The sequence below is a fragment of the Heloderma suspectum genome, chromosome 12 (genome assembly GCF_057233095.1).
Source record: "Heloderma suspectum isolate Gila_16-S chromosome 12, 16-S_ref, whole genome shotgun sequence".
NCBI lineage: Eukaryota > Metazoa > Chordata > Lepidosauria > Squamata > Helodermatidae > Heloderma > Heloderma suspectum.
Window position 1 is genome coordinate 11,059,497 of NC_139469.1, and position 139,884 is coordinate 11,199,380.

Genomic DNA, 139,884 nt, shown 5'->3' on the forward strand with positions numbered 1-139,884 from the left:
AACTTGTGGCCCTCCAGATGGTGTCTAACTGCAACTCCCATCATACCTCACCAGAGGCTATGCAGGCTAGTGCTGATGGGAGTTGCAGTCCAACAACGTCTGGAAAGCCAGAAGATGCAGTGATGGCCACCAACTTGGATGGCTTTAAAAGGGAGGTTGGACAAATTCCTGGAGGAGACGGCTATCAATGGCTACTAGTCCTGATGGCTATCTGCTTCCTCCAGTATCAAAGGCAGTGTGCTTATGTTCCCCTTATGTACTGGGGAACATGGGCAGGAGGGTGCTGTTGCACTCCTGTCCTGCTTGTGGGTTTCCTGTGGGCAGCTGGTTGGCCACGGTGTGAACAGAATGCTGAACCTTGGTCTGATCCCAACTTATGTTCGTAAGTCTCCCCCACCCTTTGGTTTAGGAGTATTGCAGCATTAACTTGTTGTTGTTGTTTAATTCGTTCAGTGGCTCTTCGTGACTTCGTGGACCAGCCCACGCCAGAGCTTCCAGTCGGCCATCGCCACCCCCAGCTCCCCCAAGGTCGAGTCCGTCACCTCCAGAATATCATCCATCCACCTTGCCCTTGGTCGGCCCCTCTTCCTTTTGCCTCCCACTGTCCCTAGCATCAGCATCTTCTCCAGGGTGTCCTGTCTTCTCATGATGTGGCCAAAGCACTTCAGTTTTGCCTTCAATATCCTTCCCTCAAGTGAGCAGTCTGGCTTGATTTCCTGGAGGATGCACTGGTTTGATCTTCTTGCAGTCCAAGGCGCTCTCAGGATTTACTCGGGAGTAAACCCCACCAAGTTTAAATGAGGCAAGCTTCGCAAACGGATTGCAGCTTCTATCCAACAGAAGCTCACTAAAGCCCGGTCCCGGGACGTGTTCTGAAAGACGGAATCCCGTTCTGAAATATCTGGGAGTCTGCAGTTCATTTCACCCCCCACCCCAATTGCACTGCTACCTAACAGCTGAGCGTAGGGAGTCTGGGATGATTTTCATCCGACGCCAGCAGGCTTAACACGGCTGCATATTTTGCAAAGACTGCATCTTAACCGCGTGCAAGATTTAACAGGGCTCCTTTCCCGAGCCCGCCCATTCGACTGCCCCGGGTATCCTTCGGCATCACTCGCCCCTTCCCGGCGGGTTCATAGGGACTCCATCCTTAACTACTTTATCTCACCCGCGCAGGCGCACTGCGTGAAACTCACTTCAGCCCCCCGCCCACCCCTTGCTCCCATCCGCGCAGGCGCACTGCCTGAAACTCACTTCAGCCCCCCGCCCACCCCTTGCTCCCATCCGCGCAGGCGCACTGCCTGAAACTCACTTCAGCCCCCCGCCCACCCCTTGCTCCCATCCGCGCAGGCGCGGTGAGAGGACAGCGGGCAGCGGCTCCGCGGCCTCCTGCCCGCGCCAGTCCTTCGCGCAAGCGCAGTAAGTAACAGAACGCCGGGCGAGCCTTCCCTCTCCCCGAGCGCGGCACTTCGCGCAGGCGCAGTGAGCGGACGCAGAGGCCCGGCTCCTCCCTCCGAGCCGCGCGGCGCCGACTGAGGGGCGCCCATCGCGCGCTCGCGAAGGGGCGGCGGCCGTTGGTGACGCTGCGGTGGCGCAGGCGCGGCGGCGCCCGGGGGGAGCCTATGCGCAGGCGCGGCGGTGGCGTCACTGGCGCTGAGCCGGGCCCTGCTTGGCGGCCGCGCCTCCCCCCCACTTCCTCGGAGAGCCGCGCTTGAGGCGGAGTCGCGTTGACTGACCAGAGTCCGCGAGCCTCGCTTCCCTCAGGCCCGGAAGGTGAGTGGACGGAGGCGGAGGGGCTAATCCTGCCTTCCCCTTATCCGCCATTATGAGGGGCGGGGGAGAGGGAGCAGAGCCCCCCCTGGGGGAATAATTCTTTGAGGGGGCAGAATAGGATCCGCCCCTGCCCTGCGCACCCTGGGCGCCCTCCCTTCCCCATCCCCCGCTGGGAGCAAGGCGGGGGCAGCGGCTTCGCGGGGCTGTAATAGGCCCCTTTTAAAAAAAGCCCAACCGCCACATTTTTCAAAAAAGGCGCACACATTTATTTGTTTCGTGCGCTGATTCCTTAAGTTTCTTTCTTACGTTTCTTTGTTGTGTGTACTGATTTATTGAGTTACTGTATGCACATCCCACCTTTCCTCCGAGGAGCGCAAGGGGATGCGTGCATGGTTCTTTCCTCCCCATAGGACTCCCCCAACAACCTTGCAGGGTAGGTTAAGTGGAGAGGGAGTGACTGGCCCAGAGTCCTGTGTTGAGGACTTGATGCTCTGTCTGATCCAGCGTGGCTCTTCTTATGTTCTTATGAGCTTATTCCCTTCTGTGGATGGCTACTAGTCCTGATGGCTATGTGCTCCCTCCAGTATCCGAGATGGTGTGCCTGCGTACGCCAGTTGCTCAGGAACAGGGGCAGGAGGGTGCTGCCCCTGTTCCTGACTTGAGTGCTGCTTGTGGGTGCCCAGTTGACAGCTGGTTGGCCACTGTATGAACAGAATGCTGGGCTAGATGGACCCTTGGTTTGATCCAGCATGGCTCTTCAGAGCGAGCGAGAGCGAAAGGGAGAAATGAGCTCAGCGGAAGGCACGTCAAGCAAACCCTCACCATGCCCGCCTCCACCTGGAAACCTATGTCCTCACTGTGGAAGGCTGTGTAGATCCAGAATCGGCCTTTACAGCCACCTGCAGACCCACTGCTAGAGATTAATGTGTTGATTGACCGATCTTCTATGAATCTGTCTAATCCTTTTAAAGAGTTATCTATATAGACTCTATCTTTGGAAGACAATCTTACTCGGTCACGAGTGATCGCCGTGATGATGATCTTATGTTCTTATGAAACCTCATTCCCAGCTGGAGCTATAAACACTATGAGCTGCATTTTTCCCACAGCCATCCCTTTCCTCCACCCCCCATTTTAAGCCCTTTGAGAGGAGTGACCTGACTGTCTTTCCATATGTAACTCTGTCAGGGGCTGTATATATGTATGGTGCTGTATTGTTAATAACAATAACAGGAGTAAGAGTATAATATATTGACAAAGCGGGCTCAAGTCCATGGAGCCTTAGCCTTGTAAAAAACCCCTCAGACGTTACTGGCCTGCTTTTTACTCATAAGAGGGTTGGCAGAGGAGGTGCAGAGCATTCTGTCTGTCGGACCTTCTTATGGGTAAAAAGCAGACAAGCAAAAACATTTACAGGCTTGGTTTCTGTGCTGGGCATGGAGGAGAGAGCTTCCCCTCCTCTTCGCCTAGCACAGACACACAGGAGGCTGTTGGAATGGGGAGGGATAAACTGATCTGATCCTCCTCTTGCAGCCCATTTGCCTGCATCTAATTCCTTGTCACCTATGGCAAGCCTATGGTTAAATACAAGGCTAGCAGACGCTTCTTCCAGAATAAATTGTTATGTTGGTTTGTTTGATTTCTGTCTCGCTATTTGACCAGAAGGATCCCCAAACTGACTTGCGTTAAAAAAAACATAAACCAAATGCAATTACACGGAGCCTGTTTCTACCCCTTGCGACACCTGGCATTGCTCTGGGTTCGTGTATCCACCTCCCCTCCCTCAGGTTCTCATTAGGTCATTGTGGGTGTTCCCATCAACTTTCATCACATCACACTCCTCCGAGTGCTGGCAGTTGGGTTGTATGTTCCCTGACTGTGCTCTTATTCCCTTCTGCTGGCTGCTGCATTGAGAAGGGGGTTGGACTCGATGGCCTTGTAGGCCCCTTCCAACCCTACTATTCTATGATTCTGTGTTATGATGCCACAAACTGCATGTGCGTGAGCAATGGTAACTGTCTTTTGAATGAAGCTGTTACAACACATTCATATTTACTTGGAAATAAGGCATGCTGGGTTCAATGGGGTGTACACCCAGGAAAGTACACATAGGATTGCGACCATAGTATGTAATGTGTTAGCTGTCCCTCTTTCTCCCTGCTTCCCCCCCACCCATGGCTCTTTCATAATCAATTTTTGGGAACAGGGAAGAGGAAGGAAATAGTACTGTGTATTATTTTGTTATTGCCCAACATCATGACAGGTATGGCATGTGTGTGGAAGGAAGGCTTGTGTACTGCAAGGTTCCTTGTGGGAGCGGAGTACATCTCAGTGCACAGACACATTACAGCTCCCCTTGCAGCATCCCTGTCTTCGAGGACTGGACTACATAGTGTAAGGGTTTGCTCTGTTTGAGTTCATTATCTGGAAGAACTGAATAATCTTAGTAAGAAAATACATGTGTGTGTGTTTTATAATGCAACAATATTTCCTGTTTGGGAAGAGATTCAGATGGTTTGATAGCAATAAGCCGTGGTTTCCAAATTTTAATAATATTGAATGACAGTGATGGTGCCAACTTCACACTTGCCAAGTTTTAAGTGAAAGTATGTGATCTGGAATAAGTTTTCAAGGTAGAATTTGGACTGAAACACGCTGCTTTGTATCTCAGACATGAGCAACTGTCAATGTTATGTATGTTTACAACGTCCAGAAGAGCTAACGCAGGCTTTCCTACTCCAAATTAAAACTGTAAGCCCCATGACATTCCTTCCCAACTGAACACTTTCCAGAATTCAAGACCGAGCCTCTTTGGGAAGCAATGTAAACATTCTGTTTTGGATAGCTGGGATTGTGGTGAGATGAGTTGAGGTTTTAAAATCTTGTAGTGGTGGCAGAAGAGAGTTTTTGTTTAATTATGTGTCTGCCCCATTCATGTGTGAAGCTGTGTGTGTGTTTGTCTGATTTTAACATCAAAAGGGCATGCAAGTGATGGGAGCTTAATAATACCTCTCTGCAGTTGTTTTGTCTCAGCAATTTTTCTTCCAAACTGGCTTGCTTCTGGTATTGGATCTGGGCTGGGGTAGAAGTACTTTGGGTGACTGTAGGGTGGGAAAGCAAGTGAGGGTTCAGCTCCCTTCTCTCGATTGGACCCCACTGCTCAGTTATCTTTGTATGTCAGTGGGTCTGGTGTGTGATTAGACAAAACCGTGGTTGCCACTGCCCCATCTAGTTTTGTCCTTGGCTGCCGTGCATATGCCCTGCACGTAAAAGGATCCACATTCAATGAAAGATGCCCCTGAGACCTTGGAGAGCTACTGCTTGTCTGAGTAGACAACACTCTGCTAGATTGGCCCAGAATCTGGCTTTGTATAAGAGAGCCTCATATATTCATATTTCAAACACCACAAACTTGGCTGAGTTTCCCTTTCACTTGTTGAGGGCAGGAGGGGCAAGCTACAAAGATCAAGGTGTGCTTAAGATAATGGCAGCTGCTAGCAAGCTGTTTCCATTTTTCTCCTTTTTATAATACACTTTGGAAAACTCTGTCTTTAATAGTATAAATACTTAAAATCCTTGTTAGTACTTGGATGGGAGACCACCTGGGAATCAGGCTTCCTGCAGTGAGCAGGAGGTTGGACTCGATGGTCTTGTAGGCCCCTTCCAACCCTATGAATCTGTGATTCAGTCTATGATTCTGTGATTGTAATACACATGATAAACTGTCTATCTGAATTTGTAAAAAAGAAAAAGTAGTTTTTCCTTTAATTTCTTAGCTTTCATTTGTTTCTCGCTTTGTCTGAATTTTTACTTTGCTCTGTAAATTACACCTTCATCAACACAGCTAAATTTGGATATGTTGTACTCCAGTGGGTGTGGATGTCTTGAGATGACATCACTAGTGTTTTTCTTCAATGTACGCAATGGAAAAGCATTTTCTTTAAGTGCTTAATGGCTACGCAGTTGAGCAAGAATGTAGGGAGGCTGTTTGGGAAGTAGGGGGAGAAGAGATAGGGTCTTGTTTTTCATCATTATAGATTACTTAACTGCCCCATCATGACTTTGGACCCATTATGCTGTGATTTCGGTGCACGTTCCAATCCATAAGAGTCATTGACTTGACATACACATTAAGTTGATTCAGTTCTCTTAAATGTTCAGGTGTGATGACTCAGTGGAGTCTCTTGGTTATGATACTAAACTTGTCTCCTTTCCTCTTGAAATTTTAGATCTGGATGTTCTCAGGGTAGGGCTCTGCCTTCTGGCTTAAGTTATTGCACAGTGATGTCACTGAATAAATAATGTCAAAATAAGTTTCCCACTTAAAAGTTGGCATGTCCTATAAATGCATGGTCCTGTGAGTTTTCCTGAGGCTGTGGTCTTAAGCACACTTGCTTGGAATTCGATGCCCATGTGCACAAATGAAGATGCTATAGTCACCACTGTGCTCCTTAGATAATTGCATCTTTACTTAGGCATCTGAACAGTTTTATATGGATGCATAATAAGAGGCCAAGATAACAGGGATTTCTTTTAGTGACTGAATTTTTTTGTGTGTGTGTGTATGAAACCTTTCTGTTTTACCAGTCCTAAGCGATCAGGATGTAAGCAATCCAGTTTCATATCTGTTGTGTTTGCTGTGATTCTATCAGATGTGTTTAATGTTTGATAGAAACAAAGTTGGCAACATCTAATTTCAAGCATTGCTGTTTATTCCTTTCAGCTTCATCCCCTTGAATCTTTAAGGCCATTTCTTGTTCAAAATGTCTCTACACCAGTTCTTACTAGAGCCAATAACCTGCCATGCCTGGAACCGAGATCGAACTCGTGAGTATCCTCTTGATGGTTACCTTTGTTTAAAAATACATTTTTATTGTAACATCCAGTCACATCAAACATAACACAAGAATCAGACGTCGGATACAGTTGATACACACAGTCAACATTAATCCAAATTAATTAGGGGACCCAGTAGACTTCAAGTGTGTGTGTGTGCGTGCGTGCGTGTACACACACACACACACACACACACACAGTTTGAAGAAAATATTTCAAACCATTTGATGATTATCTTTTTTAAACTTGCATGAATTATCAGATCCTGCAATAAACTCAGTTACTGAATTCATATAACCAGGCAGCTCTTTATTTGATGCTCTGCTGAAAAGTTAGTGCTGCCAGTAATTGAGGTTATGTACTAAAATTTAGTGAGTGGGGGAGGCTGTATACATGCAGCTTATTTGGGCTGCTAGTATTCGGGTTATACTAAAGATTATGGTGCATGCAAATATAATCCCGATGGCAGCTTTTCTTGTTGCAAAGCAGCATTGGGAGGGAGCAATTTGCAGTGGAAGCAGCAACTAGGGGCGGGTTGCTCAATCTATTCACCACCTGCTGTTTTTCCCTTGTAACTCCTGCTCTGGGTGCATTTTTCCCTCCATGCTTCTGGTAGGGGAAGGGTTAAGCCCCTCACCAGACCTTGTCTGCTGCAAATCACCCTTTCTTTATGCTGCTTTACAATGAAGAAGCAGCCGACAGGTTTATAGGTTTATACTACGTGTAGCTGTATAATGTGTAGTTTAACTCTTAAAGTAAGTCTTCCTTTTCTCCTAGGCATTTGATGGCTTGGGTTAAATCTTTGGCTGGATCAATTTTATATTGCTGCTTCTATTTTAAATGTTCTGCTTTTGGGCTGTTTTGGGTTCTACTTTTATTCAGCGTTTACCATTTTTATGCTCTTTACGTTACATCGAGTGCTCTTTGAGCTGGGAAGACTCCTCATCAGTTTTATGAATAAACTATGAGCTGATAGATTTGGGACAGATGATGCTTCTTACCCTTTCAGTTTTAAAGAAAGTGTTCCTTATGCTAATCAATTTGTCTTGCCAGAGATTGCCATTAGTCCTAATAACCATGAAGTTCACATCTATAAGAAGAGTGGGAATCAGTGGGTGAAAGCTCATGAACTGAAAGAACACAATGGACATATCACAGGTAAGGCCACAGTAGATCCTGTCTTGGGCCTTAGGAGAGGTGGAGAGTTTCAGTTGCACATGTAAAGCCATTTTGAACTTCCATTTTGAATCATCTCAAGCTGAGATGAGGTAGACAACACTGTGTAGTATGTTACTCCTTCCCATTTTGAATAAAACAATAGAATTGTCACATCGTCATTTGAGCTGTTCCCATCCAGGTGTTTCTATTGAGAACCTCTGTCAATTCCTATGCCTGCATGTGACTAATTTGAGGGAGGTGTTCTTTTCCAGGAGATGTGGCCCATTCCTCTGTAAAAGCTTATTTTCTTATGAAATAGGGTTAAATTCTTGATGTACGCCACTTTGTGATTGAAAGTTGAAAGGTGGTATATATGTTTCATAGATACATAAAATGCCTTGGCAGACTGCAGATGTGTGCACTAGTCCAAACATGAGTCATACCCAAACACAAGTCTGCTTCCTAATATGCTGGAGTGCACATATGTAATAAACTGCCAGTTTTCTTTGGGTCCCACCAGACCCTATTCTTGCCCATTTCTCCAGAAACCCACTCCTCCTTGAGGGATCCTTGAATGGCGGGGGTGGGGTGGGGAGAATCATAGAACAGTAGGGTTGGAAGGGGCCTATAAGACCATCAAGTCCAATCCCCTGCTGAATGCAGGAATCTAAGTCAAAGCATCCCTGACAGAGGAGGCTTCCATGGTACCTCTGCTGCTGTTTCAGGTGCAGCAAACAATCTTGCTGGCCAGCAGACTTGTAACAGCAAGCAGGAGCAGCAGGCTGAGGCAGGATAAGAAGGGGCAGGGCAGGACCCTGGCCTACAGAGATTCTTCTCCAGGCTGTGCTGCCTTTCATTGGAGACAGAAGGAAGAGCAAGCAGTCATGCCTGGGAGCTTTAAAGGGGTAGTGTTATTGGATCTACGACAAGTTTTGCTCAGTGATGTGCTGTTGACCAGATCCTGCCTCCTACATGAGGGTATTTTCTATGCCGGTGTAAGAAGTCCAGGGAGGTATATTGGGGTAAGTTGGTGGCAGATCCAAAGTGCTATGCTGTAGCTGCTAAGAGCTTACTGTTAGGTAAGTGATAAAAACTGCTATAGTTTTGGGCTATAGCGACTCCTTCCCTTCCCTTCCCTTCTACTGTAGGAAGCCAATTTAGCAGCAGCAGAATCTAGGACAAAGTTGTCTTCTTTTCTCCACTCTGTCATTTAGGCAGAATTCACATAGGTGAAAGGATCGTGCATAGCAAGCAGCAACAAGGTTCCGTTTCTTGTACAGGAAAGCTTTTGCTAATGTTAACATTTTGTTATATCTGAGTTTAAATTGTTTGTTTAAAACAGTGTGGCTTTCATTCGGAAGTCATTAATGTAAACTTTTAATATATTGTGTGTGTTTTTGGTACAGCTTTGCTGTGCCTCCATTTCACGTATTGTAACATAGCCAAGCTTCCCTCTGAGAAGTGTTGTGACAAAAAAATTGGATAAGCCCATCTAAGCCACCCTGGGCTCCTTGAAGGAAGAGTCTGGCACAAAGACAAAGACATTGTAATAGTATTGGTGAGGCAACTCTGCATTCTTGAAATACATCACAAAGGACAAGTTGGAGCTTTTATGCTGAGGGCAGAGGGGGAGATCACATTGCATTATTTTAGACCCTAGGAAGATGTGGAAGAGCCTTACATTTAAATTGCCATATTTAGATCAGAAATAACATCTTACTAAGGCAAATGGATTTGTTCCATCGCTCAGGACACCTCTGCCCTAGCTTTACTTGCCTTCTATTTTGGTACTCTCTAATCATGAGCTAGGAAATCTTTTTTTTTTATTAGAAAGTTCAGGTTCTAAAACACAGTGGTAGAAAAAAAAATCCTACATATGTGGGTTTAACAAAATCCTTGTCATGTTGGTAGTCATGCAAGCTTAAGTGAACATAATCTGCGGGGCTCCAATTAAAATCTAAGAAAAGAAGCTGCCTGTCACTTGGACATGGTTGCTCTGCTTTGGGCTAACTTCTTGGCTTTAGGCTGTGATCCTCAAGTGATTTAAGCAGGAATGCTTGCAATTAAGATTAAGCCAGTCTTTCCCCCCCTTTTTCTTTTCTTCCTTACGTGTTGAGTGGATTGCACTGTTAGCCTTTTAAAAGAGAAGTTGATTTTGAAGAAGGCTGTCTTCAAAAGGAAAGGTACAATGTGCTACAGCCCAAGATTATGGAAGCATTTACCAAGCAGTGTGGATACAGTCTAAATAGAATTGCCAGGGAGGTTTGCAGGCAGCTGTTCTATATTCAGTAGGGGTCTTGCCCACTCATCAAAACTATATGGACAGAGGCACAGTTAAAGTTTACGTTGGCAAGTTCACAACCACATCTGTAGTTAACGCACATCTAAGCGCTTAAGCACTTTGAGTATGCAAAGGCCTTGTCCTTTACTTTGAGTATGCGAAGACCTTGTCCTTTACTGAGGCGCTTCATGGCTTTAGTGGCATTATGAATCAAAATGCCCTCTGCTTTTTCTGCATGTTACTGAAGTTAATATATTTACCATTTTTATGGTGAAATGAAGGTGCTGTGCAAGAAGCTGAAGTCGTTTTACAGGCATCTTGAAACACCAAGATCTTTATAGAATTTTCTTATAAGGACCCCAACATGAATCTTTGGAGGGATGTTAAATTTAAAAAAAAATGTCTCTTGAATTCTTTTTGTGCATCTCATGCTCCAGTTTTATGGCTGATTCTTCTTTTGTTTCTGAAAGTACAATTTGCTTTTAAAATTTCAAATGGAGTAATATTAGGGAAGGGACAACATGTGGCAGTGTGGGTGCTCCTGTTCAGGGTTCCAGCCAGCCATCCCCATTTCCAGGATACGCCATTCCATTCTCTGTCCTTTCTCTCCTTCCCATACAGTCAGCGTTCCATGGCCTCAGAGCATGCCCAGTCCTCACTGGGCTGTTTGGGGTTCCCTTCCTCTTAGGGTTTTTTTTTTGTCTAAAGGTGTTTTGTACCTTTGCAAAACTTGGATTTCCCCTGAGCCTGTTGATATCTCCCCCTAGCGTATGGGTCCTGCTGCTTTGCCTACACAAGGATCTACACTTGGAGAATTTCCCTAGTAATATATTAGGGAAGGTATAAATATATATTTTTAGTAGGTACTACATGATGAGTCCACGCTGGCATAAGTGAAAGGATTCTTTCCTTTGAAATAACCTATGCCCAGAAAGTAGAAGGCCCCGCCAACCATAGCCAGCATGCCCTTAGAGGGGGCTGCGTTGTTAGTTCTGAAGGGAGCAGGATCTGGTAAGGTAACATTTTATTGGGTGAAAAGTACAGCTAGGAAAACAGGAACAGAGCAAACTGCCTTAGACTGAGTCCATCTAGCTTAATATTGTCTAGGCTGACAGGCAACAGCACTCCAGGATTTCAGACAGAAGTCTTTCCCGGCCCTAATGAGAGATGTCAGGGATTGAACCATGGACCTTTTGCATGCAAAGCTTCTGCTCTACCACTGAGCTATGATTCTTCTCCAAAGGGTTGCTTAGAAACATTTCTGTACAGCCTCCTATCTTACGCAACCAAAATATTAATTGAAACAGTAGTATCAGAAACAGGTTTGTGATTTAGGAACATAGGAAGCTACTGTATACTGAGTCAGACCCTTGGTCTGTCTAGCCCAGTATTGTTGACACTGACTGGCAGCAGTAGCTCGCCGGGTTTCAGGCAGGATTCTTTTCTAGCTCTACCGGAAATGCTGAGGATCAAACCTGGGACCTGCTGCATGCAAAGCATGTACCCTATCACACTGAGCTAGGACTCCTCCTTAATAATCAGCACATCAAATGTGTGTATTTATATTATAATTGGATACATCCTTCACACTGATTTGTATTTTGTTGATTGCACAACTTAATATGCAGTCACAAAGCAAACATTGTAAACCTTGTTTACAGCCTATACATTTTCAGCTATCTGACTTTGCAACCATAGTGCTTTGTGAGACTGAACCACATTGTCAGACCTCTATACCTGATGCCTAAATTTGAGGGGAGGCTTGAACACTGCAATATCTTGAGATGATTCTTGGAATCCAAACGGTGGAAGATGCTTCTAAATTCTGCTTTAATAAGAGCCCATCTTCTTCTTTAGCTGAAGACAGAAAGGACTTTGAAAGAGGCATACTTTTCCATGGTGTGCATACATAACTACTTTTGTCGCATTCTTTTGTCAAAAGCCTTTGCAGGCTTTTGAAACAATACGAAACTCTGTGAAACCTGTTTTCCAAAGGTGAACATGGAATGAGTGTAGGGTACACATCACAAGCAGCAAGCCCTCTTTCTGACCACTGTCAGCTCTCTGAGAAAACTGTCTCCGGACTGAGAGACATTTCCAGATAAAATCTTTCACTTAAGGACTTGTTTGCATGATTGGGAGGAACAGAGGAATTTTGAGACAGTTGTTTGGGGCCTGTTACTTACTTGCCACTTCATGTCAGGATAGTTTACCTCATCCAGGAATTTTGAGTGTTCTGTAGCCATATATTTCTTCTGCTGCTGCTGCTTGTTATTGCCATAAATTTTAAGCCCACCTACTGACTTCTAACTTAACTTGTCTCACCACAATAAAAAATCGACCGGGGTGTCCCCTTAACAATTCCAGTCATTTAACAGGGGTGCTTAGGGATGTTATCCAGTAGCTGCTCCATGGCTGTAGGACACCCTTTCCTTGTAGACCTGCTAAAGTCCGATCATGGTTCAGCCCCCATTTTATCCTTGGATCAGATAAATACAAAATGGGCATAAAATAAAGGAGTGTGTTACTTCGGCATATATAGTCATGTAAACTTACTCTTGGATGAATGTGGACATAGAGGCTGTGCAGATCTTAAAATGGTGACTAAAGATCAAATAAGTGTATTGCTAGCATCTGTTTTTGGGACGAAAGCTCTGGTCTGAAAGCACCTGATGCAGCAACTTTGCTGAAGCTAAGCAGGCCTGTGGAGTGCCTGGATGGGAGGCCACCTGGGAACCCCATCGTATACGCTGCCTGGAGTTCATCTCGGAAGACAGGCCAGGATGTAAATGGAATAGAACAAATAGGAGATGTGGCTCTGGATTGCATTATGTGATGAACAGGGATTCGACAACAAAGAAAGAAAAATGTTATCTAAATTGCAGGCATTGACTGGGCCCCCAAGAGTGACCGCATTGTCACCTGTGGTGCTGACCGTAATGCTTACGTCTGGAGTCAGAAGGACGGCGTGTGGAAGCCAACCTTGGTGATTCTGAGGATCAACCGAGCTGCCACCTTTGTGAAGTGGTCGCCCCTGGAGAACAAATTTGCTGTTGGAAGTGGAGCGCGACTCATATCCGTGTGCTACTTTGAGTCTGAAAATGACTGGTGAGCAGGCTGCCGCCAATCTACTTCTCTTAGGCTATTCCTTGGCTTTGTTTGTTTATTTAAGAACATCAATATACTGCTTGCTTCTATAATCAGTGTAGCAGCATGAAATATAGTTTGCTAATTATCAGTGGGCTCTTAACTGCTGAGGCTTCTGCTTCTAAATCTTTCTCTAAATTATTTTGAAGGGAGTGAAACTGCTATTGAGTCAATGGCTCATTATGGCCACAATCCAGAAAATCATAGCATCACTCCATCTGCCCAAAGAGCTGTTTAGTCTTTCGGTGTGCACTTGAGAGTGGAACTGATGTGGTTGCTTTCAGTGTGTTGTGGGTTTCAAATACCGAACTAATGTTAGTGGCCGCAAAAGTGACAAGTTAACAGTAAAAAGACTTACCTTGAACAATGTTAATGGACTCAGACAGTCCAGTTGCACTCCTTAGGCCTGTTCCGTGGCAAAAGTGGAATATCTGCATGGCTTTTCTGGTGCAGTGACAACTCTATAACTTAAGGACAAAGACGAAAGGTTTCTTACTGCTTTTTCTCCTCTCTAGGTGGGTAAGCAAGCACATTAAGAAGCCCATTCGCTCCACTGTCCTAAGCCTGGATTGGCATCCCAATAATGTCTTGCTGGCAGCAGGATCCTGTGACTTCAAATGCAGGTAAGAGAAGCCAAAGCACTTTGGGGTGGATTTGGGTTGCTGGCTCAAACTGATTAACAGCAGCAACAGGCAAATGGATTTCCCATGTAATGCTTCTGCCAGCAGATGGTAAGACTGCAACGAGGACCAGCTTTCAAAAGGGGAAAGGGGTTTGGTTAATTAGCATTCACACCAGTGGCAAAAGTATGCCAGTGCTGCAGCTGACAGATCTGTTTCTCAGTTTCCTCTTGTGATGTAGAGTCATCTTCTGCTGTTTGGAGCTGTCTGCATCTTGAGGACCAGCACCACCTTTGGGCTATTCAAAACTCTTGTATTACCCCTGCAACTCTCTCTTCCCCTGTTCTTTCTCCACAATGCCCTGTTGAAGTCTACAGTCTAAATTGTATGCTCCTTCAGGCAGGCATCTATTTGGTTGTGTCAGTCTAAAGCACTACATATCCTTATGGTGCTATATAAATAAACCAAACTGGATTGGCTTATTGAGGCAAATCGCACTGAATAATCATAGAGTGGTCTTTCAGGCTGCTTTCTGTGTAGCTGTTTTGTTTCATCACCTTTTGCTTCTGAAAGAGTTAGTGTCTTTATGGCAATAGAGGTTTGGCCGCATTTTGGCCGAATGCCGTTGGCTCTTTCAAACATGAAAATTACTTGCTTTGAGTGCAGTGGCTGTTCTGGTTTTGCAGAAATTGTTAAGTTCTCTATTTTGTTACACCCCTCATCTGAAGGCAAGGTGGCATTTAGTATGCTGGACAAGTTCCAGCTTGTTTAAATCCCCACTAGATCCTGTCATCTTTAATTGGATGTTGTATGTGGCTTGTCCTGAAGCTTATTTCATGTCATCTCGGTATATTGTTCTTGTCAGTTACCTTGGAGTTTTCTGTACTGGTAGCTTCCCTGCCTTCCCCTCCAACAACTTTTGATCCGGCTCTGATTTGATTTCCCCCTTCCCTTCCCCACACCCCTGAGACTTCTGGACTGGGCACCTTGTTCTATGTAGTTAGCCCCCAGTGAACAACGCAAGTGGCTAGATGTTGTTGCTGTTGTCTCCTGGAGCTTACATGCCTGTCTGCATGCAGCTCCTGAGCTGGGCTTGGGTCTGTCTGTAGTAGGCTTGTCAGAGAAGCCCTAGGCTGCAGCGATGGTGTTCTTTGGCTTTGCCGTTTAATTGCTCCTGGCTGAGCTAGGAGCTCTTTACTCTAAGGAGGCAGCACCACAGTGGGAAACTCACTCTGTACTTGTGGAACCACCCAGGCCATCCCGGAACCCTTTGAGCCATACAGGCAATGCAGAGAAGATTGTTAAGTATTCGGGAGTAGAAGAACATAGGAAGCTGCCTTTTACTGGGACAGACCATTGGTCGATCTAGCCCGGTATTGTCGACACTGACTGGCAGCAATGTCTCTCCAGGGGTGGAGGCAGGATTCTTTCCTAGCCCTACCTGGAGATGCCGGGGATCGATCCTGGGACCTTCTGTATGCCAAGCAGGGGCTCTGTGATACTGAGCAATGGCCCCTCCCCTAAGAAGAGTTAGGCAGAGGCCTTAAGTCAGCCTTCCTCCATGTGCTGGACTGCAACTCCCATAGTTCCCAGCCAGCCTGGCCATCGGAGGGTGTCAGGTTGGGGAAGGCTGAAATAGCTGGAGCACACACATGCCCAAGGCCCACTGAGAAGCTGTTCTGCTCTAAGTGCCTGGGAGTGGGGTTAGTGGTGTGTCTGGTGAGGAGTGAAAATTACTTATGGTGGCAGCTACCATTTTAGGGATTCTGGCCAGTCTTCTGTGGTCCAGGTAGCAGCTGATGAATTTGGCTTGGAGCAGTTGGTGTGAATGGCCCCTGCCTTGCCCCCAAATAATGTCTGCTTGCGTGGAGGAAACTAAAAATCACTAGCATCGACCTTGCCTGGTACTGTCTTCTGCTCTGATGTCAGCAGCTCTCTGAAGTCTTAGGCAGGGAGTCTTCTCCAACACCTGCTACCTGATCCTTTTTTTTTTTTTTAACCTGGACATGCCAGGAATTGAACATGGAACATTGCGCAGACAAGTCATGTGCTCTACCACTGAGCTGCAGTCTCTCTGCCCCTCAAACAACAACAAAGCAGCCACTTCATGAAGGCAACAAGAGGAAAAAGGCGATGGATCCATAAGCCGGCGAATGCTAATGTGGTCCAGAGGCCCTCTGCAAAAAGTGATACCTCAACCTGCTAATGGTGGAGCCAGGCAGGGATCTCCCTTGGGAGGGAGTTCTACAAAGTAGGGGCCATCGCTGAGTCCTATGCTGTTACCCCCCTTGAGATCTCCACTCAAAAAGCCTTCCCTGACCTGGTGCCCTCCAGATATGGGGGGCTGCAATTCCCATCATCTCCAGCCAGCATGGCCAGTGGCTGGAGGTGATAACCAACATTATTAAATAATAACCAATGTTATTAAATTGGCCATGCTGGCTGGAGGTGATGGGAATTGCAGCCCCCCACATCTGGAGGGCGCCAGGTTGAGGAAGTCTAGTATAAAGAAAGGTGACCAGAGAGCCTCTTTCGATAGAGGCTTTTGCTAGGTTTGCAGACAGAGTTTGAAAAGGCATCACTTCTGCAGGGCAGGAGACGTCTTTCTTCAGGAGGAGGCGCTGAAGCTCTTGACTTGGTTAGGAAAGCCGCCTGGGATTTCCTGGGATTTTCAAGAGGCAGCTCTTGATAGTGCCTTGTGGCTCCTTTCAGCGTATCTTTCATCCCGTTACTCCCAGTGTACTGAGGAATGTTTGATGCCATCTTACGATAGCTCTCGTTGTGGGCATTAAAGCTGCTTTCTGGCTCCCTTCGAATCTGGAGGCTGTATGCTGAGAAGAGAGGGCTAGTTGTTGGAGGGGGTTACTCAAGTCCCATAAAAAGCAACATTATTAAATTAAAGGATTCCCTTTTTTGTAATCACAGTTAGCTGCAGCTTCTCTTCTGGTTCAAAATGATTTATTCATGCCTTGTATTAAAGATTTTTCTGCCTTTCATTTCCCATGCCCTATTTCCATACATTAATAGAAGTTGTCTCCCTGGGCTTTTGCAAATGGCTCTCTTAAGTTTAGCCCACTGCCACTGTTGAGTCCTTCAGTTGTTCTTTTAGGATGTTTTTAAATGGCTAGCTTTGTTTTTGTGTCTTTCAAGTTTTGGGTCCATTGGCTCCCTCAGCATATCTCCTGTTTGCAGTCTAACTGGTTGAAAAAGTATGCAAGCTTTGGAGTTAACACAGACCTCTTTATCGAGCAGAATGGAGAAAATTACCACTGGTGTCCTAGGCAGTGAGGAAATCTAAATGTATGTAACTGCGTTGGAGATCAGCCAAATAAAAAGTCTTTCAGCTTTTTCCAACACACAGGGCATGCTGACTAGCAGCGGATGGAATTTCTTCTCTCCTCCCCCTCTTAAAATTAAACAGCCATACTGACCCTGTTCACTTCTGACTGTGGGTAAAACTAAGTAATCCTTTTTTACTTAAACATTTAATATGCCATGCTGATGGGAGAACAGCTGTCCTTCACTGGCTCCCTTCTTCTGGCTGTCGTATTAACCAGCTGCTATAATTGAGCATTTCTGACATCAGGGGTGCCTTCCATGGGAGCAGTCACATACACCGTAGAATGGTAGTTTTCATACTGTTCCAGGATTCACTGGAAGCTAGTTGGGCATTCCTCAGAGCGAAGAGCAGTCATGGTAGATGAGATTTCTTGAAATGCAGCTTGCCTGGCACTGCAGTGTGTGGCTGCAGGAGCGTATCGGGCATATTCAAGGACTCGCACTCGGTTCATCAGAGGCAACAGTGAAGCCTAACAGGCTTGGACAATTCACATATGATGTGTGCTCTCAAATGTGCCCCAGAACCCTCTGCAGTGCCCTGGCTTTCCATGACCAAAGTCCAGGGGTTCCTTGGCAGGTACATTTATGTGGCAAGAGTTGCCTGAAGGCAAAAAGCACAAAAAGAGTTGCCATTGGGTAAAGGAGGCTTAGATTACAATTCTATACACACTTGAACTGTAGGGCCTATTGAACTTAGTGGGTCTAACTTCTGAGTACCCACACTTAGAATTGTACTCTTACTGCAGATTCAAGTGTTAAGAAAAAATACATGATAAAGTGAGGCTGTACCACTTCAAAGCAGACGGGGGGATGTAGTGTTTCGATGTGTTTCCACATTGAAATCTCCTATCACTGTACATACTTATGCCAGAAGCAATCTTTTATTCTGTGCTGTCTTTCCACATGCAGGGGTTTTCTGACATGGAAGGATGTTTAAATAAACATGTAACTTATCTCAATTTGAATTCGAAGGTGGTACAATCCAAGTGAAGAGTGTACCACATGCCCTTTCCGAATATTTGAACTGGTGGCTTGCAAGGCACTTCCAGATGGAAGTGTTAGTGAATCCCAGCCATGCTGAATCTGCGTAGCTGGCACCCATAGTCCATATTGGGGCTGTGTCAATTGGCATGCTGAGTCCAAGTTACACCAGTGGGATCTGTGCAGGTGAAATAGCAACAATAGCACCAGGCTCTCTAAAAGTTGGCCCCTTTTTTCTCCTTCCTTCCTGCAATTTTCTGTTCAGAGGTCTGTGGGAGAAGCAGTCTGTCTACCTTAACATCTCATCAGTCACTGTTTATTCATAAATAAGAAAGAAATAGAAATAAAAAGTAAGCTCTTCCCAGGAATGAAATATGCAGCAACTGTGATGCAGTCCCAGTGCATGTTGAAGACCTGTTTATTCGCCTCATCATTTGATGTGTGATGTCTGTCTGTCTGTCATGACCACTGGCTATGTTTTAGTATGTTTTTGTTATATTGTATATGTACATCTTTATATAATGGTTTTATTGCTGTATACCACCTGGATATACGTTACATGACAGGCAGTAGAGAAATATTTTTAAATAAAATATATAATAAATAAATATTCCCTGCCTCCTCCCCACTTTCTTTAGTCATACTTCATCTGTATGACTCCTGTTAAGAAAGATAAGTGGAATGATCATGGCAGTAGGTTAGGTTCTATGAACTTTATTGTTATCAAATCCTGGTGCTTTCTCTAAGGCTGGTTTGCTAACTTTGATACCTATGAGCAATGTTGTGGGAGGGGGGGAAAGGCCGCTTTTCTACATGGACAGGTCTGGGTTTTTTCCCCTCACTCTCCTTTGTGCTTCTTGCTTGCAGGGTGTTTTCGGCCTACATTAAGGAAGTGGATGAGAAACCGGCCAGCACGCCCTGGGGCTCCAAAATGCCATTTGGACAGCTAATGGCTGAATTTGGTGGTGCGGGAAGTGGCGGCTGGGTCCACAGTGTCAGTTTTTCTGCCAGTGGCAACCGCCTTGCCTGGGTCAGCCATGATAGTACTGTGTCTGTTGCAGATGCCTCCAAAAACATGATGTAAGTAACTGAGCCAGGCCTTAGGGCAAGTGTCCTTGAAGGTGGTCATAATCATGATCCAACCCTCCTCCTTGCAGGCAGGATCCCTCCGCAGTGTGCTGATGCTTGCATGCCCTGCACATGTAACATCCTATATAGGCAGTCCGCATCTGGGTTGTAATGCAAGACAAGCAGGGATTTGGATGAAGGGATCACCGAACATCAGAAGCAGTTGCCTGGTTTATAGCATCAAGGAGGAATCCTGATTACCTGGTTGTGTGAGCCAAGGCACTCATGAAACAGAGTAATGCCAGCTTCTGTCTGAAATAAATTGGGTGATAACTTTTAGCCACGCACTGTTAAAACAATCAAAAGCTGGTGTGCTGCATCATTAACATGTCGTCTTGGTTCAGGGTCTCGCAACTGAAGACGGAGTTCCTCCCACTGCTGAGTGTGTCGTTTGTCTCTGAAAACAGCGTGGTGGCTGCCGTAAGTGTCTTCTCTCTCTTTGATTTGCGGCCATGGAAAAGGCAGCCAGGACTGCCCAGAGTCAATGTTCTGCTTTTGGCTCTAGTTGCACGGTTCAAAAGCCTCAGTGTCTCAGTTGCACGAGGATGACTGTACAGGTACTCTTTCCTGGCTTAGACCCAGTCCAGATGTTCCCATGCACTGTCTGTAGGGGAAAGCATGGAAACTGTGCATACGCAATCATTTTTATTGTATTCTCAGGTAGAACCCGTGGGCCAAGAAGTCTTGACCAATTGCAGCTTCCCAGCATGCTCAGTGAAACACACATGCATGATTACAGTGTGTTCATTGGCTGGCTGGCTTGTTCATTATTGCATTTATATCCTGCCTTTCCTCCAAAGAACTCAAGGTGGCATATATTGTTCTCCCTTACCTATTTTATCCTTGCAACAACCCTGCGAGGTAGGTTAGTCTGAGTGAGATGGGCCCAAGGTCGCCCAGGGGGCTTCCTGGCTGAGCAGGCGCTTGAAACTGGGCCTCCCCACATTCCTAGTCCAGCACTAACCACTCCAACACTCTGGTGATCCACAGGAAGGTTGTAGGGGTTTTCTTTGTGGAAGTGCTTTCCACATAAGGGAACTGCACCCTTCAAAGCTGCTGTTAGCTTCCAGACTTCACCTTCAAAAGAGGGGATGGCAGAGCTCACGGTCCGGGCAGATAATGGGTCGATTTGAAGCACTCACTTGAAGCGCTCTGCTGGTTTCTCACAGGGCCATGATTGCTGCCCCATGCTCTTCAACTGTGATGACCGTGGCACCCTCACCTTCGTCTCTAAGCTAGACATTCCCAAGCAGAGCATCCAGCGCAATATTTCGGCCATGGAGCGTTTCCGCAACATGGACAAGAGAGCCACTACGGAAGATCGCAATACTACTCTGGAGACCCTGCATCAGAACAGCATCACGTAGGTGCCACGGTTAAGACGGTCTTCTCCCAGTGAGCTTTTTCTGGATGCTGCTTTTAAAAATGATCTAACTCAGCCTTTTGCAACCTGGCGCCCTCTAGATGTATGGGACATACAACACATCCAGGGGGCACCAGCTTGGGTAGGACTCATCCAACTTGATCCTGGTACCATTTCTCTGTTTTTTAAATTGTGTTGAGATCCTTTTATTGATCTATTGTGTGTGTGTGTTTTACCAGTATGTTCACTGATCACCTGATTTTGTGAGCCGCCTTTCATTATTCATATAGAAAGGCAAGGTATAAATACTTGAAATAAGTAGTTCCAATATGAATGTGACTATTGCAGTTATAGTTGTAGCTGGAGGAATCAGTTTTATCAGGCCGTATGTATTCTGTCTGCTCCCTTGTGACATGATAAGGTTATACTTGATCAGTATGTTCAGAAGGAAAAACAACACGATTTCTGTTCTGTTTCTTACACAGCTAGTGTTTAGTGCTTACATATATTGAAATAAATCTACTGCACCCGCTTTCTCCTTCAAGTATTAAAGCCGTTTCTTTGTTCTTTGCAGCCAAGTGTCTATTTATGAGGTAGACAAGCGGGATTGTCGCAAGTTCTGCACCACCGGCATTGATGGAGCAATGACCATCTGGGATTTCAAGGTATGCTTGGCGACGACGCCTGTACCAAAATAGCCATGCCACCCCCTTAGTTAACCTCATGTGGGCCAGCTCCAGGACTAATTGTATGAGCATTACGGACCTCAGGACAGTGTTGTCAGACTTCATAAGCATCCTCCCAAAACTGCTTACTTGGCAGATGGTGCTACTCTAATGTTGTTAATGGGATCACTTCTATCCTTTTTAGGAATCTTAGTAAATTCCTTTCTTTGTTCTCCAGTCTGTCTCTACTTGGATTTCTGCAATAATCCAGATGAGACTAGGACTGGAAATCAAGGGCTTGGATCCTAATTTAAGGATGTTTGTGGAAGGGAAGTTTTCTGTCCCCTCTTGCACACACCCTGAAAAGCTTCTGTGGTCAGGAGGGGGGCCTCTTGAACATTGCGGAACAGGGAATGGCGGGGGGCTGTTAGGGGAGGGGGAAATTGCCCCAAATTGCATGCCGTTGCTTAATACTTGGTATACGGTTCAGGAGGAGTTATAGCTCAGTGGTAGAGCACATACCTTGTAGGCAGAAGGTTCACTCACTGGCATCTCCCCACTGGAAGGATCTCAGCTAGCAACTGATGCGAAAGGCCTCTGCCTGAGACCCGCCACTCCCAGTCAGACTAGACAGTACTGGGTTCGTTGGACAAATGGCATAAGGCAGTGCCCTATGTTCATACATAGCCTGTACAGCTCCTTGGGTATCTCTACACAGCAGGTTGGGATGGGGGGAATCATAAGAACACTGAAGGCTGTACAGGGAAAGAATATATAAAAAACAGTATTGTGCTTCTTGCACTGGAGTATTGTTTCCATACTTGCATTAAAGCACTGAATTGGGAACGAAGCTTCCATATCTCTTGTTCTTCACGAGCTGCCTCCTTGTTGCCTTTCATTTCCTTTTTCCGGCTTGCAGCTGAGCATTGATTCACCAGCAGGCGTCTCTGTTCTCCTGCTGCATCTCTTGAGATTCCAGCTTTCAGGCAGGAGCAGCTCTCCAAGCAGAGGAACTGAATGCTAACATTTTCTGCCATTGTTTTGTCTTAAGGCCCCTGGTTGTATGAACCACACACTGGCTGTGTTGATTGGCAGCCATTTGCCACTTCATCAGTGCCCTGCGTAAGCTGTGCAAAAAACAAAATGTGCGCCAAGAAAGCTTGAATCCTGCAACTTGGAAATTATGCACACCTGCATAATTTATGCGGTATTTTGCGTAATTCTGATTTGTATGTGTGTTTAGCTCAAAACTGGGGAGAGGCAAAGAGCTAGGCAAGCCATTGATGCTCCATTGCTGCTGCCAACCACAGGAAATCTTATTCACCCTCTCCCCTGCCCCCAGCTTCTGATCTTTCAGTAGATATTGCTTTAAGGCATATTTTCTTATCCGTAAGTACTAGAAACATTCTTGTTCTTTTAATGAAAGCTCAAATTCTCTGCTGAATTTGGGGTCCAGTATAGCGTTCTGCACTGTCATGGGACTTCAGCTGACACCCAGTTGTCATGGTTAATGTTTTGTTCGTTCTCTCTCTCTTTCTGTAGACATTAGAGTCCTCCATCCAGGGTCTTCGGATCATGTAAAGCTGACTCCCTGTTCTCTAGCAAGACAACTCGCTCTGACACCTGCACAGACTTGAAAAGGGATGGTGAAGATGGGTCATGTCTTGAAGCACTGAGAAAATGATGACCTGGTGGATTTTTTTCCTCTTTTCATCCCCCAATTTTGGTGAAATGTGTTGGTTTGCAAATCAGCTGTGATTGTGGTATATATTTGGGTTTGTTTTTTTATTATTATTGGTTGTTTCATTCCATTCTTTACCAAAGCTGCTCCTTGAAATAGTTTCTTGCAGGAAGTATGAATCACTAACTTAAAAGGGGAATTTTATGTGAACTCGTCTGCTAGAAAATAAAATAAGAAAGAAAAAAACCCATACGTATTTGTAGTGTGCTTCCTCAGTACAAATAAGCTTCCTTTTTCTAATCTGAAGTAGAAGAAAGGGAGGGACAAGCTAGATGTGACACTAAACATAGTATTTCTTATGTCTCCCCCCAACACCCCCCCATTTAACGTAGCAGCTGAGGGGGAGTCTGGAATTGGGGACCAGGGTGGTGTGGGATGTACACTACCCCCCCTTCTCCTGAAGGTACCCGTCCCCAAAAAGGTGCCATTTGCCGCAATGGCACCTCCAGGGGTAATAGCAGCTGGGGGGGTGACTTTTGGCAGGAAAAGAGGACAGAGGAAATGCTTAAACTCCCATCCCCTGCCACAGTCCCAATCTGGATCAGATCCCAGCGGCTGCTGTTCAAAAAGAAAGAGAAGTGACAGAACATGTGTTTCAGGTCATGTTGCGTTTGGCCCTCAGCAACCCTGTGTGAAGTGACCTTCAGGCTGCATTGTCTTTCCCTTTCTGTTTGCCTGATGCGGAGCCACGGCAGTGCTGAAGAGGGTGGCAGAGACCACCGTCGATGGCATCCTGCCCACCAGGTAGAGCCTCGAAAGGGTCATGCCTCATGTGCATGAAGACAGGAACCTTCCCTGAGACTCCAGCCAGGTCTCGGCTGCCTGTGACACCCCCGCTTTTCCATTGCCCTTATTCTCAGATGGAGGTGGAGGGGGGGTCTTCAGCTCAAACAATAACTGCAGTTATTTGAGGATAGCGGCTGACTTGCTCTGATGAGAATAAAAGGATCAAGCCGAGGCCCAGGCGATCAGTGCTGTATCTCTGAAAGGGGCCTGCCAGAGGCCTCTCAGACGCTCACAAGGAGGCTGTGGTGCAAGATCTGCCTGAAAGTGTTCTGCTGGGTCAGCCCAAAGATCTATTTTGCTGATCGCTCTGTGTTTTAGAGTGGTCAACCAGAGTCCTCCAGGAACACCACAAGCGGGGCATGAAGGCAGTAGCTCCCCCTGGCTGTTGCCCTGGAGCAAAGCACACCTGGACTTTGTCACCAGATGTCAGGGACCAGGAGAGATTTACACACACACACACACACACACACACACACGTACACACTCGCGTCTCAAATACTTAAGTTTGGATTCTAATTGTTGTTTGTGGAGGCAATCTTTGCTGAGAAGCAGCATATCCTTATAAATAAACTTGATTGCCTATGGCGCAATCATATGGCCTAGATGTTATCGTTCCATAGAGTCCCTAAAACTTTAATGCATTTGCAGCTGTGTCATGCTGGTTCTGTTTCGTTAAGTTTGAGCTATGCAAGGTCAAAACTGCTCCAAAGATGTTTCAGGTACAAGTGGTGGGATGGTATACGATTAGGGGAAGGCTGTAGGTCAGTGGTAGAGCACATGCTTTGGTATGCAAAAGGTCTTTGGTTCAATCCTCTGCATTTTCAAACAGGGCTAGGAAAAGACCCGCCTGAAGCCCTGGAGAGTTGCTGCCTGTCTGTAAATAGATGGGCCAAAGGTCTGAGCTTCCTGTGTTCCTAATTGCACAAAATGTATAGGAATTTATTGAAGGGAGGGAAGTGATGGGGAGCAACCGTGGCCTGATCCTGCTACTGTATCCCAATAGCTCAGATATGGTGGCTCATCTGCTGACTGCAAATTCCTCCTGCCTTTTAGCTAACATTGCTCCAAAGCAGAGGTTCACCTTCAGTGCACAGACAACCTGAATCAACTTAATTGTCAGATTATCTGAGTTTGGGGAAGCTTGTCAGTCTGCATCACTGTTGGCAGAATTACATTATGGAAGTGCATAATTAAAAGCCAAGCAGTTTTCTGCTATGTTCCTTAACCCTTTAATGCTGTAAAATGCAGGCCAGCAGGAGTGGTAGCTCCATATTCTCGGAATACATACATACATACATAAATGTCTTTAAATATAAGCGATTCTGCTTCTGCATTTGTAGCTTCTATTGTTCAGGGAGCGAGAGCGTGGGAAACACTCAGTCCTTTAAAGTGAAATGTTGCCTTTAGGTTTTCTGCATACTTCTGTACATGCTGCTCTTTTCTCATAGTAAGGTTGGCAGATTGTGACCAGGAAAGTCTCCCTGTGCCTTTACATCTGCCTGTTTTCTCCCTCATCCTTTCAGGACAGGCGAAAAGGCTGGAGGGGGTGGGAACAGGTGGAAGAAGCCACTGGATTCCTCCTGATGCAGCAGAAGTTCTAAAAGTAAAGAGACAATCCCTGTGTGGAGGCCTGCTAATTGTATTTACTAGCAACAAACTCAGGTGTTGAGTTGGGATGGCTGCGTAGCCAAGCCCCAAACAGGGCAACTGAGAAACAAGAGGGATGGCTCAAGGAAATCCCAAGGTTTACAGAAGAAAAACTTCTTTAGGGGAAAATCCACTCCCCCGTCCCCCATCGCCTAACAAGGGCTAAACATCCTCACTGGCTACAAGAGTGGTGGGTGTCTGTAAGCCCGGGGAGGGGGAGTGGAAAACTTGCAGGGAAGGGGAATGAAATGGAGTATCCTGGAAGAAGGCATGACCTACTGGAACCCTGAAGAGCCGCCTTCCACACTGCAACGTTTTGTTGCAGGTCCTGCTTATAGCTGTTCTGTTCAGGGCATGCTGTAAGTCCTCACTTTCCAGGGGGTTCATTTGTGCCTGTGGTGGTGAGCTGGAGAGCAGGAGTTGCATTCTCCTGGCGTGGCTGAACAATTCTGCTGCTGCTCAGCTGTGCTGTGGTCTATGCTCCTTCCCAGGGGCTGCTGGCTGGCTTCCCAGGGGTGGGGCTGTGGCACGGACCAAAGAGGAAACTTCTCCCTTCTGGGCTACTCCTGGGCCATGTGATGTGAGTGGGGGGCTGATGTGAGTGGCACTTTTCTTTAAAGGGCTTGTTAGAGAATCAGCTACGGTGGGCTTTCCTTGCTGCTTGTTGCTGCCCCGACAATCCTCCCAAACCACTGGGGTGGAGCTGTGGGAGGGGGCACCTTGTCCAGCCCCCCCCCCCCCCCAATGTGGTGCCAGGCCTGATCTGGATCCTTTGACGAATACCCTGCCAAACTCCGTATGAGGTGCAGCCAAGGGATAGGCAACCTGATGCCTTCCAGATGTTTTGGACTACAACTCCCATAAGCCCCTCTCAGCAAAGCCCATAGTCCCCAGATTGCCTACCCCTGGAACCAATAAAGTTGTGGCCAATTTTAACCTAATCTCGGTGTTCCATGAAGCAGCAGGAACATCTGAGGCACAGGGAAAGAGAATAAACATCACCCCTTTGTCTCTGTTGGAGACTAAACATCACCCCTTTGTCTCTGTTCCGTCTAAGAACTGCACCAGAATGAGAGAGTCCGGCATGGGAGAGATCAGCCACCGCAGGTTGTAAGAAATCGGATTGCAGTTTCCTGCACTTGGTCTTCTGGGGCAGCTGTTTGCAGGTTGCGTGTTAATGCCTTGAAGCATTAGAAAGGTTTGGTGTGTTAGGCTCTGGCTTACACTTTACTTATAAATAATAATTCATATTGTGCCACTTCACGTGATCCCCCACACACACTGTAGCTTATTTAAGCCACGGTGGGCTGTGGCATCTGCGGGCGGCCAATATTCAAGCCGTGACTGTGGCTTGTGTTGTCCGAACCTGGCAGGGTGGGTTGTGCGAGGGTTAAATAACTGTTGCATAACCCATGGCTTGTCGCTGGATCATGGAGAAAGCAAGAGAATTCCAGAAAAACGTCTATTTCTGCTTCATAGACTATGCTAAAGCCTTTGATTGTGTGGATCACAACAAACTGTGGCAAATTCTGAAAGAGATGAGGGTACCAGACCACCTTGCCTGTCTCCTGAGGAACCTGTACGAGGGTCAAGAAGCAACAGTAAGAACCGGACATGGAACAACCGATTGGTTCAAAACTGGGAAAGGAGTACGACAAGGCTGCATATTGTCGCCCTGCTTATTTAACTTATATGCAGAGTACATCATGAGAAACGCCGGGTTGGATGAATCACAGGTCGGAATTAAGATTGCCGGGAGAATTATCAACAACCTCAGATGATACCACCCTAATGGCAGAAAGTGAAGAGGATCTCAAGAGCCTCTTGTTGAGGGTGAAAGAGGAGAGTGCAAAAGCTGGTTTGAAACTCAACATTAAAAAAACGAAGATCATGGCATCTGGCCCCATCACTTCCTGGCATATGGAAGGGAAGAAATGGAAGCAGTGACAGATTTTATTTTCTTGGGCTCCAAGATCACCGCAGACAGTGACTGTAGCCATGAAATTAATTAAACGCTTGCTCCTTGGGAGGAAAGCTATGGCAAACCTAGACAGCATAGTAAGAAGCAGAGACATCACCTTGCCGACAAAGGTCCGTCTAATCAAAGCTATGGTTTTCCCAGTAGTAACGTATGGCTGTGAGAGCTGGACTATAAGGAAGGCTGAGCGCCAAAGAATTGATGCTTTCGAACTGTGGTGCTGGAGAAGACTCTTACGAGTCCCCTGGACTGCAAGGAGGTCAAATCAGTCCATCCTAAAGGAAATCAACCCTGACTGCTCTTTGGAAGGACAGATAATGAAGCTGAAGCTCAAATATTTTGGCCACCTAATGCGAAGAGAAAACTCCCTGCAAAAGACCCTGATGCTGGGAAAGACTGAGGGCAAAAGGAGAAGGGGACGGCAGAGGATGAGATGGCTAGATAGCATCACTGATGCAATGAACATGGACTTGAGCACGCTCCGGGAGAAAGCGCAGGACAGGAAGGCCTGGCGTGCTATGGTCCACAAAGAGTTGGACACGACTGAACGGCTGAACAACAAAAGGGTAGTTTAACCTTCGTACAACCCACCCCCGCTGGGCTTGGATGACACACCAGGCTGAATATTCAAAAGCCACCTGGCACGTGACGCAACCCACTGTGACTCATTTAAGTTATGATGATTGTGCGAACCTGGTTGATGCGTTCTAGTGGTCGATATTGCCTATTTTGTAATGCATTTAAGATGTGATCCTGTTAGTATAGTATTAGTGAAATGAATTGTTTGGGCTGTTTATTGTAACAATGTAGTATTGCAATGAATGCCTTGGTATGTATTCTTGTTTTTGTACTGTGTTGTGAGCTGCTTTGGGCACATTTTGTGGGAAAGCAGCATACAAATGAAAATGATGATAATCACGTTGCAGGCAGGAAAGGAGACTGCAGGCAGATGATTATAGCACCGATCGCTGCCTAAGGCCCCTGCCTGCAATTTCTCAGCTCGTGCTCCCTGTCTGAGCACACCTGCTCATTGGTGGCAAAGCTGGTTGTCACATAGCCTAGAGCTGCATCTCATTCAGCTTCCTGTTGTTAAACTGCCTAATTCTGGCATAAGAGGAGGGAAATTCGCAGCAGGCCCTGCCTTTCTGGCCCGCCCAAAGGAGGAAGTGAGCAGCAGCTTGGAAAAAGTGCCTTCCAGAGCAAAGCGTTGATTGTTCGTGGTGTTAGGTGGCGGGGAGGTGAGTTTGCCTGAAACAGACTTCGGAAGGACGCTACTGTTGACAGCTGAGGTCTTTGTTCCCAAACATAAAAAGGTAAAGGTGTCCCCAACCAGTCGTGTCCGACTCTAGGGTGTGGTGCTCATCTCCATTTCTAAGCCGAAGAGCCAGCGCTGTCCGAAGACGCTTCCGTGGTCATATGGCCGGCATCCCAAACACAGTTGCAGATAATTTATCTTCTAAGTCAGCCTCCCCCCACCGGTGCCTTCCACATCTGTTTGCCTACAACTCCCATGCTGGCTGGGGGTTTATGGGAATTGTAGCCCAACACATCTGCAGTGCAACAGGTTGGGGAAGGCTGTTCTAAGTGATTGCATAATAATTGAAGATGCCTGGTCCTGTGACTCTTTACTTGGAAGTAAATCCCACTGAGTTGAATGGGACTTCCTGCCTAGAAAGTGTGCTTAGGGCTGCAGCGGGTGGGGTGGGGCATTATTTGTGCTTAAGCTGCAACAGAAAATGTTTTGATGGAGGTGAAGGGGGGGCATTCCCTCCATTTGTAAGTTGTAAGTACATTTGGATGCTTTTCACACATTTGGGAGGTGATTATTTATCAGCCGAACATAAAACTGCATAGGCTAGTTCTAGGGTGACCCATTCATGCAGCTGTTGGTTTCGCCCAGGTGATTCTCACCGCTCTTCGCTTTTCACCCATGCTGCCTCCTGGACTGAATCCTGCTTCTGCAAGCCAATCTGATCTGTGATTTGTCTTCTTTTTGGGTTATTCTTAAAATTAGGCAGGCCGCTTTTGGAGCTTGTCTCTCCACTCTGGGTGAATAACAGGAGTGCTTCCCAAAACCTTTAGGGCTGCCAACTTTTAAATTAGCCTCTGCTCCTGCACCTTTTCCACCATCTTCCTTTGCAGCCATCAGCAAGTGATGATGCTCATCCCCCTAGCCTGAAAAACTTCATTTGCAAAGTTTGGGGCATATTCAAAGCAGGTGTGAAATGCACAAGAGCAGGCCATGTTTTTTTATGGACAGCTGGCAACTCCTCCCCTTGCACTTCCCCCCCCCCCCATCCATTACATGGGGACAGGATATGATGCTGATGGTGCTGGATGAGGATTAGCTGACGAATAGCTCTGGAGGTAGGGGTTAAGTTTTTCCTTTTTAAAAAGCCCAGGGTGCTTCTGACTGGGAAAAGACCTGTTCTAAGATGGGGCCTGCATATGCCCACACCATCTGAAAACACAGAAAATAATGTGATGATACAAAAGTGCAAACTTTATGCTTAGATGATGATTATGCTTTTCAGTACTATTTCTTATTTCGTATAGGCATGTTTATACCACCCTCTAATCATATTCCCAGGAGGCCAGTTTACAAGAAAGAACAAAATTCAAACGTAAACACACAAAAAAATCAATAACCAATAAATAAAAAGGCTGCAAAATCCCCAAAGCAGTATAAAACAGTCAGTAAGATTAGAATGGTATCTAAAAAGCTTGGGAAAATAAAAAAGGGTTTCCCTGGCACCACTGAGACAAAGTAGGTGGCCGGCGAATCTCTCTGGGCAGAGTGTTCCACTATTGGGGTGCCCCTACTGAGAAGGCCCTGCATTTCTGGGAGCCACCTCTCACCTCAGGGGGCAGGAACACCCAAAGGAGACCCTCTGCTGAGTATCTTTGGTGGGGAGGTACATATGGAGACAGGTAGTCTTTGAGGCACTGACTTACTGATATGAAATGTTATGCACATTTCATTGGTGGATCCGTCTACTACAATTTCTACAATCAATTCAGATTGCTTTAATTCAGCGGATAGCATACAGAGAAGAAAAGCCTCCCATTTTCCGACAAGGCAGTCTTGTTTACTCAGAAGTAAGTCCAGCTACCTTCAACAGGGGCAGGCTATTTGCTCCAAATTAAGCAGGCGTGCAACGCCGACGGCTTAAGTCGGCCGCCCGTTTGCGTGTGTGAGCCAGGCCTGGCCCCGTTCCACCACAGAGAAGCACACGTCTGCAAAATCCTTCCTTCCTTCCCCACCCCATCGCCAATAACACATCTTATTTAGCCAGTTCCTTTTGTGCATTTCCACATGACTTTTTAAGAGTGCTTTGCAGCCCAGCCCTTGAAAGGAGAGGCCTAGGCAGAGCTGAGCCAACCCCCTGCTCACACTCCCAACTGGGTTTTCCTCGCAGTCTGGGCCTGCAAGGCTGCTCTTGGCTGTGGAGAAGGCATCACTGCCTCTCTCTTTCTGCCAACACCCACGCAAGGAAGTGGTTATATTTTTTTCTCTGAGGCGAAAAGGGAAGTCCGAGACAGAGCCCTGTCTGACTCCTGCGTTTCCTTTGAGGCCGGCTCAGCTGTGCTGCCGTTCATGTCGACTGCTCAGAGTCCATGAACTAAGCGGGCCTCTTTTTCCAGACTGAGGCGAGGGAGGCGAGGGGCTCTGTTTCACCCGCTCTCTCCTCGCCTTCAAGGTAAGTTAGCACAGACAGGAGACAGCTCCTCGCCTGCTCCGCCAAGACTTGCTTCCCAGCTCGGCTTCGTGGCTGGCCAGGGTCCAAACGGCCCCCACCCGCTTTCCAGCTTCCTGGCATATATTTGGCTCAAAAGTGTGGCAGTGTGACAAGAATTTTGCTTCCTTTTCAGTATTTTTCAGGGGGGCAAAACTGTCTGCGAGAAGCCTCCCTTCGGGGCAGCGAGGCCTGCAGTCTGAGGACTGGCATTGTGCCTTTTAACCTTTTCTTGTTTTGGGGTGTGTGTGTGCCCCCAATGATCTTTGGACGTGCATCTTACGGTCCGAGCTTTAGCATCGCTTTCAATGCTCGGAGACGTGTCCGGCTCATTTTCTGCCTTGGTCTCGGCAGTGTTAAATTTCTGAGAGAGCTGATGGGTTTCAGCTGTAGCCACTTCCTCAATGTTCAAGGTACTTCTAAAAAAAAAAGTGGGTTTTTTTTGGATTTGTTTGTTAAACCCAATGCTGGAATAAGGAAGGCTTTCACAATGGAGACCTTTGTGGCACCATAAAACTAGTGGCGGCTGAAGCTTTCGTGGACTAAAGCCCACGTCATCAGAGGCACAAAAATGTTATTTTCATCTGATGCAGCAGGCTTTAATCCATATATTCTTTTGTTTTATGGCTGCTGTAACAGATTAACCTGGTTTAACCCTCCTGGAATTTGTCCTTTATCTTGTATGCATTTGAGTTTTGCATAGAAATGTGACAGGGCTGTGCCGAGAGTCGAATTTTGGGGCAAGCAACCTGGGTGACTCCTTGGTAGGGTGGCCATGAGTCCTCTTTTTTTTTGTTTTTGAAACAAAGGGCAGTTCTCTGTTTGAAGCGCTCTTCAGTCCAATTCCAGCTGTAACATAAAGAACCATCCGAACCGTTGTGCATCACTAATATAGCACTTGGGCAGTAAGTTCACCAGGGGGCCAAGGAAACAGCAAGAGGGGAAGGCACTTATGTGTCTTAAAACTGAAGAGAGAATATTTTCAGGTGCCTGCCTGAAAAAACCTTTATTATGCCCAGTGCATTTGAGAAAGGACTTCCCTTCCTCAGGGACCACTTATTTTTCTCCAAATGTGTCTCAAAGAAACATTCCAATGCTGCTTCTGTCTTAAAATTCTCTATTGCACCTAAGAAGAAACTCTGGCCCTCAGAGAAGTCCGCCTTCTATGTTTCTGTGTCTAAAAATCTAAAAAACAAAAACAAGGACTAGCCATGGGATGTAGAGTCATGACAATTGAGGGTGGGGGGGGGACAGGACTTGAGGGGGGTGCAGAATTAGATGAATGGTGGAGTGTCCTGCTTGGAGGGAATGGCTGGCGGGAACCCTGAGCAGGAGCATTTCATTTAGGAGTGAAGAAAAGCTGCAACGTTTTGTTGCAGCTTCCACCTGCATATATTAAGGTTACAAAGACATTTCCGTTCCCACGCTCCCATTATCTGATGCAAGTGCAACACAGTGTGCAAATGTGCAAGGGACCCCCCCACCTCTTGGGGGTGGGGGGAAGCAACGACGACAAACGGCTGGCCAACTTCGTCCTGCGGTGCCAGAACCGAGTTGGCAGCTTCCAAAACGAACCTATGAAATGTGGTGCTCTTAGGCTAAGCCCACCGTTATGATTGATTGATTGACTGACAGCATTTTTACCCCACTCTTCAGCCCAAAAAGTCTCCCAGAGCGCTCACAAAGAGTAATAATGAGGCAGTGCCTTTACTCCGGCTTACAGACGAAAAGACATGACATGAAAGGACAAGGGACTGGGAAGGAGGAGGAAAAACGCAAAACCCGGTCACCCACTCCTAAAATTGTTATAGGTGTTCTTTCTGGCAGGGAAGGGCAAAAAAAGCTCCTACAGCTGTTCCTTCTCTGGCTCATGGATGGGGTTAGTTTGGTCTCCCCCTTGCTGCGATGTTCTTCCTGAGAGGCAGGGGGTTGCAGCTTCCCAGTGGACCCTGGTACTATCTGGCCGATGGATGAGACCAGAGTCTGCAGTCCCAGGGAACAGTCAGTTGGCGCTTTGTTCTGTTTAGCATCCAGACACCCTCTTGCAGGCTCATATTCCTTCCTTACAGTTAAACAAGGTATCTGGCAGGGTGGAGACCATTGTGGGTTCTTGTATCCTGAATATTTTGCTGTCTGGCTAACAATCATGATGACTTCACTGCCTGGAAGAAAGTATTTGTCATAATTCCCATTGGAGGCGGGCAAACCATGTCGGTTTAAGGATGTGCACAGAGCAGGCTTCCTCAACTGGGCGGCCTCCAGATGTGTTGGACTGCAACTCCCAGCAGCCCTAGCCAGCATGGCCAATGGTCAGGAATGATGGGAGTTGTATTCCAAAACATCTGGAGGGTGCCGGGTTGCCCATCTATTGTCAAGGCAGCTCCAGATCTGAAACGATCCTTGGCCGCTGATATTTGCTGGGTTTTGGGAATTTTTGCAAGGCGCTGCTTTGGATGGGGGTTCTAGGGGGAAAAAAATCAAGCAGATCACACAGCAGCAGTCAGTTTATTTGTAAGCCACTTTGGATACCTTTTAACAGCGAGTTAAAAAGAGCAGGCATGACAAAACTAAGCTCAAGAGCCTGCCTAGGCCTCTGCCACAGACCACGAAGTCTCTATCACACCACCTTCAACTCTGATAAGTCTGCCTCGAGCCTTATATGGTGTTCTCAAATTGCTCGTAGTTAAGAAACTGCATTTCCTCTTTCTTTCTCTAGCTCAGCCTTCCCCAATCTCGTGTTCTCCAGAAATGTTGGACTGCAACCGCCAGCACTGGCCATGCTTGCTGGGAATGATGGGAGTTGCAATCCACAGAGCACCAGGTTGGGGAAGCAGGGCCAACCCAAGGCATTTTGCTGCCTGAGGCACCCACCCAAATCAAGATGCATTATACCCCCCAAGTGATGCCTCCCTGCTTCCCAAGAACAGCATCATAGTGAGGGGGAGACCAAATTAGCCCCCTCCATCAGCCAGAGAAGGGTGAAGCAACTGCCGCATTCTGCCTCATGGTAGGGCCGGCCCTGTGGGGAAGGCTGCTCTAGTTACATCTATAACTAGGGCTACGGTTATATATAAAAGCCCAACAGGACGGACCTGTGTGAATCGAATGCGTCCCTTAGAACATTTCCCAGAATGCCTTGCGACATGAAGGGCTTCCTTGCCACCCATAAAGGCTTCCCCAATGCTACAAAAGTTTGAATACCGTTGTGGTGAGAGGACAGGAACCGTTGAATAGCTGCGTAAGAGAGGAAATTTTGGCAAATGTAGCATCCCCCAGCTACAAGCTGCACCACTAAACAAAATGCCGCCTTTTGCATGACTATGAAAGGGGCAACATAAACGCCCAGCCCAGATTCCCTGATCATCTTGGATGGCTTGCTACCAGTCAAAAGGCATCGTGCCGCTCTTCAGTCTTTCCCTCCTTAACGGGTTTTCTGTGGGAAGGAAAAAAAGATAGAAGTGGTGGGAAAACACAGGAGGGTTACGAGTGGAAGATGTCATCTGGACCCCCAGTAATATTCTGTGAACAAGGCAGGACAATTGTGGGACAGAAGCCTGGTCTGGAAGCACCCCTTAATTCTGCCAGGCAGGAACTGGCTGCAGAAAGGAAAGTTAAGAACGAATGAGACAGAGGTCCTCCATGCCTTTCCTTTTCTTTTTTGGGAGCCAGCTTCCTGTTTTTAAAGGTTATCAGGGCTGCTTGGTTTCCTCTCAGTAACAGCTTGGAGTCAAAGGCACCAGATGGAGAAGGAGTTGTATTTTTGGGAGATGGAGAACCAGGTCTCTGTCCTGATGCTCTGTTTCCAGGAGAGCTCAACAAATTCCGTACTGAAAATCTCTCCTAGCCACAAAGAGAGACTCAAACTTTCAGGGCATGATTGAGTAGGCAAAATGGATAAATGCAATGCAGTTTAAGCCTCTTTTTTTCTCATTTATCAAATTTGTATGCGGAACATAATTTAAGCTGGAGATCAGTTCTGGAATCCCTAATTTATTTATTAGATTTCTATACCGCCCAGTAGCTAAAGCTCTCTGAGCAGTTCACAAAAATTAAACCTCTAAAATACAACATGAGAAAACATAATGTAAACCCTTTAAATTGGGAATATACCCAAAGTAAACCCGGAATGAACCCAATGAATAACACATTTAGGGTGCAATCCTATGCATGTTTAGACAGAAACAAGTCCTGCAATTTGGGGAATGCTGGAAATTGTAGGACTTTTTTCTGTCTAAACATGCAAAGGATTAAAAAACAAAATGAAAGGACTAAAAAACCTGGAAATACCTGCTGCCGAAAAGATCACAGCATAGGCACCAAGCCAGCCTGTTAGGGGAGGTCAGTCCAAGACCAGGTGCCACCACTGAAAAGGCCCTCTTTTTCTCCATCTGCCTCACCTCATTTGTTGGCGGGCAGCTCAGAAAAATGTGAAGTAGTAATAAATAAGGTATTTCAGAGCATATGCAAAGTGCGTTTCCCTCGGTTGTGAGTATGGGCAGCTCACCACCACATTCGGGAGACTAGGAAGCAGAGCCTGTGGGTCAGGATGTCATTTTCCAGCAAGACTAAGACAGGCACCGGGTTCTTAGTTAACTGCTAATTGCAACTCATTGTCTCTGAAAGGCTTGGGGCGGGGGGAACCAGTGTGGTGTCCTGTTTGGAGTGTTTGTTGGACTCGGATAGGGGGAACCAGGTTCAAATCTTAATTCAGCCATGATGCTGATGGGATGACCTTGAGCCAGTCACACAACCTCTACCCAACCTACCTCAGAGGATTGTTGTGAAGATAAAGAACAGGGGGGTGGGGGTGGGGAGAAGTCTATGCATGCTGCCATGGCTCCTTGGAAAGGAGGGAAGGATAATAAATAAACTGAACCACTAAATGTGTGACCTGAAAGATATGAGCTTTTCTTTCTGTGCAGGTTGAGAAGCCATGGCTTACCAAAGCTTCCTGCTGGAGCCGATCAGCTGCCACGCCTGGAACAAGGACAGAACCCGTAAGTGCTCTCACGATTAGGTTCCCCAACTGTAGGGGTGTCACCTCTTGAACTGAGCAGTTCTGGTGCCTGGAGGGAGCCTGGGGGTGGAGCCTAGAAGAGGAGGTGAAGTCTAGTGGTTCGGGGTAGGTCTAGAACAGAGACCAGTCCAAAAGCTGTCTATCATCTAAGGCAGCCTTCCCCAACCTGATGCCCTCCAGATGTTTTGGACGACACCTATCAGCCCTAGCCAGCATGGCCAGTGGTGATAGGAGTTGTAGTCTAAAACAGATCAACTGATAGGGGATGTGCCTGATCTCATCTGATCTCGGAAGCTAAGCAGGGTCAGCCCTGGTTAGTACTTGGTTGGAGACCGCCTGGGAATCAGGCTTCCTCCATTGAGCAGGGGGCTGGACTCGAGGGTTTTGTAGGCCCCTTCCAACCCTACGATTCTATGATACAGTCTATGATACATCTGGAGGGCATCAATTTTGGGGAGGATGACCTAATATGTACAGCTTTACTGTAGTCTTCAGCCTTTTCAGGCCTGGGGCTCACCTTTAGCCCAAACATGCATTTGAGGACCCAGTCCTTCATTTTTTTACCTTCTCCCTGTCCTGCCATCATCGGAGGCAGGCTTGGTAGGAAGGGGAGACAGGGACTTCTTGGTGACTGTTCCCCATACTATTTAGTCTGACTTCCTCATGTCATCTCCCCTTCCTTGCCAACAGCAGCCAATCATGTGGAGTGAATCATGGGGAAACAATGCAGGTCGGTTACACACTATGGGGAAGGATAATGATGCAGGGCTGCCATTTTTGGCGGCAGCCCTGTGTCGACTCTATGCATTTTATTTTACCATAACTGGGAAGAGATTTGGTATATGGAGACCCAGTTCTTAGACCAGTGACAGCCATGGAGGTAGAAGGTTGGGGGTAGATGTGAGAGAACAGAATGTTACTGTCAGTGGCATGAACAGAGCCATGAGAGAGAGAGAGAGAGTATGGACATTGTTTGTGGGTTAATAGAATGCCCTGGCAAAGTATTTCCTCCTCCCCAGCTGTGGAGATATGAAAGAACTGCAAGGATTGCACAATTCTCCCTGAGAATAAAAAGCACATTCATTCTTTCTCCCTCTTTCAAGGATTGACATTGCAGGAAGGGGAATTGGGAGGAGAAATGAGACCAGGGCATGGGAGAGACTGGAAAGTGCCCAAGGGCAGGCTGTACTGTTCTGTTTCTCCCAGGGCTGGTCCACGCATGGAAATATCTAACTGGATTTCTCAACCCTGTTGGAAATCCAAGCATTTGGACAATGTCTCTCTTTCTCCCTGGTGTTAGATCGGTGATGGCCACATTCACGCACCATAGAATCATAGAGTTGGAAGGTGCCTTAGAGGCCATCTAGTCCAACCCCCTCGCTCAAGGCAGGATGTGCAATGTGGGATGCAGCTACAACATCCCTCATAGCCTCTGTTTAAACACTTCCAGCAAAGAGAGCCCACCCCCTCCTGAGGCAGGGACAGTCTGTTCCGCTGTTGAGCAGCTCTTACCATTAGGATGTTTCTCTAGTTTTAAGCCGAAAGCTGCCTCCCTGCAATTTCCACCCGCTGGTTCTAGTCCTGCCTTCTGGAGCAGCAGAGAACAAGCCAGCTCAATCTTCTGCCCGACAGCCTTTCAGATTTTGCTTTCCAGACCCCCCCTCACCATCCTGTTTGCTGTTCTTCAGACTAAACCCCCCAGCATTCCTGACCATTGGCCATGCTAGCTATGGCTTGATGGGAGTTGAAATCCAAATTAACCAAAAGACACCAGGTTGGGTGGGGCTCCCTTCCTTGGTCGATGTCCTTCTTAAAATGTGGCGTCCAGAATTGGACGCCTGCAAGAACTGGCTATGTCCATCCACCTATTTTGCCCCCGATGTCCTTTGTGTGCTGGAGAACGGGTGCGATTTGCCTCCTGGAAAGGGTGGGTGGAGAGGGAAAGATTCTGCTATTTTTATTTATTTATTAAATTTATTAATCGCCCATCTGGCTGGTCACCCAGCCACTCTGGGCGATGGACAAAGTATATAATAAAACAGTTTAAAACAATACAATTCTAAAGTAAAAACATTTTCTAAAATACCCTAACCCATCCCAAATGCCTGCCTGAACAACCACGTTTTTAATGCGTGGCGGAAGCTCATTAAAGAGGGGTCATGGCGGAGTTCCCTAGGGAGGGAGTTCCACAGAGTGGGGGCCACTGCAGAGAAGGCACTCTCCCTCGTCCCCGCCAGTCTAGCTGTCCTGGCTGATGGGACAGAGAGAAGGCCATCCGAGGCTGATCTTGTTAAGCGGCCTGTCTGGTGTTGCTGGAGGCACTCCTTAAGATAGGCTGGGTTGGAACCATATAGGGTTTTAAAGGTCAAAAGCAAAACCTTGAATTTGGCTCAGAAAACAACTGGTAACTGGTGCAACTCCTTCAGCAATTGGGCTTACACGCTACGCTTACAGGCCTCTCTAGGGAGCATCCATCTCACATGTTAAGTTATGAGCAGCGCCCTTGGGCAAGGCACTGTCACTGTTCCTTCGTCCTCCCCCTTCGCAGTCAACACACTCCAGGAAACAAGGCTTCAGGCCACACTACTTTATTAGTCAACTGCATCGAGCCAGCTAATCCACACATCTACAAATATCGACAGAGGAGAGGAAGTGGAGTTAGAGAAGTTGCCAGCAGTCTGGGCATGAATTTCTCAGCCAGACTAGCTCCGCAGGGCTGCCCCTCCCTTGGGGTGGCTCCCTCCTGCGTTGGCTCCCACGAGTGGCCAGCCTGGCAGAGCGTCTGAGCCCTGCCCCTCACTTTCCCCGCTTCGCTCTGTGACGGACCCTAGCATCCCTCAAGTCACGCCCCTCCTCCTCCTCCTTGCCCTCCGAAACTTGAGTTCTCATGGTGGAGGAATGGAGGAGCTGTTCAGGGTGGGCCATCTGTGTGTCAAGGGAAGAAAGTCTCGCCGTATCCGGGCTCACTAGGGGGGGTGCCTCCCTCTGTTCTGGCTGTTCCCATTCCGATTCCGAATCTGAGCTGCCAGACATCTCCACGCGCTCAGATTCATTCCTGACAGCCACCCTCCATGGGTCCCTCCCTCAGTGAGTCTCGCTTCTCACCGCCATGGTCACCAGCCGCTCTTGCTCCTCTTCCTCTTTCTCATCATTGCCCCCACTTGCTTGCTTGACAGGAGGAGAGCCAGGGAGCACGGAGGCTGTGGCGTCTCCTGCTCCTCCTCCTCACCCCCACCGTTGTCTGGGCCAGAGCGCGAGGCAAGTGAACAAGCAGGTTGCAGTGATGAAGAGGAGGAACACCTCCAGGGGGCTCTTGTCAGTGGGCCCCTGCTGGGGTGTGGGCCCTCGGCAGGTGCCCAACCAGGCCGACCCTTGACGCCAGCTGTGGCTACGTGGCAGGGAGGGTTGCGCTGTACATGTGCTTTCGCACTGCACAGAGAACTTTCCCGGCCCGGTAAGTGCATGAAAGAGGATGCTGTTGCCATCTGCTTATTATCCATCCTTCTCTGAACCACCTTTTAGTCGGCAATGTTTCTGTTTTGTGCCATGGAAGAAAGAAATTTAAAATTCTTCTTGTCGAGCCAAGAAAGATCCTCGGGTTTGTCCGTGCTACAAATGGAGTGGCTCAGTACCAGGGGAGGAGATGTGTTTCTTTAGCGGGATAACGGTTTGCCGTTTTTTGTCTTCTGTCTTGCAGAACTGGCCATCTGTCCCAACAACCATGAAGTTCACATCTACAAGAAAGATGGGGCAAAGTGGAGCAAAGTCCATGAGCTGAAGGAGCACAACGGACAGGTCACAGGTGAGGGGGATTTCCGATGCCTCTTGCTGGAAGAGGTTGGTGCACAAAAGGACATCTCTTGTAGCTCCTTTAGCTTGTTCAGGCTTTTCAGACCCAGATTCCACCTTTAGTCCAAACATGCCTTTGGGGACCCACTTCTTAGGGCTTTGCGCGGTGTATGGTGTTAGTGCTGCTGGTTAGGGATGTGAGAGAAATCCAGAATGGATTCAACTGAGTTTGGATTTCTATGGATCCAACCTGCGTATTCCACAGTAGACCACTTTTTTTGAGTTGAAAGGATTCTGCAGGCTTGCAGACTGCGCCAATGCGCACTTGTGCTAATGCTCAAGTAGAATGACATTCTGGTTTTAAAAAATGTTATTCCATCAATAATCGGACGATGGAACAAAAGACGCATGACAAGCCGCAAAACACGGATGGAATGGATTTAAATAAGTTTGGATTTCTTTGAATCTGACCTGTGGATTCCACATCAGACTGGCTTTTTTTTAGTTGCGAGCATTCTGCAGGCTTGTGCACCGCGCTAATGCGCACTCCTGCTAACGCTCATTAACGCAAGTGCGCATTAGCACTAATTTGAATTAGCGCAAGTAGAATTAAATGCTGGTTTAAAAAAATGTTATTCCCTCAATAATTGGACAATGGAACAAAAGACGCACAACAAACTGCAAAACACAGACGGAATGGATTTAACAGAATCTGTACATCCCTGTTGCTGGTGCCACCCATCCTAGGTCAGGCTGCAACCTGCAGCAATACAGTGCCACACGCCCCCTGGCCTCCTTTCATGGGGCTCACCACTGAATTTCCAAAGCCCCTTGCAAAATGGTGAGTTGAGACCTCTGGAAAGAGCCATCTGTCTGGTGAGAGAGAGAGAAAAGGGGTGGCGTGGAGAGGAGAAGAGAAAAGAGGGGTCTTCCCATTTTTGGCTCTGCCTCTGTCCATTGCCAGCATGTGGCCTTCAACAGCTTACCTCCTAGAGCGGGTTGGGCAATGTCTCCCCCTCCCCCTGCACCGTGCCACACACAATTTTCAGCGGCAAACAACTATGGATGGTTAGAAGTGAGAAATTCTGCTTGTTTTTGGTTTGAAGCCCCCATAACGGTTTGCTGCCAAAATTTGGTGGCAAACAACAAATGTTTAACACCGTCCTGAGTGGCAGTGTGGTGTACTGGTTAGAGCGATGGACTAGGAAGTGGGAGACTCAGGTTCATACTCTTGCACAGCCATGAAGCTCACTGGGTGACTTGAGCAGCCTCACACTCTAATTCTCTCGCTCAACCTAACCTACCACACAGGGTTACCGAGATGACAAAATGGTGGTAGAAAACCACATTTGTTAATCTGAGCAATTTACAGTAGGAATGCGGAACCTCAGACCCCGGGGTCAAATCCACCCCACCTGGGGCCCCAATCTATGGCCGTGCCCCCTTTTCCCTGACCACCTGTTTGGTGGTCTCCCGGCTTTTGTGCAGTTTTTTACCCATTCTAAAAGGTTGAAATGCCTCTTTGAAGGCTTCGTTAGTGGTAGGAAGAACTTTAAGCTAAACTGTGCTGCATGTTTGGCCCTGCCCCTTTTGTGTTTGCCCCACCCACCACTGGAATGCCCCCCACACACACGATACCTTCTGCAAAATGGAATTCATACCTGAAGGAGTTTTGACACCCCTGACTCGGAAGAAGGGTGGAATGAATGAATGAATGAATTCATGCTATCTGAGGCCATGCTATCTGAGGTGGAAAATCGAAATGGCGCCACCCACCTTTGCCACTGATTTACGTAGGGCATGATGCATCGTACAAGTTGTCCTGAGCATGCTATTGAAAAAGGATCGCTGCGACACCAGTCCATTTAAGTGGCATGTGTCCTGGAGAACATACAGGGTTGTGTCCTTTTCATGAGATCTCCCTGTCTCCTGCTGTTGGTAGTGTCCAATATCTATTATCTCAGGAGGTATTCCAGTTCTGGTGTCTGTTCCCCAATACTCACAGGCATGTCATGAACATGGGCACCCTCTCTTGGCCATTTTCCATAGGAAAATTCTTCTAGTTTCCCCTGCGGACTGCAGTTCAAATCATGTGTCTTTCAGTTCCTTAAAGTTTAAGTTGCACAGAGCTAAGGTATGCATTTTGCAGGCTGGAGACCTGCTTACTTGTGTGTAGACATGCAGGGGTGTGATATTTGGGATACTGTTTGAAAGTGCTGCTGAGTGATTCAGTCCTGCTTACTTCTGAGTAGACATGCAGAAGCCTTGTCCTGCTTACTTCTGAGGAGGCTTAAAATTAGAAAACACATTTGGCCTGGCCTACTCTGCCTTTGGCCTCATCCACAGAAGGAATGTGTGTCCCCCCCCCCCCCCCGAGAACAACAACAACTTCTTCTTCTTCTTAATTTTGTAGATTGGCCCTCAGGATGAAAAAGGTCCCCCACCCCTGACTTAAACTCATGCTGAATGAAGAGACCAGGATATTGGTTTGGCTTAGCAGAGGTGAACAGGTGAAAGTGGAGGGGGCTAGGGAAGAAGTGAGTGTTGCAAAAGCGGAGACCCAGCTCAAAGATGCTTCCAGATGTTGTTTTTATTGCACCATTATCCTGCTTCAGTCATGGAATCTTACGGCAGGGTCCAGACAACAGCGTTGTCCACTTGTAACCCTGGGCCAGTGTAGTATCATGGCCGAGCGAGGACCGCCCAGTCCTAGTCCAACACTTTAACCATGATTTGAATTTATTTATACCAGGGGTGGGGAACCTCAGGCCCAGGGGCCAAATGTGGCCCTCCTGCGGTCCAGATCCAGTCCTCTGGGGTTCCCCAGAGGACCATGGCTCCTTCCCCTGCCCCAAGCCCCTTTCCCCCAACTACTGATCATTTGGTGGTTTCCCGTCTTCTTTAGATTTTTCCCCAGTCTAAAAGGTTGAAATGCCTCTCCAAAGGCTGAGTGACTGGCGGGAATAACGTTAAGCTGAAATATGCTGGCCTTTTTGGCCCTGTCCCTTTTGCCTTTGGCCTACCCACCACTGGAATGCGGCCCCCAAGAGCTTCTCCGAAATGGAATTTGGCCCTTGGGCTGAAAAAGGTTCCCTCCCCCTGATTATACCCCTTAAAATATATTCCTTTTATTTAAATTGAAGTATTATTAAGCTCCTTTGTATTCTATTGATTTATTACATTTCTGTACCGCCCAATAGCCAAAGCTGTCTGGGCGGTTCACAAAACGGTTCAGCAAAGGAGCAAAGAGCGATACAGGTGACTGAAGCTTTGCCCCTGGAATTCTTACTCCACCCAGAACTGGGCGCAGGATTCCCGATGTGATTGGACCAATGCAGAATAGAATGGAAAGACACTCGCCCCCTCCCTCTGGGCTCAGTCCACTCCACTGCCCAGAGGGAGTGGGCCAGGTGAGCGGAGGCTGCTGCTCCATGTCCTCGCTTCTGCTCCTGCTCGCTCACCCAGAGGAGGAGGAGCAGAGATCCGGGGGTGGATTTCTGGGTTGGCAGTGGACCCCTGCAAGGGCAGGGGCCATGACAGGGGCCTGACAACACCGACTGCTGGACGGTTTTTTATGCAGTAGAGAATATATTATCGTATAAAGTTGGCACTTGTATGTATTAGCAGAAGAAAAAAGAGGGGCAGTATCAAAGAGTGAGAAACAAATGTACCTGCCCAGACCCTAAGATCATCTTTGGGGGTCCTTCTCTGGGAACCCCTACCAAAGGAAGTGAGGTGGGTGGCTACCAAGAAGAGGGCCTTTTCTGCTGTGGCACCCCAGCTGTGGAATTAGCTTCCTAGAGAAGTTTGCCTGGCACCTGCATTGTACTCTTTCAGGTGCCAGGTAACGACCTTTTTATTTTCCCAAGCATTTTAGCACTCTAGGATTTTAGCTCTGCATTTTAAAATATTTTAAATCTCTGCATTGCTGCTAGGTTGTATTCTTGGTTGTATTTTTATACTGTAGATTTAAGCTTTTATATTTTATACTGTTTTTATTCTGTACTTTGCCATTTTAATTTTTGTGAACCGCCCAGAGAACTTTGGCTATTGGGTGGTATAGAAATGTAATCAATCAATCAATCAAATGGGGAGATGAAGCTTCAGATAAAGAACTTGATAGTTATTGCCCCTCTTGATAGTTATTGTCCCTCTTGATAGTTACTGATAGTTATTGCCCCTCTTGATAGTTATTGCCCCTCTTGATAGTTATTGCCCCTCTTGATAGTTACTGATAGTTATTGCCCCTCTTGATAGTTATTGTCCCTCTTGATAATTACTGATAGTTATTGCCCCTCTTGATAGTTATTGCCCCTCTTGATAGTTACTGATAGTTATTGCCCCTCTTGATAGTTATTGCCCCTCTTGATAGTTATTGCCCCTCTTAGTGTGCTGTGGCCCTAACTGGTCCTCCCCACCTCCCTACCCTCATCTTGCCTGGTTTGGTTTTTGTTGATGAATGTACCAATTAAAACTTGCGGCTCCAGACATCAGATTGAAGGCGCTACATTTTAGAAATGCGCTGTTTTGGACTCCCATCCCCTGATCTCTGTGTCCTTTCCAGGCATTGACTGGGCCCCGGACAGCAACCGCATCGTCACCTGCGGAACAGACCGCAACGCCTACGTCTGGACGCTCAAGAGCAACGTCTGGAAGCCGACGCTGGTCATCCTGCGGATCAACCGTGCTGCTCGCTGTGTGAAGTGGTCTCCGAAAGAGAACAAGTTTGCCGTCGGCAGTGGCTCCAGACTCATCTCCATCTGCTACTTTGAGCAAGAGAATGATTGGTGAGTCTCGGCAAATGCAGATTGTTTGAAATGGCCCCTTGTTCTTTCGCCCAGTGGCGTACGGAGGCAGGGTTTTCAGGGACGCAGACGTCATCTGCCACTCCTCAGACTTCTCTGTTCCTCTGTGCTTAGCTGCAATCCTCATAGTAGCTGGTGAGGAAATGGATTTTCCCAGCAACAGTACATAGTTCCCTGTTGGAATGCAAAGTATTTGGGGGTGGCTTGATCCTGAATGGGCAATCAAGACCCACTAGTTTTACAGAAGACCCTGCTCCTGGTGTAGATGAAAACTGCTAGAAATGGTTTCTTGACATGGATCAAGACAGATGCCTGAAATTTCTGAACTGTTATTGGGGGTGTGGCTATGGGGGCTATCATGATGAGCATCTGCACGTCAAAATCTAACACTGCTTTCAGTGTGTGGTTGACGGATGAAGCTGGGATTCAATCTCACATAAAGGGTTGTGAGCATAGAATTTGATTGATTTCTTTTCATATTTCTGTGTGTGTGTGTGTGTGTGTGTAATAGTTATGAGTCACTCTATAACAAAAATGGTCTCAGAGCAACAGTTAATAAACTATTAAAACATAAAATGTAACATACACATGTGTCTATGTATTATGTATATGTGATCTCTCTCAAATTAAACACTAAATTCAACAAGTAAAAAGCAGTACAAACAATTGCACACGCATCAATTAATATATCACAATAAACACCAACATGAGAGCAATTGCATAGAGCTGAAGCAATGTAAACGTAATATTTTCCCTAGGATTTCATATAACCTGAATTAAAATATTATGAACATTAAGGATGCAGTCCTATGCATGTTAACATAGAAAAAGCTCTACAACTCCCAGTACTGCCCATAGTTGTAGGACTTTTTTCTGCCTAAACATGCATAGGACTGTGTTGTTGTTGTTGTTCAGTCGTGTCCGACTCTTCGTGACCCCATGGACCATAGCACGCCAGGCCTTCCTGTCCTCCGCTGTCTCCCAGAGTGTGCTCAAGTTCATGTTCATTGCATCGGTGATGCTATCCAGCCATCTCATCCTCTGCCGTTCTCTTTTCCTTTTGCCTTCAGTCTTTCCCAGCATCAGGGTCTTTTCCAGAGAGTTTTCTCTTCGCATTAGGTGGCCAAAATATTTGAGCTTCAGCTTCAGACTGAGAGGATAAAAATGTATTTGCCTGGTGCTGAAAAGCTGTCAATGGAGGCAACTTCACGAGCCTTATATGAACATAGGAAACTGCCTTATACTGAGGCTGCCTTTACATTAAAGAAAAAACCCACAGTCCTCTTGTGGACCCTTTCCGCATTTACAGCCGATTGCTGGGAGGGGAAGCTTTTAATTTTCAAGGTTCCATAGAACTCAGTGAAACAGTGCCATCTACTGGCTGTTTTAGTAGCACAACATCCCGACTTAAATAGATAGCTCATTATTTCTGGCTCTTTTTGAGATGGAATAACCAGGAAGTACCTCTGGATGTGTCCTGGAGGCTCACGACATAATGTAAAGGACCTACAAACTTCTGTGAGTGAGCAATCTCAATAGCAGGATAAAAGCTTCATGTGAAGAAGCCCACAGTCAGAACATCAGTCCGTCTAGCCCAGTACTGTTGACACAGACTGGCAGCGGTTCTCCAGGGTTTCAGGCAGATTTTTCTGCCCTACCTGGAGATGCCAGGGATTGAACCTGGGAGCTTCTGCACGCAAAGCAGGAGCTCTGCCACTGTGCTGCTGCCCTTCCCCACAGAGGAGACAGCAATTCCATAATTGGGGGGAGGGGGCAACAGAAAAGTCCTTCTGTCATGTAGCTGACCCCTTGGCCCCACCTCCGGTGACTCCTTTCTGCCCCTCCAGGCAGATTGGCCACCAGCCTCCACTGTGTAGCCACACATCCGGTGGAGGGGGCACTCGGAGAAGGATGTTCTGCTGATGGTCTTAAGGTGTGCATAGGTACAAAGGGGAGGAGGTGATCCTTGATGCGGCATGCAAGGAGTTCCTGGGGAGTCAGAGAGGTTTACTTGCTTTCAGTGCTGTGAATCGGGCTGGGAACCTCTGCTTTGTTCTGTCTCGTCCCTCGTCTCCTAGGTGGGTTTGCAAGCATATCAAGAAGCCCATTCGGTCGACGATCCTTAGCTTGGATTGGCACCCCAACAACGTCCTTCTCGCAGCCGGATCCTGTGATTTCAAATGCAGGTAAGTCTGCATAGTATGCATTGTAAGGCTGGCTTACAATGTAAGTAGTAAGGCTGGCTGGGGAATGCTGGGAGTTGTAGGCCTTTTCTCTGTCTAAACCTGCACAGGATTGCGCCCTTAAAGTATCTTTATGTCACTCCTCAGCCAAAAAGGCTCCCAGAGCGACTTACATATAAGCAATTAAACCAGAGAATCCCTGTCCGCAGGCTTACATTCTAAAAGGACACGACACACAAGGAAAAAGGAATGGGGAGGGAAGAGGGGGGAAAAATGAGTCAGCTCAGCAGGACTGGTGAAATGGTCCTGCTTCCTCTTTCTCTCTCATCCCCCTCTGTACAGCCGGCTGGGATCGCATTTACTGTACGCACTTACTTTATGTACTTACTTACATTCCACTTTTCTTCCAACATATAACTCAAGACTAGAACCAATGGATGGAAGTTGCAGGGAAGAAGATTTCAGCTAGACATCAGGAGAAATTTTGGTTCGTGTGTATTGGCCCGGTTACCATTCCTTTATTGGTCCCGGATCAGAACCAAGCTGGAAGAACTTCAGTTTCAGCTGAACCTGAACTAGAACCGAAGCCTCCCCCTCCCCTCACCAGATTTTAATAGTTCGTCTCCCTGTTTTAAAAACCATGGAAATAGAAACTTGGCTCGATTGTAAAACCATGATAATAGAAACTTGGATACCACAGATCAGGAGAAGCACCCATAAGCTGAAGAGGATGCCAGCATGGTTAATGAGTGGAGTCAAGAAAGCTATCAAAGGCAAACCAGAGGCTGTGTGTGTGTGTGTAAAATGTGGACATCTTACCCAAATGAGGAAAATAAAAAGGAGCGCAAACTCTGGCAAAACACGCACCAGTTAAGAACATAAAAACATAAGAAGAGCCTTGCTGGATCGGACCAACCATCCATCTAGTCCCGCATTCTGTTCACACAGCGGCCAACAGCTGGGCATGGGAAACTCACAAGCAGGACACGAATGCAAGAGCACCCTCTCGCCCATGTTCCCCAGCAACTGGTGTACACAGGTGTACTGCCTCTGGTACTGGAGGTAGCATATAGCCATCAGGACTAGTAGCCACTGACAGCCTTCTCCTCCAGGAATTTGTCCAACCCACTTTTAAAGCCATCCAAGTTGGTGGCCCTCACTACATCTTGTGGTAGAGAATTCCACAGTTCAACTATGTGCTGTGCGAAGAAGCCCTTCCTTTTCCCCGTCCTGAATCTCCCACCAATCAGCTTCATGAGAGGACCCCACTGGGTTCTAGTCTTATGAGAGACGGAGAAAAATGTCTCCCTATCCACTTTCTCCACACCAGGCATAATTTTGTACACCTCTATCATGTCTCCCCTTACCCTCCTTCCAGCTGAAAATAAGTGATGGAATTAAATAGGACATTAACTTTTAAATTATATTCTATCGTGTTGCGTTTTATGGTTTCAATTACTGGGAACTGCCCAGAGAGCTTCGACTATTGGGTGGTATAGAAATGTGATAAATAATTTTTATTTCCTTATTATTTAATAGGATAAACCAGCCTTCTCCAACTTTGTGTGTTCCAGATGTATTGGACTGCAGCCCCCATAATTGGCTGTGCTGGCTGGGGGTAATGGGAGTTGTAGTCCAACACATCTGGAAGCCACCATGTCAGGGAAGGCTGGGATAGAACATATAGCAGGGTTCGAGCACAATCCTGCTGGGAGTTGTAGGACTTTTTTCCGTCTAAACATGCATAGGATTGTGCCTTAAATGAACTTAGCAGGTAACTGGCAGAGATGAACCTTCTGCATCTGTGCAATTGGGAGTGGAGGGCGAACTTAGACGACAGTCCTTGGCATGAGACTGTAGGGGGCTGTTTTACATAGGCAAGAATATCCCCATTATCTGCCTGTGAAACATTGGGTAGAATAATTGGGGCGACAGCCGAAAGAGCTCCTGTTCTCCATCGGGCGTATCCGGATCCCCCAGAGTGCACTGTGGCTTCCCTCTCTTTCCCGCCCTGCAGGATTTTCTCGGCCTACATCAAAGAGGTGGAGGAGCGGCCGTTGCCCACCCCCTGGGGGTCCAAGATGCCCTTTGGGGAGCTCATGTTCGAATCGGGCAGCAGTTGCGGCTGGGTCCACAGCATCTGCTTCTCCGAGAGTGGTAGCCGTGTGGCCTGGGTTGGGCACGACAGTACCATCTGCCTCGCGGACGCCAACAAGAAAATGGCGTAAGTGAGGTGGGGGTGGCGGGCTGAGAGGTGTTAGCATTTGAACTAGCCCCGTCCAGCTGGAGGCAGAGATCTTGCTGCCTTGGGCCATACTGATTTCCAGACCAAAAGGCACCCGTGAGGTCTTGATCCGGGGTGCAGAACCTCTTGCAGCCCAAGGGCCAAATTCAGTTTCGGAGACGCTCTCAGGGGCTGCGTTCCAGTGGTGGGCAAGGGCAACTGCATGCAGGGCAGGGCCAAAAGACCAAAAATGCCAGCATATTTTAGCTTCAAGCTCTTACTGCTTCTAACTAAGCCTTCGAAGAGGCATTTCAACATTCTAGAATGGGAGAAAATCTGCGCAAGAGCCAGGAAACCACCAAATGATCCGTGGTTGGGGTGGAGGAAGGGGGTGTGGCCAGGGGGAGTGGGTGTGGCCATCTGGGGAACCCCAGAGGACAGATTCAGAGGGCCAGATTCTGATCCCCAGAGGGCCAGACTGGAATCCCAGGTAGGCTGAATTTGGCCTGCAGGCCTGACGTTCTGCACCAGTGGTCCAGATCTTGATGTCTCCCAGATAACTTTCTGTGTTTTTTTAGGGTTGTTTTTATTTTAATGAAAGTGATGGATCCATAATGGCAGCTTTTAGTTTTCATAGTTTTAAACACAGACGGGAATCATTTCAGCCACCAGCTGAATTCTGTGAAACATAGGAAACATAGGAAGCGGCCTTATACTGGCTCAGAACCCTGGTCCATCTAGCCCAGTATTGTCGATACTGGCTGGCAGCAATGGCTCTCCAGGGTTTCAGGCTGGAGTTTTTCCAGCCCTACCTGGAGATGCTGTGGTAGATCCAGCCACTTTGGGGCTGTGAAGCAGCTAATCTGTGCTAAACCCCTCTTGCTTTGTTCTTCCCATCAGAGTGGCCTGCCTGTCCACGGAGATGCTGCCTCTGCTGGCTGTGACCTTCATCACCGAGAACAGCCTGGTGGCCGCGGTATGTTGTGCCTTTGCTCTGTCCAAGAGCTTATTGACGCAGGGAGGATTCAGGCCCAATTCAAATGTGCGGCAGTAATATGTGGTACAGTCCTGTGCGGACTGTACCATTGCACGTGCTAGGTCACACTGTGAATTACTCTCCTTTGCAGTGACAGCCTCATGTGTCTCTACGGGCCCCATCTGGGCTGGAAATGCAGGGGGCAAAAGGTTAAAGCCCCCTTGCCCCCCCATACCTGGGACCCACTCCAGCCCAGTCCCCTTTTGCCTGCAATGTACTTTTTTGGGGGGCTGATGGGAGTTGATGAGCTGATGGGAGTTGATGAGAGCCAGTGTGGTGTAGTGGTGAGAGTGTTGGACTGGGAGCTGGGAGATCCAGGTTCTAGTCCCCACTCGGCCGTGGAAACTCACTGGGTGGCTTTGGGCCAGTCACAGACTCTCAGCCCAGCCTACCTCACAGGGTTGTTGTTGTGAGGATAAAATGGAGAGGAGGAGGATAATGTAAGCTGCCTTGGATTCCTTGCAAGAGGAAAAAAGGGAGGATATAAATGCAATAAATAAATAAAATAAATAATTTTTTGAAAGCCATTCACACAATTGCTAAATGCGTGAATGGTGTCTCATCTAGCTTGGCCCTTAAATAATCCTCTATTCTTCCTCTGTTTACCTCTGCCTCCATTTCCATGCCTTCACTCTCTTGTGTGGTTATCTAAATCGCAATTCCCTTGGGGTAAAGATCTGCTCGCTAATTCTGTGTAACACACGGCATGTATGTCGCTGGTGCAAGAGCAAGTTAGGAGGTGGAGCATCTTTGCTGGTCCCAGGAACTCCATCCCCCCCTGAAAGACCAAGGGAAAGCGTCGACTTCCTGGAGGGTAGGTTGTGCGCAAGGACAATTTGTGACACAGCACAACATCCTCACGGATCGGGTCAGTGAAGTCATCAACCTTTGCTTCCAAATTCCTGGCTTTGAGCTAATATGAGATAGGCGTAACTCTGGCCTTTTTAAAAATATGATGATGATGATAATAAATGTATTAATGGTCCTACCTTACAGGGCTGTTGTAAGGATCATTAAGAAAGTATGTGAAGTGCATTATGTCGATAAAATATCTCACAAGAGCTGCTGCCCCCTGCTTGCCTTTGCCCAGGGCCACGACTGCTACCCAATGCTGTTCACATACGATGAGCAGCAGAGTGCACTGACTTTTGGGGGGAAGCTGGACCTCCCCAAACAGAGCTCCCAGCGTGGCCTCACCGCTCGCGAGCGCTTCCAGAATCTGGATAAGAAGGCCAGCTCTGAGACCAACAATGCCACCCTGGACACACTCCACAAGAACAGCATCAGGCAAGTGAAATAAGATCAGCCTCCCAGAACCTGAGCTGCCAGCTTGAATAGGGGGGAAACACTTCTTAAACCTGATCTCCTGGCCTCGGAAGCCTGATCTCTAAACCTTGCCTTTGGTTCTGGTCAGTGTTCATTTCCTTAAAATGAAAAACCATGGGGTTTTCATGGGGAATGAGCTATGGGGAATAAGGTAGGTTGTACAAGACCTGAGCGAAACAACAGACTTTGCAAGCTAACTAAAATAAGCCTTGCAGAACCCAAGTTGCATAAATAAATCAGCACTCTCTCCAAGACCACACCTCCACAAGCTAAGGTTTTGCAAGGCCTTCCTTGGCTCCTTTGCTAGCAAGCTGATCAGGAGATCCGACACTGGGCAGCAAACCTTTGTCTTAATCCCAGCAGACCACCCTTTGCCAGCCTGGGGCCATACATGTGCATATAAATTAGCCTATGCTAATTTCCATCCCAACCGGCATCCTCTTTTTTGATGATGCATTTGCTCTTTTTTAGTAGTGCATAAGTGGCCATCCTGCTACAACTCCCAGCATTTGTGACCATTGGCCATGCTGGTTGGGCTGATGGGAGTTGAAATCCAAAGCATTTGGAGGGCACGACGGTGGGAAAGTCTGCAGTAGGCAATACTGGGCTAGATGGTCCGATGGTCCATTGTATGTGCACCTCTCTGGGGGTGGAGTTTCATAGGGAGGGGTGCTACCATGGAAAAGGCCCTGCTCTTGGTGCCATCCCTCTCCTACAGACGGTAGCTCTGTGTACCTGCAGTCTGCTGCAGCTCTCCTCTCCTTCAAGGGCTTCTGTGCTGGAAGGATCATGTCTGCATCTGTCTTCTCTTTTAGCCAAATCTCTGTGATGGCTGGCGGGAAAGGCAATTGCTCCAAGTTCTGCACCACAGGAATGGATGGGGGCATGAGCATCTGGGACATCAAGGTAAGCAACTCGGTCAGGATTGGGTGGCCAGGGGCAGGCAGAACAGAGCTGCAGTCCCTGCCTTGGTGGCACCCGGTTCTTGGGTCCTTCGGGCTCAGTGGTGCACTTTGGGCATTCTTAGAACAAATGGCCTTAGGGCAGGGCTGCTGAACCTCTTTCTGCCTGAGGGCCAAATTCCATTTCAGAGAAATCCCATTCCAGGGGTGGGGCGGGGGGCTGCAGGCAAAAGGGGAGGTTCCCCAAACACTGGAAATACCAGCGTGTTTTAGCATGAAGCTCTTAGTGCCCAGTAACTCATCTTTCGCTGCCACAGGATGCAGTGTTGGCCACCAATTTGGATGGCTTTAAAGGGGGGTTGGAGAAATTCCCGGAGGAGGAGGCTATCAATGGCTACTAGTCCTGATGGCCATGTGCTACCTCCAGGACCAGAGGCAGTGAGCCTGTGTATAGCAGCTGCTGGGGAACATGGGCGGGAGGGCGCTGTTGCGCTCCTGTCCTGCTTGTGGGTTCATGATCGACAGTTGGTTGTCCACTGTGTGAACAGAATGTTGGACTAGTTGGACCCTTGGTCTGATCCAGCGGGGCTCGTCTTATGTTCTTAAACCTCAGGGGAGGCACTTCAAGCTTTCAGAGCGGGGAAAAAACTTTGCAAAAGCTGGGGAACCACCAAATGACTGGTGGTCGGGGGAAATGGATGGGCCAGGGGAAGGAGGCATGGCCTTCTGGGGCACCCCAGCGGGTCAGAGTGGGAGTTTGTCAGAGTTTGTCCCCGGGGCCTGAGGTCCTGCACCCATCTTAGATGATAATGTGCATTCCTTTACTTACTTCCAAATGTGGCAAGCCAAACCTGTTGTGTTTGGGGGGGCTCCCTTCTGCAGAATGGGGTCCCGGACCTCTGCCCCCAAGTCCTGCCCTGCTGGCACCACTGTTTGGGCTCTCGAGCGCTGTGCCCACCGGCTCAAATCCCCCATGGGACTGCTGCAGGGAGGACGAGGGACCCCTTAAGGTGATGGGGCTATGGCTCCGAGGAAGAGCGCCTGCTTTGCATGCGTAACGCCCAAGGTTCCATCCCTGCCATCTCCAGGTGAAAAAGGATCAACAGGTGCTGGGAAAGACCTGTTCGTCCTGAGACCCTGGAAAGCCACTGTCAGAGCAGATAATATTGGGTAAGATTAGGCTTTCCCAACCCAGCCCCCTGCAGATGTGTTGGACTACAACTCCCATCTTCCACACCTGGGGATGATGGGAGGTGTAGTTCAACATATCTGGGGGGCTGGTTTGGCAGCCGGGGGCTAGATAGACAAATGGTCTGATCTGGTATAGGATCGCTTATTATACTCCTGCTTGCAAACGTAACCCTGTAGCCCCACGGCAGCAGGGTGGGGACATCAGACTTCTCTTCCCTGGCTTCAAAGTTCCTTCACTGTCTGCAAAACTGTGCGCTGGTTAGGGAAGTCTGACACCTGTCGACTGAGGACGGTGCTGCAGGCTTCAAACCCACAGACACATTTTAATTAAGATTAATTAATGAGTTTTCAAAACAAAACAACCCCTAGGATGCATGCCGTGTTTCAGGTGCCCAGGTTTCATGGGCTTGGAGCTACGGTGCAGAGAGACAGACACATCCTCTTTTATTATTATAGAAGTCTGCACTGCAAACAAAAGCCATTCTGTCATGGTAACTTCTCCCTCCCCTGTGGAACCCTGGGAGTCATAGTTCTGAATTTCTTGCCACCATTAGAAAGTGACGCTTCTGCAGATTCAACAGGAGAAGCCATTAAAGACCATTCCTAAGTGCAGATGTGTACTAAGTAGTCTTGCAGGAGGAAGACTTGGGCACACCCCCCCCCCCCACTACAATTGTATATTCACCTTGGAGTAAATCCCATTAAATTCAATGTGGCTTATTTCTGAGTAGACACATATAGGATTGCAGTGCAACGTATATTTTAGTTCTGTCCATTTCAATCGGATGTGGGTGCATGCAACTTTCATGGGATCATAGCCCTCCTTTCCTCCCCCACCCCTCACCTTCAAACGTACGACAGCCTTAACGGGAAACGATGAAGAAAACTGACATCAGAAGAGAAATTCATTTTTTAAAATAAGCAAACAGAAGGCCGGAGAATTTGTCTGCCCCCCACCCCTTTCCAAGCCAGTTCTAGCTTTGGCTAAAAGCAGCAGTTAATCACTTTGATTTCTGTGTACATTCACAAGGGAAGTTGCCCTGGATCCGAAACGGATCAATTTCTGTGTTTGGCTGAGTTCTGGAGGCCTTTTGACGGCTGCCAATTTCGCTCTCCCAGAATGCCAGTCTTCCTCCCTCCCTCTCCTACATCTTGCATTTCCTTTTCAGAGCTTGGAGTCGGCTATGAAGGGCCTCCACATTAAGTGAAAAGGCAGCTCCTCACAGCAGCATTTCTCCCAGCCTCGAGAAGGATTTCTGCCTACCAGCTTAGCCTCCACTGCCTACTTTCTTCCTGTGGTTCAACACACCTAGGAAGACCATTTCAGCAGCTACAAGCTTTGCAGTGTCTCTGTGCCTCGTGGGCAAAGGAATGTGGGGGTGGGGTGGGGATTTATATATATACTGTGCTTAATAAATGACACAGATATGTTGGTCCTAGTTAGCTACGCAAAACTTGTGTGTTTTCTCCACGGTAGTTTGTAGGTGTGTATTTGCACTCAGCCCATTTCTGCATCCTCTCCCACATGGTCCTAGGAGATCAGGATGAATTGCTCTTGTCTGCTCCAGTCCTGCTATTTGTAGCTAAGGGCTGCTTTATGCATGCAGCAGAGTGAGGTGGTTGAAGGCACCTCATTCAGTAGAATATACTGCCTAAAAACAGAAGGGGGGCGGCCACTTTGAGTGCTCCCTTATGTTAACTCCTTTCCTGCAGACAGACAGCATGGTAGAGGGATAGGACAGGACCACTCTTCCTCCAGGGAGATCTTTTTTTATAGGGGTGCATGTCCAGAACTGGATCTCCCCTTGCCCTGCACTCTGAAGCAACGCAGAGCGTTCCAGCGCCTCATTCTCTTGCCTATGTAGACTAGTCAAGCCTTCTTGCAGATTTAGGACTACAGCTCCCATCATCCACAACCAGCAAGGCTGCACTGGCTGAGAATGATGGGCATTGTGTTCAACACATCTAGAGGGCACTAGGTTGGGGGAGGCCAGACTGGGCCTTGGGAGAGGGAGCAGGGAGTTCTGCCTGCCCAAAATCTGTCTAGACTGATTCAGCCACCAATGATTCTACCTGGGTAAAATACTGTGTCGCATACACTCTTTCCGTGGTGGCTGAGATGGGTGGCATAGTCCTTTGAAGGGAGCCAGCATAAAACCTTGTTTTAGCCTAGGCATAGTACATCATGAGAAACGCCGGGTTGGATGAATCACAGGTCGGAATTAAGATTGGCGGGAGAATTATCAACAACCTCAGATACGCAGACGATACCACCCCGATGGCAGAAAGTGAAGAGGATCTAAAGAGCCTCTTGTTGAGGGTGACAGCGGAGAGTGCAAAAGCTGGTTTGAAACTCAACATTAAAAAAACTAAGATCATGGCATCTGGCCCCATCACTTCCTGGCATATGGAAGGGGAAGAAATGGAAGCAGCGACAGATTTTATTTTCTTGGGCTCCAAGATCACCGCAGACGGTGACTGTAGCCATGAAATTAAAAGACGCTTGCTCCTTGGGAGGAAAGCTATGGCAAACCTAGACAGCATAGTAAGAAGCAGAGACATCACCTTGCCGACAAAGGTCCGTCTAATCAAAGCTATGGTTTTCCCAGTAGCAACGTATGGCTGTGAGAGCTGGACTATAAGGAAGGCTGAGCGCCGAAGAATTGATGCTTTCGAACTGTGGTGCTGGAGAAGACGCTTACGAGTCCCCTGGACTGCAAGGAGGTCCAATCAGTCCATCCTAAAGGAAATCAACCCTGAGTGCTCATTGGAAGGACAGATACTGAAGCTGAAGCTCAAATATTTTGGCCACCTAATGCGAAGAGAAAACTCTCTGGAAAAGCTCCTGATGCTGGAAAAGACTGAGGGCAAAAGGAGAAGGGGACGGCAGAGAATGAGATGGCTAGATAGCATCACTGATGCAATGAATATGGACTTGAGCTCACTCTAGGAGAGAGTGCAGGACAGGAAGGCCTGGCGTGCTCTGGTCCATGGGGTCACGAAGAGTCGGACACGACTGAACGGCTGAACAACAGCAACAAATGGAGCAACCTGCCACCCAGCCCCAACCTGCCCCTTTGTGGGTGTCTCATGTGGGAAAAGCTTCAGGGCGCCCATAGTGGCTTGCTGGATTCTAAGAGCCTCTACAGGCAACTGTATTTTTTGAGAATGTCCCTCAAGCCCATGCCATGGGTCAGGCCACGGCTGTGTTCTTTTGCTGCCCCATTTTGTTTTGGCAACCCCCAGTGAAGCATTAGCTAAACCTCCATTTCCAGCCCTTGTCCAGCTGACATCTTCATCTTGTTTGCTTGTTTTATGAATAACATTTGTGAATAATCACATTGTTCCTATACAACATGTGAGAACCAAGTTCTGGGTTATCCAAGAGCTCAAACTCCCCCACCCATAAAGGAAGCTGCCTGTGGCATCCCGTCAGCACTCAGGGGTCTGGCCTTACCTCCTTCCCATCGGCTGCTGCTGGGGGTGGGAACATTATGCCACATTTGTGCGTCAGGCATTTTATGTCAGAGACATAAACCTAACCTCATGAATGCCTGGAAAGGGAGGTGCCTGCTGTAGCTCAATAGTAGAACACCAGCCTTGCATGCAGACTGTCCCAAGTTCAATCGCTGGCATCTCCAGACAGGGCTTGGGAAGACCCCGGTCTGAATGCCCGGAGACCTAAGCTCGCTTCCAGGGCCTGGGAGACAAAACAAAATGGGTTATCCGCAGAGACGGAAATCAGAAACAGGAGTAAACTGTTGCCTGCAAATACAGTATAAACATGTAGATTTTTTTGATTCAGGGCCCACTTTTAACCCCCACTTGATAAATGGAACCCAGTTTTAGTTTAATGTGTATGGCACTTCAACTTGCACCAATCCAGTGCAACTTCATAGTGCAGCACAGTGTGTTCAGAGACTGATCTACGAATTGGGAAGCCCCTGGTTTGAATCCTGCCTCTGCCTTAGGCGAGCCACCATCAGCCTCAGTTTCCCCACCATTTGCAGTATGGGAGATACAGACTTCCCTTACAGGATTGTTGTATTAAGAATTACAACTTGATAATGCATGTGAAGCACTTTGAAAACTTTGAACCAGTCCTGTGTCATGGATAGGCAGCCTGCTGCCCTCCAGATATTTAGGACTACAACACCCATCAGCTTCAGCCAGCATGGCCAGGGATTATGGGAGTTGTACAAAACATCTAGAGGGTGCCAGGTTGCCTGCCCCTGTGCTACACAACTATTACACATCCTCACTGTTTCTTCTTCCATCCGCCAACTTTTTTTTGAAGTGTGACAGCACACTTACGTTAGGATGTGGGATGGGACAAGGCCTAATTTGTCTACAAGCTATCAGTTCAGGCCTCTGGCAAGAACAATCTGTCCCTACCCTAGCAGGGAGGAAGGTGGGGGGAGAATGGGGACATAACAGCATGTGGTCCCTACAGAAAAAAAGATTCTCTGCATTGTGAAACACCCTGCCTGTTTGAGGAGGGGGAAGATTGCTATTACCGCAGGCTAAGGCGCCAAGCCCTTGACTGTACCGGAACTTACTCCTGAGTAACATCGCAGTGGGCAGCTAACCACATCTACAGAACACAAGACCAAGCGTTTACGATAATTTAAACTTTATTCAGCCAAATATACAAGTCTTTTTTTCCAATTAGCATCTGTTCCAACATGTTGCACAATCAAGGAAGAGTTCTCTGGTTTTGTTTTGTTTGCAGTTAAAAAGTCACTATCCCTTTTCAGAGAAGGAAAGAAATTAAGGATGGCTTTAAAAAAAAAAGGGGGGGGGAGGATGTAAAGGGGGAAATGAAGACCAAAATAGCCACATGGTTCTGCTCTGATTATTATTTTTGCTGCTCTGCAGCTCAATCCCATGGGCTGTTTTGCAGTCAAGTGCCTGTTATACACATACACACACACACACACACACACACACACACACACATGCACGCCCCAGCACTTTGGATTTGCATCTGAATATTGGGAGTACCAACCACATGCCCCCCCACTCTGTCTACTTTCCTGCAGGCTAGCTGAAGCACTCCGCCCCACTCCATGCCATCTCCCCCACCCCCCGGATATGTGATCTTAAATCTAAACACAGCAGAACTGCTCCGTTTGCAGCATCCCCTCCCCAAATGGCTATGTGGAGAATTGCTGTTCTTCACAATTCAGCACCAGGATTAATAGCTCCTCTCCCCCCAGCCCCAGCCCTTCCTCCCCTCCCCCTCCCCCATGGAATTCTGTGCCCTGATGAAAACAAACATGTTGCTGTCAGTGTCTCTTAGAGGTGAAAATGACGCTGCCGCTGCGCTCTCCACGCGGCCTCTCTGGGATGTGATGTGGCAGAGTGCCCAGCAGCTGCCAGTCGGCACAGTTCCTGGGGATTTCCTCCTCTCGGGTGGCCTGCACTTACTTGTTAAGGGACAGTGACTGCAGTCTTTTGCCTGCTGAAGTTGCTTCATCTTTAGCTTGTGGGTGAAAAGGGCGGGGGGCGGGGGGAGACAAGAGAGATGTGTCTGAAAGCAGCTGCATTATAGAAGGTTGCCCAGCCAAAAAACTCTGCTTTGCCCAATGGCAAAAAGAGAGATGGTGGAAAAATGTGATCACTACAGTGATGGGGTAAGGAGCAGAGAAGATGACAGACCATCTTCCTTCTGAAGAAAAGCTAAAGCCTCAACCACAAAGAGGAACCCATATGAGTTTCCAGCAGCCATCCCCAACTGGGGACCTTCCAGATGTGTTGGGAATATAACTCCCATCATCCCCAGACAAGCCAATAGCCATGAGTTGCAGTCCCAACACATCAGGAGGGTAGCCTGCTGGGGAAGGCTGGTTTACAGAATTAGGGTAACCCAATCTGCTTGCATGCGGAAGTTCCCAGGTTCAATTTTTGACAACTCCAATTGGAAAAATTCCTGCCTAAACCCTGGAGAGCCGCTGCTGCCAGGCAGTGTCAACAATACTGGGCTGGATGGAACAATGGTGTGACTCAGCATAAGGCAGCTTCCTATGTTCCTATCCTGGTACCCTCCAAATGTTTTGGACTTATCTCCTTTCAGCCCCAGTCAGCATGGCAAATGTTGGGGAATTCTGGGAGTTGTAGTCCAAAACATCTGGGGGACACAAGGTTGGGGAAAGTTACTGTAGGGAGTGTAAATTGGGGGTGGGGTTAAATTAGTCACACTACATAACCATAAATTCAGATATCCAAAACAATTCATTGGCAGAGAAGACAACAACTCAGCATTGCATGAATCTGTCGTTTTCACTTCCTTTCCTCCCTGATGTGCAAGAAGCAATGCACAGGAAGAACTTTCAAACACTCAAAGCACTATATAGAAGTTATTCAAAAAACTAAGGAAACCATGTTGGTCCATAAGAAAAATCCACGTCACGCAATGCCTAATTAGGAGTGGTCAAAGTGTCACAAAACAGTGAGCGAGCTTTCAATTTCTCCAGGACATCATAATCTGTCATCTCTTCCTACACTGTAAGACTGTGACCAATGAAAATTTTATAGCTTCCACATATACGTGTATGAGCCTACCCGAACTGCATTCACCATCTGAGGCCCTGTTATGTGTCCCACAGCCTAGACAGGTGAGATTGGTCGGCAAACAAGACAGGACCTTTTGTGTAGCAGCACCCTGATTGTCGCATTCCCTCCAGGGAAGTGAGGCAAGTCTCCTCTTTATTGCCCATTAGATGCCTGGTGAAGACAGCATTGTTCTGCTGAGCTTTAAAAGTTGGTGCTGCTCTCTGCTTTTCCTATGAATCCCTGGTTTTTATTGTACAAAAAAGCTTTTCATAGTTTATGTATTTCATTCTTTTCATTGTGTTTTTTGTACATCCCCTCAGGCACTTGTTCAGTGGAGGGGTGCTCCCAAAATATTCCAAATAAAGAAATAATATCCAACCAGTTTTGTTCTGAAGGGGCAGGATTGCAGCTTGAGATCGATAGGCATATGGTCAAGGAACACCTAATTACTTTGAATGGGTTCAAATATCCAGGGCCAGATGAACTGCATCCTAGAGTAATAAAGGAACTGGCAGAAGAACTCTCAGAACCGCTGTCTATTCTCTTTGAGAAATGATGGAGGATGGATGAAGTGCCAGATGACTGGAGGAAGGCTAATGCTGTCCCTACCTTCAAAAAGGCTAAAAAGGAGGAACCTGGGAACTACAGATCAGTCAGTCTGACATCAATCCCTGGGAAAATTCTGGAGCAGATTATAAAGCAATCCATCTGGAAGCACCTTTAAAACAATGCAGTGATTACTCGAAGCCAACATGGATTTGTCAAGAACAAATCCTGCCAGACGAACCTGATCCCATTTTTTGATTAAGTAACCTCCCTTGTGGACTGTGGAAATGCTGTGGACATCATATACATCAACTTCAGCAAACGTTTCGACAAAGTGCCCCATGATATCCTGATGAGCAAACTAGCTCAAAGTGGGCTAGATGAAACAACCATCAGGTGGATCCACAGTTGGCTACAGAATCGGACTCAAAGAGCGCTTATCAATGGGACCTTCTCAAACTGGGGAGAGGTAACGAGTGGGGTACCGCAGGGCTCAGTCCTGGGCCCAGTGCTCTTCAACATTTGTATTAATGACTTGGAGGAGGAGGTGCAGGGAATGCTGATCAAATTTGCAGATGACACAAAATTGGGCGGGATAGCTAATACTTTGGAAGACAGAAACAAAATTCAAAGTGATTTTGAGAGACTGGAGCTCTGGGCAGAAAACAACAGAATGAAATTTAATAGGGATAAATGCCAAGTTCTGCACCTAGGAAAAAGAACCCAAAATGCACAGTTACAAGATGGGGGATACGTGGCTCAACAACACTACAAGCGAGGAGGATCTTGGAATTGCGGTAGATCACAAGCTGAATATGAACCAACCATGTGATGTGGCTGCAAAAAAGGCCAATGCTATTTTGGGCTGCATTAATAGAAGCATAGCTTCCAAATCCCTGGAAGTACTAGTTGCCCTCTACTCAGCACTGGTTAGGGCTCATCTGGAGTACTGTGTCCAGTTCTGGGCACCACACTTTAAGAAGGATGAAGACAAGCTGGAGAGGGTTCAGAGGAGGGCAACAAAGATGATCAGGGGACTGGAAACAAAGCCCTATGAAGAGAGACTGAAAGAATTGGGCATGTCTAGCCTTGAGAAGAGAAGACTGAGGGGAGATATGATAGCACTCTTCAAGTACTTGAAAGATCGTCACAGAGAGGAAGGCCAGCATCTCTTCTCGATCATCCCAGAGCGCAGGACACAGAATAATGGGCTCAAGTTACAGGAAGCCAGATTCCGGCTGAACATCAGGAGGAACTTCCTGACTGTTAGAGCAATATGACAGTGGAACCAATTACCTAGGGAGGTAGTGGGCTCTCCCACACCGGAGGCATTCAAGATGAGGCTTGACAGCCATCTGTCAGAGATGCTCTGACTTGGATTTCTGCACTGAGCAGGGGGTTGGACGTGATGGCCTTGTAGGCCCCTTCCAACCTTACTATTCTATGATTCATGATTCTCCTTCCACTAGTTTGCTCAACGGCCAGCTTGATGAAGAATTATGCAGAAATTGAAAGTTTGCTCACTGTTTTGTGACATTATGGTTATAGGACAGCCAGCCAGAAATCTTATCACGGTCACCAGTTCCTAACTATTTATTAAGGAGGATCCATCCATAGCAATTTAAATTTTGCTCCGCTATCGATCCCGTACCCTGACCTGGAAGCCAATACCCCTTCTTCTGACAAGCACTGCATGACAGAAGATTCTGCCTTCCTGCAAACATGGCCCCAGATGCCTCTGCTAAACTCCTCTAACGCAGTTACCACGTAGAATTTTACATGGAACTGCCCCAAGTTAACACTTCGCATTTACACAGCACTTCTTGAACATTCAGAGAAATTAATGCACGTTGGCAATCCCCAGAAGAGCCCTGAAAGGGCAGGGAAAGGGCAGTAGTTCAGTGGTAGAGCCCTACTTTGCAAGCAAAAGGTTCCAGGTTTAATCCCCGACATCTGCCCGAAAGAACCCTGCCCAAAGCACTGAATGCCATTCAGTGTAAATGCTGAGCTAAGATGGGCCAATGGCCTGACTCAGGATAAGGCAGTTTCCTAGGTCCTGACAAGGCTGGCCAGAGTCATTATGAGGCTGAGAGACTGGCTACTAGCACACTAGTCCAAGCTCAGGCCGATTCCAACCTGGCTATCCATTAGGGGTGGATGTCTGTGCCACTTCCTTACCTTTTCTTTCTTCCTCTTTTTTTTTGGCCGCCTCTTCCCTCTGTTTCCGGATGATGGCTAGTCGGGCAAGATCTGCCTTTGCCTGTTCCGTCTTACCGGCGAGGTGCATCTTCATGTACCTCTCTTTTGCTTTCTGCTTTTCAATTTCTTCTCTGTTTGAGTAAAAGAATTTAGTGAAAAAACAACAACAGTATAGGAGCTTTTTGGATATCAGTGTACAGACAGGCACCAACAGCCTTTTGTTTTCCCTTTCCACATGGACACGAGCAGTGAAAGATGTCAAAGTCAAGCAGGGAATTCATTCCAAAACATCCAAGGTGCTTGGGAAGAAGCAAGAACCCTCGACAAAAAAAATCACCATTGGGATGTGATAACTTTCAGTGGTTCTGGCATTCCCAAAGAACCAGAAGTCTTACTGCCAACATCCACTCATCACAATGGCTATATGGAAACTTCAGACTCCTTCATGGATCGCTGCCTTGTCTCCTTCATGGATCACTGCCTTGTTGTGGTGAAGGGGCTTGCGTAACTCAGTGAAGCCATAAGCTATGCCGTGCAGGGCCACCCAAGACAGACAGGTCATGGCGGAGAGTTCTGACAAAATGTGGTCCACTGGAGAAGGAAATGGCAACCCACTCCAGTATTCCTGCCAAGAAAACCCCATGGAACGTATCACAAGGCTAAAAGATATGATGCTGGAAGATGAGCCCCTCAGGTCGGAAGGTGTCCAATACACTACTGGGGAAGAGCAGAGGGAATTTCCAAGTAGCGCCAGAAAGAGTGAAGCGGCTGGGCCAAAGCCAAAAGGACACTCAGCTGCGGATGTGTCTGGTGGTAAAAAGAAAATCCGATACTGTAAAGAACAATATTGTTTAGGAACCTGGAATGTCAGATCAATGAATCAAGGTAAGCTGGAGGTGGTCAAACATGAGATGGCAAGATTGAACATCGACATCTTGGGAATCAGCGAACTAAAATGGATAAGCATGGGTGAATTTAATTCAGGTGACCATCGTATCTACTACTGTGGGCAAGAATCCCTTAGAAGAAATGGAGTAGCACTCAGTCAATAAAAGGGTGGGAAAAGCAGTACTGGGGTACACTCTCAAAAATGATAGAATGATCTCAGTATGAATCCAAGGCAAACCATTCAACATCACAGTAATTCAAGTCTATGCCCCAACCACTGAGGCCGAAGAAGCTGAGGTTGATCGGTTCTATGAAGACCTACAACACCTTCTAGAACTAACACCAAAAAAAGATGACCTCTTCATCATAGGGGATTGGAATGCTAAAGTAGGAAGTCAAGAAATCACCGGGATAACAGGCAAGCTTGGCCTTGGTGTACAAAATGAAGCAGGACAAAGAGAACACGCTGATCATAGCAAACACTCTTTTCCAACAGCACAAGAGGTGACTCTACACATGGACATCACCAGATGGTCAATATCGAAATCAGATTGATTATGTACTTTGCAGCCAAAGATGGAGAAGTTCTATACAGTCAGTAAAAACAAGACCTGGAGCTGACTGTGGCTCAGATCATGAGCTTCTTGTTGCAAAATTTCAGCTTAAATTGAAGAACGTCGGGAAACTAAGCTATGGCACACCTAGACAGCATAGTAAGAAGCAGAGACATCACCTTGCCAACAAAGGTTCGTATAATCAAAGCTATGGTTTTCCCAGTAGTAACATATGGCTGTGAGAGCTGGACTAGAACGAAGGCTGAGCGCTGAAGAATTGATGCCTTCCAACTGTGGTGCTGGAGAAGACTCTTACGAGTCCCCTGGACTGCAAGGAGGTCAAATCAGTCCATCCTAAAGGAAATCAACCCTGACTGCTCATTGGAAGGACAGATACTGAAGCAAAAATATTTTGGCCACCTAATTAGAAGAGAAAACTCCCTGGAAAAGACCCTGAGGCTGGGATAGACTGAAGGCAAAAGGAGAAGGGGACGGCAGAGGATGAGATGGCTAGATAGCATCACCGATGCAATGAATATGAACTTGAGCACACTCTGAGAGAGCGGAGGACAGGAAGGCCTGGCGTGCTATGGTCCATGGGGTGACGAAGAGTCGGACACGACTTAACGACTGAACAACAACAAAAATAGTCCCCATCATTACTCCCTGGAAAATCAGGCTAACCGTGTACTGACTCGGAGAATTAGAGATTTAGACCGATGTGCAGATGGTCTAAAGATTTGCAACCTCCAGGAAGTAAAACTAAGATGTGCAACCTCCAGGAAGTAAAACCCGTGACCCTGTAACTGTGGAGTTTCTCTTGCTAGTGCTAGCAAGGAAAGCCCTTCCTTATCTCCAGTCTCTCAGAGATAAGGAAAGGATTCCATTGCTAGCGCAGGAAACCCAGGCAGTGCCGCTGTGGTTATTTTGGCAGCGGTAGATGCAGGGGGATCTGGCAGGCCACCAGAAATGGCTTGGGGGGCTGCATGAGGCCCACAGGCCACACCTTTTGCACCCTGGGTCTAGATGGATGAATGGTCTGTCTTGGTATATAAGGCAGCTTCATATACTAGCTACGTGACTCAACCCAGCAAAAGGATGTGAGCTGCATTTATGGGCCACAGGGTTGAGTGTGGGTTGTTGTTGAAGGGTGGGTTATCGTGTTGTCTGAATCCAGTCGTACTAACAAACCATCGTTTGTTAACCATGAACAATCCACAGTTCAAACCTACAACAAACGATGAATTCTCTTCATGGGCTGTTTGTCATTAAACAAACCATGTTTTTTTAGCGCAGCTGGGTTCAGACAACACAACAACCAACATTTCAAAAACTACCCATGGTTCAACGACAACCCACACTCAATCCTTAAGTGTGGGTTATCGTGTTGTCTGAACCCAGCCATTTACTCATGTAACCTCGAAGGAAAGTTAAAGCATTTACTTTTGAAGCACTGAAGTCTGCATACAGTGACTCCACGCCCTTGCTTGCATATGAGGAAGCATTTGTCCTAGACACTACTGCTGCCTGTAGATGCTACCTCTTGAAAAGGAAATGTATGAATCAGGCCTATGACATTAGAGCAGCGATTCTTAAGCACTGCTTTATTGCACTCCACTACTCTAGTTTGCTTATTCTTCATGGACCACCATATTCAGAACTCCATTCCTCCTGCGTTCCCTGCCGCCTGTGCTTAGTGACTGCACAGGGAAAGGAGAAACACTGGTGGACACACATAGGCCTGGGAAGCTTGTGTGCTCCCCCAGGGCTGTCAGCTTGCCAGCCCCCCCTCCAGCCTCTCCCCCACTGTGCAGCTGCATCGGGGGCAGAAGGAGTTAAAATTCTTCTCATCTCCCTTTGCTATGGAACAGGCCTTGACCATTTATTGTGATCTTGTGGCCCACTGACTGTGCATCACAGGACACATTTTGAAGGATCAGTGTGCTAGAGTAAAGGAAGCATGTCTTACCGTTCTCTCCGCGACAATTCCCTGGGGCTCTCCATGTCTATCTGAGTTACTTTTTTGGCTGTCTGTGCAACACGATTGGGGTTCTCTATGTCTATCATACCTTCCACGCCTTTGTGCTTTGGCTGCAATTGAAGAATGCAAGAGGGGCACGTGAGTGGCAACTATGGCAGTGAGCAGAATGCATGGCGTGCAACACTCAAGGCGCGGCGCAGAACCTCTTTCAGCCCGAGGGCCAAATTTCTCTTCAGCGAAGCTCTCTATCATGGGAGGAGCCAGGGGAAACACAGTGGGCCAGATTTGGACCTCTGACCCTGAGGTTCTGCACTCCACCCTTTGCAAAAGGTCACTTCTCCCGGCTTTAGGAAAAGCACCCAATGACTGCAGACAGAAAATAGCTTTGAAACATAGAATATTTACAAAAATAGCACTGAAAGCAATCAGATGAACAGAGAGGCATCAAGAGTAAGCAAGATGCGAACTGACCATCCCAAGCCTTCTTCACTGTAAAAGGAGAGACATCGTGTTAGTACCTGGTAATCTTCATCCTCCTCCTCCTCACTCTCATCCGAATCCAGCGATTTCTCCTTCTTTTTGGGTTCACCTGTTGCCCCATCCCCTCCTTCCTCCTGCTCCTCCTCCTCTTCCTGTGGGAGCGAGAAGGATTACCAGCACGGACTCCACGCAGGGGAGGTCAGAGTGCAAGTAGAACTGGGGGGGGACCCAGATTCAAATCCCCACTCAGGCATGAAGCTCACTGCACGACCGTGGGCCTGCCCCTCTCTCAGCCTGACGCACCTCACAGGGGCAATGAGAGGATGAAATGGGGGGAAATGGGGAGACCTATCCATGTTCTCCCAAGCTCCTTCAAGGAAGGATGGAATGTAAAAGTAATAAGGTAACATTTGGAGCATGCTGTTCTGTCGAAGATAACGTTATGTGCATGCGTGACAAAGACTGACAAAAGAAGGACATGTCCTCTCAATGATGGCCTGAGCCAGCCCTCTGCAGCCGGAGTCCCTCCAGGCGTTCTGGACTACAATTCTCATCATCTCAGATCATCACTGGTCATGCTGGCTGGGGCTGCTGGGAGTTATCATTCAAAACATCTGGAGGGACCCAGGTTGGGGAAAGCTGGTTTAGATTTATTGAACTTTTAAAGAGAAAGTTAAATATGGTACAAGTGAAAATGTACATGTTTTGAGAACCAGAATGACATAGCATTGAGTGCTGGTCTAGGAGTTGAAAGATCCAGGTTCAAATCTCCACTCAGCCATGAAGCTCACTGGGTGACCTTGGACATCTCGCCCCCTCTATCTTCTTAACCTACCTCACAGGTTGTTGTGAGGACAAAAGGGAGGGGGGGAATACGTGCACCACCATGATCTCTTAAGACAGGGCTAGGTAATCTGGTGCTCTCCAGATGTTTGCGAGTACAGCTCCCATAATCCTGGACCATTGGCCATGCTGATAGAGGTTTATGGGAGTTGTAGTCCAAAGCTACAGGTTGGCTACCCCTGTCCTACGAGAGAAGACCGTAATGGGTACAATTGTAATAAATACATTGTAAATCTTTGCCCATTGTAAGGTTAAATTGTCTGCGTTTATTATGAAAACGATGTACAAGGAAAAAAAATAACCCTGCTTGGCCCAACTCCCCTGTCTCCGAGGTCCTGCAGCCTAGCAACTGCCAGCAAGGGAGGACTGATTCCATCAAGGGCTGAGTGAGTTCCAGCTGCTCAGCTCCACTCTCTTGCCTCAGAGGATTTGGGCTGGAGCTGTTGCTTGATACAACACAGGGGAAACCCAAGGGCCAGGGCAGGAAAGCCTGCCTGAAAAATCCAGGTTCCGTATGGACACCATGTGATTTCTGTTCCTGTGCCACATAACTGAGTGCGATTATGTTTTGAGAATCTCTTTTTGAGCTGCTTTGAGAGGTTCTCGGGCCTGTAAAGCAGGATACAAGTATTCTAAAGAAAGGAGCACCCCAAGATTGCAGATGGGGAGAATGGGAAACGTGTGGCAGCGGAGGCAAGACTTCAACTGAAACTTTCCCACCTCACAGCTCAGGTCTTGCCCTCTGCCAGCTCTCAAAAAGAAACACACAATGGAGTCCGGAGACGCTTACCTTGGCCTTCTGTTTCTCTGCTTGGAGCTGGGCATCGATCTCCTCGGGGCTTGTGTACTGCCGCGCTCGGCCTTTGTGGCCTCCTTTTCTACCTGCAAGCAAAGAGCTGGTTTAGGCAAACGGGATCAGGTGGCCATCACTATCCCCAACTCCTCCTCCTCATGCAGGCTGTAGTCATCTAAGCAGGAAGAGCCCAGATGGATCAAACCTGAAGTCCATCTAGTCCAAACTCCTAAGCAGGTGCCTCTTTTGGGAAGCCGACAAGGAAGGCATGAAACCCTCCTCTATTGTTATGTCCTCAGCTTTTGGTATTCTGAGGTATACTGCCTTCGAACAGGGAAGCTCCACATAGCTCCCAGAGCTTTAAAAAAGCCACTGCTCAGTTTGTCTTCTCTAAGTTTTCCCAACCCCCCTTTTAAAGCACGTAACCCAGCGGCCATCACCACATCTTGTAGCAGCAAATTCCACAAAAAATTACTTGCTTTGGGAAAAGTCCTTCCTTTGGTTTGTCCCATATCCCTTGCCATTCAGCTTCATTGGATCATCCCACTGTGTTCTAGTATTACAAGGGAGGAAACTTTTCCCTATACACTTTCTCCACACTGTGCTTAATTTTATAAACTTCTGTTGATTCCCCCACTTGCTGCCTTTGTTCTAAACTAAAAAAACCGGCAAGCATTGTAAACTTTCCACACAGGGGAGTTGCTCCAACCCCTTGCAGCAGCTCCCCTCTGAGGGAAGTGACAGTTCCTTCAATCAGGATCCAGAATAGCATACACACAAAGGCATGGTCCACCACCTTACCCACCTCAAAAGGGGGCTCTCGTTCTTTGCAGACCTGTGGATGGTTTGGGGTAAGGAAGGTCAGACAAATGACAGACCCGAGATCTGCTTTCAAATTCACAAGTCCTAGGTGACCTGGTCCTTTTTAACCCATCCATCCATCCATCCATCCATCCATCCCATAACTCAAGTTTTCCTTCCCAGCAGGGAAACAAACAGTCTTTTCCATCACATCCATTGCCGTCTTGGGGACGTACGTCACGGTGGTATCTGCCCCTTGGCTCGGTGCTCCAAGCTGCTGCAGCCTGCGGCTCTGCTTGTCAGCCCATTCAGAGCCTTCTTGTGGTATCAGGAAGTTGACGGCGTCACCATCTTTCCTCCAAGTTCACATGTGCTGCCTGACTCAAAGCCTGGGCTACAGACCAACTGCAAATACCACAGCTGCTCCTTACACTCAAGCCCCCATGCAGAAAGTCACACCACTAGCAATGCCACTGCAGAAAGGCTTTACAAAGAATCCATGTAAGCTACCAAGTCACCGTTGGGAACTTTGGCTCATTTCCCAATGAGGTGGTAAACCTGTGTCTGGATTGTACCCATTCAGATGGCAGGTGGACTCACACGACTGAATGCAATGTACCACCTTGGAGTGCATGTGGGGACGTACGTCATGCTCCTCCGCACCAAATTCTGTACGGAGAAACCTAACAAATTGGAGAGAACAATTCTGGCCTAGCCTTCTTCCTGACGTTCTAGGTTTCGAGAGCAGAGGAGGGGGAACACAGAAGCCAGAGGGTAGACACAGTGCCTGGCCTTTGCTTGCCCAATCTGTTTAACCTACTGGTCTCAGAGGTAGGGCTTCACTTCCTCAGTGGCCAGCACATGAGCCAAGCTTCTGTGGAATTCCTAGTCCCCAGGAGCGACCAGGTAAGTCGGTCAATACTGGAGTGTTATACGCCTAATTTTTGTGAACTGCCCAAAGAGCTTCGGCTATTGGGTAGTATAGAAATGCAATAAATAAATAAATAAATAGCCCAGTGTGCTCTGCTCTGATTGGCAGCAGCGCACCACGGTTTGAAACAGAAAAGGGTGTTCTCCATCACCCGCGACCTGACCCTTTTAACCAGAGATGCCAAGTATGGGATCTTCCACATGCAAAGCAGGGGCTCTGCCATCAAGCTACAGTTCCTCCCTATATAATCTCATTGGGGCCTCCTTGATAAGCTTCCGAGGAGCCTCCCAGGGTTCTCTGGAGCCCAGTCCAAAAGCCAACCAAGCAAACTCAGATGAAAAGAGTTCTGCAAAGCAGACCAAACCGTGATCACTCCCCCTGACAGGAGTGCTGAACAGCAGAAGGGTTGGAAAGAGAAGCACCTCATGGTCATAAACTAGCACAGGTTAAGTAGCTGTTTGCTTACTCGCCTGTGAGGATCACATCTGCCGACAAGTGAGTAAGCTCAGACGGTGTGAACTGTAGAAGCGGCTTCACTTCTGTAAGTTTCAAGCTGTTGCTGCACCACAAATGACTCGTTGGTTTGTTTGCAAGGCTAAGCTAAAATGAGTGCAGCTGTTTTTGTACCCCAGCTGCTGTGTCCGTTTATCCACTACTCCAGGCTTCCCTTTCCTGGCAGCCCCTAGATGCATTTGGACTACAAACTCCATCGGCCTCAGTCAGCATGGTCATGGCCATCCTGGCTGGGGCTGATGGGATATGTAGTCCAGCACCCCTAGAAGACGCCAGGTTGAGGAACCCTAGACTAGTCCTTTTGGAAGGGCAGCAAGTGGGACAATCTCCGTTCCTGTGTAGATTGTGGGTGTCCTGCTTCAGTGCACCCCCTGTCACTGGCAAAAAACACACCCCTCCACCTGTAAAACACCCTATGTTAGCCTTGCATGTCCACAAAAGTTACCAGCCCACAAGAATTTGTATTAGTCCACCTTACCCACAGGCATTAAATTGTTTGTGCCACATGGACAAGCTGAAAAGAGGGGTTGGTGGGAAAGATGCTCTTTTTTTCCCCGGTCTAGAGAAGCTTTACTTTCAGGCACCAAGAGGCAATTCTTACACACCACAGGTGAGTAGCTCTTTACAAGTCTGCTGTAGGCATAGGGAAAGGTATGCAGGCGGGGGAATCAGGTCAACAGATAGTTCCTTCAGGCAAATCAAAGCCCTGTGCAATAGAATATTTAGTATCTACAATGCCTTACAGAAGTGACAGCAAGGCACAAAGATTTGCACATTACAGCTTTAATAGGTTGATATTTAATAACAAATCTGAACTGAATGGAGACAGGAAAGGGTTTGCACAGGATGTGGATGTATCACAAATAGAGCTTGCATCAAAACCACATCTTTAGGTAACAGCTGTCACTTTGAGCAGCTGTCATCCTCCATCCGTCAAGCAGGGCACCCTTGAGGAAGCAGTGTTATCGGAAAGCCAGCACTCAGGAAAGACACACTGGAAGCATCCCTTGGAAGTCATCCAAACTGGGTGTGGTACAGCCGCAGCCTGATTTCCTAGCTCTCCCTCCTCTCATTTTGCAAGCAATCAACCATGTTTCCTTACATACAGCGGGCAAGGCAGCCTCTCAGCACAGGTGGGACAAGCTCAGTCATGCCCCCATCTTCGCTAAAAGGCCTGCCAAAAATCAAACAGCCTAGGTTTTTTCTATGTCCATGGGAGTCCCTTTCCCTTGGCTTTGTGGCACCAGCTCAAACTGGCTGGAGTTTTTATTTCATCCATCCATTCACTCTTGAAGGAGCAGACCAGCTGGTGCCCTCCAGGTGTCCTGGACTACAACTCCCATCAATGGTCATGCTGGCTGGGGATGATGGGAACTGCAGCCCAACACATCTGGAGGGCACCAGGTTGAAGAAGCCTGAATTAGACTGAAGGGTTTAGAAAACACACACCACAGGTCTACTTCTCACATAATATGCGTCAGAATTTGTTTATTCAAGTAACCCACACTAGAAAATTAATAATGGCAGACTATTAACTTTCTTAAATCTACATCAATTCACCAGAGATGACATGCGCAAAATCAACAACACTCATCAAGCAAGATTCACCGCTGATCTCTCTACCCATAAGGCACCTTACCAGCGACACAAAGCACAGCAGTTAAGCACATAAGGAATGAGTTGGTAACTCTCAGTGAAAACCCTAACTCAGCCCTGTCTTTATTCTTATTGCTTCTTTCTTCACTAGTAAAAGGCTAGATTGTTCCAGTTTCAGTTCTGGAAATGTGCTACTTCTTTTAGTCCAGTCTTCCTCAATCTCAGTCCCTCCAGAAGCTTTGGTCTATAATTTCTAACATCGCTGACACTTGGCCATGCCAGCTGGGGCTGGTGCACACTGTAGACTGAAACATCAGGAGGAACCCAGGTTGGGGAAGGCTGCTTTAGGCACTCCATCAGGCCCACCCTTATATCCCCTGCAGTTCAAGCATCAGCTGATTGAAATGTGCAGCTTCTGGTGTGGTACGGTCTTCTCATTTTCACTTGCTACCCACAGAAGTATATAGGAAAACCACTTGTTCAAGAGGGGAGTATAACAAAATCTCTCTGCTTCCAGAAGTGAATGCATCAAGAAAAAGTTAGAGAAGCTTGTCACATGGGCTGGGGCAATTTCAAACAAACAACACAACCATTATCCCATATCAGGGTAATTCCAACATGGGAAAGTTCCAAGGGGACTCTATCACATCATAAGAAGAGCCCTGCTGGATGAGACCAAAGGTCCATCTAGTTCAGCATCCTGTTTCCCAGCGACCAACCAACCAGATGCCTCTGAGAAGACCACAAGCAGGACATGAAAGTTTTCCCTCTCCCATTGGTGCTCCCAGCAGCTGGTATTGAGAGCCATATTACCTCTGAAACACAGATGCTGCATATAGTCATCATGACTGGCAGCCATGGCTAGATTCATCTTCCACCTTCCACTTTTAAAGCATCCTAAACTAGAGGCAGCACAAACAGCAGATGAGGTGATAAAAGTGTTTCTGGACTATACTACTTAAAGCAGGGGTGGGAGAAGGTAGATCTCCAGATGGTTTGGGCTTCCAACTCCCAGAACCCCCTGCCAACATGGCCTATGGTCAGGAATGCTGGGAGTTGAAATCCAAAACATCCGGAGGCTTACTTTCTGCTCATCCCTTACTTGAGGCATAAGAACACCCCTGCTGGATCAGACCATTTAATCCAGCATCCTGTTTTCAACAGTGGCCAGCCAGATGCATCCAGAAAGGCCATATACAATTGCTAGCATTCGGGATTTAGAAGACCATGATTCAATGCTCCTACATCTAAACAAAAGCTTCCTGCATGTAGAATATTGGACTACAGGGAAAAGGATTCTCACCTAGCCCTCTCCCTGACAATTTAATTTTCTGGCTGTAGTGAATTCTTGTGTGTTTGATTCAAAGCATTTAGACCCCGAGGTGGTTTACAAAACTGAAACAAAACCATTTATAAAAACATCCATATGAAAACAAGAACTACAATCAATCCATCCCACTCTCAAGTCCAAGAAATAACAGCACTAAGAAGATACTTAAGGGGAAAATCATCCACTGAATGCTCAAGAAAATGAAATTGTTTTGACTTGGCATCAAAAAGACAAAAGGGTGGTGTAGAAAAAGTAGTTATGTGGAGGACCTCTATCACAGCAATGTCCTTATCTACCTTATCATAATGATCTGAGATGCTGGGGGGGGGGGAAGGGTCTCAGATAATGACCATATGGAGCACGTGGGTGACCATATGGAGCACGTGGGTTCATACAGGACCGGGTGGTCCTTTAGATATCCTGAGCCCAGGCCATTTAAAGCTTTCCAAATTAAAAGCCCAGCACTTTGAACTGTATCCAGAAACAAACTGGAAGCCAGAAGAAAAACTTTTAACATTCAATCACATCCCTGACTCTACCAGTTCTGACCCCAGGAAGCAGCAGGAGGGGACAACTCCAGGAAAAAAAACCCCAGTTTGGGGGAGTGGAGGGGTGGCAAACACCACTGAAGAAGCATGGATTTAATCCAAGTTATAAAAGACCTTATTATTCAGTGTCCAAAAACTGGGGGCGCAAACAGAACAGTGGGAAGTATTTTGCGGGAGTTCTTGCTCTCACTTGGGAGTCATATCTGGACACAGTCCAGGGGCAGTTTTCATGCCTCCTCTGCTGCTTGTGTAAACCAACGCCCTGAATCAGCCCTCTGGCCTGCTTCCCACGTGGATGGAAGGCACAGCTTCCAATCTCCATCTCTTCTGCCTGAAATGAAACCCATCTGGAAGCATTCTCTCTTTAACTTTCTCTTTCTTGTTCTTGTGCCTCCGCCTAGCCTGATGCAATTGACCAAGCAAGCTGTCCAATGCGCCGGTTACAGGGGGAGCCTGGCTCCCTTAGGTACCATCTCTAAAACGTTACAGGGGAGTACGACTTGGCTAAAATTGAGGATGGGGTAAAAACAGAAGAGAATCTGGGGCCAGGCTTGTGGGATCCATGAAGCCCCCATCCTCCCTTCCCCGACAGCTCCTACCTCAGGATTCTCTCCCCCACGAGAAAGTCCCTCCTCATCCTCTAACACACACCCCCGGCACATGTGGGGCTATGGAAGCTCCGACCACAGCCCCCCCATAATTGCCCCCCCCAGCAACCCCTCCTCAGCCTCCAGTACTCTTCCCACGGCACTTGTGGGTCTATGGAAGCCCCCGTCACAGCCACCCTCATAATTCCACCCCCCAGGGAGCCCCTCCTCATCCTCCACTGCCCTCCACACAACACTCGTGGGGCTATGGAAGCTCCTACAACAGCCCCCCCATCCCCCCGCAGGGAACCCCTCCCCATCCTATAAAGCCCCCCCCCCACAACACTTGTGGGGTCTTGGCTTCCTCGGATCACAACCCTGGAGCCCATCCTGGGGGAAAAAATCCCTCAGTGTCTATCGGAAGGGATGAAAAGGAATAAAGTCACCCCCTCCCCCTCGGCCCGCCTCAGTCTACCCAGGGGGGAGGCCAAAATGTGCCCCCCTCCCTCAGGCTGGGCCTCGACCCCTCCACCGGCTCCTCCTTCCCCAGCGCCGGCCTTTTCCAGCCTCGCTCCTTCCCTCACTCACCTCCTTTGGGCATGGCGAGGACGGAGAACGGCGGCGGCTCCGGCTGCGAGCGACTCTTCCCAACCCCCTTCCCGAAGCCCACCTCACTTCGCCCCAAGCTTAGACGCGAGCCGGAAGCGGAAGTCGGAGCCGGCCCTCCTCTTACAATTCTATGGTTTCCTCCACCACCGCCAAGTGGGCACGCGCCGTGCCGAGGCTGGGGGTTGTCGTCCCCGTCAGCGCCTGATGAAAAGGAGAGGAGGAGAAGAAAAAAAAAAAAAAGGAGAGCGAGCGCTTGGGGCTAGTCACGCTAAGAGGGCGCGAGACGGTTGTGGCGGTGTGTGTCTCGCCGACAGCACCATCCGATGCTTTCTCACCGGCGCGACTCCTGACAGGCAGCATAAAGGGCGCGCCCGTCCCGTGAGGCCCCTTAAAGCGACGCGCGACGAAAACGGGGCTTCTTCCATAGCGCGCTGGGGTGACGTCACGCAGAGGCGACGGAGAGCTCCGAAGAGGCGGAAGAGCAGAAGCAGGAGCCCTGAGACGCGTAAGAGGCTTGGCGGTGGGGCTTTCCGGGGAAGGGGCGAGCGCGAGGGCAGTTCTCTCTTCAGCGGGGACCTAAAGACTTTGATCAGGGATCCTGTGGTCTCCTGCCGGTTCTCTTTCCGGCCGGCCCATTTTTAGGGCCAGAGCCTCTGTGCCAGCCTTCCCCATCCTGGGGTGCCCCAGGTGTGTTGGACTACAACTCCCAGCGCCTTGTTTGAAGATAGGCAGCTGGGGATGCTGGGAGTTGTAGTCCAGCATACCCGGAGGGCACCAGGTCGGGGGAGGCTGCATTATGCTAGTTGCATGGCCGGTAGAAATTCGCAGCGAAGGTATTCTGCTGGGAAAAGGCTCCCTGGTTTAATTTCTACAGGCCGTATAGCTACTAACGAACCAGAGTAGCTGTTTGCATCGAAGGAGCTGCCCTGTTTTTATTTTCCCCTGGTAGTTAAAGCCGTAGGGTTAGGGAAACTTGGGAGGTAGGGCCTTGAGAGGGGATTTTTGCTGTGGGAAGAACTTGGGGTTTGGTCCATCCTTGAGCTGAATGACAACTAGCAAGAGAAACAGATGTGTTCTCCCCCCCGCCGGTCACTAGTTAAGTAAGGGCTCAGACATATCGATTGCACCCTCAATGATCAGAAGCAGGGCAGGAGGAGCAGTGGCTTCACCTCCCCATCCTCCTGCCCTGTAGATTTTGTTAGATGAGCTTCTCAGCCTGTCCGGTGTTAGCACTTTGGAGAAGGAGGGAACGATGCTGGAGGAGGCTTGGGATAACTCGTATCCTGGTCTCTCCGGTCTCCTCCCCGACCACTGGAATGCCCCCTTTCCTCCTCCTTCAAAGTCGTTTTGATCTCGGAGGGCAGCTGGCACAGTTCTTTCCACACCAACTGTGAGGGGACAGGGGAGGAGGGTCGGATCTCCAATTCCCCCTTCTGAGGTTGGAGTTTTGCCCCCAACCTTGGAAGGGGGAATCTGAACAATCCTATGGTCCCTGGGATACTCTCCCAGGGACCATAGGATTGCTCTCTAAATAGATTCTATTTGTTTGAAGTTTTTTTTTTTGCTACTCCTCAGCCAAAAATGCTCCCAGAGTAACTTACATATAATCAGTTAAAGAAGATAAAAAGACCTGACACACAAGGAAAAAGGAATGGGGAGAGAAGAGGGGGAAAAAATTACTTCTTTCATTCAGTGGGCTGATGGAATGGCCCTGCTCTCACTTTCATCTCCCTCTGTACAGCCAGCTGGAATGGCTGCTGGTGGTAACAGCTGAGGAGGAATCTTCATGAGGGACATCTTTCAGCAGGGCTGGTGGAATAGAGAGCAGGGGACAGACAGACCTGTAGCTCTCCAGAAGTTATTGGAATCCAACTCGTATCCCTACCAGCATAGCTAACGGTAAGCAATCATGGGAGTTGGGGGTCCAACAGCATCTGGAGGGACACAGTTTCCCATCCCTGATCTAGAATGACAAGGTGCATCATGCATAGGAGGGCAGTGTTTTTGCACCTTTAATAATTGTGGAAAAGAGGATAGTTTGGCCAGTGCTGTTTTTCTCACCTGTGTGTGATAAACTGTCCCTGCCCTCTTTTGCATCTGATCATCCTAAGCAAAATTGTTCTGCCCGCAATTCTGTTATCCATCTCCTCGCTACTGGGAGACTATATGTACATCTCAGCTTTGTTATGTTGCTATGTCCTGTATTTTAGTGATTGTAACGTGCCTCCTAATTGCTACTGTTCAACATAATGTCCTATAGACATTTGGACTATTCACACACCCAGCTCAAAAATGTGGGTCAAGCCAATTAGTATAAATGGAATGCCTTTCTGAAGGCAGAACACGTTATGAAGTGTTCTCTATGTGTAGTACTAACACATTTGACTACTGCCATAATCTTGTTGCAGATCCTGTTTTTTTGCTTCCTGAGATGCCCAAGGTGAAGAGGAGCAGAAAACCACCTCCAGATGGTTGGGAATTGATTGAACCGACCTTAGATGAGCTGGATCAAAAAATGAGAGAAGGTGGGTAGTAAAGCAGAGGATTGTTTTGGAGAATGAAAATAACTAATAAAACAGTTGTGCAGTATAAAAAGCAAAAACCCTGGCCTCACAGGCAACTTCAGTATAGAAGGTGCCCATAATATGGTTTGTTTATTTATTTGAAGTAGTTTTATGCTGCCCCTCAGTCAAAAAGGCTCCCAGAGTGACTTACAATCTAAAAAAATACAACGCACAAGGAAAAAAGAATGGGGAGGAAAGACGAGGACAAAATCCTTCAGCAGGGCTAGCAAAATGGCCCGACTTCCCCCTCACATCTCCCTCAGTGCAGCCTGCTGGAATGGCTGCTAGTGGTGACTGTTGAAGGAGGCCTTTCAGAAGGGCTGGTGGAACACCCCTGCCCTCTGTTAGTACAGCTGCCAATTGTAGAGCAGATTGCTTGTGCACAGTTCCCAAGTTCTATCTGTGCTATTTCAAATTATATGTCTTTGGGATGGGAAAAGCTTCTGGCTGAGACCTTAGAAAGTTGCCACCAGTTACTGTACTGGGCTAGATGGAGCAATGGTCTGAGTATAAATCATAGAGGTTAAGGCAATCAGTGGCTACTAGTCATGATGGCTGTATCACCTTCAGTATCAGAGGCAGTATGCCTCAGAATACACATTGCTAGGAAACACAAGGAGGATGCTACTGCACTAATGTCTTGCTTGTGGGCTTCCCATTGGCATCTGGTTGGCCACCCTGGGGGTAGAGTGCTGGACTAGAGAGGCCTTTTGTCTGATCCAGAATAGCTATTATATTTTTGTAAGTTGCAAGGTAAATGTAATGATTGAGAACACCCTTAGATCAGCTTATAAAAATACACACTGATGCAAGAACTACTATGTACCTCCTCTCCAATAAATTTTTGCAACATAATTTTCAGGATGCTGTAGGGTTTTTTCCTTGCATTAAGCAAGATGGAGTAACAGATGTAACAAACACTTGACTGAGCTGGAAAAGTAAAGTCTGCCTCTCTTTTCTCCCTACAGCTGAGACTGAACCCCATGAAGGGAAGAGGAAGGTAGAATCTCTCTGGCCCATCTTCAGAATTCATCACCAGAAAACACGCTACATTTTTGATCTCTTCTATAAGAGGAAAGCCATTAGTAGAGGTAACACAACTGTCTTCTTGATCTCTTACTGAAGATAACTTTTTTTGGTTAGGGATTTTTTGGGTTAGTAAAATCAGTTAGTGAATGTCTTTATTAGTTATGTAATGGAAAAAAGAGAAATGGGTATTTGTCTTTCTAGTTCTGGGTGCTAGCAATTTAGTCAGAGGGATATACATATTGTAAACTTTTTCTCTGCTACCAGTGAGCATACCAAGTTCTTCTCTCTTCTCTCTCTCTTGCATAGAGTTGTACGAGTACTGCATTAAGGAAGGATATGCCGACAAAAATTTGATTGCGAAGTGGAAGAAACAAGGTTATGAAAACCTCTGCTGCTTACGCTGCATCCAAACCCGCGATACCAATTTCGGAACCAATTGCATCTGTAGAGTGCCCAAAAGCAAGCTGGAAGTGGTAAGAATGTTTTTAAATTAGCTCTTTTGAGTCATTCCAGCAATTTTTCTAACATCATATCTCCTTTGCTTTTTCATGCATTTTCAGTGAGCCTTGTTTCATGCAGTTTAGCCTCTGGAAATCCAAACTGTGTGAAAGGCAAGTGTAGCTGCTTGCTGGAGAGACCTGATTTGTCTTTGTTCTAAATTAGGAAATTGGGTCTAGCTACTGAATGTCTCCCTGTTGAATTTGATAGGACTGGCATCAGAGTGTAGTTGCCCTCTTGCAGTTCTGTAGCAGCCTTTTGCCTTGTGAAATTTGAAAACTTAATAAGTTAGGAAACTAAAGAAAAGTTCTGTCCTGTAAGATGTGCTATCACATTTCCGGGCTTTTCTAACACTCTGGGTTAAGAATCTTTTAATAAGGAAAGCTGATATTATAAAACACTGTACATACCGTTTTCGGTGCTTCTTATGCTAATGACGTACTGACCTTTGTTTTTAAAAACTTGGTGGTTCTTTAATAAATCCCCCCTGTGAAATTAGAATGTATCACCTTCTGAAAACTACTTCTAAACCCATTTGACACAAGTCCCTAAAGACATGATTTTCCCAACCAGTTAGACCATCTCCTCATATTGTTTTACTGGGCACCCCTGACTTGTTGTGACTAATGTGCAGGTTTCATTCCACAGGGAAGAATAATTGAGTGTACTCACTGTGGGTGTAGAGGCTGCTCTGGATGAAGAATTTTTTAAAGTAACCCCACCTTTCTGAGAGCTTCTTAAATGGCTGACTTCACATCAGTGACTGTTCACAAGAGCTTTAATTTGTATTTCATAAGAATACTGCTGTGAGTGGCTCTCCTTAGCAGCCCATAATGCAACAGTCGGAATTGTAAATGCTGTAGTGTGTGTTAATGTCTGTTGTAACCATTTTATTTTAAAATAAAAGCCTTCCCTTCTTCCCCAAGAGGTATGGGGCATAGTTCTGTGCCATTTTTCTGTATTTGTTTTCATAATAAAGGGCTGTGTACATTTTTATCCTTGAATAATTTGGAAACATGGAGATAACTGCTCTTGTTTAACCATCCAGAATAATTAATATTATTGGATTGGGGGAGCTCAGTTACTCATATTTTACCTCAAGCAACCAGTAAGCTGGAAAAAATGGGGGGATGGAGTGTTTTGACCCATGGAGAAGTCAAGATAAACAGATAACACTGGCTTATATCACCTTGTCTTAGATAAGGGAGGGAATAAGGGCTGCTTCACATGTTACCTTGATTCCTTTGGGGAAAGCATATTAGAAGTTAATCTTTTTTGTATTCTAAAACCAACCATCTCAGCCATTATCTTATGACCTATAAGTTCTGTAAATGTACATGACTGCTGCTTGGTAGGGGTGGGGAGAGAGGCAATACCACACCCTAGACTCAATTCCTATGTTTACCTATATTCTGACTTTTATAGGCTTTGCCTATACCATATATAGGTGCCCTCCCCAGCTGATTAGTACTGGGAACAGCTAAGTGGCAGCAAGGAAGAGCAGAGGGAAGGCGGTGTGCGCATCCCCTACTGCCTGTGGGTCCAACCTGCCACCCAAGCCTGCAGGACCCTTGGTGCGAAAAAGATTACCCAACCCTGCCCTATACGTTCAAGTTTCTTTACAATCATAAATGTTAACTTGTTTCAATAATAGATTCTCAAGGAAGCAAAATTCTGATTCAGTACAAAATTCCATTCTTGCATGAAATACAGATAGTTCTGAGAAGGGCCCCCCGCCCCGAACAGAGGTTTATTTGTGGCCCTCTATATGTTTTGGACTACATCTCCCAGCAGCCCTAGCCAGCACAGCGAATGGTGAGGGCTGGTTAAAATTTTAGGCCAAAATGTCTGGGGGCCCACAAGTGGCCTCTGGTGCTACAAAACAAAAACAGTGGACTCCTTTAGAGCAGAAGACATGAAGCTGGATTAGTACGCTAACTTTAACAAGAACTTGTAAAGAAATTAGACAACTTATTTTATTAGAGCAGTTCATATTGCAATGCATGGGGTCCCAGTTTTAGGCTGCAATCCTATATACCTGGGAATAAGTCTCATCAATCTCCATATATCTTACTTCTGACTAACACTTACAGAATTTGCACTATTCTTAAGGGAGTTCTAATGCCAATTTGAATGATAATGTCTACCTGACAGAAAGACAGAAAACTAGGAGTGATTTACTTTATTATCCTGTCCCATATGCCTACTGCAGTTTTGTGCATTTTCTGTATTATCTTTGTTTTGTGACTGTTTAGGAATTCTGTACTTTGCCCAAGGGTGTGACGTTTCTTCTGCTGCCATCCACTTCAGCCAGCGGAAGTAATAGGCTCGAAAACCATCAATTTTCTCTAGATAATGGTCCTTGGCTTTGTACTGTAAGAGGAAAAGGAACAGAGTTAACTCTTAGCAAGAGCAGGCCTTTTGGAATAAAGCAGAAGGGGATTAGTGTAAAAAAAAAGTTAAGATACCCTTTCCTAGATTTGGCAGAAGTGACAATCTTTTGCATCTTCTATGTGGAAAGGATGGTTGAGTTTGCTGATGTTACAACAGTTTCTACACAGGGAGGCACGATCCAATGTTTAACTCTCTTCCACTGGACTCGGTGAGATTCAGATGTGCTATTCTGAATCCACCTGCTATCATCTGTGTTTTCTGGACTCTAGGACCCAGTAAGAGAAGGCTAGAAGGAGCAGTATTGGTGGCATATCTTTATCAGACCTTTACCTGATAAAGTGGAGTTTTATTTCTCTAGATATGATATGCTTAGCTTAGTTTTAATACTTAGCATATCTATAGGTATTCAGCATCTTCAAAGCACTTTACATATGATCTCAGGTTCTTAACTCACCCTCTCCCCTAAAGCTTAGATCAGTGGTAAACCACAACACAAGGTACCTTACCCTATCAAACTGAGGAGGGTACTGGGCTGCAAACTCCAGCTGACGTAGGACAACTTCATTTGGAGGAACCTGATTGTTTCTCATATCCCGTAGGATCTCTATAAGGTAGGCATAGTTGAGTCTCTTCAGGGCTGCATTGATAAGTGTACTGTAGATGTATACATTGGGATTTAATCCTGACCGCTGAAAAACATAGCCCCACACAGTGAGTCAAAGGCAACTCTAAAGAACAGACATATTTGTATCTGTAGGAATCCAGACACAGACCTAAAAAGAGACAAAAGGCATCTAAATCAAATATTACTATCCCCAAATTACCGTGTGTGGATTGTCTCAAAGATCTGGAATTCAATATAATGCAGGGCTGGGAAACTTATGGATGTTGTTGGACTGCAACTTTTATCAGCTCTGTCATAGGGAATGATGAAAGATGATAGGAGCTGGCATCCAACAACATGGGCAGGGCCACGATTTGCCCATCCCGATATAGTGCAACAAATCAGACAAAATAGGTGGGGGTGAGAAATCACATACTGCAGAACTTATTAGAACTGATTTGCTACAGCCACAGGTGGGGACTAGTGGTAAAGTTAGGTTGAGAAGACAGGATTTATTTATATTAACAAAACTCCTCAGAACTTGCAGACATCAAAATCACCAAGTCTACCAGAAGCCAAAGTGCCCCAGAAGCTAGAGCTTTCTGTACCTTCATGTCTGAGAGTAACTGTAGTCCATCATCATTTTTACGGCAGGCTATGGCTAAGTTACAAAATGTTTGTAGATTGGGCGATAGTCCTTTCTTTAGCAGAATGGGCAATAAGCTCTGTAATATACAAAGACATATAGGCAGGGCTGTAAATATTCCTTGCTAAAGTTCTGCACCAAGAAGAGCTGCTTTGCAACGTGTATAAAGTAAACAACTTAAACAAGTCTGTAATTTATTCTGGTTTTGCTAGTCATGGAGAGGGAGCAATACATGGCACTGAAAAGCCCCACTCCCAGCCATGCTTTTAAGGATGTAATTGCAGCCATAAAAGCTAGGACCTTAGCAATAATAATAATAATAATAGCAACAGAGATCCTCAGAAAGCTTAATTCTGCAAATGCCACATTCTGTGTTCGCACAGCATCATGAGCTACACACACTGGCATGTCCGGATCTTACCTTTGCTCCCTCCAGATCTGCTTGCTTGCTCTTTTTCCTCAACAAGGTATTAAAAAAAGTTATATCCGGTTTCACGTTGTTCTCCTCCAGTGTAGTCAATAAGGAAGATTCTGACAGACTATTAGGTTGCACCAACTCAGCTAGCAGTGTGAAAGTTTTGATATTGGCTGGCACGTCATTGTCCTTCATTCTCTTCAAGAAACCCTCCATGTTCCCCATAAGAGCTAGTCTATCAGAGGGCGTTGCCACAGTCCCTAAGGAAATCACGTTTTTGTTTGGGGTGTCCAAGTTCAGCAAGTTGGGGAAGTTGCAGGTGGCCTCGGAAAAACACGCCACATTCACATCTGTAGAATCTGGAGCCAACTGGCTTTTATCCGAGATCACCAATTCCCTGGTCATAATGGAATCTGACGAATTAAGGAGACCACCTGCCTCTGTACGATCCTTGTGCGCACTTTTGTTTTGCTCCTCAGCCTTTCCATAACTTTCTGGGAACATACGCTTTTCCAGTACTTCCACATCCAACTGCACTGCAGTTCCAGCGCCTGCTTTTTTTCCTTTCTGACCCTTTACTTTCTGGCGTTGTCCCCCAGCCTCCAACCTCGGGACAGCTGGGCTTTCCTCTGATGTTCTTAGCAGCAAATTAGAAGCCACAAGGGGGTCCCCAAGACCACAGTCTCTCGCAGCACTGAGCATCAAGTTGTAACTGTAACTGTCAGGTTTTATGTTCAGTTTTACCATCTGCTGCCAAACCTGTTTTAGGAAATACGGCAGAGTTAAGGTTATGTGACATACAGTGAATTCTAGATAATCAGTAGAGTGATAGCTGTTACACTGGGAGCAGAGGCAGACATTTTGATACTAAATACGTTTACTCCCCAGTAAGCCGTATTGTGTTCCATATGGCTTGCTCGCTCGGATTGCAGCCCAAAGCTACTCATACATAGTAAACTGGAATTTAAATTGACAACTACTTCCAGGATTATAGCAGCGCACACAGTGATCAACCCTATTGCGCCTGCTAGGCAAGTCCATTGATAACAACGATTACTGCAATCTGGAACTGCTGATACTGCTATATATGTTGTGGCTTGAGGAAAGATGTCTGAACATAACCATGCTCAATAACTGTAAGGAACATAATAATGATAATCTCAAGGGGAATACATCCCCTTTTGTTTTAGAAGAACGGACAGCAAGAACCAGAACGGAAAGTATAGTTGCTGTTTTAGTTACATGGTTGAGGTTTTAATTATTATTTACAATGAAGTATTTTTATTGTGTCGTGGAGCACCCTGGGTTCCCTTGGCAGGAAGGGTAGTATATAAATATTTAATAATATTAAGTTCTAAAACATACACAAAAAATAGGAGGATCATAACCAGAGTGAGTAATAGCTTTAGGGTGCAATACTATGCATGTTTATGGCTACTGGTCCTGATGGCTCTATGCTCTTCCAGTATCAGAGGCAGTGGGCCTATGTACACCAGTTGCTGGGGAACATGGGTAGAAGGGTGCTGCTGCATTCATGTCCTGCTTGTGGGTTTTCCCATGGGCAGCTGGTTGACCACTGTGTGAACAGAATGCAAGACTAGATGGACCCTTGGTCTGATCCAGCATGGTTCTTATGCTATTACAGAAAAAAAATCCTACAACTCCTGACATTCCCCAGCCAACAAGGCTGGTTGGAACTGCTGGGAATTGTAGGACTTTTTCTGTCTTAACATGCATTGCTACCTTAGTCTCCCTTAGATTCCCCTTAGCATGCTACTCACCATCCCAATTGGGAAGAAGAGCAGTGTGCAGGGAAATCCCCGTTACCTCTGGTCACCAATTGGAGAGAATAATGGGGATTCCTCTCTCTGCTGTCTTCAAGGGTGGATTGGGGGGGGTTGAGGTGGGGGAAGGGCCTCGCCTGAGATCCCGCTGTCTGGTGGGCAAAATGTTCACCATCCCTGGCTTAGGAGAAACAGCTTCCGCCAATGCCAGTTGGAAGCTCTTTGGTGGTTCACACCACTGTAAAGGAGGAAGATAGCAAACAGACCTGCAAGGCATATCGGAAACCATTCTCTTTGTCTTTTATGCATCCCATGAGCAGGAAGTTGAAAGTATCTGTGGTGACCCTATGGCCTTTATGGACGATTTCCTAAAAAGGTGAAAAGAAAGTAATTTCATGATGATACTTCTACAGTGAAGAGCATTAAGAAAATACTGACTTTTCCGTAACCAAGATATGTCACTTCTGGAAAAACGATATCTAGAAAAATTCCAGGAAGGTGTAAGAACACCACTTTCAAGTTAAAATTAGTGAAGCTCCCAAATACTTTTACTGAGGTCACCATAGAGAGCTGGGAGAGTTGTGGACATCCTTGTACCTTAGGTAGCAGAAATGCCATGTCTAAGGGTGCAATCCTATGCATGTTTAGACAGAAAAAAGTCCTACAAGCTGGGAGTTGTAGGACTTTTTCCATCTAAACATGCACAGGATTGCCCTCTAAATCTTGTAAAGACTGGGAAGGGGCAACCTCTGCTTCCAGTACTTCACTTCCCAGCTCTTTGGCAAACCAAAGTTTCTGTTCTCATTTATATGGTCTCCATTCCAAACTTCTCCAAGGACTAAAGTCAGCAGAAGAAGGAAGGCTTCAGTTTACAAGAAAGGACCCCACTGGTAGCAACCATCAGGACCTGATGGGGGAGTATGTATCTATAATATATACGAACCATTTTACAATCATTTAAAGTTATTACAAAGTACTTTGTAAGTCTGGGGAACAAAGGTAACCACACAATCTTTACATGGCCCCTTCCACAACAGTTTGTTCTGAGGGAAGTATAACAATCCATTCAATTTCCCATTGTCTCCATTTTGTGGCATCTCCTCCAAAAACATTACACCTTTGCTACCCTGGAAGTTTTTGCTGGGCCTTTATGCTGAGCTCATGAAATGCATTTATTTACTTATCAGGAAGACTTATATGCCACCTTTCTGTTATGCAACGCCCGACACAACTTACAAAAACAATTTTTAAAACAGATTAAAATAATCCAAAACTTATACCAGTCAAAAGCTTCTCTTTACCTTAAATACGTCAAAACACATGTGGACATCCGAACAGAGGGCACAGACTTTCAGCAGAGCCTGGTATGTGATTAGATTCATCTCCACATTTTTGTTCAGTAGCTGTTCTCGTAACTTAAGTGCACTTTGCAGGCCCGAGTCTTTCCAAGGCGACTCTGCACAGGCATTGAACAGGGCTGTGTACGTGGCATCAGTAGGAGTCAAGCCTCGCCTTTTCATCTACCTCCCAGTGAAACAACAATGGATAATAAAACAGTACCCAAAACAGAGCATCGTTTTTGCAATTATACCTATCAGAAATGTGAAGGATACTCTGGAAGTATTCGTTAGAACGGGGGTAGACAATGTGGTGCCCACCCCTGGATACCTTTCTTGGAGGCTGCAGAGGTGATCTACCCCTCCAACTTTTTTCATAGAATCATAAAATTAACAAATTTTTGAGGGGGAGCGTATGTATGGGTAGTGATCCAAAGTGAGAAAGAAAAAGATGGGGGGCTGGCTAATGAATTGGCTGGTAGAGCAGGAGTGTGGGAGAGAAAACAAGAGTTTGCCTTCTGTGAAATAGGTTTCTGTTGGTGCTGAAAACTGGCTTCAAAGCAGTTGTTTAGTGTGTTGGGGATCAGACCCTCCACCTCAGTCTTTTCAGCAGGTTACTTATCCTTTGTTACTAGCCATGGTAATCATTTTGTGGTGGTGCACAGGACAATTTCTCAAATTGCCAAGTGTGCCCATGGGCCCAAAATGGTTGCCTACCCCGCGTTAGAATACAGGATCTCAATCAGACAGAGAGGACCTGGACACTAGGTGAAAACAACAAAAAAGGTATAAATCTGGCAGAAAATGTCCAGGGAGTGGTTGCTAAACACTAGGATCCCAAAGTCATGATTAGATGGAAGGATCTGACAGACTATGGGGATTTCAGATAATTAAAAAAAGAGCAAACTCCGAAAGACTAAAGTCAGCTCAGCTTTGTCTATGGAATGGTTACTCCCTTAACTGCAAAAGGAACACTGCCAATACCATCACAGACCAAATGTTTCTTCTACCATATGTTGAATAGGCAACTAAATATAAATCCAAATTCTTTGTGGTTATGTACCTTCTACAGCCAAAATTATGGGGTGAGATTCCACATGCACATGCATAATTTCTGTTAATTTCATATATCCTGGGCAGTGAATCTGAGATTTCTTGTCACTGTTTAGAAACGTGGGATAATGAAACAACTAGCTGGCCATGTGGAATGCTGCCCATGGCAGGGGTCCTGGGGGTAAAAATGGCTCCCAGACCTTCAGAAGTTGCCACCTCTGATTTAAATCAATCCATTGTCTGACAGCAATTTTCTCCTTTATCTGAAAAGTTTGGGCTTGAGTATTTACATCATTATATAGCTTGAATGCCTTCTTCACATAGCCCACTCTGCCGCATCCACCAATCAGTACTGTGTAGTTGCTCTCTTCTGGCTGGAGACACTCCTCTTTCAGCATCTGTACCTCAAACAGATTCAGGGCCTCTGCCAGCTAGAAAAGAGAGGGCGTCTGTGAGGAGACATCAGGAAAAACTGCTAGAGAAACATTTTATACCCCCACCCAACCCACGTTTTAAGGACTAGATGCAAACACACCCACCTGCTGCTTCCCACACACAAATAGTAATTACTGATTAAAAATGCATAGGAAGGAAGACACTCCCATGCTAAAACCACTAGATCACTGTTCTTCATCTGATGGGTTAGGGCTCAGTACTGGGTCAAAGCCTGACATAAGGTGGAAAGTTCAGCTGGTCTAGAATGCTGCAGACTGTTGACCACGGCTGGTTACAAGGAGCACGTGACTTCCTTGTTACAGCAGCTTCACTGGCTACCATTCTGTTTCTGGGCAGATTTCAAAGTGCTCATTATGACCTATAAAGCCCAAACAGCTTGATACCAGGGTACTTGAAAGTCCGCCTTCTCCCATACGAGCCTGCCCGATCCTTAAGAACTTCTGGAGAGCCCCTTCTTTTGAGACCACCATCATCAGAGGTGCGTTTAGCGGTGACACGAGAGAGGGCCTTTTCAGTGGCCGCTCCCAGGCTGTGGAACTCCCTCCAAAGGAGGCTCAGTTCGCTCCTTCTCTGCTATCCGTTTGACAGCAGGCAACATGGGTCTGTGGGTTGGGTGCTGTTTTATTCTTTAATTGTTACATTGCTATTTGTATTTTAACGTGTTTTTTAATCTATTTTAAATTGTTTCTGTAAGCCGCCTTGAGTGCCATTTTCTGGCAGAAAGGCAGGGGATAAATCATACAAATAAAATAAACATCAGCACTACTACCATATAAATATATATGGTAGAAACTTAAAAGGTGGGTTCCCTAAAAACATGTTTAGACTAAAGCTGGATCCCAAGTCTGAAAAGGTTGACGTCTATGGTGCTGGATCACACAAGAAACCGCCTTATACCAAGTCAGAATATTTGTCGATCTCGCCTAGTTTTGTCTACAGTGACCAATGGGAACTCTCCACAGTCACTAGCAGAAGTCTTTCCTATCACCTGCTACCTGATCTTTTTAACTGGAGATACTGGGAATTGAACCTGGGACCTTTTCAGGTCATCTATCACTGGTCCTGCCTTCCATAGCTATTCTGTTCAGTACTTTTTCAACAAAGATAGTTGAGAAAATGACCTTATCTTCCTTTATCAATGCCTTGCATTGTAAAAAATACCAATACGGAGTGTTCCTGGGGCCATGTCTAGGCTTTGGTTCCAGCTCCTCCTCTTCCTCCTGGGCTTGGAGCTGTAAGTTGTGGAAACTTTTTGTAGCTTTATGAAAAAATTGCCTAGAAGAAAATTTCTGAGACAACGTCCCAAAGTCTTCATCTGTGTAAGGCTCCTCTTCCTCTTTATGTGCGGCTTCAGAGGAAGCAGCAGACTGCATCTCTTTCCAGTCTCTGTTGTGTAACTTGCAGGCCATAGGCGATGAGCTAAGAGGCCTCAAGCCCAGGGAACTGAGCAGATACTGTGGATTTCTGAGCCATTCCAGGTGTTTCTTTGGAACCGACCACAACCTGCAAGCAGGACACAGCCACGGACTAAGGGAACCTCTCAGGGTGAAAACTCCTGCAGGGAAGTGACGGGATATCAGCTGCACAGCCATCATGATATCGCCTTTCTTTAGTTTGTCACCCGATTACACAGTCATCTCCTGAAATCCAAATCCAAAACACTGTCATGATTTTAAAGTTTGATTTAACTTTTCAAATGTATAAGCTGCTTTCCTTAAAAAACAAACCCAAAGTGGCTTATTACAACAATACAATATTAAAATAAGAACAAGATCACAGAAAATTAACACAGCGGTGAAACAAATACATATCACAGCAGCAAAATAAACTGTACAGAAAAGCATAAAAACCAAACCACACGAACCCCCAACTGTTTTTAAAGAGGTGGGTTTTGAAGTGGTACCCAAAGTAACAGTACCTGGTGGGGCTCATCCTGTGGAAAGTATTCCATAAATTGGGTGCCAGAGAACATAAGAAAAGCTACGCTGGTTCAGACCAAGGATCCATCTAGTCCAGCATTCAGTTCACACAGCAGCCAAACAGCTGTCAACCAGGAACACACAAGCAGGACACGAGTGCAACAGCACCCCCCTGCCCATGCTCCCCAGCAACTGGCGTACATAGGCTCACTGCCTCCGATACTGGAAGGAGCATGCAGCGATCAGGACTAGTAGCCACTGATGGCCTTCTCCTCCAGGAATTTGTCCAGTCCCCTTTTAAAGCCATCCAAACCGGTGGCCATCCCTGTATCTTGTGGCAGCATTTTCCACGGCTCAACCATGCGCTGCGTGAAGAAGCCCTTCCTTTTATCTGTCCTGAATCTCCCAGCCATCAGCTTCGTGGGAGGACCCCAGCTTCTAGTATGTCGAGAGAGAGGGAGAAAAGTGTCTCCCTATTGATTTATTACATTTCTATACCGCCCAATAGCCCAAGCGCTCTGGGCGGTTCACAACAATTAAGGGCGCAGTCCTATGCGTGTTTAGACAGAGAAAAGGCCTACAGCTCCCAGCATGCCCCAGCCTGCAAGGCTGGGGCATGCTGGGAGTTGTAGGCCTTTTCTCTGTCTAAACACGCATAGGACTGCGCCCTAAGCCTACACCTCTATCGCGGCTCCCCTCACGCGTCCCTCCTCTAGCCTCACAATCCCAGCGGCCGAACCTCCCCTCCTGGGGGAGATGCCCTGGAGCCAGGCGGAACGAGGGGAGAGAGGACGCCCCGCCCCGCTTACCCCTCAACGGTCGCTGCACGCGCGGGCCGCTCTCGCGACGGCGCTTCCCTGCCTATCCCCGCCTCCGAAGGGGCGGGGCTCCCCACTCGTCTTTCAGAGAGGGCGGCCCCGCCCCCGCGCGCGTGCCCGTGGGTTCATTGGTTCGTCCTCCCTCCCTCCCTCCCTCCCTCCCTCTTTACCCGCTGCTGACGCGTTTGGCCGCCTCGCCTTCATTGGGCTGAGCGAGAAAGACGCGCGCGGGAGCAGCGTGTGCTCTTTTGCCCCGGCGCCTCGAAGGGAGGGGGAGGGGCTTCGCCTCATTGGCCCAACGCGCGCGCGGAGGCCGCGGACGCGTCGCGAGGTCGGCAGTCGAGGCTCCCGGCGTGCCTCGCGAGGGCGGGTCGGGTCGGGTCGGATTGGAGGAGCCGGTTGCGCGCCCCTCCTTCTCCTCGCCCCTCCGAACTCCCCCCCCTCCCTTTCTTGGTTTACCTCAGGTTTACCTCAGCTCTCCCCACAGCTCGGACCGAGCAGCCCCCCGGGGGCGGGGCGGGAGCGGCGTGCATCGCCGCGGCCGGGCCCGCGGAGGAGACTCGGCTTCGTTCTTTTTCTCTCAGCCGCCCTAAGATCGTCGCGGGTGCCGCCGCCGCCGCCATCATGCAGGAGCTCATCGCCAGCGTGGATCACATCAAGTTCGACCTGGAGATCGCGGTGGAGCAGCAGCTCGGGGCGCAGCCGCTGCCCTTCCCGGGCATGGACAGTACGTCGTGAGGGGGCGAGGGAGGGAGGGAAGGAAGGAAGGGGCAGCCAGGCATAAGCAGACCCATGCACGGCTCCACCACCGAACCAAATTTGGGATCCACTTTTCTTTTAATAATTATTGCTACTTTTCTTCCTTCCGTTTAGGGCGCAATCCTGTGCCAGTTGAGACGGGAAAAAGCCCTACAACTCCCAGCATGCCCCAGCCAGCATGTTTACTTCCGAGTAACCATGTATAGGATTGCACTGAAGGTGGACCTTTGGTCTCATCTAGCAGGGCTTTTCCGAGGTCAGGACTAGAAGTAGGCCCCAGACCCTTTTTCTTTTGTTAGTTTCACCCAGGGCCCAACCTTTGGCCTTTTTAGACAGAAAAAAGGTCTACAACTCCCAGTATGCCCTGGCTGGGGCATGCTGGGAGTTGTAGGGCTTTTTTTCTGCCTAAGCAGGCAAAAGATTGCACCCTTAATTATTTTTATTCAAGGAAGATAACAGTTAAAAAAAAAAAAAAAGATAAGGAAAGCCTTATGTCCCTGCAGGTAAATAAAACAGGACAAATTAAAAAAAGGAAGAGGGTACAAAGGTTGTAACCCAAAGCAAACTTCACTATTTAATGTTTTTGTTTTTCAGATGGCCTATATTGTTTGGTTTCAGGGTGGCTTACAACTGCATAAAAAGAAAAGATAGAATATAAAAGCATAATTAGCACCAAAGTTACAATAAAGCACCAAAATGCAGAGTCTCGTTGGGGGAGGAGGGGTGGGGGCAAAGTCTCACTGAACTTGCGTGGAAGCAAGGATAAGTTCACCCCTGTAAGTCTTTGTAGTGCAATCCTGGAGTTGCCTACTGAGAAGTAAGCTCCATTGAGTTCATTGAGGCTTAATCCCAGGAAAGTGTGTATGGGTTTGCAGCTGTAATGCATAAGGGTGCAAAAAAGTCCTACAACTTCCAGCATCCGCCAGGCAGCATGACTGGTCGAGTTTGCTGGGAATTGTAGGACTTTTTTCTTTATAAACATGCAAAGGATTTCACCCTAAGTCAAATTGACTTAACAAAAGAAAAAAGTCTTGGGCCTACTTTCAGAAGAAGAGCCTGACCTAAGATGAGACCTGCCAAATCAGACCAAAAGTCCACCTGCAGTGCAATCCTATACATGCTTACTCAAAAGTAAGGCTAGCTTGTCAATGGGACTTACTGCCAGGTTTTTATAGGGTTGCTGCTCTCCTGGTTCCCACAGTGGCCAGCCACATGTCTTTGGAAGCACATGAGGGCAGCAGCTCCCTTCTGCTGTTGCTCCTTAGCAAATGGTGCTCAGACATACACTGATTCTGAACCTGAGGGTCCCATGTCTCCATCATGACTAGTAGCTGTTCATAAGTTTCTTCTCCACCATAAATGGGTCTAATCCCTTTTTAAAGCCATCTAAACTAGTGGCTATCACCCTGAAACCCACTCCCAATATCTAACTATTTTTCCCTTTTTCATACTCTTTCTCTCCTCCTCTTCATCATCATCTTTTACTTAAAAAAACCACTAAATAATTAACCAGTTATGGGGGGCCTGACCCATCAGTTGAAGACGAGTGGATGCAAAGAAGGACAGAGCTCCTGCACCTTTCATGCTTGTTGGATTTTCAGCAGATTCAGCTTTGTTGGGTAGGAATGGAGAATTCCCATTATGCAACATAATCCTATACATTTCTACTCAGAGGTAAGCCCCATTGAGTTCAGTTGGAGGTACTCCCAGATAAGTATGTATAGGATTGCAGCTGTTAATCATTTTTTCCAAATTATTGAATTTTTACCTAGCTTTACAGCCCAGGCACCAAAGGCAGCTTTCTGCCTAAACATGCATAGGATTGCGCCCTAAGTGTACTTTAAGGTGCCACAAGCTTTCATATTTTTCCTGGGAAGGGAGTTTCATAGGCCAGGTGCTGCCTTTGAGAAAGCTGTCAACATACTAACATATTTACATTGTGTTTAATAAATGTATCCATGGCACTATACACCTATAAGTACCTAAAGTGGCAAAAGAAGTCATTAGAGCATTGCCACAACTTCATGAAATGAAAATAATATTTGAGAACAATCAACAGCTAAGATACATACAGCCAAATAGTCAACTTTTTTTTGAAGGAAAAAACAATCTATAAATGGTATAGTCAATAGCCATAAAACACAAAAGCCAAACAGCAAATGCCTTAAAAATAAGAACATCTTTGCTTGCCAACATTATTTGCAAATACTTTATGTTATTTACGTTAATAATAATAATAATAGTTATAACGTTTATGTAGCATTTTAGAACATTCAAAATACATTGCAACCTTTGAATCAAATTTTTACAGTATCTCTAAGGCAGGCCAGTAAAATTATTCTGCCGTTGGGAAACTGAGCTGCAAGATAGTGGCTTGCCTGAGGCCACCTAGTGAATTCATGGCTGAATTAAGGTTTAAACCAGGGGCTTTCTTGTTATTGTATACAGTACAATCCTATACATCCCATTGAGTTCAACGGGGCTTACATTCAGTTATAGGACTGCAGCCTCCATTTCATAGCCACTACAGTCTATAATTCTAGTTCCATCGTGCACAACTGAAATAGCTTTAGAACCCTGTCCTCTGTTGAACATGATTTTTTCATGTTATACCTTTGCATTTCTTGCTACTTTGAAGTTGAAAACCCACCACTAGGATTGCCAACTGCTTCATAAGCACCAAATAGGTAAAGAATGAAAATAGGCACCAGTGTCAGTCCATTAAAACAAAATTGACAGGAACAGGAAAATAATACCTTTATGAGGACCAACCTGTATTCACAGTACATGTGGGCTTTAAAGTTGCCCCAAACTCTTCCTTAGACTAGGTATTCAAAAGGGAAAAAATGCTGGGAAAAACTTTTCTGGATTTCTGCTTGTCACACAACTGCTAAAGGCACAGATGTGCATTTTGCCCCAACAATTCCTATAAGTGATGTGGGAGTTTTTAATGTGGATCTGTAAAAAAAATCTGTTTTTGAAAAGTAAGCTCAGCCATGATTTTATTAAATGACTTTGGCTGAATTCCTATATGAGCACTTGAGTGAATAGTGTGTGGAGTGGACTTCAGTTTGATGGTGCAACTAATAATGCTACTGTTAAAGAGCTGTGGGCATATTGGGAGCTTCATTGTGCATTTCTTTTCTCCACAGAGTCGGGCGCTGCTGTCTGCGATTTCTTTTTAAAGGCAGCCTGTGGGAAAGGTAAGCCACAATTGCAAATATGCTATGCTAGGAAAAAGGTAAACAAGAAGCAATTAATAACCCATGATCCTTCCACCATCACTTCTTTCTTGTTAATCACTAATTAGTGTTTGTTGTTTACATAGTCAGTGCATCAGTATATGTTGTGCTTTACAGAGAAACATAAGAAAAAGATAGATCCCCACCCAGAGGAGCTTACAAGTGGGATCTGCGTTGTGGGTGGACACAAGAGGATAAAACACTGTGTAACCAGAAAGCCTACAACCTGACTGGCTATCCAATCTTTGGGTTGTGGCATCTCTGGTGTCCCAGTGGAAGGGATGAGAACCCATAGGGTTTTTGGTAGGAGGGAGCACCCTCACCTCAACATTCTGATCTCCAAATACTTTGAGCTCTCATGATTTCCAAACCCATCTTAAGACTTCTGAGGAACAGACTCATGATTTTCTATACATTATGACAATTCTTGATCATCCTATTGGCCTAGAAGACCCTGCGAGGGGAAAGGTTATGTTTAATATGTTAGCGTCTCGTAAATTATGAGCAAATAAATATGCAAATTAGTTGTAGCTGTATGAGTTAAACATGTTTTCTTTACATTACAGTGATCTAAAGCAGTGTTGTAACAAACACTTCCAATGGTTATTTCTCCCCATAATTCAAATGATGCCTGTTCTTCTTAAGGTAGTTGTATGTGTGTTCTAAAGTGTTTCTTCCATCTCTCCTTTTCCTATGCCATAGGGGGGATGTGTCCCTTCCGGCACATCAGTGGCGAAAAGACGGTGGTTTGCAAACACTGGCTACGAGGGCTGTGCAAGAAGGGTGACCAGTGTGAATTCTTACATGAATATGACATGACCAAGATGCCAGAGTGCTACTTCTACTCAAAATATGGTAAGAGGAACTATGTCATCTGGTTGAATTTCATTGGTACCTTGTAGGCTTGACTTGTGCAAAGGGATTTGCTCAATAATAATAGGCATTTATATAGCACTGTAGAGTATTCAGAGTGCTTCATATCCATTGTCTCAACAATCCTCACAATAATTCTGTAAGGTAAATTTAGTATTAACTCCATGTTGCAGAGCCTTGTTTAAGGCCACCCATTGAGTTGACAGCAGAGGTGATATTTGAACCAGGGACTTACAGGTTTTCTGCTCAGTCTTTTAATTGCTCTGCTAGCTCTCCATGTAGACTTATCCATCTTGTGAAGGAATATTTCATGCCTTGAATTGTAGTTTAGGTTATGTGAAATTCTATAGCTTCTCAAGTTTTTGACCTATATTGTTTGGGTTATATCACCAGATAGCTTGGGCTTCTCTGTATTGCTGAGGGCCATATAACAGACGGGAACATGAGAGTTAAGGTAGGGAGTAACTTGGGAGAGCCAGTATAAATCTGGTGGCTAGAGTGTCGGACTGGGACTTGGGAGACCTGGGTTCCAGTCCTCACTCAGCCATAAAGCTCACTGGGTGACTTTGGACCATTCACTGACTCACAGACTAATCTACCTCAGAGTGGTTGTGAGGAAAAAATGGAGAGGAGGAGGAGGATCTTGTATGCCACCTTGGGCTCTTTCCCGGGGGTGGGGGAGGTAGGATATAAATGTTAGAAACAAACAATTGTCATCGCTAGGAGTTGATTATGGAGCTGAAGTCATTTGTTGGGATTAGTATAGTCTGTATTATATGTGGCTTAGTGCAATTTGGACGTTCCCTCCCTGAGTATGTGTTTGGTCAAAATAATCAGGCTCATGGTCAGACACTGAGTAATGCTCTTTGATAATGTGCTCTCTTTTAATTATAATTTTATGATGTCATGTGCTGTCTCTAATGAACTATGAATTCTGTAACTTTAATAAGCCTAATTTCTGTCAGGCTGTTTTGGATTGCACCTGAAGTGAATAAGCGATCTGTGTGCAACCAAGATTGTGGTGATTAAAGGGGCAATATAACATAAATTTAACACCTAACCTTGTATCCATTTCTGAAGACAACTCTTCATGTTTAGCTAGTCAGCTTCTTTACATACTGGTCAGAGAATGTCTAACTTCCAGGATTAGTACATGTCACTTCTCTAAGTGGATGGGGTTGGCTCTGGTGGTGGCAAGGGAAAGGGCATGTGAGTGATTCCTAATGCTGAATAATTGTTCTGGGAAGCTTATTTGTTCCTGATGCTTATATGCAATACTCGTTCTCTCTTTCTTGGTCCAGTAAAGTGTGTGTTTGTCTACTGCAGGGGAATGCAGCAACAAGGAGTGCCCATTCTTGCACATTGACCCAGAATCTAAGATCAAAGATTGCCCTTGGTATGATCGAGGTTTTTGTAAACATGGTATGTATACGACATATTGCTATTGATGGTTGAGTTACTGGGACAATAGCAGTGCTGGCCCCTGACATATGCTCATCATGTAACAGTAATGCAAAGCTGCAGCATCTTACAGCATGGTAGGACTCTGAGCCTGATGTCTGGCGTAAAGTTTGGCTGCTTGAGAACTTGTCTTCCTTACTGAAAAACTTCTGATACTTGCGGTTTTGGAGAAGTATCTGAAAATGTGGAATCCATGCTACTTGAAAGTTCAGAACCCATAGGTGGTTTTGTGTAGCTCTGGTGTGCGCATGTATGGGGGGAGGCAAGGCCTGTGTACCCTGCACATTTCCTGTATTTGTATGTAAAAGAAGTGACCATAAAACTTTGTGTTGCAGGTCCCCTCTGTAGACACAGGCATACCCGTCGTGTTATTTGTGTGAATTACCTGGTAGGCTTCTGTCCGGAGGGGCCTGCTTGCAAATTCATGCAGTGAGTATGGTCCAGAATTATTTCTGTTGTCTTAAGCTTCCCCTCTAATCTCATGTCTCTTATGCCATATACTGACCTCTGTGCATTTCTCTGAAAATTCTTATGGAGCTCGTTCACAAGTGTCAAAGCTCAGCTGGTATACCTTCCTCTATCCAAAGATGTTTCCTGGACATCTCTTAGATTGTGGCCACACCATGTCATATGGTGCCCATGTTGCCTGCCCACAATGTACTGTGACTTTGTTAGATATTTTGGATGGGCCTCACTTCTCAAACTGGACCGGACTGTCACAATTGCCATTTTTCTTTTGTCGCCCCTCATTTATTGTGTGGTGACGTACTAGCACACTGTGGATGGAGAGTGTTGGGAAACGTATCTGTGTCCCCAGTGAAGGAGCCTCCCCCCCACCCATACCTACAGCTGCATTTCTTCCTTGCATCTTCTTGCTTTTCAGGAGTCACATTTTTGACAACTGGTACATATGTGGCTGTAATACAGAAAATGCATGGAAGAGAAATGGGGCCCTGAAGAGGTCTAGGCAAACAGTTATTATATTTCTAAACCCAGTGAGTATGTATGTGTCCCACTCAGGCAGGTTTTCATAGAGTCCAGATTTTGATTTATGCCTTCCACCTACCTGGATGGAAGAGAGCATCAGATTCCCGTAGTCTGCTGCTACAATATCTCTGGCACTGGCCAAGTCAAAGATACTGTGCATCATGTAGTGCAGGGTCCGCTGTATGAGATGTCAAGAGTGATGTTCATGTTTCATCCTTAATCTAGGCTGGTCTGCAACATACATTATTTGCAGCTTGTTATCCGATGAAGATTCATATAGTAGACTGGCCCTTTTTGCGGTGGCAGTAAAAAAAAAACAAAAAAACATGGTCAAAGGCTTTAAAAAGATGGCTGTTAATTGTTCCTATGTTTCTTTTCTTAGTGTTTTACTGTGCACTGTACCCAAATCATCTTTCCTGCCGTTATTTGCGGTGGTCAGTGTTTTGTTGTAATGGCCTATGGCGAAATACAGAAAAATCATCATTTGAGTATGTGACTAGCATCCTACATAGGAAGCTATCCTACACAGAGTCAGGCGAGTGGTCCATCTAGCCCAGCGTTGTTAAATACTGACTGTCAGTGGCTCTCCCATCAGAACTTTTCCAGCCTTACTTGGAAATGCTGGGGATTGAACTTGGGACTTTGTGCATGCAAAGTGTGTGCTCCCCTGCTGCGCTACAATGCTTCCCTGGCCAAAACAGTTGAAGCAACTTTGGGTCAGTTAATCTGTTCATGTTTCAGCTGCAAGTTGCATTTCATTTCATTTATTATATTTCTATACTGCCCAATAGCCAAAGCTCTGTGAACGGTTCACAAAAATTAAGAACCATTAAAACATTATATAAGGTACAAAAATAAAAGCATTTACATAAAACCATATAAACAGATAACACAGGCAACATATATCTATAAATAATTTGTTAAATATCAGCCAAAGATGATCCAAGACCTAATTTAAAGCTCATTGTATGTTGCCAAATGCCTGAGAGAAGAGGGCAGTTTTAACCTGGCGCCGAAAAGATGGCAACATTGTTGCCAGGCAGGCCTTGTCAGGGTTGGGGGGGCCACCACCAAGAAGGTCCTCTCTTTTGTTGCCTCCCTTGGAGGAGGCACCCAGAGGAGGGCCTTGGATGGTATGGGTCAGTTTATGCTTGGACAGGCGCTCCATCTGGTATTATGGTCCTGAGCTGTGTAAGGCTTTATAGGTCAAAACAAGTTGTGATAGTCCTGGGACATGATGTAAAGATGCTCACAGTGTTTTTCCCTTGATGATTTTGCGGCTGGTTAATGCCATTTCTCAGTTGTACCAATGCTGTGTGTGGGCAGGGAAGTTATTTATTCATTAACTTTTGTATACCACTTTATTTACTAGTGAGCCATCAATGCTGTGCTCACCAATTTAAAACAAATTGTTTTTAATGCATGCATATTTATATGCTCTCCCACGTACAAAAAGCTCCCTGCACAGAAAGAACTGGTATATTAGGGGAATGGATAGGCTGAAACCTGACACTCCTAAGTTTTCTGTATGCAGGGAGGCTTTGGGGTGGGGATATAGTATTCACGTAACCCCTCCACCTGCTGCTTGAAATGGTACAGTCCAGAAGCTTTATCACATAATTTTGCAGATTGTGTACACTGGTGGATGTGCTTTGTTCATGATCTGAGTGGTATCATACTTTAAAATGGGAAAGAATTATCAGGTTGATGGTGCCCCTGGCTTGTTTCATCTCAAAGCTTCTGTGCCTTTTTTTCTGCTTGTGGCACACTGCAGCCAGGCTGTGTGTCACATGGATGGTCTTTCCTCATCACAGCACTGGTCAAGATAGCTTTTCCATTCCATCCAATTTCATGAGTCAGTAGTAATGGAAACAGATCTGGTTTCATAGGAGGATTTTCTTATCTGTCCACCAAGTCGATCCTGTAAGGATGACTGATACAGCCCCTTGGCAAATTGAATTGCATTTTGCAGATAACAAAATGGGGGGAGGGTAACATCTGCTGAATATAAGCAAATTTTGATATGTTACAGTCAGCTGGCATATCAAATAGACGTGGAGGTTTCTGGTGCAATGTACTTGGCAGAGTCAGAAGCAGCACTCCCTTGCTGCTTTTGGACCAGCCAGCCCACTTACTGATCCTACCTGATTGAAAGGCAGGATGTTGGACACAATTTCTTACTTGGCCGGCTAGTACCCCTCACATCAGGGAATCATAGAATAGTAGGGTTGGAAGGGGCCTACAAGGCCATCGAGTCTAACCCCCTGCTCAATGCAGGAATCCAAGTCAGAGCATCCCTGACAGATGGCTGTCCAGCCTTGTCTTGAATGCCTCCAGTGTGGGAGAGCCCACCACCTCCCTAGGTAATTGGTTCCATTGTCGTATTGCTCTAATAGGAAGTTTTTCCTGATGTTCATCTGGAATCTGGCTTCCTGTAACTTGAGCCCATGATTCCATGTCCTGCACTCTGGGATGATCAAGAAGAGATCCTGGCCTTCTTCTCTGTGACAACCTGTCAAGTACTTGAAGAGCGCTATCATATCTCCCCTCAGTCTTCTCTTCTCAAGGCTAAACAGGCCCAGTTCTTTCAGTCTCTCTTCATAGGGCTTTGTTTCCAGTCCTCTGATCATCTTTGTTGCCCTCCTCTGAACCCTCTCCAGCTTGTCTTCATCCTTCTTAAAGTGTGGTGCCCAGAACTGGACACAGTACTCCAGATGAGGCCTAACCAGTGCTGAGTAGAGGGCAACTAGTACTTCCAGGGATTTGGAAGCTATGCTTCTATTAATGCAGCCCAAAATAGCATTGGCCTTTTTTGCAGCCACATCACATGGTTGGTTCATATTCAGCTTGTGATCGACAACAATTCCAAGATCCTTCTCGCTTGTAGTGTGGTTGAGCCACGTATCCCCCATCTTGTGACTGTGCATTTGGTTTCTTTTTCCTAGAACTTGGCATTTATCCCTATTAAATGTCGTTCTGTTGTTTTCTGCCCAGTGCTCCAGTCTATCCAGATCACTTTGAATTTTGTTTCTGTCTTCCAAAGTATTAGCTATCCTGCCCAATTTTGTGTCATCTGCAAATTTGATCAGCATTCCCTGCACCTCCTCCTCCAAGTCATTAATAAAAATGTTGAAGAGCACTGGGCCCAGGACTGAGCCCTGCGGTACCCCACTCGTTACCTCTCCCCAGTTTGAGAAGGTCCCATTGATAAGTACTCTTTGAGTCCGATTCTGTGGCCAACTGTGGATCCACCGGATCGTTGTTTCATCTAGCCCACTTTGAGCTAGTTTGCTCATCAGGATATTATGGGGCACTTTGTCAAAAGCTTTGCTGAAGTCGAGGTATATGATGTCTACAGCATTCCCACAGTCTACACGGGAGGTTACTTGATCAAAAACTGAGATCAGATTTGTCTGGCAGGACTTGTTTTTGACAAATCCATGTTGGCTTCGAGTAATCACGGCATTGTTGTCCAGGTGCTTCCAGATGGATTGTTTTATCATCTGCTCCAGAATTTTCCCAGGGATTGATGTCAGACTGACTGGTCTGTAGTTCCCCGGTTCCTCCTTTTTACCCTTTTTTGAAGATAGGGACAACATTAGCCTTCCTCCAGTCATCTGGCACTTCCCCCGTTCTCCATGATTTCTCAAAGAGAACAGACAGCGGTTCTGAGAGTTCTTCTGCCAGTTCCTTTATTACTCTAGGATGCAGTTCATCCGGCCTTGGAGATTTGAACTCATTCAAAGTAATTAGGTGTTCCTTGACCGTATGCCTATCGATCTCAAGCTGCAATCCTGCCCCTTCAGCCTGTACTTCGCCTTTGCCAGGGGGGTCATAGACCCTCTTTTGGGAGAAGACTGAGCCAAAGTAGGAATTGAGCACCTCTGCCTTTTCTTTGTCCTCTGTTATCATTTTGCCATCCTTATTTAATAGCTGAACAACCATTTCTTTCCTCTGCCTTTTATTATGCACGTAGCTGAAGAAAGCCTTTTTGTTGTTTTTAGCATCCCTTGCTAACCTCACCTCGTTCTCAGCTTTAGCCTTCCTGACGCCATCCCTGCAATTCTGTGCTACCTGCCTGTACTCTTCCTTTGTTACTTGGCCTTCTTTCCACTTCCTATATGTGTCCTTTTTTGTTTTCAGGTCATCCCTAAGCTTTTTGTGAAGCCACATTGGCTTCTTCTGTTGTCTTCCACCTTTTCTTCTTGTTAGAATTGTTTGTGATTGTGCCTTGAGAATTTCCTTTTTTAAAAGCTCCCACCCATCTTGGACTCCTTTTCTCGTTAGCATCGCTTGCCATGGGACCTTACTGATCATTGTTCTGAGTTTATGAAAATCAGCTTTCCTAAAATCCAGGGTACGCGTTTGACTACACTCACCTTTTGCTTCCCTTAGAACCAAGAACTCAAGTGCAACATGGTCGCTTTCCCCCAGAGTTCCTGTAACTGCTACTTTATCCACTAAGTCATCTCTGTTGGTTAGGATCAAGTCAAGGATAGCCGATCCTCTAGTTCCTTCCTCTACTTTCTGTAGGAGGAAGTTATCCGCCGCACAAGTCAGGAATTTCCTGGAGGGGCCATGTTTTGCAGAATTTGTCTCCCAACAAATATCGGGGAAATTGAAGTCCCCCATTACTACTTCATCATGCTTCCTTAAAACATTGGCTATTTGCTTTTCAAAAGTTTCATCCTCGTCTTCTCCTTGGTTGGGTGGCCGGTAGTAGACTCCGACCACCAGGTTCCTTTTATTCTTTGCTCCATTTATTTTGATCCAGATGCTCTCGATGGGGCTACCAAGCTCCTCCTCCTGTATTTCTGTGATATGTATTTTTCACATACAGTGCAACCCCACCTCCCTTTCTGTTTCTCCTGTTCTTTTTGAACAAGTTATATCCTTCAATTGCTGTATTCCAATCATGAGAGTCATCCCACCAAGACTCAGTTATACCTATCAAGTCATAATTTCCCTCCTGTATTAAGAGTTCAAGTTCGTTCTGTTTGTTTCCCATACTCTGGGCATTAGTATAGAGACACTGAAGACCATGTGCTTCATAGTCTGGCTTTCTTCCTACATGTGTTTGAAGACTATTATTGGGCGCGATCAGAGCTGTTCTCTCTGTTGCAGTGCATGTGCCTACGTCCATTGTTACCCCCAACATTACATCTCCCTTCCCCGTAGGATTCAGTTTAAAGCTCTCCTGTTGAAGTTCTTCATGCTGTGGCCAAACACATTCTTCCCATCCTTTGTGAGGTGCAACCCGTCCCTTGCCAACAGCCCATCTTCCAGGAAGTATAGCCTGTGGTCCCAGAATCCAAATCTCTCTCGTCGGCACCACCTTCGTAGCCAGTTATTCACCTGGAGTATTTATTGTTCCCTTTCTATCCCTCTTCTAACTACTGGAAGGATGGATGAGAAAACTATCTGGGCCCCAAAGTTCTTGAGTTTCCTTCCGAAAGCTTCAAAGTCTGACATGATTTCTTCGTAGCTCCGCTTGGCGGTATCATTTGTTCCCACATGGATGAGAAGAAAGGGATACCTGTCAGTGGGCTTTGAGTGCAGGCAACCTTTCAGTCACGTCTCTAATCTGTCCTCCTGGGAGACAACATACCTGGCGAGTCCACGGGTCTTCGTGACATACTTGGGTCTCGATCCCACGCAGCAAGGAGTCTCCCACTACTCCCACTCTTCTCTTCTTCTTGTTGTAGGCCTGGGTTTCATCGCCTCATCTCGGAGGCCTTTAGTGCGAACCTCTCAGTTTGCATCAGCAACTTGGGCTGGGATCTCCCTGGCCAAGGTGCTCTTGGAGTGGGGGGAGGTTACCAGTTCATGAGCAGCTTGGCTGGAGGGAATCTTTCTCCCCCATCCCATACTAGAACTTTAGAACTGTGTCTCAGAAATATGTTCTCATTACTGTAGTTTCTGTATCCATACAGCAAAATGTAATATGGAATGGAATTGTTTTCCATTTTTCAAGGCATTCCAAATGTTAGTAGTCCTGGGAGAATACATTCTAATCAGTGGTTCAAGGGTCAGTTTGGTCTTTGTTTTATTCCTGATGTATGCCAATATTTTTTTTAATCAGCCCTCGATTTGAACTTCCCATGGGAACCACAGAGCAACCACCACTACCTCCACCAACACAACCACAGCAAAAGGTATGTAACTTCACAGGTGCTCCTACAGGATTTTAACCCAGCTTCTAAGTGTCAGAAGGTTACAGAGCTCATCATCTTTGCATTATTTTTATTGTCTAAAAAAGGTGGGACTGCTAAACTGCTTAAACTTGGGAGTCTTGTGATGTTGCCTGGATCAAACTAGAGATGCACGCTTCCCCTTTTAGAGAGGTGTTTAAGATGGGGGGTGGGTGGGGAGAACACCGTACTGAGTAGTTCTGTTCATATCCTTCAGAGAAATGAATTATGATATTGCAAATGACAGTTGTGCAATCACTGCCAGTAACGGCTCTTTTCATTGGAAGGTTATTTATTTTTATGCATTTTGGATGTTCCTGCCATTCTCTAGCCCGCAATTCCTAGCCATTAAGATAGGCTGGTGAGTGGGGCTGAATCCTCTCTTCATTACCACTCAAAAGTACTTTAAAAAGACCAGTGGCTAGAAGTACAGGCATGCACACTTCAAATCTGATACACAGTGCATGTATTGTATGCTTTAATTATACTAGAGCACTACCACTCCTAATTTGGAGCAGTCTGTGGTTATGATTAACTTTTGCTGGATATACTAAACCAGTGCTTTTCGAATGTGATCCCTGTGGTAGTTGCTCTTCTGGAATTTGATTGGAGGAATGTTTCACTCTTGCACTCAAAAATTCTTGGTCTGCTCCAGAATGATGGGCAGGTATCCTCCTGACACCTGCAGGATAGCCCAGTTAATATTGCTCCAGATATCCTAGACCCTCCCCCTTTGTCCAGTCATTCAGGGCTGTGGGTGAGACTGCTTTCTGGGCACCATGATGTTTCTGGGATTCCTCTATTGGCTGCTGTGTCACCTCCATTAGGGAATCCTGATGCAGCCTTACTCCCTCAGGATGATGTTGCTGCACAGGGAGACATATGTACTGTACCCCCAGGGGGCATAGAATGGCTGATATATGCTACCATGTTGGATACTTCTTTAAAGACACATTCCAGCCCTTCCTATAACACACTAGTGTGTTTTGATCTACAGTTTGGGAACCCTACATTAACTGAAAGCTAACTGGTGCATTCTGCATGCTGCATTTGTAAACCTTTGATCAAGATGAACATTCTTGGGGGAGATTGCATTTCAAGCATGTTTTGCCAGATTTACATTCTTCACTGCGTATCATTGGGGTGGTGTGGATTATTTTGGCATCAAAGGCCAGAGTAACTGATGATGGGGCATATGGGAATGCCTTGGTTAAGGATGAGGTCTTTTGGATTCTCATGTCTAATACTCAGACTAGCAGAGAATGTTGCCTCTGAATTGATCGTTTGGTGTGTGGGCTGCTCTTTTTCCCCCCTCTCAGCAAAACAACAATCCACCATTACAAAGATCATCATCCCTCATCCAATTAACAAGTCAGAACTCTTCTCCCAACCAACAGAGGACCCCACAGGTCATTGGAGTTATGCAGTCTCAAAACAACAGCATAGCAAACAGAGGTCCTCGGCCATTGGAGCAGGTCACCTGTTATAAGGTAAGTTGAAGACTCCATGTTGTAGGGAAAAGAGTTGTGCTTGCGCCACAGATCCTGAGTTCTGGAGGTGGAATAATAAACCATATCATGAATGTTGTCATGGTTTAATTTTTATGCTTCCTTCCAACTGCACTGTGTTGGATTTGGGAAATTGTTCTTTTTTTAGTAGGATTTTGAGGCTTATGGTACTTTGAAAGAATGACTATTACTTACAGTACACCTCAAATTTCCAAGCACTTTACAGAACTTTTAAAAAACTGTTCTTGCCTGCAGGTCTGCATCTAAGTAGTAACATGGAAGAGTGGAAGTGGATAAGTGAGGGTTAATGGGAAGGGTTGGAAGCTGTATTGAATAAAGAAATCCCACTCCACTTTGGGAATCTATTGCACCTTTGTAGAAACAGCTCATGTTACACTACTACCTCTCTGGAAGTTGCTACTACAGTACCAAATTTAGCCATATGAAGTGGAAATCCATTATTCTCATGAGGACACTTGCCCAGATACAGACAGGTATAATCTTTCTATTCAAGTGCAAACAATAAGACATCCTACCTAAGGGACAGAAGTTGAAAAATTCACTATGGCTATATACTACATGGGCAGCACTGTTTCTGCTACGGAATTACATTTCCTTTTTTCCTTTCAGTCATGGGGGTGGGGGTAGAATCTTGGGGCTTTTGTTTTAAAGCTGAGAGTGATGACTTTCCAACTGTAAAGTTTGTCATCAGCTTCTTAATGCACAGTCACACGCCTTGCCATTTTGAGTAGGGTTTTAAACTAAAGACTTGTCAACTGGGACGGGGTGGCAGGTCATCCATATCATTGGCATCCAAACTAAGTTTCCATCCGAACCTGATAAGTGCATGTATTTTAAAAGCTTCATATTTTTTTCTCTTCCCCTCCAGTGTGGTGAAAAAGGACATTATGCCAACAGATGTACCAAAGGACATTTGGCCTTTCTTATTGGACAGTGAGCCAGAAGACTGTATGGCACTTTTTTATTATTATGGGAGCCGAGTTATGCTTAGCACCATCTTGAACTGGTGATCCACATTTTTTAATGCCTATACCAAAAGGACTGGCCAACTGAGGACTACTGATCTGCCACCCTTTTTTTGTATTCCATTATTTGTTTTACCCTTTTAAAGAGAGTGATGCCTGCCTTTATTCAAAGAATGCAGTGGGGAAACAGGCTGAAGAAAAACTTAATACACAAGCCCCCTTTAATGCAATATTTGGAATAGGCACTTTTGTTCCAATATATCTGGCCTTGAAGTCTTCATTTTTTCAGCAGTCCTTGGCTATGGCAGAAAGATGGGGAAGTATTAGCAGCTGAGATGCTGTATACTGCACAACTGCTTGTAAGGTTTCTGGTCCCAGCGTTTTTGGTACATTTGGTGAAGAGATTACTTGGCTATTTGTGTTGTTGAGGGGACAGGACCTGTTCTTATGGTGGGGGTGTCTAATGAAATGAACTTGCATCTGTACAAAGGTACAGAACTCACCTGTCCTTAACTGATCAGGTGAAAGAAGGAGCTTCTTATAGAATTCTTCCTATGCACTCATGGTTAGTGATAGGGTCCTTTGTATACATTTGCTTCTAAGTGACATGATTTATTAGCCTTATGAAAAGCTACAGGTTACATTTCCCCTTCCATTCTGCCAGAGAACTCAGATCAAATTGATTTCACCTCTATGCAGCGGTTATAAAATCATGTGAAGGATGTGTGTGCCAGCTCCACCCCCACCCTCCTTCTGTTCACTGGGAAGATCTGGAGAAGAGGCTGTAATCATGTATGACTGAAGGTGGTCAGAGTACACTGTGCAGTCAGGGTTCCTGATCATGGAGAGGGCTAACCACATTCAGCAGAGCACAGCAACAGTCTCTTCAGACCTTCCCTTCAACCTGGGTGGGGTGGAGGGGGCAGGGCCAGTGCTGATGTCCCCTCTGTTATTACAATTCTATAATGACTGCATAGGGCTTTATTATCAGAACATTTCCTCAGTTTACGAAACAATACATGCCTTAGCCACTATCACAGACCTGCTAATTACCCAACTATCTTTTAAGTATTTCTTTCCTGTTCTAAATTGATATGCTCTAATGAAAAGAGCTGGGGTGATTTTAATATGTGAAATGTCACTGGGGGAGGGGAAACTGTAACATGTGCCTAGAAAGACTACACCTGGGGTCCTGTCTCACATGATTGATTCAGGATGCTTAATTAAAACATTTTTGAAGTACCTAGTGTCATCATGTAGAGTAAGCAGTAGTTCTCTAGTAAGAGCTGTTCTTTAACTTTGTAAAGGGCAGTCCTCCAATTACACAATAATTTCCCCATTTCATTGGTAAAACCTAAAGGGAAGTTGCACTGGAATTGGCTTTGTTAGGTTGGCTGTCATTGGCAGATGGAACTTAGCTGTAAACTAAGTTACTCTGAAGTTCTGATTACCTTATGCCTAAGTATATCATTTAGTGACTTTATTACTGCATTTCCCAGGCGTTGTCAACTCCCCACTCTTCTGCTTGAGGAAGCCAGTCTATGGGCTTAAGTTAAGATATCCTTTTGTGGCAGCTGTACACTACCAGCAGCAGGATAGGCTCATGTTTGCTGTTGGAAATCTTTACCAGTGGAAGTAGAACGGTGTCTGTGAACTAGATACTGCTGAACCAAGGAAGTGTGTCAGGGGATGGATGTGGGAGAACTGCAGTCATCAGTATTCCAGAAAAGTCAAGCATTACACTTTGAAAGGATGGAATACTTAAATAGGACTTGGTACTTGTTTTTCATTCACTACAACCAGGGATAACAAAAAACACACTTAATTGTCTCACAACAGGAAAATTATAATTGACCAGATGTAGTTAGCATCCCATGAACTGATAAAGCTGGAATAATCCCTTCAAACATTATTTTTATTGCATTTGTTCAGCTCTAGAATAAGGACCTGTAGAAACGCCTTTTCAGCTTGCAGTATTCAAATTAGTTCCACACATCACATTGACAGTAAATATTTTATTATTGGTCTTGGAATACACTTGCAATTCTAGGAGAGAACTCCACTTTTAAGAGCCAAGCCATCTTCAGTTGAAGCCGCTTTCTGCTGCCCCTCAAAGAGTGGCAACTTGTATTCTTCTGGTCAGTTGAGTCTCAGTGATACTTTCTCCATCGCTCATGCTCTGAATAATCAAAACAAGCCAGTTTGTTGAAGTTGTGCAACCTTTTGGATTTTCTTGTACATAGAACATACTGTTTTTTTTAAATTCTTTCTATGATTTCTACTCAAGGCAGTTCATTAACAACATCAAAAAATGGGCAAGCTTAACAATTGTCAGCAGTGGGTTCTCATTAAACAAATTTCTGTGGAACACAGATTTTACCTGGCACCTAAGTAATAACAGCGTGGACCCCAAACAAATTTTTGGAAAGTATTCCAAGACTAGGTACCACCCCAAAGGCAGCCCTAGTTGCTGCCTGTTGTATCAGACTATTCTGCAGTTACTGGGCTGATCAACAGCCAGGTGCTTTTGGTGGCACCAACAAATACTACAGATTACAGCACTACTAGCAATTGAATTCAGACATAAGAGTAGCTCTGTGGGATTCCACTGAAGACAGCCCATATAGGCCAGTATTCAGTTTCCAAGAGTAGCCAACCAGATGCATCTGCAAAGCTTATAAGTGGTATGAACACAACAGACCCCACCACCCATTGCGCCCACCACCAGGTGCTCAGAGGTATACTCTAACCATGAAGAAAATCATGGCACTACCACTGCTGCAACCCACCTTACATCAGGGCATGATCCACTTGAGGGTCCCACCTCACCAGTTGAAGACCCACACTAGAATGCATGCTCTTATTTATACATTAGAAATTATCTTCCTTCTCAGAGGAATTTTTTTAATGCTAGTTTTCAAAGCATACAAGATAAGATTTTACTCACTAATGTGCTCATAGTTCCAGATGTAGCTGATGACCACATAGCTCGTTAGCATCATGGCAATACCACTGATGCCTCCTTTCTTCACATTAATGTACTTATTGACAAATCTGTCATAACCTAGTGAAGTGGGGAAACAGTCTCAGCTTCAAAAGTCATAGTACTTTCTTGAACACAGCTTCTGAAGACAATATTTAAAGGAAACACAGAAGAACTTCTAATGGCAATATTTATTATATATTTAATCCCTCTAATAGACATTCGTTGGGCAGGTTATAAAGCCAGAAGAATAAAATGCAATACAAAACAGACAGCGCAAGAATAAATATAAAATGTAAGAACAGCCATAAAAATCTAAAAACTAAACTGGAATACTTGAGAGAAAAGAACTTCACATGGCATGAAAAAAATAATGTGGGTGCCAAGCGAGTCTCCTTCGGGAGGGCATCCAAGAATGAATGGGGTGCCACAACTGAGAAGGCCTCTCTGATAGCCACCTGCCCAACTTCCTGCACTGGGGCACCTGGAGGAGGGTCTCTGAAGATGACCTGAGCATCCATGCAGGTACATATAGGACAAGACTTCCTTTAAATCAGAGTAGGCAATTTGGGGTCCTCCAGAAGTTTTGGCCTACAACTCTCATCATCCCTCACCACTGGCAATGCTAGCTAGGGCTGAAGGGAGTTTTGAGGCAAAACCACTGGAGGGCCACAAGTTGACCGTCCCTGTGTTAGAGATACTTTTGTCCCAAGCTGTTTAGGGCTTTACAGGTCAACACCAAGACTTTGAACTGGGCTTGGAAACAAAACTAGAAGCCAGTGGAGCTGATGGAAGCACCGCTATCACATGATCATATTGACCAGGCCCAGGTACTAGCCTAGCAGTTCTATTTTGAACTGACTGACATTTCTGAACCATCTTCAAAGGTAGCCCATGTACAATGCATTACAGTAATCCAACCAGGAGGTTACTAGAGCATGGATAACTGTCGCTAGGCTATCTCTGTTCAGATAGGGTTGTAGCTGGAGCACCCACAAGCTGCATACCCGATCTTTCAGGGGGAAAGCAACCCCCTGCAGAATAGGCTGAACATCACTCAACCAGGCAGATGAACTCCCTGCTAACAGTGCCTCTGTCTTGTCTGGATAGAGCAGCAAAAAAGTCACACTAGAATCACATTTGCAGCCTGATCCTATGAATGGCTGCTAGGAAGTGGGTCCCATTAAACTCAGTGTGTTCAATGGGACTTACTTCTGCACGAGTGCTCTTAGAACTGCAGCCTGAGTAGATAAGTTTTCTCATCAGTGAGTCTCTACCATCCAGCTAGCAATAGTTGATCAAGCTTACCAATGTAAAAAGGCCACATGAAAGCATCTGGTTCAAGGACAGGGAAAGAAACTCTCAGAGTCAGCATAAGGCTGACTGTCTTGCATGTAGGTGCACTCACATTCAGTCCCTCCCCATCTCCAGTTAAAAGGATCTCCGGTAGCTGGGTTGGGAGAGTCCTCTGCAGAAATGCTGCAGAATTACTACTAGCTTCATATAAGTATATGCAAGCAAGCTCTTCCTTTTTTTAATTCTTAAGCAAGCACTGCCTGATAAGTTAATTTTTATGCTGCTCCTACTGATTTTCATATTTTTAGTGTATTTGTTTTAATTGTTTTTTAAACTTTGTAAGCCACCCCAGGATTTTTACAGAAGGGTGGAATATAAATCTCTTAAATAATTAGGGCCAGAAACTTTGGCTGTTGACTGCTGCAGTCCTATGTACAATTACTTGAATGCCAATGACCTCAGTGGAAATTGCTTCAGAGTAATAATGTATAGGATCTGGCTGCACAGCTGAAAACAGAGGCTTGCTGCTCAGTCCTATGGTTCTTCACTCAGAAGTTACACTGAATTCAATGGAAACTTATTCCCAAGGTAGTATTTGGATCACATGGTGAAGGCACTAAGATTCAAGATATGCAAGTGGGCTGTGGCTGTGTAGATTTTCAAACCCTTGATTTTTATATCACAAGGCCTTTATTTCATTGGCAAACCAGCGTGTTTCTACATAACTGATAATCTGTTATAGGCTGAAGCCTGCCTTTACTCTCAGATGTAGCAGTACTGGCATACACCTAAAACCAGAACTCTGAAGCTATTGGCATGGAAATGTAAAACAGATGACTGCTGCAGATCTAGAAAAACCTTAGAAATAGACACCCCAGAGCCAGGCACCTCCCAAATACTCACCACTTCGACAACTGGTAACAATCCCTTGTGGGGTGTAATCTCTTGTTGCTAACCAGGTTGGCAGCTGCCCCACTTTCACATCCAGGAGCCTCTTATCTTTAATGGGTACTAGGAAAGAAAACCAAGCTTGTGGGGATGAATGCGTCACCTTCTCATGGGAGGTCATTATAATTTCTATTACATTTTAATCTCTCCTCCAAGGAGCTCAAAGCAGCACACAAGGTTCCTCCACCCCCTTTTATCCTAACAGTCCTGTGAATTTGGTTAGGGTAAACCAGACTTCCCCAACTTGGTGTTTCCAGATGTCTTGGACTGTAACTCCCATAGTTTCTACCCAGCATGCCAACATCTGGAGGGCACCAGGTTGGGGAAGGCAAAGCTTAAAAGTGGCTCTCAGTATGAGAGGATATATTCGGATACATTGTTTAAGAGTTCTGGGGGATGAAGTGTTTCGCTTGTGTCCACATCCTTGCTTAGAGAGACAACCCCCCCCCCCCCTCAGCTTCAATTCCCCATACTATGAAATAAACACAATACTTAAAGGATTTTTAATAATGGATTCCTGCACTAGGCAAGGTACGACAAAGGGAATCAGAGTTATGTAGAGGCATCATGGCTAAGAGACTGCAACCTCATCACCCCTCCACTCCCCAAAATATGAGAATACTGACCTACTTACAGAATTCTTGTAAAATTACCAATCTGAAGATTTGTGAAGTGCTTTCAACCCCTTAAAAAAGCAGTGTCTGTTCTTTCTCAAAGAGACCTTCTCATTGGTGAAATATGCAAGACCTCGCAAGCCAAAGCAGGAAGGCTATATGTAGTTAAGACTAACCCTGCTCTCCTCTTACAATTATGTAGACATAGTTCCATCAGTGTAGAAGACTTCTTACAGAATATCAGCAAAATAGATTACTGCCCCCAAATTTTACAGTAGAGTTGACAGCAAAGGGAGGGAAAAGATGGAAATGAAATAGGATTAATTTGAGCAGATGCTGTCATATGTACCTGGGCTTCAGTTCAGTTGGGGATAATGAATTAGTATGTTATGGTGAACATTTCATGAAAAAAAAGGGGGTTCGGTTTTTTTAGAAACATCTTGGGGTGTTGTAAAGGGAAATTCAGACCAAGGAAGAACTAAGCACAAGCTGGGAAGCAAATATGTGTATACAAGTTTAAGGGAACAATCCTGTGCATGTTTAGACAGAAAAAAGGCCTACAACTCCCAGCATGCCCCATGCTGACTGGGGCATGCTGGGAGTTGTGGGCCTTCTGTTTAAACTTGCATAGCATTGTGTCTTAAGGCACTTTTTAAATGTAAGATGGGAGCATCTGCAAAATTAAATGAATGATACAAGTACCTGTGGAAAACTCCATATAACTCTGGCTCACCTACTCATGCACTGCCCAATGCAGAAGTTCCTTCTAGAAAACCCTTTTATGTATCATAACTATATATAAAAAAAGGTGTCCCCAACCAGTCATGTCCAACTCTAGGGTGTGGTGCTCATCTCCATTTCTAAGCTGAAGTGCCAGCGCTGTCCGAAGACGCTTCTGTGGTCATGTGGCCGACATGACTGAACACTGAGGTGCACGAATGCTGTTACCTTTCCCGCTGAGGCGGTACCTATTTATCTACTTGCAATTTCTTGCTTTCGAACTGCTAGGTTTGCAGAAGCTGGGACTGAAGACGGGAGCTCACTCCGTCATGTGGCACTCGGGTCTCAAACTGCTGTCCTGCCGACCTTCCAGTCTGCAGTTCAGCGTCTTAACCACTAAGCCACCGCGGCCCCATCATAACTATACATTATATATATATTTCAGTTCCTCATATAATTTAGTAAATCATAACGATACATTTACTAAATTATATGAGGAACTGAAATAGGAGTTTTGACCCAGGCATAGACGGATCTGTTACATCAGGTTTAGGAGGCTGTCAATATTAAAGACATGCATGGTCCCACATGATTGGGGGGTGGGTGGGAATAAAGGTGGGTACGGCAATTCCTCCCTCCTCAGCATACAGCTTGAGCACTTAGTGGGACATCTACTATTACAATAAGGGGAAGGAAAGAGCAAGTGCAAGAGCAGCTGCTTGGGGTTTGCCACCATCCTCTCCTCCCTACCCCACGAAAGGTCCCTGTGCCTTTAAAACAGGGGCTGGCAACTTGTAGCTCTCCATTTGTTTTGGCCTACAACTCCCATCATCCCTCCCCACTGGCTAGGCTGGCTACAGCTGAAGGGAGTTGTAGGCCAATATAATAATAAATAATGAGGGCCACAAGGTGCCCAGCCCGGCTTTAAAAGCTGCCGCGGAAGCAGTAATTCAGCCGGCGGTGTTTTTCCTACAGGGAGGGAGGGAGGGAGGGAGGGAGGGAGGGAGGGAGGGAGGGAGGGGGAGAGCAGAGCTTCGCCTGTTGAACTTCTGCCTAATACCTCCCTCCCTCCCTCCCTCGCACAGGAGAGCTGTCAGAGGAAAAGGCGTTCTTTTGTTTAAACATCCTTAAGCAAACACCTCACGCCCAGCACGAAGAGCGGCCATAATGCGCTGTCCCCAGAGCTGCATTAGGGGACGAGGCTACAGAAGAGGCCTCGCGAAGAGGCCTCCCTCTCCTCCTGGAAGCCAGGACAGGGCAGAACCCGGATGCTTCTTCCCCAAAAGGAGAGGCGGGATTTTCCTAGCACCGCTCAGGCCCCAACACAGCCGAGTCACCTTGGAGCCTCCCTTCCCAAGCACCGCTTACCGGGTCGGTCCGCCATCTTGCCGCTGCCAAGGAGTATCCGGGACCCTGCTCGCAAGGGCTCCCGGGAGAAGGCCGCGCGCGCAAAGGCTCACGGGAAGAAGGTCGTCCTCCCTATGGCGGCATAGTGAGCCGGTCTAGAGGCAGAACGGTGGGCGGAGCTCGTTTGGGCGGGAAAGTGGAATGGGATAAGAACGGCGCGAGGGGCGGTTTCATCCTGCGCGCAATTTACCTGAGAGTAAATCCCATGGAGTTCAATGGGGGTTACTTCTGAAGAGGCACGTGTAGAATTGCGCCTGTATTTAGTTTATATTTCGCATTTGTTTCTTGAAGGAGAGCCAAAATGGCGATTGATAAATACCTCGTGCAAAAAGAAACATATACACATAATATAACTCTCCCCACGCACACAAAAATCGTCTCAATACACAATCAGATAAAATGCCTGTCTAAACAAGAATTTATTTATTTACCGGTTTTATTATTCTTTTGCGGTTGACATTCTTGGGGGGGGGGGTTAGGTCTTTTTAAAAAAATTTCCTGCACTTTTCCTTCTCTTCATTTTTATTATTGGAGGGATGGATGGATTAATTTCTGATGGATTTTATTGCGTTTTCAACTTCAGTAAGCTTCGCTGAGAGCTGTGAATTCAGTGGAGGGTGGGATATAAATAATTATAATTAACAGCTATAATAATTCTCCTTTCACTCTAAATCTCCAAAGTGGTGTCTGGTATAAAGCAGACGCCATCAACACATAAAGCCATTGAAACCTCAAAATACGATAAAAACAGAAGGCAAAAAAAGATGCTAGCTTGCCTTCAAAACAGAATACAATCTGTTTTATCAGCCTTAAGTCCTTCAAAGGGTCCTGATGTGTCAGGCTCATATAAGAGCTTATGTGATTGAAACTGTCTCTCTCGTATTATTTATTTATTGATCGCATTTATATCCCGCCTTTTTTCCTCTTGCAAGGAACCCAAGGCGGCTTGCATTCTCCTCCTCCTCTCCATTTCATCCTCACGACAACAACCCTGTGAGGTGGGTTGGGCTGAGAGTCTGTGACTGGCCCGAAGTCACCCAGTGAGCTTCCATGGCTGAGCGGGGACTAGAACCCGGATCTCCCGGCTCCTAGTCCAACACTCTCGCCACTGCACCACACTGGCTCTCTCGTATCCAATCCAGAGAGGAGTATTACATTTTCAAATTTGCAAGGTTTCTGACTAAGGTCTTCTAACAACTGGGTTCATGCTAAAGTGTATAATTTGATGTAATCGAATCTGTTTTTTGAGTTGTTAGCTGCCTGATGAATAGATAATAATAATTTAAGGTAATATTTAATAATATTTAAGGTAGAATATTAAAATTTTAAAATACATAAAGAATAAAGATACCTCATGGGGTATATCAGGTGCCCTCTCTGGGTCTAGGTGACTGCTCTAAGAGTAGACCCACGCATGTAAAGAAAGTAACACCATGCCAGAATATGTGGTCCTAACAGTAGACTGTTGTTGTTCAGTCGTTAAGTCGTGTCCGACGCTTTGTGACCCCATGCAACAGTGTTATTTCACAAGCAGCCATTTCAGAAAAAAGACTGCAGATGTCAGTCTTGTTGTTTAGCAAAGCTGCCTGAGTGCTTGCTTGCTTAGAAATAACTGCTAAAATTACTCTGGCCTCTAGAGGCTCTAAAAAGAACTAATGCAGGCTTGTAAAACAAGGGTTATTTATTTGTCTAGCAAAATCAAGCTAGATGTGAATGCAAAAACAATAAGGCAAAAAACAATAAGGCACCCTCTGTGAGCGCAGCCCTTCCATCGATGTCAGGCAGTTCCTCGATCCAACCCTCTGAGGAAACAAGAGGGTATCTTACTGAGGGCTGCCCAAAACATGGACACCCCCCCCCCCGCCGACTTGTGCATCTGGCATTACAATCCCACATGATGTGTATGGATTGGAGTTACTCAGTGGTAAAGGAGATACAGACACTGAAGCTAAAGCTCAAATATTTTGGCCACCTAATGCGAAGAGAAAACTCCCTGGAAAAGACCCTAATGCTGGGAAAGATTGAAGGCAAAAGGAGAAGGGGACGGCAGAGGATGAGATGGCTGGATAGCATCACCGATGCAGTGAATATGGACTTGAGCACGCTCCGGGAGAGAGCGGAGGACAGGAAGGCCTGGCGTGCTCTGGTCCATGGGGTCACGAAGAGTCGGACACGACTGAACAACAACAACAAAGGAGATAACACTCTGCACATACTCAAGAGGCTTTCTTTACTTCACATGTTCCAAGGCTGAGCCCTGGTAATGAAAACGGATTCCAGGGTTGTGCTCACAGGGTTCTGGGAACCAAATCATGCCCCATCATCAGAAGAAATGAAACTGTGGAGTAATTGGTAAAATATATCATCCTTGGGACAGAGATGATACATGTTTGAATTCAGAGTCAGTTCTTCTAGTGTTCCTGGAGCAGAGCTATTTCAAAATGAATTCAGAGTCAGTTCTTCTAGTGTTCCTGGAGCAGAGCTATTTCAAAATGAATTCAGAGTCAGTTCTTCTAGTGTTCCTGGAGCAGAGCTATTTCAAAATGTAGATGCCTCTAAGAATGTTTTGGGAGATAAAATCCTTGTACGACCCTATAAAATAAAGACAAATTGTCCCCACATATTTTAATATAGCATCTTTAATGAAAAATAATACTAAGCGACTTACTGGAGAAGTGTGTAGTAAGATTAAAGAATTTAAACTCATCTCTATCAGGATTGCCAATTGTCTGGCTGACCATGGCAGTTGTGCCTTTTAACTGTGCCTTTTAACATATGTGGACTTTAGCTGGTGATAATGCTGATTCTATGCTGTGAAGAACTTCAGCTGCTGACTTCTGCAATATCAAGTTAAAGGCCCAAGAGCAATTCAATCAGTTTTTTCTTAGTTAGTTGGCAACCCTAGCAACTCATCCTTCATAGCCATTAGATGGGGATGCAATGTGCAAGAAAAGAGAGCTGTAAGATGTAGTGTTTATGTAATGTATGAATGAGGGAGTGAGTGCTGGAGTAAGACTGGTGATACCCAGGTTCAAATCCCCACTCAGCCATGAAGCTCATCGGGTGACCAAGGGTGAACTGCTATCACTCCACTGAACCTACTTCACAGGGCGGGAGAAGCTATGTACATTGCTTTGAACTCTTGGAGAAGTGGTATAAAAATAAATAAAATGCCTCTTTAAATACATTTGTGGAAATATTGCACTAAATCAAAAAAGGAGGGTTTATTCTCTTTGATCAAGCACACAAGGTCTTCTCTGACAGCAGAAGCGAGTCTTAACCTATATATTTTATTCCTCTTTTGTTGTCACTGCTAAGCTGCTACAGCCATTCTGGAGAGGTTAACAGAGATGGGATTGAGTGGAAAGTGTTGTCAAAAGCTGAAAAGGGGACATGTATTATTATTTGTTAATTGACTTGTACATCTCATGGTTCTCCAGATAGCCTAAGATAATAATTGGGTTTGTACCTACTTAATAAGCAATCTGGTAGAGTAGTCAGCACTGCTTACGTACTTGTCACAGACTACAGCCCTATCTGTGCCTTTTATAGTAGATCTTAATGGCAGTTTCTATACTCAGATTGTTCATTTTACTGGATAAAAAGTTCAGTGAAACTGAAAAAAAGTGTGTACAACTTTAAACTTCCGGTTGGTTCACTTCACACAGTGGGTGCTTCCAGAGAGAGGGGTCCTAGCGCTAACATTTAGAAGGCATTGTGTAGCTATTCCGTCTTTTTTTTCCTTAACAGATTTTCCATAGGAGGAAAAAAGATGGAAGAAGTGGTGGAAAAACGCAGGAGGGCTATGAGTGGAAGATGGTAAAACCTGGGAAACCCGCCTCCACAAGTAATTTTTTGTAAATTAGGAAGAGTGATATATGATTTTTTTTTTTTTAAACCTCTTGTTTGGAAACACCCAGTAGTTTCCAAAACAGTATAGGTGGACAGGATTCCTGATCTTCCCCTGCAGTGTTTTATTACTTTGGATCTTCCCCTGCAAAGGATGCAGACAAGCTGGAGAGGGTTCAGAAGAGGGCAACAAAGATGATCAGGGGACTGGAAACAAAGCCCTATGAAGAGAGACTGAAAGAACTGGGCATGTTTAGCCTTGAGAAGAGAAGACTGGGGGAGGAGATAGGATAGCACTCCTCAAGTACTTGAATGGTTGTCCCAGAGAGGAAGGCCAGGATCTCTTCTCGATCATCCCAGAGTGCAGGACACGGAATCATGGGCTCAAGTTACAAGATGCCAGATTCCGGCTGAACATCAGGAAAAACTTCCTGACTCTTAGAGCAATACGACAATGGAACCAATGACCTAGGGAGGTGGCGGGCTCTCCCACACTGGAGGCATTCAAGACAAGGCTGGACAGCCATCTGTCATGGATGCTCTGTCTTGGATTCCTGCATTGAGCAGGGGGTTGGACGTGATGGCCTTGTAGGCCCCTTCCAACCCTACTATTCTATGATTCTATGTGCAACAAGGGCGGCCATGTGTCCTCTTTTACAGAGGACTGCCCTGTATTTCGAGGGCTGTCCTGTCCAGTTCTGCTTAAAGAACCTTAAGAACAGTTTGCCCATCCACAATGAACATTTGGACAGCAGACTAAAGAACCAGGCACAGAAGTCACCTGGCCACAGTCTTCTGCACAGTGGTGAAACTGACAGTATTTCTATTTACATTATAATAATTTCTAAATTTACATCCATACATATAAATTAGCATTGCAAATTTTATGGAAATTTGTCTCCTCTTTTTTTGGTGATGTTTTTATTCTGTAATTGTTAGGTTTTGTTGTATTTTAATGTGTTTTATTGTTTTAATCTATCTTAAATTGTTTTGTAAGCCGCCTAGAGGGCCACGGTGGCACAAGGGCCGCGGTGGCTCAGTGGTTAAGACGCTGAACTGCAGACTGGAAGGTCGGCAGGTCAGCAGTTCGAGACCCGAGTGCCGCGTGACGGAGTGAGCTCCCGTCTTCAGTCCCAGCTTCTGCCAACCTAGCAGTTCGAAAGCAAGAAATTGCAAGTAGATAAATAGGTGCCGCCTCGGCGGGAAAGGTAACAGCGTTCTGTGCACCTCGGTGTTCAGTCATGCCGGCCACATGACCACGGAAGCGTCTTCGGACAGCGCTGGCTCTTCGGCTTAGAAACGGGGATGAGCACCGCACCCTAGAGTCGGACACGACTGGTTGGGGACACCTTTACCTTAGAGTGCCATTTTCTTGGTAGAAAGGTGGGGCATCAATCAATCAAATAAATAAATAAATGCAGTTCCTCCTTTTTGTGATGCATAAATAACCACCCTGTGTGCAACTGTAGGAGAACAAGGGATGTATTCTAGGCCACTCTTGAAGTTCAAGCAGGGCAATGGTGACATTGAAACAGGTCTGGCCAGCTCCCTGGAATTTTCCCCGTGTTCCCAGAATCCTCTGCACAGGGGTTCCATGGCAGACCCACGAAGATTCCTTGGCCGGCAAGTTGACATGCAGTGCAACAGGTTTTCCTGAAGCCAGAAAGTCTTTAAGCCACTGGCTTAAAAACCGCCAAGTGTATCTATCTCTTTGGCTGTCAAATGTCGTGGGGCATACGTGAGAAAGAATTTTGGCTCTCCGTTGCCCCCCCAAAAACACTTTCTGACACTGTGGTGGACCTGGGGACTTTTATTGCTTCCTGAAATATAGAATCTCTAGAGAGGCTGTAGGACAGTTCAGGAAGCAAGAGGTGTTTGTATTTCTGTCTTTCAAACATGGGCCTTTTGTAGAATTCTGTGTATACTGCGAGTTTTTGTTTCCTTCCCTCTCCAAAAAAGCTGGCCTGAGGGGCAATCATACATTAATAGTAACTCCTTTCAGAAGGCACCATCACTGCTCTTTGAGAAAACAGCTATTTTCAGGCAGAGCCATTCCCAAAGAACTGCTATTTTTAGCAAATTCTATTTCAGAAAGGGGGTGGGGTATAGATTTGTCTCGAAGAAATCCAAGGCCTTAGCCTAGCTCCAGTGCTGGTAAGTTGCTCTTTGCTTCACAATAAGATGTTCCTTTGTACAGGTTTGTAGCCTAAGGGAAGTGATTCCTTTGCCTTATACATAAAGCGCCAAGCCAAGCAAAGACTAATGACGGAGGCAGAAGAAGGCTTGTGTACGATGTTCATTTCTTCATGTGCAGTGGAGTTTCCATTAGAACAAACAGAGAAAAAGAAGCTCTCCCAAAGAGAGATGGAGGCCCATGTTTGCTTTTGGCATATTCCAAAGCCATATGCTTAAACCTACCTTTCAGACTTCTTGCAAATCCATCCTGCCCCTCCTCAGTTGTAGTAACTCGGCACCACATGCAGTAATGGCCCTGATTCCCAATGCGATGGCTGAAGGCAACAGACATTATAGGTTCATAGTCATTCACCGGTTGTGCATCAACAGGCACACAGGAGGTATCTAACTCCAAACCTGCAGGCCTTTGAAAGATCTGAGGCACAATGTGGCCTCTTTTACAGAGGACTGTCCTCTGTTTGAAGGGCTATCCCATCCAATTCCAGTTTAAATGTAATGCACCGTAAGAACTGATGCCCAAGCGCAGTTAGCACCTGGAGAGCAGGCTGGCCAGCCACGCAGGGAAGGAGGAAGGCATGCAGGAGCGCAGGTGGTGGGAGCTGGGAGCATGGGTGGCGGAGGCAGTGGCAAGAATAGCGAGCAGGCTGACTGGGTGCCTGATGGGAGGCACCAGCCCATTCGCTGTTCTTGCCACTGCCTCCGCCACCCGTGCTCCCAGCTCCCACCATCTGCACTCCTGCATGCCCTCCTCCTTCCCTGCGTGGCTGGCCAGCCTGCTGGCACTGCTGCCTTGTTTGAGGCTGCAAGGTATCTTGGGCTGGGCCTATGCCCTCTGCTACATCGATGCGGATGGGTTACCTGCTGGTGGTGATGGTGGGAAGCAGCAGTGATGTAATTTTCATTGGGCAACTGTGAATCACCCACCAATTTTACGTACTCCCAATCTAGTGTTGCTCTAGGGCAGCCTTCCCCAACCTTGTGGGTTGGACTACAACTCCCATCCTCCCTGACCATTGGGCATGCTGGTTGTGGCTATTGGAAGTTGTAGTCCAAAACATCTGGAGGGCACCAGGTTGGGGAAGGATGGATTAAGCTGATATAACACACAGTCATGTTTGTGGTTTCTTTGGATATGGTTTGGTCTGGATTTGCATTGGTTAACATCATGGGCTTCTTCACATGGAGCTTTTATCCTGCTATTGAGATTTCTCACTCATAGAGGTTTGTGGGTCCTTTTCATGATGTTGTCAACCTCCAGGACACATCCAGAGGTATTTCCTGGTTGTTCCATCTCAAAAAGGTCTGGAAATAATGAACTATTTAAGTCAGATTAAAACAGCCACTAGATGGTGCGGTTTCATTGAGCTCTATGGAACCTTGATAATTAAAAACTTCCCCTCCCAGCAATCACATGGTTGCTGTCTGGGAGCCTGCTGTAAACATGGAAAGGCTCCACAATGGGAGGACTGCAGGTTTTTCCTTTAATGTAAAGTCAGCCCATGTTCAGTGTGCTCTAGATAGATCCCACTTACACAGGAGAACAGAGGAAACTACCTTATACCAGGTTAGGCTGTTCATCTGTCTAGGCCAGTGCTGTTTACTCTTTGATTGGCAGTGGCTCTCTAGGATCTAGGAAGAGGCAGAGGAGGCTGGTGGTTCCGATTTCAGTGGGGCTGTGAATCCATTCTGGGTTTCAGTCAGAACTGGCCAGAACTCCAACGGAGCTATCCAAGGTGCTGAATATATTTTGAGGTTAGGGGTCAGCACCCTGGATAGCTCTTTTAGAATTCTGGTTCTGTCTAAAACCCAGAATGGATTCACAGCCCCACTGAAATCAGAGCCACCAGCCTCCACTGGGCAGAGGTCTTTGCCATCACCTCTATCTAATCCTTTGAAATGAAGATACCAGGGACTGAACAGTAGACCTTGTGCATGCAAAGCACCATATATACTAGTACTAGGGAAGAATGAGAATTTCATTTTGCTCATAAAACATGCGAGGATGCCATGCTGGAAGCCCCAAATGGAAGTGTGAGCACGTGTCTGTCAAAAATGTTCGCAAATCACCAAATGTGTGCTCACGTTCGATTCGTGCAACTTTCCCAGTTCAATTTACACACATTTCCAATGTAGGCTGAATCAGCACCTCTTTAATCTATGGAGGAATGTTGCTCAAATTAGGGAATTTGTGCAAACTGGAGGGAGATTGCGTGAATTTCACATTCAAGCGCTTCTTGATTTGCGCAATTTCCCATTCTGGCCGAGCGAGCAACAATCGCAAACATGAACAGGAATCAGGCACAAGGCGATGTCTGGTGAATCCGAACATCGCTTGTTCGCCCATCCCTAAATTGCAGCAAACTCAGTTCTCCAAGTGTGGATCCTTACGTAGCCATAACTCACAAGAGGGAAGTATCAGCAGGTTTGAGGGGAACACCAATGCTTGCAGAAGTTTGCTTGGAAAAAAGGCGAGTGAGAGGAGATATGTTAGAGGTGTACAAAACGATGCCTGGTGTGGAGAAAGTGGTTAGGGAGAACTTTTTCTCCCTCTCTCATAATACTAGAACCCAATGGACTCATCCCATGAATCTAATTGGTGGGAGAATCCAGACAGATTGAAGGAAGGGCTTCTTCACACAGCGCATAGCCAAACTGTGAAATTCGCTATTTATTTATTTAAAATATTTCTTGGCTGCCTTTCAGAGCAAAGTCTTCCCAAGGTGGCTTACAACAATAAAATACATAAAAACCATTAAAATATTAAAAGTGATAGAAATGTAAAAGCAATAAAAACAATAAAAGCCAACAATAAACAATTAATACCAACAATAAAACCAACAGTGATGTTAAGAGCAGCAGCAGTAGCAGTCATATCAGTAGAAGGCCAAGGTAAAATAATATGTTTTCAAGGCCTTCTTAAAAAACTGCAATGAGGGAGCATGATGGACCTCCGACAAGGCATAGTGATGGCCACCAGTTTGGATGGCTTTAAAAGGGAATTGGACAAATCCATGGAGGAGAAGGCTATCAATGGCTACTTGTCCTGATGGCTATGTGCTACCTCCAGTATCAGACGCAGTATGCCTATGTACACCAGTTGCTGGGGAACGTGGGTAGGATGGTGCTGTTGCGCTCATACCCTGCTTGTGGGTTTCTTGTGGGCAGCTGGTTGGATACCGTGTGAACAGAGTGCTGGACTAGATGGACCCTTGGTCTCATCCAGCGTGGCTCTTTTTAAGTTCTTAAGTACAAAAAGGGTTTAGGGTGGGAGGAACAAGGGCCAGAAAATCCTCCCAAACAACCTGATGAAGACTGAGCATGCTCTGTGCTCATGGGATGCTGAGTGTTTAGGTTGGTTGTGTGTGTGTGTGTGTGTGTGTGTGTGTAGAATGGACTCTCCAAGAGATGGTGTGGTTGGCTGGTTTGAACCCTGAACAGGAGCATTTCACACTGCAACATTTTGTTGCAGCTCCCATTGGTGTATTCTACCATTGAGCTATGACCCCTCTTAAAGAGGGAATCATGATAGCATAAGAACCTGCAGCCACATGATACGGAAACAAACAGTTGTATGGTACATCAGTCAGTGCCAGGCAAGTAGTCCAAAAGCCATCTAAGTCTGCGTTATTAAATGACATTGTCCCACTCATGCGACGTTAGATTATTCTTGCCTATGTATTCAAGACATTGTTTTGGTTTAGTTCTGTTTTCAGCGAAGGGTTCAATCTCACCTGGAAAATGTACTGGCAAAACTGCAAAAAGGACATTTTGCTGGTGAGTGCAAGTCTAAGACATGGGAGGCAGTGGGGGGGGGGGAGTTGTCCTTTTGAACATTTTTTAAAGGATAATTCAATCTAAGAACGCTTTGTTCTCATCCACAGCACTGGTTGAATTTAGGATTAACTGGCAGATTAATTTAGTTAGTAGATGCCAGCAGCATGCAAATTTTTAATTCTCACCTACATGCTTTTATTCTTACTAATGTGATATCTGGAAGGCTAAACTACATTTATTCTCCTTCACTCATGAGTTGATATAATTTAACTGTGGCATTTCTGTAGCGCTCGCAGCACCCGCATAGCCTTTAACCCTGCTAGTACTTCTGTTGCAGTCACGAGTAGCATGTGGAATGTGGTCACACACAGTGCTGAGCCAAAGTAATCATCAGCCCAGCTTTTTTCCAGCATTCACTCTTTTGCATGACTTATTCTGGTTTTGCTCATCATGGGAAACAGAAGCAATTTTGAAAGAGTTTATAAATCGTACAGTGTTAAAAAATAATGACAAACAAAAGGGGTGATTAACGAGTGCAAGAAATACATTGCATGTAGCCCTTTCACAGTCTGCACCCATAAGGACTAGAAACCTGATGGTTTTGTTTTGTAAACAAATGCCAAGTCTCAGGAAACTGGATTTTCTGCCCAATGCCATATTCTGCAGGTTTTCTGAATACCTGTGAAATCTTGGAATATACACAGCTCAAGGTGGAGCCATAGCTCAGTGGTAGAGCACCTGCTTTGCATGCAGGAAGTCTCAGGTTCGATTCCTGGCATCTCCAGGTAGGATTAGAAAAACTCCTGCCTGAAACTCTGGAGAGCTGCTGCCAGTCAGTGTCTATACAATACTGGGCTAGATAGACCAATGGTGTGACTCACTGATGACGCTTGGGAGAACGGTGTGTGCATAAACCTGCCGTTTCCAAGTTGTAATTCATGGGTGCTTTGGGCTCAGAGAAGGACAGCTATCCCCAGTAACTAGGCTGAGGTTTGGAGGCAAACTGTCTACATTAGTTGGTAAAGAAAAGAGGGAAAGAGAGCCACTAATGGTCTGTTTATAGACACAGAAGCTGATCAGGCAGTGGGGTTAGGAAGTTGGATTTGAGCCATGGGCAAGGTTCAGTCTTGGGATCCTTTCCAATGGATCTACTACTGAATAACAGGGTTTCCCAGTCGCAACGTATGGCTGTGAGAGCTGGACTATAAGGAAGGCTGAGCGCCAAAGAATTGATGCTTTCGAACTGTGGTGCTGGAGAAGACTCTTACGAGTCCCCTGGACTGCAAGGAGGTCCAATCAGTCCATCCTAATCAACCCTGAGTGCTCATTGGAAGAACAGATACTGAAGCTGAAGCTCAAATATTTTGGCCACCTAATGCGACGAGAAAACTCTCTGGAAAAGACCCTGATGCTGGGAAAGACTGAAGGCAAAAGGAGAAGGGGACGACAGAGGATGAGATGGCTAGATAGCATCACTGATGCAATGAATATGAACTTGAGCACACTCCGGGAGAGAGTGCAGGACAGGAAGGCCTGGTGTGCTATGGTCCATAGGGTCACGAAGAGTCGGACACGACTGAACGACTGAACAACAACAAATATACCAGCTCTTCATGCCCCCAGCATATTTATAACAGTTACTCATCCAGGCTTGTAATTAGAGGCTTGCTGTTCACCTAGGGTGAGTGAGAACTAACCTGCAGGTGAGCAAGCAGGAAAGCTTTTGTAACCCAGAAGAGAGCTGGGCCGTGTTTCCACAACAATGGAAGGAGAAGCTAATGGAGGAGTACAGGATTTTAAAAAAAGGAATCAGCTTTGCTGTGAGCAGGGTTTCATGAGTAGATTTCCGGATCAGTAACAATCTCTTCACAGAACATACTTCCGGGTGGGGGTGGGGGTTGGAGTGAACGTCATCTGACTGGCAGGGGCTGCTCAACCAATAAGAGAGGCTTCCCCCCTCTCCCTCCCTTTCTCCTTTCCCCTGAAAGTCCAGATGCACCTGCATTTCAGGAGCAAGCCTCATGGAGCACAATGGGAGTTACTTCCGAGTAGACACACATATGGCTGTGCTGGGAAAGGTCGGGTGGAGAACACAAAGACAGAAACCAGCCCCCAATTTAACCTGCAGGATCTCATTGACCACAATGGGAGTTACTTTTGAGGAGACAGTAATGGATTTGTTGTGCGAAGGACAGCAGTAAAGACAGAAACCAGTCTCCATTGTAACCTGCAGGATCTCTGTGACGAAGCTGTGAAGTACGTACTTCCTAAGGCAATGAATCGGAGCCTCTAGGTTGTGCTAATCGCACTTAAGGAATTGGGCTTTAAAATGTGCCATTTCAGTTGAGGAGGATTTCTGTAAGTTCTGTTGAGGGCATTCAAAGGCAAGCCTCATTGACCACAATGGGAGTTACTTCTGAGGAGACATTAATGGGTTTGTTGTGAGAAAGAGGGAAACCAACCCCCATTTTAACACACAGGATCTCTATAAGGAAGCTGTGAAGTAGTTGCTTCCTAAGGCAATGAATCGGAGCCTCAAGATTGCGCTTAATTGCACTTACGGAATTCGACTTTAAAATGTGCTGTGTCAGCTGAGGGGCTTCTCTGTTATTTCTGTGGGCTTTGAGAGGGCAATCCTCATGCAGCACAATGGGAGGAAACACCCCTTGACTGGGGTCATGGTGAAAGGCACACCCCTGGGCAGAGCTAGCATGCCCAAGTTAAATGCGGGGATTGGGGCATACAACTGTACCGGGGAGAACCTGACTTAAGGAAAAGAATCAGACTTTAAGCAGTCTCAGGAAATCCGTTTTTTCCCTGATAAGCTCCAAGGGTGGCTGCTGGATGGTCATGACGTCATCTATCCCTAATGTCCTCAACACGCAGCCGGCTCAGAGTAAATTGCTGGTGGAAACACCCCCCTGTTTTTTTTTACTTTTTTTTCCTTTGGGGCCATCCATGTGGTATGGAAATGACTAACATAGAAATGTGTGGGCAGGTGCGCTAGTACGAATAGTTATGGAGTTGTGAGGCTCAAACCAGATGTGATATTAGGATCTCCTTAGGATCAGCTTTTGTTCTGCGAGTCAGAGGACAAAGTGCTCTGAGAAAGGGCGTTAAACAATTTCCACCCATGCTTTCCCTGTGGTAAATCACACCACCTGAAGTTGCTAATACCACAGTGGGGAAAAGGCAGAGACAGGGGCTGTTCGCACAACCCGCTAACCCACATCCAGTGGTTGAGTGTGGGTTGTTGTTGAACCATGGGTTGTTTGTTGAACCGTGGGTTAGTGTGAACCCAGGACATTTTCCGCAGGGTGGCTTGTTATCAATCCTGAACAACCCAACTACAAACCATGGGTTCTCAAGGTTGCTTGTTCAAGAAAAATAAGCCACACTCCATGGTTAACAAGCCACCCTGCAGAAAATGTCCTGGATTCAGACAACACGCTAACCCACGGTTCAGCAAATAACCCATGGTTCAACAACAACCCACACTCAACCACTGAGTGTGTGTTAGCATGTTGTGTGAACCCAGTCATCATGTTATTCCCCGCTTTGCCCTGCCCTGCCGCAGGAGATAATAGTTTTCTCTCTCTCTCTCTCTCTTTGTGTGTGTGTGTGTGAGAGAGAGAGAGAGAGAGAGAGAGAATGAGAGAGAGAGAGAATGAGAGAGAGAGAGAGAGAGAGAGAGAATGAGAGAGAGAGAGAGAGAGAGAGAGAGAGAGAGAGATGTCCTAATCACATATCTCCCACCTCATGTCTTGTTTGGCCTCAACCTCTGTGGACATCTTCCTAGTTACTTACTACTCCCTTTAGATTAAAACCTTTGCTCATTGGAAGCTGCTAGAACTGCTGCAAAATCTGGATGTTGGTGCGAAAACAGGGGTGGTCTTCCTTTGGAAGTCAGTACAGGGCCACCCTTGTCTCTGTGAAATCTGCTCCTTGCTCTTATGTTTTCCTTTTCTGACCCGGTATCCCGAACATGCCTCATAAAAAGGCCAGTCTTTTCCCAGTAGACTGTCTTTCTATGGACAGAATCCGGAGGCCTGCTTCACATCAGACCTATTTAGATCCACCATCACAGCCACTTGTTTAACTGGAAGGCTACTTTGGGGGGGGGGAATCAAGCTCAATGCCTCTGCCAAGGAAAGTTCTGGCTTAGTCAAGATGTTGTAAGTGGAAGAGGAAAAAATAAACAGTATAGAAAAGCACAACTATTCTAAACTTGGTCTGCGAAAGGCAGTGTGAGAAATCGGGCAGTATGTGTAGCTGCTTGGTTGTCTTGCAAAGAGGATTTGCACTGGGGGATTTGGATGGTGAGAAACCCTATAACCTGCTATTCTGAGCGTTGATTTCAGTTATTAGCTTAGGACCACAACAGACGTGATGTGGCAGATCCCTAATTGGACCTCGCCATGTTTTGTTTTTGACTTTGAAGAAGCTGCTGGGGGATCTGATTTTGATCAGACTAACAGTGCTGGAGGAGCAGGGCCGGCCCTACCATGAGGCAGAGTGAGGTGGTTGCCTCAGGTGTCAGATGCTGGGAGATGGCAGCAAGGTGTTAGAGGAGACAGCCCTGCACTCCCTAAACTAGCAAGATGCCCTCAGGTGGGGTGGAGGATGCTGTCCCATCACCAGCATCACAGAAAGATTCTTCTGCCAATCCAGTTGGCTTTTGTAAACAGAATGGGAGGAGGTGCCATTTTGTTCTTTGCCTCAGGCAGTGCAATGTCTTGGGCCGCCCTTGTGGAGGAGGAAGTGGCTCTCTCTAAGCATTCAAAGCAGGAAAACAGTCTAATACTTTAAAGTCTCCTGATGCGGCAGCTTCTCTTGCCCATTCTTTCCCGAGCCCTGTCGCTCACCCCTTTCCCAAGCACGCCAGCGGAAATCCATTTCCGACCCGGCTCCTGCCAGGTCAGAGGGCCACGTTCTTGGGAACAAAGTCAAAGGGAGGTACTGCAAGGACAGAGCTCCTTGTTTCTCAGACCAGAGTGTGAGTCCAACCTGGAAGATTTTATATGGGGTTAGGGCCTTACCACATGGCCTGCTGCGTCCTATCAAGAGGCTTCTTGCTGGTTTTGCCGGCCACCTTGTAGTTTCCTACTTTGGTCAAACTTTGGTCTTGGTGTGCAGACCTAGTCCCTGCCACGGAGGATGGCCATGTGTCCTACTTTACAGAGGACAGTCCTCTATTTGAAGGGCTGTCAGAGGACAGTCCTTTATTGGAAGGTGAACTCTATTTGAAGGGGTATCCAGTCCAGGTCTGGTTGAACAATAACCATAAAAAGGGGAGAGCAGCAGCGGCCTTGAACCATTAATTGTGAGCACCTGGACTGCAGACTGGGCAGCACAAGCACATCGGTCATCTGGTCATAATCTTCCCCACTATGGTGAGATGGACTGTATTTCTACTTAAATTATAGGAATGATTTGTCAGCCATACATATAAATCAGTGTTCACACATGTTATCTGTGTCCCCCTTTCTCCTCCTTTTGGGGGTGGTGCATAAGCAGCCACCCTGAACACAACCTGTGGCCATTGGCCATGCTGACTGGGGATGATGGAAGTTGTAGTCCAACACATCTGGAGGGTACCAGGTTGGGGAGAAAGCTGGTCTAAAGACTCTATGCACACTGTGTTGGAAGTAAATATTTTCTAGTAATGGACAAACATATATTTGAAATGTCACCAAGCTCGAACAAAGTAAGCTAAAAGTGAAGTGCTTTAAAATCCCACTTTGTTTCATGGGGCCAAAGTTAAGCAGGTGCTGAAATCACTCCTGTTGAAATCAGCAGGACTTAAAAGTGCTTCACTTTTTGCTGGGTTGTGTGCGCACCGATCACGAATAATAATAGTTTTGACATTTTGCATGGATGCCTCACCACTCTTGAGCATGTGAAAGGGCTTCACGGCATGAGCTGTTCATAATCATCTACCACTCAAAGTTCATTCTCACCCTTTGGTGGAAGCAACACATGCCGAGTTTGTGCCATGCAACTTGCCTTGTGCCCTCTAATCTAGACTGCTGCCCTCAAATGCCATGGAGAACACTGTACCTAGTGGAGTTTTTTTAAAACTTTAAATGCCAGCCCAGGTGGCTTCTGTATGGGGTGGGTGGGTTCATTGTCGTCTTGTCCTTTGCCTCAGACAACAAATAATCTTGGACTAGGACTGCCACCCACTGATTGTGTCATTCCTGTTTCAAGACGGAAAGCCTCTCCCGACATGAACCGACCCTCACACTATGCTCTGCATCTAAGGACCTCCTCCGGGAGTCTCCTCCGAGGGAGGCTTGGAGGGTGGCAACAAGGGAGAGGGCCTCCTCAGTGGTGGCTCCCGTTTATAGAAAAAGCTCCCTGACGACGCCCACCTGGTGCCAGCGTTGTCATCTTTTTGGCACCAGGTTAAAACTACCCTCTCCTCTCACGCATTTGGCAGTGTATAATGAGTCTCTTGATGGTCTCTTGCTGATTGTTTTTGTTTTAGATATATGTTTGTTGTTGTTGTTGTGTGTTATTTGTTCTGTGTTATTACGTGAATGGTTTTATATTTTATATAATGAATTTTAATGGTTTTTAATTTTTGTGAACCACCCAGAGAGCTTCGGCTATGGGGCAGTATAGAAATATAATAAATGGAATGAATGAATGAATGAAAAGACCCCAATCCCTGACAGCTGTAAAGGTGGGCCCAGTGTGGTGTGGCAACCATCAGGGTTGATGTCAAGGGTGGGCATGGTTGGGCACCTGCCAAGGGCCCCCATTGCTTCACCTCTTCCCCATTGCAACCTTCTTCTTCACCTGCCTCTCGCTCTGGCCCAGACAACCATGGTGGTGCAAAGGAGGAGCAGGAGATGCCACGGCCTGGTTGCTCACCAGCTCTCTCCCTGTCAAGCAAGCAAGTGGTAGCAATGTTGAGAAAGAGGAGGAAGAGGAGGAGGAGGAGCTGGTGACAATGGCAGTGAGAAGGGTGGGGGCCTCTGGAGGGTGTCTTGCCCAAGGGCCCTCCAAAACACTGGCAAACATACACAAAGTTCTCTGTTGGATGTTTCCCCAGCTCCAAAGAAAAAAAGAGTACTAGCATCATCTGTATCCATCTAGTCTCACTAGAGATCCAGTCGGTGCTGCTTGGGCCCTTAGTCCTCGTCTTCTTTCATCTCTCCATGGACCGGTCCCATGAGGTTTGTTTGCTTCGACTTTGGACATTCATTCAGTGCCATCATCATTCATCACTCAGTGAGTTGGGCAAAAGGAACAGGCTGATGAGATAGAAGGGAAGGATCTGATAACACTGTGTTCCACCCTCCATGCCTTGTGTGACATTTCAATCTGTTTTAAACATCTGCTATATCATTCCAGGAGCTTCATATTCAATTGCAGCCAGGGCGAGAGCTATTTTAATCTCTAATCATTCATCACTGGACCCCTTCCCATGTGCACTCGCTCTCTCTCTCTCTCTCTCTCTCTCTCTCTCCCCCCCCCTTCCCTTTCTCTCTCTCCTTTGTCTTTTTTCTGTCTCTCCATCTGGTGTCCTGCAGGGTTATATCTGCAAGAAATCCCCAACTTTGGAAACCCTTGGAAAGGTCAGCATAGGGAACGTATAGAACAACGCCTGTAAAATTAACTTTATTTCAATGACAATCATCACTGAGGAAGGAAAACGTTGCACAAAGATATTGTTTCCATAAACAGGGCTGGACCAAGACATTTTGCTGCCCGAAGCAAAAGATAAGATGTCCCTAACCCCATTCCATGTACAGAAACCAACTGGTCTGGAAATTGAGGGTAGCCATGTGTCCTCTTTTACAGAGGACTGTCCTCCATTTGAGGGGCTGCCAGAGAACTGTCCCCTATTTTGACAGTGTCCTCTGTTTGAAGTCCAAGTCTGGTATCAAGGTAAAGGGCCATCAGAAGGAAGAGCAAAAGGGCCTTGAAGTTATCCATCGACAGCACCTGGTCACAGTCTTCCACATTATAGTGAAATGCACTGTATTTCTATTTAAATTATAATAACAATTTCTAAATTTGCATCCATACATATAAATTAGCATATGCAAATAGATGTCCTCTTTTGTTCCCTTTCCTATTGTGATGCATGTCCTCTTTTTTTAGGCAGTTCACAAGTGGCCACCCTATTCAACACTTGCAAGGTCACGGCATCTTCCACTGCGCCCTGAGGGCAGCCGGCCAGCTTAGCGGGAGCAAGACAGGCTCTCTCCTCCAGCACCTTGCTGCTGCTCCCTGCCCTGCAGCATCTACTGCCTGAGGTGGCCATTCCACTCTACAGAACGAGAGAGAGAGGCAACCTGCAGCCCAAGGCATGTGGCGGCCCATGGCCTGATTTCAAAAGCTCTCTGTGTGCCATCACTCCAGATCTCTAGCAAGAGCTATCTGTCCCCTTTCCAGCAGCTCACTGGGTGGGAAGGAAGTGGGGGGGGGAGAAAAGTGGTGATCTGTCCACTTTTGGACCTGGCCCTGCGCACCACTGCTTTTGGCCCTGCCCACTGCCGACATGTTGCCCCCACGCCCTCCAACGAGTTACCCAGCTGCTTGGGAATGTGGCCCTGAACAGGAAAAAGTTTGCTTGCTCCTAACCTAATGGTAGGGCCAGCAAGTCATAAGAACATCTATGGTGGATCAATCCAAGGGTCATCTAGTCCAGCATTCTGTTCACACAGCGGCCAACCAGCTGCCCATGGGAAACCCACTAGCAGGACGCAAGTGCAACAGCACCCTCCTGCCCATGTTCCCCAGCAACTGATGCACATAGGCGTACCGCTTCCAGTTAACATACTTTTTCCCACAAGTGTTCCCAGGAAACTAATCTTGTCTTCTCTGTGCAGTAAGAATATGCAGTATTAAATTGCAATCTTCTTCTGCATGGTTTCGTATTGTTTTGTATTTTGTATTGTTTTCATTTTGTATGTTGTATTGAAGCCTCCAGTTTGATATAAGAACATAGAATGTAAGAAGAGCCCTGCTGGATCAGGCCAAGGGTCCATCTAGTCCAGTATTCTGTTCACACAGTGGCCAACCAGCTGCCCATGGGAAACCCACAAGCAGGACATGAGTGCAGCAGCACCCTCCCACCCATGTTCCCCAGTATGCCTGGTGTACCTAGGCATACTGCTTCTGATACTGGAGGTAATATATGGTTGCCAGGACTAGTAGCCATTGATCGCTTTCTCCTCCAGGAATTTGTCCAGTCCCCTTTTAAAGTCATCCAGGTTGGCGGCCCTTGAGTCATCCCGCTCACTGTACTGATTCAACTGATGAAAGCTGATGCCTTAGTGCTGGTGAGTGGTTTTGTGTTGTTGTAGCTTGTAGTAACTTGGTCCGCGGGCCTGAGCTTCCGCACTCCTGCTTTAGACAATACTGAGCGGAATGGAGTAATGGTGTAACTCGGTGCAAAGGGACAGCTTCCGATGTTCAACAAAGCAGAAGGAATGCAAGTTCCTCCTTGACAGCTTGTCATTCATCGCCACCGAGAAGGACTTCCCATCTCCCTGCTCCTATCCTGCTACATTAAATACAGCAGGATGTCTCACTGAGATGTCACATTGTAAATCAGGCATGTGGTATTCTGAGAAAGCGATACCACAGGCATGATACCCACGAAGCTTGACAATGAGGGCTGCTTCATATATATTTTTATCTTGCCACACTGGAAGTCATCATAAGGTTTCTCTCTTCAGGATATAAGGAGTGATTTATAAGAGCAGTAACTCACTGTCACTTGTCACCTGCGAGGGGTGGGGTTAGAAAAAGAGACCCTCATGTGCTTCAAGGGAGGGGAACAGGGAGAACTGTGGGTCATGAAGGGATTAAGTGCTGTGGTTGGAAAGTGCATTGGCTGATCGATCGACTTACTGTAATGTCTATCCTGAAGGACCCGCCAAGGTGGCTTACAGGGCAGATTAAAAGCAATGAGCAAAAAACAATAAACATGGAGGAAACGGGGCTGTGCCACCAGCCCTGCCCAAAGACCACTTGCTTTTTTCCTCTTCCCTCCCCATCCCTTTTTCTTTTCATGTTGTGTCGTTTTAGATTGTGAGCCTGTGGGCAAGGACTGTCTTCTTTTGTATTGATTGTTTCATAAGCTGCTCCAAGAGCCTTTTTGGCTGAGGAGCAGTATAGAAATGCTTTAAATAATAAAATAAAATAAAATAAATGTCCTCTCTAAATATCAGCTTCAGAAGAGAGATTTTCCTCAAGACTCAGGGGAGCAAAGGGTTCAGATGGCCAGATGGAGGTAGTGTAGCTTATTCACTCTGTAGCTGTCAGGTGACACAAGGGGCCAATGCGGTTTTTTCACCTAGCTGTACAAAAGCCTCAGATTCTGGCTGGGCTCCTTAGTCTGAGCATCTCATCTCTGAAAGTTATAGCCAAGCTTCTGTCAGTGTACCTATACTGACTCCTCTGCTTTACATATCTCTCTACCTGCTCATTGTCTTGTTTTGCCTCCCCCATCCTGCCTAGCTGGTTGACAGAAGAACAGGCAGGCAGGCAGGTGGGGCAAGCGGCAGGGCCTTTTCTGTTGTGACGCCAGTGTTATGGAATGTCCTTCTCAGAGAAACCTGCCTGGCCTCATCTTTGAGCAGTGGAGGCTGGTGGCTCCAATTTCGGTGGGGCTGTGAATCCACTTTGGGTTTCAGTCAGAACCAGCCAGAACTCTAAAGGAGTTATCCAAGGTGCTGAACCTACTTGGGTGGTAGGATTCAGCACCTTGGATAGCTCCTTTAGAGGTCTGGCTGGTTCTGACTGAAACCCAGAACTGATTTACAGCTTGACCGAAATTGGACCCACCAGCTGCCACTGTCGTTGAGTATGTTTCATTGCCTGGCAAAAACATAGCTCTTCTGGGAGGCCTATGGGGGGAACTCACTGTTTGAGAGGACAGTCCTCTGTTTGAAGGCATTTCCTGTTTGAAGTGCTGTCCAAGCCCATTTAAAGATTAAAAAAACCTTATGAAGTGAAAGTTGCCTCTCCATTCTTGGATAGCAGACCGAGCTGGTCACCTGGTCCCAGGCTTCCCACTACGGCGAGATGTATTCTATTTCTTCTGCTAAGGTTATAGCAATTATTTCAGCACTTGCATCTATACATATAAATGAGCATATGCACATTTTACACAAAGCCGTGTCTTCTTTTTGGATGACTTTCCTCTTCTTTGGTGATGTGTAAGTGGTTGTAATTCCCCACTATAACCACCATTGATGTAACGTATCTAAGGGGCACAATCCTATGCATAGCTGGCTGGGGAATGCTGGGAGTTATAGGACTTTTGTCTGTTTAAACATGCATAGGATTGCACCCTAAATCCCCCTCCGTTTTATCTGCTAGCTACTATTGCTTCTATTGTATTTCTTGGTGTGTGTGTATGTTTTAATGATTTTATATTATGGTTTGGATTGTTTTAAATTGTTTATTAGATACTTTGGACCACGTTGAAGAGGAACAGGACAGGCTTTTAAAGAACAAAGCAAAATGAATAGCCTGAATACTAAGCTGCCCCCCAAAAACAGAATAGCTGCGCAATGCCTTTTGCCTGGAAGTGCAAGGAGCTCTCTGTCTGGAAGCACCCATAAACATAGGAAGCGGCCTTAGACTGAATCAAACCATTGGTTCATCTAGGCCAGTATTGTCGACACTGACTGGCAGCAGTGGGTCACCAGGTTTCAAGCAGGGATTTCCCTGGCACCTGGAGATGCCGGGGATTGAACCTGGGACCTTCTGCATGCAAAACTTGTGCTCTGCCACTGAGCCATGGCCCTTCATCCAGTGGGTTCATCCAACCCAGTTCTGAACCCTTACCTTATTTCGCTTTCCATCCCATACGGAGCAGGCTGTCATTACACAACCTCAGGGCTTGTAGGAGGGGAAGCTCTGAAGACTGACTTAATTGCCATTAGCTGCCGCTGGTAGCGATAGCAATGTGAGACAAGGCTACAGAGCGCCTCGTGCTCTTTTGCTTTGTTCTGCAATCCTGAGCGATTTGCCTGTAGGCAGCTCCGAGTCATCTGTAACAATGGAGATCTGTAACACTGGGTGACTCAGCATCACACGTGGGGGACCTGCCATCCTCTCTGCTCTGCCACATGATCTGAGAAAAGCTTGGACGGCTCACTGGGTTACAAAGAGAAGAGAGTGACACAGTAACAGAGCTCGGCATTGACATACAAACGTCTCCCACCACCCAGTGATCCTAAAGGTGAAGAAGAGATGGGAAGCACGGTCATGCCAACAGCCCTGCTAAAAGACTGCTTGCTTTTTCCCCTCTTCCCTCACCATCCTTTTTTCCTTTTGTGTCATGTCTTTTTAGGTTGTAAGCCTGTGGGCAGGGAGTGTCTTACTCATGGATTATTTGTAAGCTGTTCCAGGAGTCTTTTTGGCTAAGGAGTGGGACAGAAATGCTATAAATAATATATAAATTAGCAAATAAACAAGAGGGAGGTACCAGCAGACTTAGGGAAACCCCAGGCTTTGCAGAAGCACTGAGCAGGATGGGGTGGGGAGAAGAGGGGGAAAAAACCCTAAGGGGAGGTTGACCTCTCCAAAAGAACCCAATGAGGACTGAGCATTCTCGGTGGGCACAGAAAGTTGATTGAAATGGAGCATCCTCCTGGACATGCGTATAAGTGGCTGGCTGGCTGGAACCCTGAACAGGAGCCCTCCACACCGCAGGTCCCACTTGTAATAGATAATGTCTCCCTGTGCAAGGCTGTTGTTGCCAACATTCTGTCCCACGCCAGACATCTAGTCCATCCTGGTCAGCGGTTTGTAAATCTCCATGTCTCTCCATTTCAAAATGCTTCCCTTTCCGTTGGCTTTGCCCAGCAGCACATTTCTGTTGAGCCTGTCATGTCAACAGTGTGCCATCATCTCCCTGACATGACCTCATCACCTTGGGCCTTCTGAGCCTTGGTGCTCCCCTGGAATAATCTGTTCCAGAAACAGGGCAAGAGGATTTTGGATAACAGCATCCCTCTGTCCTGATCACAATTTCATTTTTCTCCACTCGCTTTCTTTAGATTGTGCTGTTTATCCTGGCTCGGGGCTTCTTATTTCCTCTCTTTGTCAGCTCTGGATAGGCCTTTGCTGTGTGATGTGCCGCTTGGCGATGCATCTCGGATGAAGGGGTCACAAATCCAAGGACGTGGAGGCTCAGCAGGGCTCAGCCAGCTTCAGTTTTGGGGGGGCTCTTGGGCAAGACATCCTCCATGCAACCCCTCCCTTCTCACTAGCTGCTGTTGCTCCTTATCATCTTTCCCATCACTGCTCCCACTTGCTTTCTGGACAGGCGGAGAGCCAGGGAGCAAGGAGGCTGTGGCATCTCCTGCTCCTCCTTCTCACCACCACCGTGGTCTGGGCCAGAGGAGGAGGCAGGTGAGCAAGCAGGGTGCAATGGTGAAGAGGGAGCACCTCCAGGGGGCTCTTGTTATTGGGCCCCTGCTGGGGTGTGGGCCCTTGGCAGGTGCCCAACCAGGCCTACCCTTGCTGCTGTCCTTGTCTGAGGACAGCTGGCTAACTTTTATCTTTCAATTGTTAAACTATGGAATTCACTACCACAGGATGTAGTGATGGCCACTCATTTGGATGGCTTTAAAAGGGGCTTAGACAGCTTCACGGAGGAGAAAGCTATCAGTGGCTGCTATTATTATTATTATTATTATTATTATTATTATTATTACCCCACCTTTTCCCCAGTACTGGGACACAAGACGGCTTACAAAAATTAAAACAAATACAATTAAACATATGAAAATATACACAAGTTAAATATAAATTAAACAACAATACCATTAAAATTATATTAAAATGTTAAAACAGCAGTTTAAAACAGCATTTTAGCAGCTTACCCCCAGATTCCAACTATCTCCCAAAGGTCTGCTGAAACAAGAATGTTTTAGCCTGCCTCTGGAAACACATCAAGGAGGGAGCCATCCTAGCCTCCCTGGGAAGGGTGTTCCACAGCCGTGGAGCAACCACTGAGAAGGCTTTCTCCTGGGTTCCCACCAAACGTGCCAGTGACAGTGGTGGGACTGAGAGAAGGGTCTCCCCAGAAGATCTAAGGACACGGGCAGGTTCATAAGGGAGGATACAGACTTTCAGATAACCTGGACCAGAGCCGTACAGGCTTCTAGTCCTGGTGCCCTCTATGCTACCTCCAGTATCAGAGGCTGTGTGCCTATGTACATCAGTTGCTGGGGATCATGGGTGGGAGGGTGCTGTTGCACTCACATCCTGCTTGTGGGTTTCCCGTGGGCAGCTGGTTGGCCACTGTGTGAACAGAATGTTGAACTGGATGGACCTTGGTCTGATCCAGCAGTGCTCTTCTTATGTTCTTATGTTTATTGGCACGCAGGCCCACTCACCTGTATGGCTGTTTGATGCTTCTAGGAAACATGGTCTAGCAGGTATAGGGGTAGGGAGACCATGTAATCTCCTTTACAGAGGTCTGGCCTCTATTTGAAGCCAGAGGACTGTCTTCCATTTGAAGGTGTCTTCCATTTGGAGCACTGTCCTTTCCCATTCCAATTTATAAAGAACGAAACATAAGAACTGTTGCCCATCACCAGTTAGCACCTGAACTGCAGACTGAACGGGCAGGTACACAGGTTACCTGGTCACAGTAATCCTCACCGTGGTGAGATATAGTGTGTTTCTATTTAGATTATAATAATCATTTCTAAATGTGCATGTATACTCATATATTTATCTGTACGCCGCTCTGAGATCTTAATGATACAGGGTGGGGTACAAATGTTTTAAATAAAATAAATAATTAATAAATAAATATTTGCATATGCAATTTTTATGTAAATTTGTGTCCTCTTTTATCTTCTTTATTTGGACACTGCGGGTGCCTTGTCCAAGGGCCCTCAAAAACCTGGAGCCGGCATCGATTATTGGCTTCTCTCCTTTTGATGGGTGGAAACGATGGATAATCTGCTTTCTTCCGCTCAGTCAACAGTTTCCGTGTGTGTGTGTGTGTGTGTGTGTGTGTGTGGTTAACTCTTTCTTTTGGAGTAGAGAGGAAGGCACAAGAAATGTGGTGCTCCATCTGACATTGCATGAAGGTTGCACAAGCTTTTGTCAACCCCTTTGCAGCGACAAGATGCTCGTCAACTATTGTTTGCATGATGTTTCGGCACCCTTCCAG

At 46.4% G+C, this 139,884-nt stretch overlaps 7 protein-coding genes across 17 annotated transcripts; 4 read left to right on the forward strand and 3 right to left on the reverse strand.

Annotated features, from left to right (window-relative positions):
* Positions 1 to 1,649: 1,649 nt before the first annotated feature.
* Positions 1,650 to 23,024, forward strand: ARPC1A (actin related protein 2/3 complex subunit 1A). Its single transcript, XM_084818327.1, has 10 exons — positions 1,650 to 1,773; positions 6,497 to 6,600; positions 7,663 to 7,767; positions 12,934 to 13,156; positions 13,711 to 13,818; positions 19,003 to 19,215; positions 19,608 to 19,683; positions 20,433 to 20,626; positions 21,201 to 21,291; positions 22,834 to 23,024. The coding sequence occupies exons 2-10, from the start codon at positions 6,537 to 6,539 to the stop codon at positions 22,870 to 22,872; spliced, it is 1,113 nt and encodes a 370-aa protein (XP_084674453.1). The 5' UTR covers positions 1,650 to 1,773; positions 6,497 to 6,536; the 3' UTR covers positions 22,873 to 23,024.
* A 5,566-nt stretch (positions 23,025 to 28,590) lies between these two features.
* On the forward strand, positions 28,591 to 56,512 carry ARPC1B (actin related protein 2/3 complex subunit 1B). Of its 3 annotated transcripts, none has more exons than XM_084818329.1 (10): positions 28,591 to 28,756; positions 36,103 to 36,177; positions 39,895 to 39,999; positions 44,551 to 44,773; positions 46,870 to 46,977; positions 48,992 to 49,198; positions 50,099 to 50,174; positions 51,325 to 51,521; positions 52,376 to 52,466; positions 54,823 to 56,512. In XM_084818329.1, exons 2-10 carry the CDS (start codon positions 36,114 to 36,116, stop codon positions 54,859 to 54,861), a joined length of 1,110 nt encoding a protein of 369 aa, XP_084674455.1. In that variant the 5' UTR covers positions 28,591 to 28,756; positions 36,103 to 36,113; the 3' UTR covers positions 54,862 to 56,512. The 3 variants fall into 3 exon arrangements, with proteins under 3 accessions (XP_084674455.1, XP_084674456.1, XP_084674454.1); XM_084818330.1 differs by having other exon boundaries at positions 28,591 to 28,681; XM_084818328.1 differs by lacking the exon at positions 28,591 to 28,756 and adding an exon at positions 30,961 to 31,144.
* Positions 39,407 to 75,498, reverse strand: PDAP1 (PDGFA associated protein 1). 3 transcript variants are annotated; one of them, XR_014785526.1, is made up of 7 exons: positions 75,387 to 75,498; positions 68,490 to 68,581; positions 66,895 to 67,008; positions 66,365 to 66,486; positions 62,933 to 63,084; positions 59,027 to 59,138; positions 39,407 to 39,438 (listed from the first exon to the last, which is right to left on the reverse strand). XR_014785526.1 is itself a non-coding variant. In XM_084818333.1 (7 exons), exons 1-6 carry the CDS (start codon positions 75,397 to 75,399, stop codon positions 59,080 to 59,082), a joined length of 552 nt encoding a protein of 183 aa, XP_084674459.1. In that variant the 5' UTR covers positions 75,400 to 75,498; the 3' UTR covers positions 39,407 to 39,438. The 3 variants fall into 3 exon arrangements, 2 of the variants coding, with proteins under 2 accessions (XP_084674459.1, XP_084674458.1); XM_084818333.1 differs by having other exon boundaries at positions 59,080 to 59,138; XM_084818332.1 differs by lacking the exon at positions 39,407 to 39,438 and having other exon boundaries at positions 58,273 to 59,138.
* A 353-nt stretch (positions 75,499 to 75,851) lies between these two features.
* Positions 75,852 to 80,446, forward strand: BUD31 (BUD31 spliceosome associated protein). 3 transcript variants are annotated; one of them, XM_084818334.1, is made up of 6 exons: positions 75,852 to 75,912; positions 77,149 to 77,306; positions 77,816 to 77,932; positions 78,940 to 79,062; positions 79,307 to 79,473; positions 80,147 to 80,446. In XM_084818334.1, exons 3-6 carry the CDS (start codon positions 77,839 to 77,841, stop codon positions 80,195 to 80,197), a joined length of 435 nt encoding a protein of 144 aa, XP_084674460.1. In that variant the 5' UTR covers positions 75,852 to 75,912; positions 77,149 to 77,306; positions 77,816 to 77,838; the 3' UTR covers positions 80,198 to 80,446. The 3 variants fall into 3 exon arrangements, with proteins under 3 accessions (XP_084674460.1, XP_084674463.1, XP_084674462.1); XM_084818337.1 differs by having other exon boundaries at positions 77,215 to 77,306; XM_084818336.1 differs by lacking the exon at positions 77,149 to 77,306.
* Positions 80,447 to 81,460: 1,014 nt separating this feature from the next.
* On the reverse strand, positions 81,461 to 91,297 carry PTCD1 (pentatricopeptide repeat domain 1). 5 transcript variants are annotated; one of them, XR_014785524.1, is made up of 9 exons: positions 90,916 to 90,981; positions 89,309 to 89,827; positions 88,022 to 88,162; positions 86,643 to 86,861; positions 85,608 to 85,709; positions 83,564 to 84,316; positions 83,105 to 83,221; positions 82,399 to 82,665; positions 81,461 to 81,871 (listed from the first exon to the last, which is right to left on the reverse strand). XR_014785524.1 is itself a non-coding variant. In XM_084818325.1 (9 exons), the coding sequence occupies exons 2-9, from the start codon at positions 89,780 to 89,782 to the stop codon at positions 81,665 to 81,667; spliced, it is 2,196 nt and encodes a 731-aa protein (XP_084674451.1). In that variant the 5' UTR covers positions 89,783 to 89,827; positions 91,095 to 91,297; the 3' UTR covers positions 81,461 to 81,664. The 5 variants fall into 5 exon arrangements, 3 of the variants coding, with proteins under 3 accessions (XP_084674451.1, XP_084674450.1, XP_084674452.1); XR_014785525.1 differs by lacking the exon at positions 90,916 to 90,981 and adding an exon at positions 90,106 to 90,694; XM_084818325.1 differs by lacking the exon at positions 90,916 to 90,981 and adding an exon at positions 91,095 to 91,297 and having other exon boundaries at positions 82,399 to 82,581.
* Positions 91,293 to 108,834, forward strand: CPSF4 (cleavage and polyadenylation specific factor 4). The gene is made up of 8 exons (XM_084818331.1): positions 91,293 to 91,651; positions 94,836 to 94,886; positions 95,628 to 95,780; positions 97,125 to 97,220; positions 97,595 to 97,688; positions 104,329 to 104,401; positions 105,757 to 105,927; positions 106,835 to 108,834. Exons 1-8 carry the CDS (start codon positions 91,549 to 91,551, stop codon positions 106,901 to 106,903), a joined length of 810 nt encoding a protein of 269 aa, XP_084674457.1. The 5' UTR covers positions 91,293 to 91,548; the 3' UTR covers positions 106,904 to 108,834.
* Positions 108,835 to 108,931: 97 nt separating this feature from the next.
* On the reverse strand, positions 108,932 to 114,899 carry ATP5MF (ATP synthase membrane subunit f). Its single transcript, XM_084818338.1, has 4 exons — positions 114,861 to 114,899; positions 112,114 to 112,221; positions 109,879 to 109,995; positions 108,932 to 109,110 (listed from the first exon to the last, which is right to left on the reverse strand). Exons 1-4 carry the CDS (start codon positions 114,874 to 114,876, stop codon positions 109,082 to 109,084), a joined length of 270 nt encoding a protein of 89 aa, XP_084674464.1. The 5' UTR covers positions 114,877 to 114,899; the 3' UTR covers positions 108,932 to 109,081.
* Positions 114,900 to 139,884: the final 24,985 nt, after the last annotated feature.

Coding starts and splice junctions, on each gene's coding strand:
- ARPC1B (XM_084818329.1), top strand. CDS start 36,114: ATGGCTTACCAAAGCTTCCTGCTGGAGCCGATCAGCTGCCACGCCTGG. Junction 50,175..51,324: donor AGAACAGCCTGGTGGCCGCG/GTATGTTGTGCC, acceptor GCCTTTGCCCAG/GGCCACGACTGCTACCCAAT. Junction 51,522..52,375: donor CTCCACAAGAACAGCATCAG/GCAAGTGAAATA, acceptor CTTCTCTTTTAG/CCAAATCTCTGTGATGGCTG.
- BUD31 (XM_084818334.1), top strand. CDS start 77,839: ATGCCCAAGGTGAAGAGGAGCAGAAAACCACCTCCAGATGGTTGGGAA. Junction 77,933..78,939: donor GGATCAAAAAATGAGAGAAG/GTGGGTAGTAAA, acceptor TTCTCCCTACAG/CTGAGACTGAACCCCATGAA. Junction 79,063..79,306: donor GAGGAAAGCCATTAGTAGAG/GTAACACAACTG, acceptor TCTCTTGCATAG/AGTTGTACGAGTACTGCATT.
- PDAP1 (XM_084818333.1), bottom strand. Junction 66,487..66,894: donor AGGAGGATGAAGATTACCAG/GTACTAACACGA, acceptor CTTCAATTGCAG/CCAAAGCACAAAGGCGTGGA. Junction 59,139..62,932: donor AAAAGAGGAAGAAAGAAAAG/GTAAGGAAGTGG, acceptor TTCACCCACAAG/CTAAAGATGAAGCAACTTCA.
- CPSF4 (XM_084818331.1), top strand. CDS start 91,549: ATGCAGGAGCTCATCGCCAGCGTGGATCACATCAAGTTCGACCTGGAG. Junction 94,887..95,627: donor AAAGGCAGCCTGTGGGAAAG/GTAAGCCACAAT, acceptor CCTATGCCATAG/GGGGGATGTGTCCCTTCCGG. Junction 105,928..106,834: donor AGCAGGTCACCTGTTATAAG/GTAAGTTGAAGA, acceptor CTTCCCCTCCAG/TGTGGTGAAAAAGGACATTA.
- ARPC1A (XM_084818327.1), top strand. CDS start 6,537: ATGTCTCTACACCAGTTCTTACTAGAGCCAATAACCTGCCATGCCTGG. Junction 6,601..7,662: donor CTGGAACCGAGATCGAACTC/GTGAGTATCCTC, acceptor TTGTCTTGCCAG/AGATTGCCATTAGTCCTAAT. Junction 13,157..13,710: donor TTTGAGTCTGAAAATGACTG/GTGAGCAGGCTG, acceptor TCTCCTCTCTAG/GTGGGTAAGCAAGCACATTA.
- ATP5MF (XM_084818338.1), bottom strand. Junction 109,996..112,113: donor TGTTACCAGTTGTCGAAGTG/GTGAGTATTTGG, acceptor CCACTTCACTAG/GTTATGACAGATTTGTCAAT. Junction 109,111..109,878: donor CTGGAACTATGAGCACATTA/GTGAGTAAAATC, acceptor TTGATTATTCAG/AGCATGAGCGATGGAGAAAG.
- PTCD1 (XM_084818325.1), bottom strand. CDS start 89,782: ATGATGGCTGTGCAGCTGATATCCCGTCACTTCCCTGCAGGAGTTTTC. Junction 84,317..85,607: donor GTTTCCGATATGCCTTGCAG/GTCTGTTTGCTA, acceptor TTCCTAAAACAG/GTTTGGCAGCAGATGGTAAA. Junction 81,872..82,398: donor ACCCTCCTCAGTTTGATAGG/GTAAGGTACCTT, acceptor TTCCTCTTACAG/TACAAAGCCAAGGACCATTA.